At 44.3% G+C, this 136,581-nt stretch overlaps 3 protein-coding genes and 1 non-coding gene across 6 annotated transcripts; 3 read left to right on the top strand and 1 right to left on the bottom strand.

Annotated features, from left to right (window-relative positions):
• The first annotated feature begins 10,242 nt into the window (after positions 1-10,242).
• On the top strand, positions 10,243-20,071 carry UTS2B (urotensin 2B). Its single transcript, XM_063338991.1, has 5 exons — positions 10,243-10,377; positions 12,667-12,768; positions 16,296-16,333; positions 17,649-17,742; positions 19,496-20,071. The coding sequence occupies exons 1-5, from the start codon at positions 10,254-10,256 to the stop codon at positions 19,519-19,521; spliced, it is 384 nt and encodes a 127-aa protein (XP_063195061.1). The 5' UTR covers positions 10,243-10,253; the 3' UTR covers positions 19,522-20,071.
• Positions 20,072-21,973: 1,902 nt separating this feature from the next.
• Positions 21,974-76,431, bottom strand: OSTN (osteocrin). 3 transcript variants are annotated; one of them, XM_063338683.1, is made up of 5 exons: positions 76,253-76,431; positions 31,577-31,675; positions 28,538-28,755; positions 24,809-24,888; positions 21,974-24,490 (listed from the first exon to the last, which is right to left on the bottom strand). In XM_063338683.1, exons 2-5 carry the CDS (start codon positions 31,673-31,675, stop codon positions 24,468-24,470), a joined length of 420 nt encoding a protein of 139 aa, XP_063194753.1. In that variant the 5' UTR covers positions 76,253-76,431; the 3' UTR covers positions 21,974-24,467. The 3 variants fall into 3 exon arrangements, with proteins under 3 accessions (XP_063194753.1, XP_063194754.1, XP_063194755.1); XM_063338684.1 differs by lacking the exon at positions 76,253-76,431 and adding an exon at positions 38,632-38,680; XM_063338685.1 differs by lacking the exon at positions 76,253-76,431 and adding an exon at positions 31,860-31,936.
• Positions 76,432-79,445: 3,014 nt separating this feature from the next.
• On the top strand, positions 79,446-79,518 carry TRNAV-AAC (transfer RNA valine (anticodon AAC)). The gene has a single exon. It is a non-coding gene; the product is annotated as a tRNA-Val (tRNA).
• Positions 79,519-130,887: 51,369 nt separating this feature from the next.
• On the top strand, positions 130,888-136,030 carry GMNC (geminin coiled-coil domain containing). Its single transcript, XM_063338537.1, has 5 exons — positions 130,888-130,965; positions 131,763-131,922; positions 132,043-132,128; positions 133,548-133,664; positions 135,198-136,030. The coding sequence occupies exons 1-5, from the start codon at positions 130,888-130,890 to the stop codon at positions 135,840-135,842; spliced, it is 1,086 nt and encodes a 361-aa protein (XP_063194607.1). The 3' UTR covers positions 135,843-136,030.
• Positions 136,031-136,581: the final 551 nt, after the last annotated feature.

Raw genomic sequence — 136,581 nt, 5'->3', positions numbered from 1 at the left:
TAAACCATTCTATGATCTGCTGAAGCTCAGTGATAGCAGTTGGATGGTGAGCTCTGCTAGGACCTGAGAAACTTCAGGCAGACAGCGCAAGTGACATCATTTTCTTGGTGCTGGAAATGAGGGGAACATCTCTAGCTGTCAGAGCATAGAAAGGCTGGAAGAGGTTCCTGGGAGGAGTAACACGAGCAAAAACAGTGACCAGCATTTGTCAACACTGTTCCCTAAGGCAAAGTCCTACACAACAAAGTGTTTTCTTTGGATTCTTGATACTGGACTTCCCCCTCATCTTAGCTTGATTTTGAGAGATGTATTCAGATGAAATCTCTGAAATTGGAAGATGGCATTGAAGATTATAGGTTTCAAAGGCAACTAAAAAAAAACACAAAAGAGACCACAGGGGGACAGAGGATGAGAGGGAAATAAACAGGATCCAGGGAACGAGTTACTGATGTAATGCTAGCACTGCAGCATCATCACATCTTATACTCCCAAAGGGATCCTCATTGTGGTGGATCTCAAGTCACCCTCCTGACTCTCACTTATGTCTAAAAGCCATGCCTTTTGCCTAGAAGCAGAATGTGTTTGTCTGTTCTGCTAGACCAACATCGGCTTTTCCTGTGAAAATTGTACAGGATCTAGCTTGACAAATGGTGTATGTTGCAGTGGGTAGGTGAATCCAAATAAAGCTGGGAATATTAACCACTTTCTTTCATTGAAGATAACGACACCGCAATCTTTTATAAAAGCAGGTACTTAATCTCACAGGAGCATCTTGTTGGAAGACAAGCCCATCTCATTTCTCTGGACAAAAGCAACTGGGAAGCTGATGCAGAATTTGAGCTGAAGTGCACAGCACGCACCTTTAACTCTTCTCTCACAGAGTAACTTCACTCAGGAGGGAATTTGCAGGGCTCTAGTCCAAGCCCGTGCTCAAATCAGGACCGGCTTCAAAAACTGATGAGGTTGCTCAGTGGCTTGCCCAGGTGAGTTTTGAAGATCTCCAAGGCTGGAGATCATACCATATCTGAGCTCCCGTTCCATTCTTGGCTCCTTGTGATTTCTCTCCTTCTATCCAGGTGGACTTGCTCTTGCTGCAAACTGTGTTGGCCCTTTGTCCTCTCACTGTGTGCCTTGTTTGGCTCTGTGCCACGGCAGACCACGGAGTACCAGGCACACCATGATCGGGGAGGAGCGTGCTCCAACAGACAGCTGTGGTCAAAGGCTCAGAAATGGGACTGTAGCTGGGACTGCGCCACCAGACAAGTCTTAAAGCTCATGGAGACCCAGGACCGGGCACTTTCCTTCCATCTAATCCTGCCCCAAGACATGTCACTCCTGGGGTATACCCAGTTTGTCACCCTGGTGCACCACACACCACTTTCCCACCGCTCACAGCACTGAAAACATTCCCGGGGGGATGTGCAAAGCAAAGGCTGGAACTGTTAAAAATAGATAAAAGCAATACAATCTGGACTGGCGCTCAAAAAAAAGCCACAGAGAGCTTTTAGGACAGGAGCTGCCAGGCAGAGCACTGGGACAGGAGCTAGGAGTGCCTTATGTTGCTAAACTCTTCCTGCAGACAGGGAGAGACAATTTTGTGCTTTCTTCTTAAATGAACTGGGCACTTCTCCAAGTGTCTTGCTGTCATTTTAGGTCAACAGGGTAACAACAACTGTGAAATAAATTAGGCCTCATCAAGATGTTCACTCTCAACAGTACAATCTTTGTTAAAGTTTCCTTAATGATGGCAAGGCTAACTTCCAACTGGTGAGGCTCCTGTGGGAATAGACACAGAGGATAACGGTCCTACAGGCAGGAATGTGCACATCGGTTAATGGTCAATGCAAAGGGACAGAAAAAGTGGTTCTAGGTGTCTCATGATATCAGGTGCTTCACAAACGCATGTCCAAAACCTGTGGGTCAGTGATGACTCATGGCAGGCACTGACCTTCCTTCTTACCTGAGATGGGGACACGCACGTGCTTTTGTTTTTCTCCTCTTTGACTCAGTTCAGTCATTCACCCCCCTGCATTTCTAAGCTAAGTTGCACTTTAAGAGAGGTTTGAAGTCCTGTGCCAAAAGGGGCCGATGAGAGGAAGCAAACATTACAGCATTGGCAAGGAGCACCAAGAAGCAGGTGTGCAATTTCCGTAGGTAGCTGAATGGTGCCTGTGGGAATTCAGGCTCCCTGAAGGAGAAGGAGAGCGGGAGCCTGCAAGGATTAAGGTATTTTAAAGCACACAGGAGTAATGAATGGGGTGATTGCAAAGAATGAACAAAGAGGAAACTAAACTTGTGCTTACATGTAACATAACGAGAGGCACTAGGAAAATCACGAGCTGTGCATTTACGGAACAAGGGCTTTTGTTGACTTTCAAGTTGGAGGAGGAACCCATGCAATTTGAAGTCAGGTATGATGCTGCTCGCAGCTCAGTTACATGCACAGAACAGATGTTTGTAAGGGCTACCCTGTAAACTGCAAGGTGCAAGTTAGCTCTGCATCTCTACCCCCAGTTTTACATACACATTTGCAAAGATTGTAGTTTTGGTGTTTTTTTTACCCCCAAGTGAAAGAGTGTTAAGTTTCACATCAGCAAAAGAGAGCAAAGGCCTTCCAAATATCTCCTTTACTACGAAAAGTGAGAAGTAATACTATAAATTTGCCACTTTCCTCTTCCCTCATCTGCTGTGCATCTCTCCTTTACTCTTACAGGTCAGAAGAACAGAAACCCCCAAAACAGATATTTGTTATTCACTTAGTGCTCCACAGGGCTGCCTGCAAGCCTGCGCAATGGAGGCATAAGAAGCCTAATAAAAGTGGCAGATAGTGGTGAATTGTCTTGGTTGGTTCTCAGCTATTCACAGTCGCTATTGCCTGGGTGAAATTTCAACATATTGATGTTGTTAGAGGCAGTTGGGTGGGGGCTGAAGTCAGTGCAATTCTCACCTAGCAGCGAGTTTGCCACATTCCACTCTGAAAAAATTACTCAATCTACCTAAACGCACATCTTTTGATTTCTACCTGCCCATCCTTTTCTGGTTAAAAAAAAATAAAATAAAAAAAATAATCCTGTGTTATCACTTCTGCCAGCCTTGTTTATCAAGCTTCAGGGTGGCAAGCAGACCAAAAGCTGAAGGATGGATATATCCTACAGTCTCCCATTGGATGCCTCATTTCTAGTCATGATTTTGTATATGCAAGTTTACATCCACAAAGCATCGGTGTTCACTCAACAAAACACTATTTTTCACAAGTATCAGAGTCTCAGCAGCCCTGGGTGCAAATGAAAAGCTAGGTAAGACAACAGGCTCTCCAGAAATGCAAGGATTATGCTCATCTGTGCAAGTTTCCTCAAAACAAAAGAGATCTGTGTACCCTCTAAGTCCTCTTTTGGGGGACCAGTAGTGAGAGTTTTCAGTAAAATTGATAACATTTTGCAGTAAACCCAGAGGCCAGATGATGAGAACTGAGAGGAGGAAGAAGGAAAAAGGGGAACAACAGGATGAAAGCAGGCAGGGTTGACCTACACAGCCTTAAAAGTGCCCCAACCAGCATTTTTAACAGGAAATCACCCAGCCCTGTCTATACAGCCACGTTACCAAAAGTAGTATGTGTACAAGCTACATTCTTACTGAGAGTGGCTAACTGAAGTAGAAGGTGTGCAAAATTCAGGGGAAACATTCAGAGACAGATGGGTGCTCAAACTCATTCCCATACAATGGCTGCTGACCATGCCAAAGGATCCTTGCAGAGGTCCTTGATGCAGATAGCATTGAGCATCTTCAGCCCAACACCTGCAACAAGAAAAATCAAGAGGCAGCTAATTCCTCTGTGGTCACACTGGGAGGGGCCAAGTCCACATCAGCCTGTACAGCACCCAGCAAATGGTGGCTGCAGCATGGCCTAGAGGACACAGTGCTTCACTGAGTGGCCTTGGAAGTGCTGAGGAACTCAGGCTTTCTGAAGACACAACTCCATGCAGGCAGGCAGTGCCCTGTGGAGATGTGCTAGTTCTACAGAAGCTACCGAGAACCAGCACAGCTACCTTGGCAATTTCACCCAGAAGCCAGGCTAATTAACCCATCCAAGTGCCACACTAACATGGTTTTTCGGTAGCCAAGCTTGGGTCTCCACCCTGCTGTGAAGATGCATCAGCTCACTGAGGACATGCTCAGGTAGCCTAGCACAGCCTGCTGCTACTCAGTAGAGATAACACATCTCATCCTTGGTTTTCCTCACCTTTTCTCTCCATCTAGATAGCCGCAAGCTCCACCAAAAGCCACATGCCAGACCACCACTTTGGGTCCTCCTGGCTTTGTGTGCTCACAGGATAAGTGTTGATGACCACTGATATCCACTCTCCAGAAAGAATGAGCTAAAATCTGAAACTATTGATGGGGTTATCGGCTTGTAACCACATTTAGGGAAGAGAAGTCCCAGCTCCAGAATTCACCTCTTGTTGGCCATGTACTGTTTTGTTACCTCAGTTACCATTTCCAGAAGCGGCTGTTCTCTAATGTCCTGTAAATGATGGAGAGGGCAAAGGACCTCCAGAAAACCAGACAGACTGCTGCTTCAAAGGACTCTCAGCTTTCATACTTTCACTGCCTTTACTGGGGGACTAGCTTCTGTATGAGTGACATTACTCTTGCAAAGACACCTCACAGCATCACTTACTCAGCACTCGGTGTCCCTGCCAAGTGCACAGGCTCAGGGCTTGCAGAAGGTGAGTCAGAACAGAGGGGGATCAAGCTCAGGGTGAATCCGATGGTATAAACAGGTCATTCCAGATCATGCCTCTTCAGGACACTGTCCTTGCACAGGGGTCAGATTAGTCCCTACACCAATGTTTACCATTCAGGAGCATCACTGGAAGTTACTTTGAGTCCAGCAGGTCACAGCATGTGTCAACGCAGAAAAGGTTTCTGTAGTGCCTTCATGTCCTCACCAGGAACCTCAGCCAAGTAACCCCAGTCAGCAGGAATGGGAGACCGAGTCCGGAGCAGGTGCTCCAGCTCAAGATTAAAAGGCAGAGGTGAGAATGGTACAATAATTGCCTCTGGTCCCTCCTTTCTCTCCATGGACTGCCTCCTCCCACATTGCATGGTTTCACATTCCTGAATTACTCTTTCAGCCCCTCACTCCAGGATACTTTGGAGCTGGCTTGTTCTCCAAGAAGTTGAGTGGTTTCCCGACAGCCGCCAGAGCAGATGTGAAAGCCAGGCAGGCAGCCCAGCTGCACCTCTTTCTTACCCTTCACTGCCTTAACCACGAGTAACTGCTTCTCTTTAGCACAATGCCCATCTGATGGGAACTGGTGATGCTTCTGTGGGCTCCCTTGATTGCTTGCAGTGAGGTGGCAACTTAAGCTGCTTTACACGCTTGGACTTTTCCCTTTTCTTTCACTAAGCAAGGATACAGTTAAACCATAGCATCCAATTTTATGGCAGTAACAGACCAAGCAACAGCTGAGTCCAAAAGACAAGCACGTAGAAGGGGGAACAAATTGCATGAGTCAGACTAAAAGCTTAATAAATATTGACTGGTTTTAACAGTCCCCTAAGGAACAGAGAATCTCATTTTATAACTACATCTCCCTCCGCATTATGCACTCCCTCCTTTCAGGGAGCTGTGAGGGGGGCTGCTCTCCTGGCTTATGTGCACATTATTTTAATTCCTTTCTGCAGCCAAGCTGCTCTGTCAGGGAGTTTGCACCACACATCAGAGTATCTGAGTGCCTTCCAGAGGTACTTTAAGTAACAGGACCAGTGGGTTTTGTTTTCAAGTTCACCCCAGGGTATGAGTGACACCAGCAGAGGAGAAATCAGATATTAAATGTGTAAGGGATGAAGGCTGAAGACAACAGGGTGGTTTTCAGTATCTGCTACTTTGATCACTAACAGAAAAGCACAGTTGGAGAGACAGAAGAGCAGATAGATGCAAAAGGAATGCAGACAGAAGAGACAAATGGCATCAGGTCTACAATGGTGATACAGACAAGAAAGACAAGTACTGTGGAAGAGAGAAGGGACTTGGCTGCCAAAGGGGGAAACAGTTTGTTGGACACATGATTGACAGAGGGGATAGAGACACATAGTGGGGTGGGGGAGTGCACTGCAAGTCACTGCCCAGGATGGGGGAGCAAGATAAGTGCCTTTCTGACACCATATATATCCCCTTTCTTGCATGCTAAAAGCTCAACAACTCCCCACTTTGTTAGGGCTATTAGGCCCCTACTCTGCCTTTCCTCCTTCTACAAAGCATGTCCCCTCCTCACTGCCAAATTTGTTATCATGTCCCATCCTTATCTTATTTGTACAAATACTCTAGGCAAGAAAACAGTGAGACGCAAGTCTCCCCCTATGTTCCACACAATATAAAATCCTGTATCTGCCCTCTTAGACTACCTGGTCACAGCCAAGTCCCATCCTTGGTGCAGAGGTTGCAGCTCAGTTCATGTGCCTCTTCTCCCACCCTTAAGCAAAGGCTCTCCCCTGACAGGTCCTCTCACAGCAGGTTGTTTGCTTTGGGACCAAGCAGCTCTGGTTAAATGGAGACCATAAGACCACAGCAAAGCCTGTGGATACTGTTGAGGCTCACCTGAAATACATGATGCATGTGATGTTTTCGTGTGTTCTCAGGAAGCTCTGGAAAAGAAAAAATATCCTCCCTCTCTCCAAACCCCAAATGTACAGCATACAAAGTGGTCTGGAAACCTGCCACTCCAAACTGGCTCTGGAAAGTAGCCCTTTCATGTTCTGCTTTCAGCAGCTTAGCACTGCCTCCTGCATCTTACAAGTCACTCAAAAGCCACACTGAATGCCCCTTGTCTGAGGCTTACTCTGAAACGGTAATGGTTACTGCTTTGGGCTTAAACTAAGGTTATGTTATTTGGGGACTACATCTCTTCTAGAGGCAGTCCTAGCTTCATTAGAGCTAACAACAAAGCCCAAAGTGACTTCAGAGAAATCAGGATTTTATATAACATACCCAAAAGCCTTTTCTGCTCCAAGAGTTAGTAGTCTGCTTGGCAGAGGGAGTCAACGCACAGAAAGCTGAATATTTTGAGGAAGATGATGTCCAAGAGCAGCAAGGGCCAGCAGCTCCCTAGGGAACAGGGAACCAAATGCAGTGATGCTGCCAGCAGGACAGGGACCCATCCCAAGAAGTGCAAGCAGGGCAGACCCAGAAACAGCAGCCAGGTTTAGTGTCCCAGTGTCCAAGAGTCCCAACGATTAAGGAAGCCCACGACGATGAAGTCGATCCAGGGTCAAGCTGGAAATCAATCCACTAGTCAGCATTAGGCCTGATGATAGCAACCAGGGTCAAACATAGTCCAGTGAACACCAGACAGGTCGACACTGATGGGACATGTCTGAGGTCAAGCCAGGAGGTCAACTTGTAGGTCTGGGTCCAGATCAGTGGGGGCCATGGCCAGGCAAAAACAGAGCTGAGCTGTACACCAGCATCCCTCCAACCTACCTCAGGCAGAAACAGAGGTGGCCCAGGGCTGAGCTTAAATGGGACTCCTTGGCCTATGGGCAGAGAGGGTGGGTGGAGGCCCCAGCTGAGGCTGCTCTGGACTGTTAACACCCTCAGGGGCCTCACGTGTAATGTCTCTCACACTCAGAGCTGGTGCAGCTGAGATTAGCGGCATGCCAGCTGCTTGGGTCAAGTCTTTTCCATTCCTGCCCTCTGGGCTGGTTGTCTTTTTCCACCCTTGTCAGATTTCCAGTTCGATTGTGTTTGATTATCTGAAGTCTGCATAGCTCTATGAAAAGAGAAACTTCTACATGAAGAGGCTTAGACAGACTAGGACCATGGGAGGTAGAAATGGAGCTCTATGTGAGATCTACACGTTCTCACTATCTTTGAGCTCTAGACACAAGTGCTCAGTGGGTGATGTAGAAGACATTATCACTGAGTGAAGTAATATGAAGAATATGGGGACTATGTTGTTTTTCTATGGAGAATAAAGTACATAAGAATGAGAAAATGTAATAGTATTTCCAGCACTTGGACAAATGGGCTAAAAGCAAAGGAATTTTCCAGGTCGGAGCCTCACAGAAGCCTGCTACTGCAAATCAACCATCTCATAACTGCAACAAATGCAAACAGTCCACTAGCGTCTGGCAGGAATCTATCCACCCACCCGCTGAGCGCATCCACCCTCTCACAGCATCCAGTAATCTCCCTTCTAGTATGTAAATGCAGAATGGCAGTCCCTCACCTTCACCTGGGCCCTCACTAGCACAGTCTACACGAGTTGCTTTGGGGCCTGAACAGTTGCAGTGACCCAAAACGAAAGTTTCTCTGCAGTGAAAGAGGAAATCTCAGGGAATAGCTCATCTTCCCGAAAGAGCCTGCTAATAGCCTATTATGCCTTATATGAAAGAGTAGGAAAAACCACTCAGAGATCTGTGGATTATGCATAAACTTAGAGGAGATGGGAAAACCCAGCTTCTATACCAACGCAAAGCCAATTTCACAACAGATCTCAAGACAAACTGGTAGGAACCTGGAAAGCCGTTTAATACCAAGTAAAAATGGACCTGACCTTCCCTTAAGAGTATGGTTTTGAGTCAGAGCTACTATTGTCCACCCTGGACTCGGTGCAAGGTGCTGCTCACCAAGTTATGGTCTCTGCTTCATGGGGGGTGCTCACTACCAACCAGTTTGAAACAGGCAGCTTAGGGAGACAGAGGCAGCTGGAAAAGTGTTCCCAGTAGGACTGTCCTGGTTTGAGGTAAAACAGAACAAGGACACAGGTGCCCTTCAGTCCAAACAGAACTTTGTGAAGAAGGAAAGGGGAGTACTTCAGATGGCTAATCACCGGTTCACAAGACTGAGAGAAAAGACAAGTTTGATTTAGTTTTACATATTATATCGGCAGGGAAAATTCTGGAATATTTCCTCAGTAGAGAAGTATTCCTTAATGGAAGAAACGCATTCATTTTCGTAGCCACTTCCTGAAAAAAATCCGAGCCTCCACCCCTCCATTTTTCAGTACAAAGTAAATATTAAAAGGGATATTAAAAGGCTAGTCATTCTTTAGCTATCCAAGGTGCACAGCAAGTTGTAGGGAGAGCTGGGGACTGGAAGCCAAAAGCCCAAACATGGAAATTATATCGTCTTTTAGTTAAGATGAAGTGCAGGTATCATCAGATTAAGCTATGTTGGGTAATCAGGCATGATGTGGTGTCAAAAAAGCACACGAAGTGAGTCACTAGCAGTGTATGTACAAGTCAGAGCTTGGCCAAAGTGTGGTACAGATGATTCAGTTCTGCAGAAGAAGCAGAAGTGAAGAACAAAGTTTAGCGCTGTTACTGTTACAACATTTTTCTTGGTAAGGTTGTAATAGAAAACTAGCAGCAGGTCCCTGATCAATAGTGATGGACAGACAACAAATAGAAGCCAAACCAAGAAGTGGTTGTGACCTGAGAAGGCATGGAATACATGCAGTGTGCCTCAATAATTTGCTCTAAACTAATAAAATATGTCTGTGCAGCCAGAGCCAGCATCTGACCTTCCACTTCTTTTTTTTCCCCCAGAAAAAATGAAGACTGTTGCCCATCCTTGATGTATTCCATATCTGCTGCCAAATGTTCACTCCCCCTCTCAGACACAATCCCAAAATAGGGTGTGATGCCTTTTCCGTTGACAAAGCCATAAGTCACGGTGAGCGAGACTCACTCAACATCCTCCAATCAGTTAAATGAAAAGAGCTCTCCCCCTCTGTTTCCCACCACTTCAGCACTCATTATGTCTCACATTAATTAATATAGGCACTAGGAAGTGAGATGATATATTACAAAAACCCATTAACCTGATTCTGTCCAAACTGGTGACATACAGCAACTGGTACGTTAGACAAATCTTCCTCGCTAATGTGGGAGTCCTCATGTCTGAACTCTGTTAAAGCAGTAGCCCCCAAAAAAATATTTTTAATGTATGTAGGTATGGAACGTATATCCGTGTGCATGGATTGTGCGTGCCTGTGGGAACATCAGAATTCATTAAATCAGTCTGATATGAGATATATTGAACAGGTTCCATCTGACGTCTGTTACTGGGTTGTTCTGTCCACTCCCAAAGGAGTGAATCATATTGACAGGTTGAATTATATCTCAAGAGATATTTTTCTCCCCTCCTCCAAAGGCCATTTGCAATCACGGCACATCCACTGCCTCTTAAAAGTGAGCTCATCTGGCACTGGGTTGCATTGAAGTCCTCCACTGTGCCTGAAGGAAGAATGCTTTTGGGTGGTGGGAACATGGAGAAGATGTGGTCTGTCCAGCTGTCCCTTGGAGTGCTAACCATCTTGACCATGACTGCGTATCTCCCATCTACACATGGGGAGCCTTTTTTACTACAAGGTAAGCTGGAATACAGACTAGATGACACAGGTAGGTGGTTATCTTTTTGCTTTGCTTTGCTGCTTGTCATGGCCGTGCAACACTTGCTTATCCATAAAAGAAAAGAAAATGAGCTATACTAAACAATCCATTAACTTGGGTACTACCCAGAGACTGGTTCATATTAGCATGAGCTAAAGCTGTCCTTCTGGTCTGCAGCTGGTCGTATGACACATTCTGCTAATCAGTAAAAATATCAGATCTGGTGAAATCTGGTAAGGGTAGCTCTTTCTTTCCCAAAAGAAAATTTCCAAGGAAAAACATTACAATATCAGAGAGTAGCAATTCCAGTATGCACCATATGAGATTTGACAGCTCATAAATGTCAGTAGTAGGGTGCTGCTGAACTTTTTTTATTCACAAAACTTCTTTTTATATGTTCTTCTCCCATAATTTAAATTAATCTTAGCTTGAACTTATTCTGCAGGGAAATGTCAATCATTAATCTTCTTTCTTAAAGAGACTTGGCAGTACAAAAAAAAAAAGGAGCAGCTAAATATAGGCTTGAAAATAACATTGCTTTTCAAATGATTTTTCCCGTTATATCACCTATTTATTTTCATAATGACAACCAAAACATTCCAGAGGCCACTCTATCTAAATACTGCTTCTGTTTAGTTTTTACTAGAGTGTTTATGGGGTGTTTTTTTTTTTCTGTAGCAAATCCCCCAAATGACTAAAAGTAGCTATTTTAAAATCATAACTGTCTTCCAGACTTAGGAATGAGGTTTACAGCACTCCACGCTAACTGCAAGTTTTACATAGTGTGTAGCTCTGCTAATTCCCTCAGGTTTATTTCCAGAGATCGCAATCAGGATCAGCGGCTTCAGCCGCAGCGTGAGGCAGGGTTGAGGCTGGGCAAATTCTTGGAGCATCACTTTGGCCAGAGCCCCTCCGCTTCTGCACATTTATGTGACTTCAGCTAACGGAGCTGATTATGTGACTTTAGCTAACGGAGCTGATTCCCGCATACTCTTGAGCATCCTTAAAACTCATCTGGTACAATGTTTTGTCTCAAGTGTACCAAAAATAATTGCATCCATCCCGTCACAGCTATGTAGGGCTGATGGCTATACGAGACCATTTTCTCCTTTTTCACCTCCTTGAAGGGAGTGAGAGGAAGCCCTAAAGATCCTGGAAGAAGACAAAATAAGCCTTTCTGCATAATTTCCTCGTTTTTTCCATGGATTCCGTTGGCATCTTCTAGGGCTTTGTAGCGTAGGAGTGTTCAGACCAAAGATTTTGGGGAATGGTCGTTCTCTCTGTAAAGTGTGGCTCCCATTCTGTCATTCTCAAAATTGAATGCAATACTCAAGTTTCAGATAATTCTGGAAATCTGTTCAGCAGAGCTGGGTGGGTCTCAGAGCCTTCGGAGCTCTGATTAGTCCCATCCCCTGTGTCCGTTGGTTTCTGCTGAACCCTTGACCTTCACAACCATTCATTTGAGGGCATAGCCACAACCACTAAAGCAAAACCACTGAGAAAGCTCCCTAAAGGGGCCTCATAGAGAGGTCCAAATTGCTTTAGGACAGCAGCTTGGGGAGGTTTTTCCTGGAAAACAGAAAAATTCTGCGTGGCCTACAGCTACTGTAAGAGGCTTCCTTGGGGATAAAGATGCTCGCTTTAAACTCCTCCACACTTTGGCTCTGTTCAGGAAGAATCCTTTAATACCACTGGCAATCAGATATAGCAGCCCCAAGGCTGAGTAAGTGCGAGAATAGACTGTGGGGCTGTAGGGCTTTTCAGCTGTGGTACCCACGCATCAGCCCTCATGAGGAGCGAGTTCCCACCTCTGTTGGCCCCGGGAAGGTGGATGGTCTGAGTCGGGGGAACATTTGCGGTTTTGAGAAGAGGATCTTGTGGGTCGCTGTCTGGCTTTGCAGAGGCATCAGCTACATCTGCCTTGCAGAAGAAGTCAGGACTCTCTAAATCAAGGTGATGTCTCCGTCTCTCTGCAGCCAGCCATGTTGATGAGGCTGCAGTGAGACTGGCCAGCAGCCCAGAGCTGGCAGGGATGGCTGCCCCATCCTGCAGCCTTTCACTGCGCAGCCCTCACTGCCTGGACATTTCATTCTGTTCTCACACATCTTCCTCTTCCCCCAGACTCCTTCCACCCTGACAAAGGGCTGACAGGAGACTTTTCCCTTCCACTTCTTCGCCTTCTTCATTATTGTTTTAATGCTGGGGGCTGGAGGGTGCACCCTTTTTTTTTCATTGGAGATTGAGAAAGGTGTGTTTTATGTGCTGCAGAGAACCGAGTGCTTCCGGAGAGAGAAGACACAAATCATGAGGACACACTGCTGACTCTGCTTCTTAATAAGAAACTCGCATGGCGGAGACCGGAAAATATTGGTAAGAGAAGGGGATGGGAGATTTCAGCTTCTTGAATCTGTGTTTGCATGAATGCAAGGAACCCGCTCCTCAGGTTCCTCAGAAATACCAGCTGCTCAGAAAGTGGAAGCATCCAGCATGGTGCCTACACATGATTAATGTCAGATGTTCTCCATCACGAGGATCCTGGACCTGCCGTTACAATGCCACGTAAAACTGCCCAAAACCATGTACCTTAGATCCTCAGACACTCAGCACTGAACTGGGAAGGGAACCGAGCTGGGAAGGGAGCATGTTTGTGCACAGAATAGCAAGAAGAGATGCTGCTGGGTCCCTGTGCCTCTGCTACCCCTGAGACGTTTTATGCTATGCCTGGGGCATGGGTCAGCCTTGGGAGTCACCTCTCCACCCACACCCGGTACAGCCCCACGCGCCTTTGAGACACAGCTCAGTGTCTTGCTGGTAAAACCAGCAGCATCTTGTGAGCACACAGGGCAGTGCGGCGGCATCAAGATTTTGCAGAGATCGTATGGCTGAGATCCCTTGGGGTCAGGTGTAAGTTGGGACAAGGGTGGTGGCAGCTCCTGTCTGAGCCAGAGCCTCCGCTACTGCTGGAAGAAGTTGAGACAACGGGCTTTTCCCACACAGCCAAGAGGAGGAGGCTTTTCCTGTCTGTGCTCTGTGAACAGACACCAAATTTAAAGCCACTCACACGTGGCTAAACTCAGACCCGCTGAAGAGAAATTTGGGCTTTCCATGACACTACGCACAGCCATCACAAGCACCATGTGGATTACAGGGGTCAGCTATTCCCACGGCCACCACAGCCTGGGGAGGGTTTGGACCATATGTGGTGGTCTCAGAGCGGGAAGCTGCTCTTTCCTGTGAAAACAGTCGAGAATAGGGCTCGGCAAAAATTTTATTATGAAAATCCATTCATCAAAATCACTCAGTGCTCTTCTCCAGCCCCTTGTTAATGCAGTGAGGCAGTGGTTAGACAATCCTGGGACAAATAAACAAACACAAATAAATCAAGTCCTTATACTAACAAAGGCATTCTTCTTGCAAAGAGGATGCATTCAAAAAATAACATTTTTATGATTGGTTTATGGATTATTGCACTTATTACTCCTAGAGGAAAGGCTGCATTTTATGCCAGACAATTGAATATAATGAATCTCTGAGCAGAGCACAGACAGAGGATTTACAGCAGGCAGTTTCTCAAGGCTTCATCCATAAATTAACTTCCTTCCCCCTGCCTGAGATAATCTGTTCCAAATTTTGACCGCTGATCATTTCCTATTCATAGCAGTCATTGGCCAAGCTTATGGTTTGTGGAAAGCTGAGCCAAAATCGGCACTTGAAACTCTGAAAGAGGTAAAAATGTGTAGAATAATAATAATAATAATAATAATAATAATAATAATAATAATAATAATAATAATAATAATAATAATAATCTCTTAAGCAGCACTTTTCACTTGCAGATACGCAGGCCTGGCTGCCTCTGTCTTACGGATATGTAAAGACATGCTTAAAAGGAATCTGCCTGAGGTCATTGCTGGCAGTGCCAGGAACAGAGCCCCCACCTCCTGACTCCCAGCCCATCCTCGTCCCCGTCCTGTCTCTCAAACCGAGCCCTGATGCAATAGATTTGTTTAGGAACTGCTACTTTTTCTTTTGGATTAATATCTGTCAGAAAATACTCAGGATTTTTCAACTGAGACAGAGGCAGCTCTTTCTTGGCACCCTCCTGCTCAGTTTCAAACATTAAAAAAAAAAAAAGCCCAAGTCTGGCAATGTGTCAGTGTGCTGCGGTCTTATCTGAAACCTATCTTACCTGAAATCTTATCTGAAATCAAGGGGAATTATATCCTAAATCCCCTCGGAGATGCAGACCAACGCCTGCTGCCACGTTAAGAGCAGACAAAGGAGGCAGCTCCAGGGCTGTTTTTTGGCTTTCTTGTGGGGCCCAGCAGAGACATTCTTTAGCTCTTTTCTGGCTCTTCTACTTATTTTAGTGCATTTTTTTCTCAAACTGGCACTTAAAGCCAGCTGATCACTTTGCGTTCCCCTCCCAGGAGAACTGCTGTAGTCCAGTCACTCAGTTTTGACTGAGCTCATTTTGCCACGGTGCTTTCCATTGTTTCATCTATCTTATTAAAAAAAATAATACCTGTTTTTGACATCAATTTGAATCTGGAATAAGGTCCCCCAGTCCTCAAGAGGAGTGAGACTGAAATCCCCCCATCCCTTCCTGCAGCCTTCCCTATTGCTAGTCCAATTCAGCCAGAGGTTTTAGATCCCATTCACAGGCACCTAACTCTCCCCTTGTCCTGGATGGGATATCTCAGGGCACTTTGTTCATCCATCTGCACAGTTTTTTGACAATCATCTAGTATAGTACTGCTCCACCTTGAGATCTCTAAGTCTGATCTATGAAGCTGGTCCCCAGGCCCCCGTGCTCCCCTAACATTTAGAAGTGTGGAGTCGGTGCACTCACTGCTATGTTACTTTTCCTGTTGTTCCACTCTGCCAACCCTGATGTTTGCTTACTTATAAAGCAATAAGTTATGCTAGGCTAAATCTGTGTCTTCTGACTTCTGACTGTGTGGGTGACGTGAGGATAAACAAGTCTTAAAGGAAGCAATGGGAGTTCATATAAATGGGAGTTCTGGGCTCCCCGGTTCAAGAGGGACAGGGAACTGCTGGAGAGGGTGCAGCAAAGGGCTACCAAGATGATTAGGGGACTGGAACACCTCTCTTATGAAGAAAGGCTGAGGGATTTGGGTCTCTTCAGTCTGGAAAAAAGATGACTGAGGAGGGATCTTATCAGCGCTTATAAATACTTAAAGGGTGGGTGTCAGGAGGATGGGGCCAGGCTCTTTTCGGTGGTGCCCAGCGACAGGACAAGAGGGAATGGGCACAAACTTGAGCATAGGAAGTTCCACCTAAACATGAGAAGGAACTTGTTTACTTTGAGGGTGGCAGAGCGCTGGAACAGGCTGCCCAGAGAGGTGCTGGAGTCTCCGTCTCTGGAGATGTTCCAAACCCGCCTGGACGCGTTCCTGTGTGACCTGCTCTGGGTGACCCTGCTCTGGCAGGGGGGTTGGAGCAGATGATCTCCAGAGGTCCCTTCCAACCCTGTGGTTCTATGTTTCTATGATATAAAAGGCCAGTGACAGAAAAGCCAGCATTAGGGATTTGCTGTTACCAAGATAAAAATCAAAAAGCAGCAGAGAGGTTCACCTGAGCTGGTATCACACAGTATATGACCTTGTTGGGCCAACTCCCCTAGAGCCTGGGGAATGATGAAGAAGCCTCCCTTGTAATGGAGAATTAGGATAAAGTCCCATAGAATTCAGTAGAAAAAGCACACTATTCTGCCACTGTTTCTGCTACCATAGATTTGGAGATCACCATCAGGAAATAAATGGTACCTAGGTCTTTTTTTGTCAACAACTGAAGAGCTTAAATGAAGAAACTGTTTTGGATTTGAACCTTGGGAAGCAATGCAGACGCTGATGTTACTCTCTCCCTTCTTGCAGACTGGGAGCTGGCAAAGAAGTTTGAAGAGCTTGAACAGGTGAGAGGAGCAAATGCAGAAACACATATACACATACTGTTGCATGAATAGCTAAACAACTGTGCATGTTGTCTTTATGCCCTATTCTTCTGTCTTTACATCCTGCTGCTCTTCACTCTGCAGCTATAATGTAAGCGTGTATCACACAAAGGGAAAAGCAGAACTTGGGCTAAATAGTTGTGCAAGCTGGAAAAGATAAGAAGCAAGTAAGGCTATAGACCAGTGCAATAAAGGCTGAGGCAGCTCTTGCCTCTGCCACCAGTGAAAGGCTAGCAAAGGCCAAGACAGGAAAAAAAGAGATGCCAAAGGAAATCTCCATGGAAGAAAAGAGAGGGAGAAGGGGAGGCCTTGCTGCCTTCCTAGGCGTTGCAGCAGCTGGATGCATCTGATAACGGGCTGAAGTTAGAGAGATAGCCACTGCACACTCCATCCAGACTGATTTTCATTTGGGCTCTTCACTAGTAAGGGAAGCGCTGCCCGGGGTCAGAGCCCTGCGGTGCTGTGTGGAGTGTGCACAGACACAGATAGCAAGAGGAAGCCCCATCCCACACCGTGTTCACAGGAACAGGGAAAGGTGCGCAGCAACCTTGATATGGGCCCCACCGTGCCCCAAACCCCGCAGGCAGTGGAAACCTTTTTTCCCCTTTGTCAAGCCAGGTCCAGCTGTTTGCGTGGATCCTGAAGGTCCTGCTGGGTTCCACTTGGCACTTTTCACTTCAAACTGAAAATCCACAATGCGGCATGCCAGACGGAAGGCTGCCAGCTCCTACCCTAGCCCCTTGCTCCAGTGCTGAGGCTGTGGCTTCCTGGCAGAAATGCTGCCAGAGCAGAAGTCTAGATGATGGCCACAGATGCTCCCAGTCTACTAGAAAAGAGTAGCTACAGATAGAGAAGAAATACTGTGGACTTTCCGCATTATAACCCAGGGAAGATAGCGAGGGCTGGGGGGAAGGAAGGGGAGGGACAACCCAGAGCAGTGGAGAAGCGATGCTGTCTGCTGCAGTGGGTGGATACCTGGAGACCTCCTGCCCCAGCACTGACTCGACTCTTACTAGTGCAATATCCTTCTACACAGCCTCTTCTCCACAGGGGTTTGCACCCTGGGGTGGAGGGGAAGAGGAATGGGTGCCTACACCCTGTGGTGCTGCCACAAAACAAGTGGCTCAGTGAAGGAGCATGTGCTCCACGGCAGATCCTCCTGGAATGATCCTGCTCCACGGAAAATCCTGTCCCTTGTGGTGCTGCTGGCAGCCAGGCTGCCTGTACCTCCTGCATGATGGGGCATTTGTTTACTGCTGTGTTTGTTTTTAAACAGCTGGAGAAATTGAAGGATCAGCTCTCAAATGAGGAAGGGTCAGAGGTGGCCTACGCCTTGGAAAGTCTCTCCGCATCCCAGCCCAAAAAACGCGGTACGTTTTGGGTTAGAGCCCTGCAGCCACCCTGTCCAGCTCTCATCTCCAGGGCTTCCTTTGTGCAACAAAGACAGGGACAGTAAACATGCCCCAGATATGCTGAAAAAACAGGTTGGCAGCTTTTCTAGCAGTCCTGACCCTCTCTTATTAATGGCTGGCTGGTTTAGCAGCTGGTGAGGAGGACTGTGTACCCAGCCCTGCCCGCTGTCAGGGCAGATCCACCGGGTCTGCTCACCAAGGACCCCACTGGAGGCAGTCAGCGTTGCATCCCCCCGTTCACAGCGGAACATGGGGCTATATGGGCAACTAGTGCCTGTCCTGGAGGAGGTGAGTTCTGTAGGAACACGTCCCCGCAGTGGAATCCTCACTTCGCTCTGGGCACAAAGCTAGTCCTGCAGGCATAATGAGGCATGTGGAGTGCATGCATTCCCCGCTGCCAAGGTCACTGCCTTCCTACAGACTGAAAAGGAGAGCTTGTTTGTGCTGCTGAAAAGCAGCTAAAAAGGATGTGGAAATCAACCAAGAATGCAGGGAGCTAAGATCTGCTAGGTCCCCCAGTTGGTCTCCAAGCTTTGTCCAGCCTGTATCCAGCAACTCAGGGGCATATTGCACCAGTGCTCCTGCAAGGCTGCTCCTGACAAGCGCATGGACAACGCCATTCACGCTGGCTATCAGTGGATTCCTCCACAAAGCACTGGCAGCTGTAAACCAGAAGTCACTGATGACGGATCTCGCCTAAAAACAAAAGAGCTCGTTCTGCCCTTACCCCACACGCTCTGTGCATGTGCAGGCTGACAACCTGCCAGACAGCCAAGAGAAAATCCCTTTGTGCGAGGCTTGCTTAAGTGCTGAGGTGATCCTTAGGCAATCTGCAATTTATAAGCAAGCCTGGAGGCTGTCATTAATTTGGCTAATCTAATTCATGCCCCCACCAGTCTGAAAGGTTCAAACATAGATAAAACAACTTCCCTCTGCCAGGTTTAAATCATCCTGCCAGAAATTAAAGCAGAGAACCTTCGCCTTTATCTAAAGTCCTTCCAGTCTGGCAGGAGCTCGTGTCTCAGCATGAGCACTGCTGATTCAGTAGAAGCTTCCTCCCAAGATCCCGCTTTCAAAAATCGGGCAGAAATCTCTTCTCATACTCGACAACAGGAGACCCACACAGGATTCAAAGAACAGGGAATGCTGCTGGTACAGCTGTTTTTTCCAGCACCAAAATGTGTATCCTTCCCCTACCTGTTCTTCTTAGAAGATCCCACAGAGATGAGTGTTGTTTGGGTGACAGTTAGCGGCAGAACGATAGAGTGACTGGGTTTTTAAAAAAAAAAATTGTAAGGACCAGATCCTGTCTCTCCAAGTCAGTATCCTGCTCTTCCAGTCAGCCACAGGTGAAAAACCCTGCACGCATCTCTGAGGCAGCAACGCTGCTGGCCAGTAGACAGGAAAGGAAAAGCTGATTCCTGATATTGCTGAAGTAAAGCAAAAAGAGGAGCAAATCCTTGTAAATCAAGCAACACGGAAACAACTTTTAGACCCCTTCTTTACACTTTAAGCAGCTAAAAGAAACACCCTCTAAAAGTGTTATATGAAGTCAAAGCTGGTGATTGAGATGTGCCCAGAAGCCACAATGCTGGCTTCACACCCCAGCTCTCTCAAGACACGGGGCTTTTGAAACCCACTGCAGGGCTAGAGCGGGAAGCTGGAAAAAGTCCCTTGGATGCTAACATCCTTCTCTTGTATCCTTTCCCAGCCTGCTTTTGGAAATACTGCATATGAAGGCTTGCCAGGACCAGAGGATGAAGATGAGCCCTTCCCCAAACTGTCTTGCTGTGTTAAGAGTTTGTTCTGTTCTCTCATTGTGCTGCTAACTCAGATGCCATCCTCCACCATCACACCACAGCCAAATATTACAAGGATGGTGGCAGGTAGCCCGCTACCACTCTCCAGCTTTCCTCCCTTCCAGGTTTAACCTGCCATGATCTTCTACTTGGAAGATGCTTCCCAACTTTCCTTGCTGTCCTGCGTGTGCCATTCAGTCTGCTGCCACTGTACATTCTTCCCCTTCTCACCAGGTGCCCACAGGCACCAAACACTCAGTTCCCTGGAGCTTGGGCCTCTGCCCACATCTGCAGACGTTGCTCATGGTGGTGTCTGGGCTTCCCGTCGCCTCCTACGAGCAGGTCTGTGATGACCTAAGGCCCGCTGTTGGGACAGGAAGACAGACTGGGTGTAATGGGAAGGGCAAAGGGCTGCCTGCCTCGGCTTGCTGAGCCACAGCTGTTCCCCGTTGTGTCCTGTCAGCATATACAGTAGGTTTTGTGGGAAGACAGGCACGGAAGTCTGGATCCTTTGGATATCTTTCCAATAAAGATTTTCTGTTGCACAGAAGCATGTGCTGTTTTCTTTCTCACCTCTTGCAGAGGCCCAAGGGGCAGCCGCGTTTCCCTTGATGTAGGGTCTTGTTACCCAATGGTTCATGAGAAGTTTACAATGGAAAAAAGGCTCCCATTAAACACCTAGCTATAACAACACAGGCCTGTTTTAACGTGCCTGAGGAAAAGGCACTTCCTTCTGACCAGAACTAGGAATGAGAGTTTGGTCTTCCCCATGGATATGTGTGGGCTGCTGTCCTCGTAGGACTGGGGCAGACCCACTGATTTCTACCTACCCACCCAAAGAGATGCTTTGAGAAGAGTTTTTTGGCTCGCCTGGCTGCTCAGAGCAGATGCTAGCTGGCTTTTTCTACTGCAGAATTACGTCTGCACCGGTCCAAAAGGGAGATTACAATCCATTAGTGGTTCCTACGTATGCTCATCTTAAGTCACGTTGCCTACATTTATTTGCAAAAATAACAAACCATGTTCCCAAAGGTGTAAATTCAGAATAAATCTAAAGGCCACTGATGGTAACTTTGGGGTTTCCAGCGGTGTAAATGAGAGCAGAATCCGGTAGCCACTGTGAATGTGTGGGCTGATTTTGACTGGATTTGAACTGTCTCTCCAGCCCTGTTGAGCTATTTAACTGTAGCCTGCATACTACATATTCTTCAAAACTTTACCTCTCCCAAAGGTGTAATTACCATGTTACATTAATTGCCTTGGGCTCCGGCAAGATGTGCATACACCACAGCAGTACCTTGTATGTACTTCATTAACAGGAGATCTGTTCATCCTATTACAGGCCAAAGCTGGCATCTATGGAGTAAAACCAGCTTGATTATATCAGTGAGGTCTCATGACATGCAAAATACAGTTTGCTGTTAACATTAATTCTTTGCTATTTCCAAAACACATTTCCCATTTTCTGTTGCTTTTGTGGAAGTGAAAAGGTATGCGGGAGCATAATTTCACATATCCTCTCAACAGCACCAAATTCAGGGAAAATTATAGCCTATTGCCAAGAGAAGGGTCTCTCTTTCTTTAAGATTTCGGTGCTGCAGCCGAAAGGGAGGTGTGTTACAAAAGCTGTGTTGAGTGCCCCAAGCTGGTGTTCAGCTCAGATTCTTTCGGCTTGCAGGAAATCCCAGCGCAATGAAAGGCTGGAGCAGCAGGCTCCATCTGTCACCTGCTAGCTGTAGCCATGCCTTCCTGACCTGGTGTGACAACTCATCAGTGAGTCAGGAAAAGGAATATGGGGACTGTGGCTATATAACAGCTTGCTCTGATCCTGAACACAGGAATTCCCTGGAGTGATATGCACCATGCTGCTTAGCAGTGATTTTTATCTCACATGGTGTGCTATGTCCTATCAGCAGTTATTTAAGAGCTTATGGTACCCAGACTACCTGGCTATTTCCTCACAGTCACTATATGCTGCTGTGTTAGCTGCTTCTGCTGGAGTGATGAATGGGTGTTGAATGCAATTCATTTATTAATTCGGAGCAAAGGCAGGGATGCGCTCTCTAGTCTCACTCTCAGCATGTCACTGGAGGGGTCCTGTCCTTTCTCCTAAACACGCAGAACAGAAACTCTTCCTCAGGTGCCACCTCCACATCATGGCTGCTCACACCTCACCCATGCTTGGGCAGTCACTCTTGCTAAAGTTAATGACCCACAGGCAATAATTAAAGGGATTTCCCTTAGACATTCTAGTAGACCATGTTGATTTATCAGCATAAAATCCTCACAGGCATCTGAATGGATTTGCAAACAGCCAGCACAGGGCAAATCTAGCGTGCAACGGATGCTGGAGTATATCCTCATTTCACATTTGTTGACTTTCATGCTATGCATGCTGACTGAAGCTATCATCTATGAAAACAAATTGTGGGTTTCAGCCTTTCAGACACCATCATATTTTAAAGAGCATCTGCCACTTTATGGATTTTAAAGAGCGCTTTTTGAGCCACAGGAGGTCTCAGTGTGCTCTGCGGCAGATGGAGCAGAGGAACAGAAAGGCTGCTGCTTTCTCCCAAGTAATCCATGCCGTGAGGTGGGAGCCAAGAGCAGGACTGACGCTTCCATCTCCCAGTCCCAAGCGAAACCATCACAGACACCTCTGTCCTGCTTTGCTTTCACATCACCCTTCAGATGGAGGGCATTTCTGCACGCAACTACAGGCTTTAAAACCCAACTTTATTTGGAAGCCCAGGCTAACACCTGCCAACTGTTACAATACTTTTATGATCCAGCAATGCCTTTGCAAAGCTGCTGTGTCAGCATTGGATTCCTCTGATCTGAGTCTCCCCAAATATGTCAGGCAATGAATCTGTCCGTGCTGCTTTTGACAGACAGCTGTATAAATGGCCAGGTCTACAACACTTCCGTAATCTGCCCTTGCCCCATACATATGGCTGCTTTACAAGCAGATTATTTTCAGACTAGCTGGATGAGCTCAGTGCAATGAGATAACTGTTTACTAAACCGCAGGGCGGGCTCGGCATAGGTGGTGGCAGTGCACTGCAGAGGACAGGGTCTGGGCTTGTCTGCATTTGCCAATTTGCTTCTAGCATGGACAGAAAATCTTGTCTCTCATCAGCCAGTCTACACGCACCCACTCAATCCAGCTCTCAGAGCCTTCACCTGCAAGCTTAAAGGCAGAAAACGAGCAGTGGGACCAGCGGAAAAGCAGGGAGCAAAACCTCAAGATGACCATGGACTTACAGCTCTTCTTTCTTTCTAAGGCGTTGAAGATCTTGGTCTAGAAAGCATCTGCAGTGCTTCCCCTCACGGCAAGCATGACAATTCACCTAACTCAGCTAGAGAGTGCTCTGTTTGATGGGATTCACTGGTTTGTGAAGCTGCTGTCAGCAGCATTAGCCTATATCGGAGATGTCAAGAAAAGCAAAGTTTTTTGCAAAGTTTCTCTGGCTGGGCCAGTCCTGGTCTCAGGGCAGGGCTCTAAGCCATGTATTGGATGCTACCTGCCCTTCTGAGAGGGATCCTCACCTCCCACCATGGCCTGAACAGGAGCAATTGCTCCAAAATCCTACTCCTCAGAGCAACTTTAACTTCAAAGACTCATTGAATTCCCAACTCCTTTTCTGTAGCTGACTGAGAAGCTGACTGTATTTTTCACCCATTTTGCTAGCCAACAGCCAGGTGCTTTGTGCTTCACAGAAGATCAGGAAATTAACACTTACGTCCTATCTTCAGCCTTACTGGCTGCCTAACTCAGGGTGCTTGGCAAGAATCTTTTTTTTTTTTCTTAGTGCCGCATAATCCCTTTCTCAATGGATCTTCTTTGGTAATTCTAAGGTTGATTTATACCTAAGAATAGCAATCCAAGGAATTTAGCTGACATCGATCAAAGCCCAAGAAGAAGCATGTGAGGTTTAGAAAATGTCAGCTAGGAATCTGAGCATTGAGATGTCAGCAAACAGCTCTTTTCAGCTATATTTTATAATCTGGAAAGAAGTGAAAAGCATGAAACAGGATTTAAGATAACCTGTTTTACTCTGAAGTGGAGAGGACATGTTTACATTTTACCAGAGTGAGAAATTCTTGAACTTTAAGAGTTGGACGTCTGATTGTGCCCCATGCGCTCATCAAGAGGCTAAAATAAGGCATATGATGCAGATGGCTTAGGAAGTAGATGACTTCATATTTGGATGCTATCCTGTGTTATGCCTAGGGAGGAGTGAAACGTATTCGTCAGCTTAGAGGAGGAAACTAGAAGTCTCACCACATTTCAGGATCTGCCATACGATGAAAACATGTCTAAATATGGCGCAGAGATAAGGGAAAGACTACTAAATCACGAGGACAAATACTAAGGTATTGTCATAGTTCTTATTCAAACTCCTAGTGAAGTCAGTAGACATCTTCTCCCAAACAGCAGTTCAAATAATTCTAGGTTTGTCCCATAACTGTTAAATCCTCCCTTCATCTACCACACAAACACTTTCTTGAAAGAAACGTGCAAAGCAAACTGTCTGCTTTTCATGGACTGCTGTTGGCATCTCCGGAAGTTTTATTTTCAATCCAAAAAATCTAACAGTCCTTGCTAGGATAATGAACTTCTGCTAGTTTAAGAAATAAATGCCATGCAACTAAACTATATACATATTTTCTGTTCCCTCCTATCAGTGGCACAGTGCACAACTGTCAGAGCATTCTGACCTGATGAACTGAATTTGTTATTATTTGTAAATGCAACATTTGTAAAATGCAACGTGAAACAGATTTTGCAGGACGTCAGTTCCTTGCGTGTTGAATCTTTAGCCAATGACAAGACATGCTGTGATGCATCTTCTGTATTCCTGAAATGTTTCCAATACAGCATCAATCATTCCGAGCAGAAGTACCTGTAGGCAGAAAAGCAGTAAACATTACATTTTCCCATACCAGAAATGCAAGGCTTGGATAAAACACACTGTAAGGTGATCTACGGGAGATGGAAAATGTTAGAAATACTTGTTTTCTTGCAGGGGGTTTCTAATTTAGGGCATTCAAACTAAATTGACGGTCACAATCCACATTGTAAGAAGACGTCATTCCCCAAACCATCTTTTCCAAGACCTACTGGCATGACTTGAGTACCTCCACATAACTGAGAAGGGGGGGAGGTTCTCTGAGCCTGCCCACACCGGGAGTACTTTGGCTTACTTGCAGGAACTGCTAACCCTTGGTGTTGCCGAGACGGCTCACTCCGATTCGGTCGAGAGGAACTCCAAACCGTCTCTTAGGCAGCTCCACCGCTTTCCTGCATGGGTTAAAAAAGGAAAGAAGGAGGGAAAGAATGGGGGAAAGACATCATAGGAATAATCAAAATGTTACTACATCTGTGATTCCTCCATTCACCCCACTAAAAACTTTTTTGTTGAGGCAGAACAGCTGTGTAGGAGCAGCCAGAGATGCGAGTGTTTAAAAATAAGATGCTTCACATGTCTTACAAAAGAGTAGGCAAGATTGCACCCATTTTACAGACTGGCTGACATTGATCCACTATCCCTGTTTTTATTTGGCAGCAAACGATTCTCAGGTTAACTGCTGTTCATAAAAGAAAGGAGATACACCACATGTATAAAGAGGAATTGTTTTGTGCGTAGCATCATATAGTTCAAGTGACCCATTAGCGTGGGTCTTCGAAATCTCCAGGGCCAACTGAGGCCAAGGTAAGCAGGGAGGTAGAAAGTGTCGCACAGTAACCGAGGGGACACGTCGGAGGAGCCCTAGCAGGATTTTCCTATGGGGTCTCCTGAAATGCACTGTTCTCAAAATTGTATAGTAGCAACCCTTCGATGAGATAGAAAATGGGAGGGTTTGTTTTGGTTTTTTTTTCCTCCATATGGTACACTTCCTGATGATTTGATGAATGAGGGCATGAGGAAAGTGTGAAAGAAGTTCTCTGCAGGAATATTTTGTTATGATTTCTTTTTAATACAAAAAAGAAGTTTTCCCATCTTAATTCAGGATTTTTGAGCATTTTTTCCACCAGCAGAAGTTTTATTTTAATTAATTGTGAAAACGGTGAGATTTTCTGCAGCTGAGAATAACCTCAACTTTTGCCCTTGGAAATACTTGCCAGAAAAAATGCAGGTCCAAGAGAAACCCTGGAAAACGAACTCTGTTCTCTATCAGCCCTTGTCAAGGAAAATAAATAAGAAATTTTGTTCTTTAAGTTTGCAAACACAAAGTAACTACCAGGAGAGCGTGCTATGGTGCACTTGAGTCCAACTTTAACTGCTAGCACTCCCGTGCTCACTCAGCCTGTGGCTTTGGAGGCTCTGCACACCCTTCACAGGACTATCCGTCTAGTCCATGGTCTCCTCCAAGCAGTCTCCTTCCCTCACACCTCTTGGGCATGGGCCCAGAAGCATCGTTCCAGCATCAGCAGCCCATTTCACGCTGCCCCTTTTCTAGCTACTTTCAGATGAGGTGAAGAAACAGGAACTGACAGTGTAGCACGTACGCAGGGAGCACCACAGGGGTCATGGTGGAGCAGCTGCAGAACATCGCAGATGAAGGGGAGACATTTCTGTAGCGTTCACTCTCCCTTCCTCAAACACCTATGTATCATCCAGCACTGTTGCGCTAAGCAAAGGGCAAACAAAGGGCAAGAAAGCAACAGGCTGATCCCTGATCCTCAGTCTGTTCCCTCCAGGCCAGCGCTCTTACTCCCCACCCAGGTGTAGGCACAAGCTGGTGGGGGGCAGGTGGGGACAGGCTGCTGGACTCATACTGAGCCTGACTTGATATACAGGGGAATTAATTTCCCAGATTGGATCAGGGGTGGGTTCCGCATCATTAGTTGTAGCATCGCCGTGCTCTGTAGTTAAACAGAGACAGAAATTGTAACCCCGTGCCAAGGGGAAAGGCTGAGCAGGCAGGTTGTGCAGCGGAGCTTCCCCTCTTGCGGCCATCCCGAGCCACGACAGGACAGTCACCGCTCCCTCCCATCTTCCAAACCAGACTGTGCCTATTTCAGCACTTACTGGCGACAGAGTGATGTTTTCTATTTAAAACATCCTTTTCTAAGATTCCCAGAATCTCTTCCTTTCCGTCTGTCTATGGATCTTTCTACATCTTCTGAAGACTTGTGTGTTCTTGCATGCTTTTCCCATGCTTTCAAAGCTTTATAAATCAACGTTGATGAGCAAGATTAGGATCTGGACCCTCCTGTAACTGCTGGGTACCACAACGATGTGTTAAGTGAACTTATATTTCAACTGTACTTTTCCAAAAGTTTCTGCTGTGTTGCCAGGCACCACACACGCTGTATTAATCCAGGGGGCTGAATCTATTTAACAGCTTTCACACTTCAAAAGTCATTTTCTGGTCTCTAAAGGTAACCCTCTCAGCTGGTACAGGAACGGGCTGTTATATACTGTGTGCACGACAGTGACGGGGTGCTCAATGCTCTGCTTTCCTCCCCTAAGGGCAGCAGCCTCTGCCTGTTTCCACCAAAAGGCAGAGCCTTTCCACTGCTTCGCAGCGCTCATCTGATCTGCGGCCCGTGCTGATGGTAGTGTCTGACTACCAGTGCGGTGATCAAGGCAGCTCAGGTGGTTCTAACAGATGAGTCAACCCCAAACTCCAAAGCTAATCAGCTCCCCCAAAGTGACAATCTCAACTGTGCTGATGAAGCTGTGAAAGGAGGAATTTTGTGCAGTGTGTCGCTCATTTGCATGAGGCTCATTGTTCAGAGAGAAGCTGTTAGAAAACTTAGACAATTTTCACCACAATTTCCCTTTTCCGTGTTTTTTTTTTTCTTGTACTGCACGTAGAATCAAACAAGATTTCCACCCAAAAAGCGTGACACAAAGGGGGAATACCACGTACTTTTGCAAAAAAGGCACTGCAGCTTCAAAAATGACCTTGTATTTCTTCCCCTGAAAAGGGAAAACATGCTAAAAAGCAAACAGAGAATGAGCTGATCCTGATCTCTTGAAGACATATACAGAACAGAATAGTTCTACCCAAGGTTTTAAGAATTTCGTGTTTTATCACTTTTTGGCTGCAGTCAAAAAGTCCTAGTAGCAGACCGGGTGGATAAATGGAAAAACAACAAGAAAATATTGCAAAACTCTGCCTGAAAAAAAATACTTGTAACGTTGACTGGCTCTTGTGAATACTTTCCACTTCCAGATTAAGCTTTAAGCATGTTATTAAATACTTTGCGGCATTGGGGATTCCATCCAAAAGAAGACAGTTACCAGAAGAAGGGAACAAGACAGTTAAGCTCTTTCAGATATAGCAAATGGCCCCTTGAGCTTTACCCCAAGCTCACTGGTTCTCCCCAGCCATATCAAGTGTCATTGCTCAGCCCTGTTATAAACATGCTTATTTTCAAACCTGTACTCTGACGGTATTGCTGTACTGCTGTATTGATCAAACCCTGGCTTATCATAAATTGACCAAGGTCTTGAAGCCCACTGTATTAACCGTCTGCCCATTTTCACAGTGTGTTCTTCATCTTGCTATTCAAGATGTGCACACCGTACCTGTTCTTCACCCCAGCCTCAGGAACACCTAGCCCTGCCCCTCTGCTTTTGAACCTCAGGCATATTTTTGCTTGAAATAATCTCATGATCAAAAAGGCCGTTTTGAACTGAATGTTAGCTCACATCAGTGGAAAGAAATGCACTAAAAATGCCTATGCTTGAATGTCCTTTGTTAGCTGTATGGCACTGTAGGGATAAATGAACAAGTGCATGTATTATTCATCACAGCTGAAGGATTACACACCACGCAACCAGAATGGCTTCTGTAGAGAATCTGGTACGCTGATAAGAGGCACCTCACAACAACAGTAAATGTGCTGGTGGCTAAAGCTAACCCATATGTCTCCAGGACACCTACCAATGGCCTTCTGCCAACTTTATCACTGGTAGGAGCACCTAAGAATTTACCTCTGTTTGCCTTTAGCATCCACAGAGGTTGAAGAAATCCTGTCAATCGGGGAGCCAAATCCTGGGAAACTTCTTTTCTTCTTGGTCTCGGTCACCTCATTCTCCAGAGACACCAGCTCATCAAGAAGGAATAGTTTGGCTGCCAGGTTGGTGGCTGACTTCTCTTCGCTGGCAGTGGGATGTGCTCCCATGCCTGGAGCAGCAGAAGGTTCCAAAGGCTGCAAAAGAAAGGGGAGGTGTTTGCTTGTTGCCCAAGTTCCAGAAAAACCATTTGAACCAGTGTCACAGCAGCAGTCCTATAAATACAGAATCACTAGGATACTAAACCTGGGCCAATGCTTTCAAACAAAGTTCCTTCTGTGAAACGTGGCCATTTTCCACTCACAGGAGTTTGCCATAAAAGGTTGTGATATTTTTTTGATAGAATTACACTCATCTTCATTATTATTACAAGAATTATCAAAATGTATTGCTTCACAAAGCCTGTTTTTGTAGACCAGCCCACTATCCCTCTCTCAGCAGTGTGATGAGTATCAGTTATAGCATGAACTGAGTAATTTAATCCTTTTTAAAAATGCACTCACCATTACCAGACTCCAATATCCGTCCTGATATTTTTCAGAAAACTGATTTTCACTTTTTAATGCTAATAAATAGTAATGAAAACTTACACAGAACTTTCCATACAAAGCTGACAAATTAATGAATTGTTATGCAAAAAATATCCCAAGATAAACTTACTCAGCACTGACATTTAAAGAATTTATGCAGTAACACTATGGGGGGAGGAGGAAAGGAAAAAACAGTATGTTGGTTTAACACAGAATTTTGAACCTTGGTTATGACATTAGGCTTAACACCTTTTCAAAACCAAACTAGATTTCGCTATCCAGAATAGCTGAGAATATTGGAGTCTATCAAGAGAGAAATGGAACAAGTCAAAGTGAAATATTTGCTTTGCAAATGACAGAAAAATATAGGGCAGCAGCTAGTCTATGAAAGCAGGCGTCAAGCTCAAATCATTCTCTCTTCAGACGAAATGTTTGCTGTCTTGCTCCACTTCATCTTCATGGAAATAGAGAAAAATTTCTAATCAAAACTTTTATTGTATGCCTTGAAGCAGGTTTTCCTCTATCTTTAGAAGCACACCACTAACTTTCTTATTCATACACAGTGAGTTCAGTACAAATGTAAAGCAAGCCATTGCACGGGTGATGTAATATGCCTGTATCTACTGGGTCCATACCATAGTTGTGGTGACGACATTTCCCACTACTGATGGGTGGCATAACTGGTGGTGGAGTGTATAAAACTGTGATCTTTACGTAAGGAAGAGCATATGCCCACGATGATCATACAAATGATGTCGCACTGTTAGTTCTTTTGTACAGAATCTCATATTGTCATCTGACTTTACTTTTTACGAGCCTCAAGTGCACTGAACAATCCTTTCTGTTCCCTTTCAGGGTTATAAAACTTTCATAGAGGTTTGCAACAAAATTATGCCTTTAAAAAAGGCTGAACTCTCCCCTCTGGTTAGTGGGGATAAATATCTACAATAACACTTGAAACTATAAGGTAAAAAATAGCCTCTGCTCTTGAGTACTTTGTGCAGTCCCGCTTACTTTGTCTTAAAAAGGATATAAGAGAATTACAAAGATACAGTTAAAATGACAATCAGAAGTAGACAACAGTTTTCCCATGGTGAACCACTGAAGAAAGCACGACTTCACAGATAAGCAGAGAGATGAGTGTGGGGCGCAGGGGATAAAGTGGAGGGTTTGTAAACTTACAAACAACAGAGGTGAATAAAGACTAGTAATTTTTTCCTGAAGAAAAAGAGCTCCCCAGTCCACCCAGTGAAGTCACCAGATGGTGGATTTAAAATAAATATAAGGAGCTACATTTAAACACAGCACATGGTGTTTGCCAAAGGACGTCATGGATACCGAGATTTTTAACTGTTTCAAAGACAAATTCAGGCCCATCAGCAGCTAAAACATGCCCTGGTCCAGTGCATGTCTCTGGATCAGGAAGTTTCTGAAGATGTTCTTGTATTTTTTTCACAAAAATCTGTCACTGATAGAGACAGGATACCAGACCCCTGTGGCACCGGAACCGCAGCCGCTGCAGCACTGCTGCGGGGAGTGGTTCCCCCAAGCCTTATTTTCTATAACAAGTATTATTTTGTACAATTAGGGCACGCTCACTTGAAGACAGAGAGCAAGGCAGAAGGATCCATCAGTATTCTTCAGTATGCATTTAACTTTAAGCTGATATTAAAAACCTATGTAAAGACCCTTCAGCCAAACAGTCCTACTTTGGTAAAACTTTTAAATTCCTGATATTTTTATGGCATGAAACCGTTACATAAATACCTTTCCTGTCAGACCTGCTTTATGTCAAGATGACATGAAAAAAGAAAATGCATTAGAAGCCTTTTCAGGTGCAACATCTGCATATCATACTGGATGAAACGTGAGACAGTTCTTCCATTTCATCTGCCGCTTTCCTTCAAAGTTTAGGCAAGTTATTTTGCACCTTCCCTTTCCTGGTCTATTCTGTCTCCTTTAATTTGTAACTTTAGTGCAGGTGGTCTTCTCTCAGGGATCTCCTCATGGCTTCTGAAAGCTGCAGACTTCTCCTGCTATTATTTATCTTTAAGAAAAATGAAACCTTCCTTTCAGTGTTAGAAGAGTTTGCTTCCCCCCTCCATCACCTCCTTCCCCTCTTTGGGAAGTTTTCTATCCAAAGTCACTGGACAATGTTTTAACACACAGAAAATCCCACGGTGCTTCACGAGAGGTTGAGTGAATGTGAGTGAGACTTCCTTCTGTCTGTCCTCCCAGAGACATTGCAATTTGCATCATTCTTTTCACTGGGGAAGTTGTCCTGCTCCTGCTTTGCCCTCACAGAGTCAATACTGACCATTCACCTTGCGGCACAGTTTGGAGACCATGGTGTCTTCCACACTCTGTGGCCAAGAATAACCAGTGGAAGAGCAGCCTTATGTGACAACGACCAGAAACATTCACCTACCTCTGGCGCTGCCTCCGTGAGGAGCACTGAGCTAGAGTGCCACTGCAGCAGGGTAATCACAAGGGCCAAATGCACCACGACAAGCTGGAACTGCAGCATCTGCAAAAGAGAACAATCTATTAATGGTTTCACAGATGCATTCCCAACTTCCCGGAGAAACCTTCTTCCAAAGGTCTTCAAGAAGTGCAAGCAAAGGGACATTCTGTTCCCATGGCTGTTAATATGCTTTATTTTACAGAGCCACTCCGTAAATCCCAGATAGTGCCAGTTGAGAGCCCTTCACCTCTGGGTGCAGAATCAGCTCCCTCCTCTTTGCTCTTTTACAGCCCTGTGGATCTTTTCATTCCTTTTCTGCACAACGGCCCAGTCCTTGCAGTGGTAAGAGTGATGAATGCAAACTTGCGTTAAAAGCAGATGAACCAGACACTCACTTGTAAGCAGGGGACTTTGGCTTGTAGCCACCCGGGTTGACCCTGACCTCCTCGCGTGCTCGACAGGTGCCTGAAGCTGTTACAGAAATCACGCACCTCCCCAGCAACATTTTGAAAGCAAGGCTACATTTCACCAGTTCTCAACGTGAGTTAATGGTATCCACAACTTCCAGGATTTTCTTGGGATCCTGGGGTAAAGTGATTCAGCTCCCACACCTGGGAAAAACTGACACAGGAATCCATTGCTCGGACTGGTGGTGTTCTGACCACCTCCCACAGCTGTAGAACTGATGTCAGTGAGAACTGGGCTGGGACCCCTAGTGCCAAAGGCATCTGCTAATTTGCTGATTACTCTTTCTCCAGGTCCTGCCCCAGATTACAATTCAAGCCTGATCATGCTGACTCTCTGCTTGGCAAAAGCAGAGATAGAGAGAGTGTATAAATACATTTCTGTGACGTATGATAGTTGTTTTACCCTCTGCATAGAAAATTTCCCATTCGATCAGGCAGAAAACACATGGTAAAAAACATTTGGCTTTGTACTTTTTCCCCACACTGCAAAGGAGAAAAGCCACAAAAGTGTTTGGAGTCCAGTTTTAAAAAGTGAAGATATGACATTTGTAGTGTTGTTTCTTGAAACTCCGTTTCTTGCTTGGCTTTTAAAATACATTTTACATGTGTTTCTGTTATTTGGTTACCCCGTTATAGATTTTTTTTTTCCTTTTTTTTTTTTTCCCCTCAATATTGTCCATGAGGGATCAGCAGCGAGGAAGAAAGCTGCTGGTTATTCTGTAGGGGCGAAGCAGACACAGTTCACTGGAATCAAAGGACAAAGACAAAGCAGTAAGCCAGGTGGTACCGCTGTCTCTCAGTCCGATGGCAACAGCCATTAACATCAGACAAGGGTCTGTGTGGATGTTTTTAAAGCTGAAACCCTCTACAATGTATATTTTTGTATGTGGGTGTGCATTGAAATTTGAAGTAGTCGTCTACTACCTTCACAGGTAACCACATCCTGATTATCTGGATACAGAGACATAAAAATAAATGGCAAGGTTAAAAACACATGTTTCTTATGATTTAAGGTCTATGCTGGTATTCATTCAACCCGAAGACCAAAGAGATAAAAATAGCAACTGGTACACTAATCAAAATAAACATTAAGGCACCTGCAACACAAAAGACATTTGATTAACTGGTCAGAACTTGATGCCAGCGAAATTAGAAGCAGAGGAAATTGCAAGGACTTGAAGCTTGGCTCTAGTTCCCATGGAAATAAGTAGCTAAGAAGCAATGTCACTGGTTTAAAAGGGAGCAAAACTTAAGTCCAGCAAGAACCTGTTGTGCTGATTTTCACATGGTACTGTGACCAAGGTGGGAGAAAGAAGCAGGTTTGGTCTAGTGCAGCAGTTTAGCTCTAGAAAAGCATTTGCAAAACTAAGAGTGCAATGAGGACTATGTAAACACACGTCTTCTGCCAGTCTGGCACTTTGCTTTCCACCTTCAGCCATGTCATAGGCTCTTTGTTGTTCCAACCAGTCGTTGCTTTTTCTCCTTGAGCTCATTTGTTGCAATTGGGTAAGCAGAGCCCTCCTGCCAAGAGGGGCCTTCCCAGCCATGCCCTGGTTATTGCTTCACCCCATCCACGTTTTACCTTGCCCCATTCCAAGAGAGACCTACAGCAAAGCTTGGCAGTATTTGTTACTGAAGGAGAACAACCAAAGCTCTGACAGCCACCTTCTTTCTTGAGAAACCTTGAATTTCCAGCTTTCTTCTGAAAAACTCTTCATCACAAATTTCACAGAGCTAGGTCAAGGGATGGGGGTATAATTCCATGTCTTTCATATCTCAGGGTCTGTTGTTATCTGACATAAAATATGGTTCACCCTTCACTAAATGCAACTGCAAGTCTGAGATTCAGACATATTTATGTGGTTTAGTGATATTTGAGCTTGAAATGTGTCAAAACTAAAATTCCTCATATAATTAGGTATCTTTGTTGCAAGTCCAATTAAAATAAAATTAAAGATAAAAGAGAGAACATTATTCTACCTTATCAAAGCAGGATAAACATTCAAAACTTTTTCTTAGGAATCTATGCAGAGCCATTTTCCAAGAAAAGATCACAAGAAAGCAAAATTCTTTACCAAACAGAAACTGTTAAGTGTCCGACATCAAACCAAAGGACTTAAAAGATGTTTTTCTTTAAAAGAAAAAAAAAACCAACAACAAAACCCAAAATGACATCCTGAAGATAAGTGGGCTGAACAAACCCCAGACAGCGTGCAATTCATCACCAAGCTCCAAACCCATTGCCTGTCAAAAATGGTAACAGCTGTCATTGTTCTTACCCATTTGAACTATCATATTTCACATTACTGTGGAGATTACTCCGCAAGTATAAATCACAAGAGCTTTATTTTTCTTGCTGGCCTGTTAGCAAGAGAGCCGAGGCAAGACATCATGCCTTGCACTGTAATCTTTCACTTCAGCTGCCGCTCTGTATTGATGACTCTGCTCGGCTTGTTGCAACACCAGCAGGGGACATGCCGGAGCTCACCTGCAAATGAGGACCTTGTTCTTGCAATAAGCACGTTGTGGCTGAGCCTAGAAACCCTTGGGTTTTTGTGCTGCGTGCTCTGATACTGACCCGATGCAGAGCCAAGGCATGACTGTCCCATAGGCACTGGGAAGCTCCTGGCAGCACTCATTAGGACTCCAGTCCTTCTGCTATATGAGCACTGGGATGGTACTGGTGAGCCTCCATCACCTGGTAGCCATGAGGGTTTCTCACACCACACAGATTCCAACCAGCTGGGGGAAATCACGGCTGTGTCTGCGAGCCCATTTCTGAGATATTCTGTTGCTGCTTCAAAGCCACAAAATAGAATATTAACTGCTGCTACCTACCTTAATCAAAGGCACCACTGAGTCATAACTGGCCTCACCAGGCTTGGATTGGACACCTGATGGGACTCTACTTTAGGGCCAATAAAATTATGATGGATGAGTATCTTACCAAAAGAATAATTTATAAATAGCTTGTACAAAGCTCTGAGAATAAGTCCGCTCTGGCTGAAACAATTTTTTTCCACTTTTAAGAGTTGTAGCATGGATACTCTGAGCGTATTCGTTACCACAAAGCTGAAAATATACGCATACCAGCAGTCTTGGTGATTTCAGAAGCTCTTAAGGGACCCTGTATATCTCAAGTATCTTTTTCTAGTCATGTAAATATCAAAGGGAGAAAAATCAAAACAAATCCCACCCTTAGAAATAAAAAAGCAGAGTCCAAAAATAGGTTAGAGTGGTGTTTTTGCTCTCATCCCACAGACGAGATATGTAACGCTTTTTACATAGTGCTTTCTAAAAAGATACTGAAGCAAGACATTGAAGCATGGGACTTAGTGACAAAATGAAATGTAAGCAGTGTCACACACTCTGTGTTATTAATAATGTGTTTTCTGGAGTAGGTGTAGATTTTTAAACAATGCCATATATTTTATTAGATGTATGGTACCAAGTATTTTATGAGATATATGGTACTGACACTGTCAACTTCTACAATATAAACTTCCCTCTATTTTCATTTTCCTGACTATGTAGATAAATAGATGCAGGTAGGTTTCATCTGATGTAAACAGAGGGAACTTAGAATTCATGAAGTTATGCAAGAGGCATAAGACTAGTGATTTTGAGAAAATGTCTAGGTATTTCTGTGTCCCACATTAAACATTTTGTCTGAGAGTATTTCAAGGCCAAGGATGTTCCACTTTCTGAAATGAAGCTCCCATAAGATTTCTCAGGAAGGCACTTCAGATTAGTCATTGCTTTTCAAAGCTTTCATTTCAATAACTGTGTTCACTGTAACGATATAATTTCCAGTGTTTGGTGATATGAAAACATGTTAGGACCACGACAGTCATCTTTGCCCGTATTTTACTGAAGTATCTATTGTAAATGCTGACTCAGCTGTTGATAGCTGCACCTTTTGTAGACGCAAATGCGGTCAGAGGATGCTCAAGTATACAACTGTTCCTACCATCTGTGCTCAGATAAAACAGATTCAACGATGGCTTAGTCCCTGCAGGGCTCGACTAGAGTCAAGACCCTGCCCATGGAAGGAGCAAAGGTTGCGGGAGCAGCACACAGATCGCACGGCTTGTACGAAGAAATGCTGAAAGCGTGGCACTCGAGTTCCCATGCAGAGTACAGAAACTGTACAAAGGAACACAGACCTACTGGGACGCATTCTTTTAACAGACACAAGCATGAATCAAGAAACAATTAACTGTCACACGTGCACCAACACTTGTGGAAGACTAGTCAGTCACTGTCCTCATCTCATTTGAATAAAGAGCATGAAACCAAATGGCCATGCAGAACAAATAAGGAAGCTTCTCTTTAGAATGGGCAGGAAGGAGACAAGTTGGACACCTTGCAAAACCGACTACACTGTCTAATAAAACCATTTTTAGTTACAGATTTTAGAAATTTAAAACCCCAAACTCACTTCAATGCCATAAAAGTAGGAAACCATGAAGCAGGAGACACAAACAGAAGTGGTAAAACCCATCTAGAAGCCTAGGAACTATTGAATTAGGACACGATAAAGTGTATGGAAAACAAAACATTATTAGACTATTTTTCATTGCCAACAGACTCTCAACCCTATACTATTTATGTATATACACTGACTGAACATGACAACTTTTCTTAACATTTCTAACAACTTTACATTTAGCTTCCTTCCTTCATCTTTAGCATGAGAACTAAAAACTATTCATTGTTAGAGTGCCATCTTCAGCATTTAAAGTAAAAATAAGAAACCTTTCTTTCAATAAAAATCAAGAAATATATTGTGTTTTTCTATATTAGAAAAATCATCTCCTTTCCCAACAGCATTGGAGTGATACGTGGAAGTTCTTCATACCTGGTATGAAGAGTGTATTATCAGAATATGTTATCTATATAAATACATAGCCCATTTAAAGGCCAGTTAAAATAGCCTTCAAGATATGCCTTCAAGATAAGCTCTTAGGAGACAAGAATGGCATTGGAATTTCTTAACAAGAGAATCAAACACCGATGCGGATTTACTGGATAAACACTTAAATGTTCTGATCAAGGATATCAGCTGAAGAAGCAAAGTCAATTGCTTGGTGAAGATGCATTGCAAATGGAAATTAGGGAGTAATCTGTTTCTCTGGGCTGACTAAGATGAAAAGGAAAGCTGCAATCACTTGCAATCTTTGGCAGGGTCAATCAAGACACCTCTTACAACTGTTGTATGGTTCAAATTTTTAAATTTGCTGTTTAAGAAGCCCAGGGAAGTATACTTGTCATTCACTCAAAGAGTGAAAATGCAGCCCTAATCTGCTGAAGTCAGCGCAGCAGGTATTTGTAAATAATGAAGAACACCTGGTCCAGCCAGATATATTTTGCTGCTTTCCCATCATTAACACCATAGATTTGCGTGGTTGTTTGGGTTTTTTCTCCCTGATATTCAAAGTATTTTACAAGGAAAGTAAGTTGAGCTGCATTTTGAATACAGGTGGGCAGAGACAGATAAATGTAATAATTTGCTCCAGGCTTCCTGGGTGAATCAGTTGGTAGGGGCACAAAATGTCCCTGCGGTTCCTCTGCTTCCAGCTCTGCACTCCCCAGGAGAGGACAGCCATTCCGAATTGAAAAGCCACGTAAGGAAAGCTAAAGGCACTGTGAGCTTGTACTTCAAAAATTAGTGGATTCTGAACTTTATTGTAGCCTCTGGACATCTAAACCAAAGGTTATTCACATGTATTTACTTGTACAACTCCAGTCTGGGAGGCAAAAAATCCCCACTGAAATAGTTTTGAACTCCAAATGGAGAAATTACAATGATTATCACTGAATCAGAATCTGCCTTCATCTACAGTGGTACAAAGCTGAAGTAGTCAGATCACTGGATAATGATAATTACTCTGTTAGTGTAGGAATGTTTTTGCAGGGTTATTCTATTATTGTAGGAACGTGGCAGAATCTGGATCTACACTTATCTAATAAAACCCTTTTGCAGAACCATAAATTATTTTCCTAAATGGTTTATCTTGTGCTTTAAAATATATTATATGCAGCCAACTTGTCTACCACATATGGTATTTAGTAATGCAAAGGAACTACTCTGTCATAGTTCTTCAACTTATTTTAAGAAGTAATATGCATTTGACAATAACATATACAGAGGAAAATCCATAACAATATATACAGACAGCAGTTTACTACAAAGCACTGCAAAAGCATGAAACTAACTAGTCACCGTGGTAAAAAGCACTGACACATCTTGTTCAAATATTGGCTGATTAACTGAAGGAAATAAGTTTCCACTGAATATTATTAGTTCAGTTTTAGTAGCAAAAATACTAGGTGATAGGCATCTTATTATCTTAATCTCAAACTGGAAAAAGAAGCTGTGCTTTTCCCGTCAGACATGGGCATGTGTATACCTTGTGCATGCCTGTTAATGCAAAAAAACTTGAAAAAAAAAAAATAAAAGGAAGAAAGCACAGAAGGGAAGAAAGCTTCTGTAAACAGAGCAGAAGACACAAAACATCCCCAACCCATCTCTGTCCTCACTCCTCTTACCTTGCATTGGATACAAGCAATTCCAACCTTAATAGTCCTGCTATGTTCTTCCCCCTAACTTATCCCTAATGTTCAGCTTGCTTTCAGAGTTTTTATAGTCTCTGCTGTAGGCTACAAACTCCAATCCCTGCCTTTGCTTTCTCTTACATCATTTCTAAAGATTTTCCACTGATCCTTGCCCTAAACCTTTCTCTGTCCTGCACTCTCACACACATACTTGCCTCACATTTGTTATATTTATTGCTCTGATCAAGATGATTAGGTTAAAATTAAAGGTCTAGGGTTTTGTGTTGGTTTTTGTTTTTTTTTTTTTTTTCTTTTTTCTTTCAAGATTCAGACAGTCATGGGAGTAGAAAGATTTTCAGCAGCATCACCATTCCTCTAACCTCTCACTTTTGCAAACTGTAATACAGAAACTTGATGTCCTGATTTATTATTTTTTTGAGCTTTATTTCTTTGGGACAACAGGAATAACTTCAGAAGGACGGCATTAACATCAGGAAGAAATTAATTAGTGCATTTTTACTAGACCAACACTATTGTGAGATAAGCATTAGAAAAGGAGTGTGTTTTGTAAAGCAAGCCACAAGAACTTAAGTCTTTCAGACACTTCATTTCAGTTACTGAAATGATTGTAAAGTGAGCTATGAAGCTGCCTATCTTCTCTTCCCTGGCGGTACCAGAAGACCTATTTCTTCCCCTGTTAGCCTCACTAGGATATGTCTATCTTCTCTCTTGCCTTCTTTTTTTTTTAATCTCAGTTTTTAATTGATTCACACAGCAATTGTAGATCCATTTGGGGGTCTAAAATTCCGACCTGTGCAGGCTCCTTAACAGTTAATTCATAGTGACTTTATTCTCTCAACAGATAGGCACAGTACTGTCAAAATAGTTTTCACTCCAACTTGCCAAAAGCTCTTCCTACAAGCAACTGACAGTAAAAGCAAATTTCAAATGCAGCTTTGCAATAAGTGGGAAAAATTTGCCAGCCAAGGAGCAAATGCTTTGATTTCAACATCTGTCTTGATCAGAGTGATTAGAGAAAGACAAGAGTTTAATCATATTATCACACCGCTCATTTCCCAGATGAAGATGGCCACAGAATTTTGCAGAGCTGACTTAAAGTGCCAAATCAGGAAAGTTCATTGCAAAGCATGTTTTTGCCGCACTCCCTGACTGAGGTATCAGAGATGGCGGGGGCGGGGAAAGTCAACGGAGAATGAGAGCCTGGTTTTGATCATGAGCACAACACAGATGTACAGCCCCAGAGAACAAGGAGAGGCAAAGCAAGTAATTCTACAGCATCTCTCGGTGCAGGCAGGTGTAGGACTATGGCCTAGCGTAGCGCTGCAGAAATACGCATCAGCCACGTGCGCACCCACCTCAGGCTGGAGCAGGCAGGATGGGACTGTTGTCCACTGCAGGGCAAAACAGGACAGGGACGGCAGCTGTAGAGGTCCAAATGGGCTCTGTGGACACTACAGCCGCAGCAGAACCAAAAGAGCAGAGCTAAACAATGCCAGACGGCTGAAACACAGCTAAAAACTCTACCACTGGAGGAGAACTGGACTATGCTCCATTTTACAGTGCTGCCTCTGTTTAAACGGAGGCTTCTTGCTAGAAGTCCAAGGACACAGCAGTACTTGCCTGATCTGTATAAAACATGTGAGCAGGATCTCAGGAAAAAAGAGAACTATGATCTAACTACAAGATATTATTAGATTTATGGGGTACTTCTGCCACATACGACCAGGAGGTGTTGCTGACCAGCCACTGCAGTTCTGCGTGCTCAGTTTCTTTTTTTTTTTTTTTTTTTGTGTTGGAAAGACACAAGGCAGAACTCGCAGGCATCTACTCCTGTTGGGAGGTTTTTCCAAGTCCTACCTCAAGCTCTTTAGAGCAGGACCTCTGTAAGGCTCCATTCTGCCACCACATTTAGCGTTGATGAAGCTGGTAGGAGGCATGGCCTGTGCCACAGTGAGTAAGCTGATGACAGACAACCGAATGCTGGTAAAGTAGGCATTTCAGTATTTCACAACGCAGGGTGAAGCCTGGAGGATGGCCAAGACTCAGCCAACTGAAGCTTAGCACCTCACAAGAGTGAGTGTGGTGGTGGGCTGCAGAAAAAGCAGGAAGAGAAATGCAGCCATATTGTCATCTCCTTTGACTCAAAGAGGATGTCTAAGACCTGGTGCTAAAATTCGCTTTTAGGCCCTCCAACGACTGGTGATCCTATAACAAAGCTCCAGCCACTTTTGTACCACCTGGACCTACTGTGAGGTTGTAGTTTTTCCTGTTAGGTAAGTAATACACACTTTTTCTATTTCCAAATGAATTTATCACCGTTCTCTTCCTACAAAATCATACAATCTAAAGGATTTCAGAAGTGGATACTGATAGACACAACTATCATCATCTCTGACTAGGTGTGAAAGACTCGTATCTGAATAATAAGCCATCTTCATGGACTGCTACTTGACCTTAGAATAGAACATATGTTACCAGCACACTGTTTTTTTATGAAAAAAAGAAAAAAAAAAAAATAGAGTGTTAGTGTTAACATTTAATTTCTTGCTCTGCATTGACTTAGATTTAGCAAGAACTTATAGATACCTTTTGGACAACTTCTAGAGAAGGCTGATAAGGAAGCTTCCCAGATAATGAAAAAAGTATATGGTGGTTACTTAGCTGGCAGAGTGCACAAGGAACAGACATCCTCAACGCGACTGTGGTTTAATTATACTTACAATATAACTAAATTAGGGCAACCAAGAGTTTGGAAGGAATCTTTATTGTCTCAACCATAAATGAATAAACAAACATAATGTGATTTTCTCAACTATGAAGACAAAACCAAAGAAAGCAGAGGAGGTAAGGATACAAGCCATGATGCTCTTTTTGTTACCATCCAAGAGAAAGACAAGCTTGCCTCCCTGCCGCCCTCATGCTCTTGCAATTATTTTCTGAAATTCTTTCAATATTTTTGCAAATCAATTGAGTTAGCTCAATGTTTTCCTTAATTCCTTTCATAGACAAGTTCTTATTCAGCGAGCAGGAGTTAGCAAGGGTTCACTTGTGTAAGTGTTGAGCAATCTTGCTCTTCGTCAGCCTTGCCTCTGGAAACTATATTTGGGTTTGTCACACCTCGTCTTTAAAACCTTAGGAATAACACAGGAATATGGTGACACATGAATATGGTGACACGCGCTTGCTAGTTTTGCTGCACCATACTTTTAATCTTTTTCTTCCACTAAAACATGTACCAGTACTGTTACGTCACTGTGGTCTCAGTCACAGAAGTCAACCCCTTCTGTCTCTAAGTTGTCCCAAGGCAACTCCACCTTCCAGCCTCTTCAAATTACATCACCCTTTCCACTGATCACTGATTGCTCACACAAGGTTGCATATTTGTCATTTATAAATCAACAAGAATAGTGCGGGGTCCAGAAAGCATCGTGGACAAAGTAGTAGACCTCTCATCATGAATTTTAAATTGAGCTGGCATGGAGTAAAGGCGTGTGACTTGATACGTTCTGATTGTTACGATTATTCAGAGTTTCAGTGCATCATTAGAAATAGTTTAGTACTGGGTTTAGCATGGGAAATAAAGCCAACATTGCAGCTAGAAAAAGTGGATTTTTTGTTTAAGTTTTGAAAGTTTTGCCCCCAAATTCCAAGAAATAATCCAAGAAGTGTTTTCTTTTCAAATGAAAACCCTAATTTATTTTTATTTTTTTATAAAGAGCTGATCTCCACAAGTCAGGTGCTCAGCTGATACTGATTCATGTGGCTCTGAGATAAACAACTGACATATTTCAAATTATGATGCCTTCAATCTATTTTTATTTCTTGAGACAATAAACTCTCCTGATAAAATTGGCCCAATTCTAACACCAGTCTGAAAGTGGATTACTGTTCCACCAGCCTAACCAATACCCAGCATTTTATAGCTCCGTCACTGGTTCAGGGAGAACGTCCAACATCACTTTTGTGCACATATGCTCATATCTTGTCTAAAGAAGGGGAAACATTTTAAAATAACCACCACAAATTTTTAGTCAATATATAAGAGGGAATTTCAGAAACCAAGCTGATTCCCACCTATTTTCATATAGATATAGAGAGCCAGAGAGCAGATGACTCACTGTAAGACAGAACTACGGAAAAGAGACCCTGCATTAACAATGTGCACACAGGTTTTCCAATTAAAGGTACGTTCTACCTTGGAAGGAAAAACTATGTTAAGACAGTTATTTTAAAATCTGCAAGCTATCAAAGTAGCTTTTGCTGTGTCACTTCCATTTAAGATGACTCCTTGCAGCTACATAGATTTTGAGACGCAAAACCCACTAAGTGAAGGTAGCATATAAAACTGAAGACAGTAACATTCTTCAGGAATGTTAGGCTTCCTACTAGCAGTTTCTATATATGTACTTTTAAAAAGTCCTTTGTGCTAGAATTAAGTGCTTGTGATAGGAGCTCGGTCATGACATCTAAGAATCCATAAAAAGCACTCGCAAAACAAAGCAAAAATCCCAAACAAGGACGGTTTATTGAAATGCAAGCTTTTTTTTTGTAACAGTCACGCTATGATGCAGAAGGATGTGTTTGGAAATGAAAAGGACAGTTTATCTTTTGTGCCATGCCATTGGCTCCCAGCCCAAGATGGCTGTGAGGAGTGAAGATGGCCAAGAAGAGTGACAGGGCCTTTTGTGCTATGGATACAGCGGTCCACAGGCTAACGGACGAGAGGCAATGAAACCATACAAAGGGGTCTCAAAGTACTAAGCAAATAGTAATAATTCTGGGCCAATATGAGCCTGATCCTAATTCAGACTGGCAACACATCAATTAAAATCAGTGGATTGTGTTTCCATCCCCTCTAGCTACGCTACTTGGAGTCAATGCTAAATATAAAGATAACAAACTGAGAACCAGCCCCATCTTTCTGTGCCAAGAGGGAAGCGAGGGAGAGGTGCTGGTGTTTTCACACTGCCTCCCTTGTCAAAGACACATATCCTGATGTCGCCTGTCACTGAAATAAACTCTTTTTGACCCATGAACCCTTGCAGCATGGCACATAAAGCACAGAGCAGCAAAGTGTGCATCTTGGCTGCGGAGCACATATTTCAGCTCCAGAGCTCATTACCAATGTGGTAACGTAGCACAGCACTGAATGCACAGCAGCAACTTAAATTCAAAGACATGCTCACAAGAAGAAAAAATGTGTCTGTCCTGAAACTCTGTCCTGACTTCACACTTTTTTTTCACGCAACCGATCACCGTTTTCTGTGCGGAGCTGAGAAGTAAATGGGAGTCTGGTTCATTGGCAGCAGGGGAAAGGCTATGGAAGAATTAAAGAAAGCAGCTAGGCAGCAAAATGATGACAATGGTCTGGGGGAAAAGGAGAAGGTGAGTGACATTCTTCAGACAGAAACCAGTGGTGTGGGAGCTGGGCAGGGCCACGCATGGACCGCTCACAACTTCAGAGGGTGCTGCAGGAAATGTTGCCGCTGGTTTCTTACCTGAGATGCAGGTAGAGGACGATGAAGTCATGTGAAAGGTGAGGCTGGGCAGCTGTTTCTCCCTGGAAGCAATTCCTGCACTAAATTATGTTAATAAGAAAGGTACCATCCCCCCATTCCTGGCAAGCCCATCTCTGGGATGGGACCGTTCTGTGCTGGAAGCCAACCAGAGCAAGCTGCTAGTGTAAACCTGGGAGGTTAGAGCAATTGATGCTGACTGACTTGATTTCCTTAATATGTACTTAATGTACTTAAATGTACTTATGGATTGGTTCCTGCAAGGAACAGCCCAAACAACTGCTGTTCTAGAAACGATCTCTGGTATTTCTAAGAATTAAAGATCTCATGACAGTTTGTAAATTCATTCTAATGCTTGGGCCATTATTTGCTACATTACTTGGCCACTTTTCCTCTATCACTTCAACTGGACGGAAGTCTTTCCTTGGTAGACTCTGCACCTTTCTGCAACAAAGCTGTAGTTTGCTAAAAAGCTGCAGCATCGCAACTGGATTAATCCAGGATAAACCAGTAATCATCTTCAATTACAGCACAAGCATTAATCAGTCAATCACCGCCCTCTAGAGGTGGCCACATTGCGGGTAGAGCTGCTTTGGGTTTGCTGCAAATGAATCATCTGACAGACCGAGCACTTCTGTATGCGGCAGGAGGAAGGTATTTGCTGATTAGGGTCGATCCGCGTACCGTTACAGGAACAAATTACTGAGCGCTGATCGTCAGATGCTCGATTATTCCTTCCCTCTCTTCCCTGGGAGGTCACCCAACTTGCAGCATTTTGCATTCGTGTATTTTGCAGTCATGGTACTGCAGAGAGGAGTGAAACAGACAGATAGCTAGCTAGCTATATGACATAGCTGTAATAGAAAAGCAGTAAAAATAACCCCCAGGCTAACTTCTCTTTTCTTACAGCTTATTTTTCTCAAGCAATGTGCATAAACTAAACCAGTGGCACAATTGCATGAATTAATTGTGTCCACACAAGCTGGATGTGTTGGTGTGACAAAAGCAGCAAGCCTTTATGTATAAACGCAACTACGCATTCTCATTTCTTTCCCTTGACTGGAATAGCCAAGAAGTTTTAAAGGGAAGATTATAAAGAGTGATGAATAGCAAGTAATGCACTATATAATCAAGTGATTAATATACCATTTTTGGTGTGCAAAGACCTCGTTTGAATAGGTGAGTATTTATTTTAGGAGAAACTTTACAGTACAGGGACTTAGCACAAGATCCTGGAGGCAGGAATAGCTTATGGCCAGGTTTCCCCAGACACGTCCTCTTTTCCAACTGGAAATTCTGTCTAGGTGGAATTCAGCAATTTTTCACATTTTCTTCTGGCAGGCTGTCCAGATGCGCTGGCTTGCCTGCATATGGAGGGATTCTCCAGGTATCCACACACACGCACAGACCATCTGCGCGTGTGTAGCCCAATACCTGAACATATATTTCCATTGGCAACATCTAATCAAAATAGAGCAGATGTCCAGGATCCCAGTCACCGTTTTATTGCAAACATTACCCTGGGATTCAGGAGAGCTGTGTTCTGTTACAGAATTGCAGCACAGGGGAGGCTGGAAGGGACCACTGGAGATTGCCTAGTCCAACACCCCTGCTCAAAGCAGGGTCAACTACAGCAGCTTGGTCAGGGCTTTCCCCGCTCAAGTTTTGAATACCTCCAAGGATGGAGACCCCACAACCTCTCTAGGCAGCCTGTTCATTGTTCAGCCACTGCCACAGTCAAAAAAAAAAAAAAAAAAAAAAATTCTGATGTTTAAATGGAATTTCTTGCATTCAGTGCTCATTGCCTCTCGTACTTTTACTGGGCACTACTGAAAAGAGTCTGGCTCCATCTTCTTTACTCACCTATTAGGTATTTATACGCATTGATAAGATCACCCCTGCTATGCAATCCCAGCTCTCTTACCCTCTGCTCATATACCAGATGCTCCAAGATGTGGCCCTTCCAGTAGGTCCACACCTCTCTTTTTCTGGGGAGCTCAACACTCCAGGTGCATGCACACATTAGCAGCCTGGGATGCTGTTTGTTGCAAGAGCACTACTGGCTCATGGACAACTCGTCCACCAGGATCTTCAGATCTCTTCTAAAAGCTGCTTTCCTATGTAGGTGCATGGTGTTAGTCTCAGCTTCGCTTCTGCCTTGACTAGATGACCTTAGATTCAGTTCTCTGGACCCTACTGTCCACAGTGCTGATGTAGCATTGTGGCCTCCTTTGTAAAGAGATTTCAAACTTTGGTTATCTGAGGTGTTACTTTCATTTGTCCTTCATAAGTAACTATCTTAACCTCTGGCAGCACATGGTCACTCATATTGACAATGTTCACTTCCATGTGGGTTCACTTCCACTTACAGAAATCACTGTCCTGCTGCCCAGGTGCCTCATATTTTATTTAATTTACTTTCTCTGCTGCAGTGTCCTTCCTTCAGGAGCTTACACACACATACACATTATTCTACTACACTACAGGTCTAGAAACGGAGACAGAACACTGAGCACTGTGTAGTATCCTATTGCCAGGGGCTATAAAGTCCTGTTCAGAACATTATGACATGGAAAATGCCCTTTCATCTTACCAGCTTTTTTCCTTCTGTGCCTGCTGTATCCTAGCCTAGCCAAGAAGCCAGGAGGAAAGCCTGATTTTGCTCCCATAGGGAGCGCAGGGCAGTGAACGTTATCCAGTCCCTTCTGCATGGAACTGAACAATTTGTGCTTGATTAAAACTGAGAGACTGCCAACTTCAGAAAGCTCAAGCTCCTAACATTGCCTGCTTATTCTTGCTGTATGTTTCCTTGTCCTTCTCTGCATCGTGCCAGCCACACGGCCAGATCCTTCCCCTCTGCAGGCCAAGGTTTGTCTTTGATGAGGATCTCTGCTCTGAGGCAAACTGGATTCCTGCATGTTTATTTTTCTATCCCATTTGAAGTTACAGTGTCCAAGCACTTTGGAAATAAACAATGATTCATATATTTTCACCACACTTTCAGGGGCAAAGAAGTACAACTATCCCCTGCCAAATTTCAAAGCCTAGCTCTAAAAGTGCAGGTTTGTCACAGCTTCGCAACATAACTCTTTCTCTAATCATACGCCGCAGAAAGCAGGCTTGTACCATGCACAGCTTTAAGTCACTTTAACTATAGGCATTGCTGCTGGCATACTAATGAAGCGGTATAAATCATTATTGATTCATGTGAGCAATGTAATCCTCTGGGCTTCAGTTACTCACACCAAGCTGGGCTATGTCCAAAACCCACGTGCTGCCCTCCCTGGGACGTGGCTGCTCTCCGGAGCCTGCTCAGCGCCTCTCCCTACCTGTCCCCTTGTCTTCACCTCCACAGAGGGCCTCCGCATCTTACACAACGAGCTTAGAAGAAGGGACAAAACCACCTTCCTTCCACTTGGGCGGCCCCAGGTGCGAACCGACTGGATGGCGTGTGGGAGGAGGTTGGCCCTCTACCTCCGTAAGGGCAGACATACTGGATTTGTGCTTACTTTACAATTAGACTTGGAACCCAGGAGCAAGAACGTAATATAGTTTCTTATGTAACCATATATTTATTTTGGTTACGCGCGGCTTCAAGACAAATCTAAAATGGTGCTGGACCGTGCTACTGCCCTCAAAAGAAGTTTGTCAGCAGAGTAACAATAATGTTCTGCTTCTGAAAATGATGTGCTGGGCTTTATGGTCAGCTTTTAGGTTTGAATGCTTTTTTTCCACTTTGATATTTGAGCCCTCCCCTCAAAGCAAATCCTTCGAGTGTGTACATGGCTCTCCAAGCAATGGTCATGGGAGGACATAGTCAAGCACAAAAAAAAGATGCTGACGGCATCTGAAAATGATTTGCAATCTCTCAGCCGCATGAGCTCAGCCGCATTAACATAGTGATTTAAATACCGTGGATGGCTTTTCTGATGTTCTTTTAGAAATTTCTTATTGGAATTATTAGGCATCCAAAATATATTTAAAACCAACCAACCAACCAACCAGTGGAATGAAACGGAGCAGATAATACTGACTAAGCACTCCAAGCCCCATCTTGCAGCCCCAAATCAAGCACGTTGCCACCAAGCACAAAACTCCAGTGACCAGACAGGAGAGGATCTGGATCTGGGCTACTGTCACAAAGATGGGACATTGCGTCACAATAGGATCCTTCATGGGTCTGAAGCATCTACGCTCCCCACAGCCTAGCCTCACCATAGCAAAGCCTAGTTGTCTTTGGGAAAAAAATGACATTGTGAGGTTTTCAGTGCCTTGCACATCAGATGTGCTCAAGGCAAACACAGAAGGAGTGGCTGACTTTTTTTGTAAATACTCTAATAAAATTACAAATAGTAACAATACATGATAAATAACGCAAGGAACGTTTTGAACACAAAAAAAGAAGTGGGTTGCTAAGGCTGCCGCTAAAAAGAGCCACAGACCCTGCACGCTGCCACGGATACCTTGGTTCTGCTCACCCAGTGGGGCAGAAAACCTGCCCTTGGTGGTGCCGTGCCATGGCTCCATAGGGCTGGGGCATGCCAGGCTGCTGAGCAGCACGGGACTGGTTGCACACAGACACTACTGGGCACGTAGCAATGCCACTGGTGTAAATCCCACAAAATGCTTGGAGACCTCCAATGCTGCCAGGAGCAGGGAGCGCCCGTTTCATTGAGAGATGAATTTGGTTCTCACTAGACCGAATAGAGATCCAACAATGGGAAAACATCCAGCTACCAGCCATTCCTGGTCTTCCCATCCCAGGTAGAGGACTGGCTTCTATTCAGCCAGGTTATAAGTGGAAAAACTGCTCTCAAGTCAGCAGCCCTGATAGCAGAGAGTGCTGTCATTGCACTGAAGTCAGTGGAGCTGTCTGTGATTTACAACAGCACAAAAGAAACCGAAGCCTGGCTGCACAGGCAGAACGGAGAGAAAAATCAGACCCTTCTTCTTCAAGGCATTTATCACAGGCAACCACGACCTGAAGCACCTCAATCCTGCCCTTCTTCCATCCCTTTTTTCCACCTGGTCCTGTAAGTTCCTCAGACCAAAGGCTTTCTTTTATTATTCAGTGATTTCCCCCCCCCCGCCCCGACTCCATCTCAAGCAAGTCCCTCGCTCTGCTGCCACTCGGACAACGCAATGTAAGCAGCTCCCCCTCGGGAGCAGCCAGGGTTAACGAACAGCACTTGACACTGAACTGCAAACATCTCCCTTCGCCTGTTGTCTGCACAGGCTCTCGAGGCTTCAGGCAGCTGGACACACCAACCAGAGACTCTCCCAGGTTGTTTTCTGGGGGCTCTGGGAAATTCCCGGTGTCAGAAAAAGGAGTTTAAGCTAAGCGTACAGCCACATGTTTAGAAAGCAGGGAAACCTCAGCCCGGAGCTGACAGTGACTGACGACTGTAGGTGCTGCGCGTATTCGCTGCTCCTCATGTTACCCAAATGTAAGGGTTTTAAAGTGATGTTATTAAAGCACCACAGGAGTGCAAAGATATGTGTAAACTGAGAGGATAATCACCATGCAAGCAGAGCATGAGCTGTTTGACTGTGTTGAAATTATGTTAGTTGGTATCCCTCTAATTTGTCACATGACTTGATACACTAAAAAAAAAAAAAAAAAATCATGTTTTTATGCTCTGGATCCATGACAATTGCTTTTCCTGCAGCAGACAATGATTTGTAAAGTGACTTTTCTTATTCCCAAACCACTCAAAATTTTGCAAATTGGTTTCCACGAACTAGAAGTGGTTTAGAAATAGCCTTGGCTTGAGGACTGGCTCTATTATGGGGCTGTTGCTGCCATGACAGCTAGCTGGAGGAAGATAGTTATTTCTAAATTACTCTATTTTTACATTAATATTTCTTTTAGAGCAAAACAGCAGTAGAAGCAGCATTATTTCCGCTGCTTGCTCTGAAACAGGACTGGTTCCCAGGAACCACAACTTTTCATCATCCGATCATAAGCATCCCTGGTCATTTCATATGGAAGTATTTCTACTGCCTCCCCAGTCCCAAGCCCTGGGCTCACTGGGGGGTGCAGGGAACAACCCCTTTTCTCCCCTGTGCTAGGAACTGGCAGCAGAAATATAACACATTTTACAACAGACAGCCTTGCATGGTCAAAACTCTACAGCCCGATATCATAGAATGGTTTGGGTTGGAAAGGACTCAACCCCCTAGTTCCAACCCCCTTGCCATAGGTAGATGAAAGGGGAGAACCCATCCTGGGCTGGGCTTAAATCAACAACCTTTTGGTTAACAGCCAAATGCGCTGACCAATTGCGCCACAGAGACTTCATAGTTATAATTATCTTTGTAACAAAAAATCATTTCCTTCTGAAAATAAAAGACCAGGGTGGCCTTTTTCACGACATTAGCAATGCTTCAAAAAGATCAGGCTAGGAGTTCTCATTTCCCAGCACCCATCAGCTGGCTATGAAATGGTGATCACTGGTGCTCGCCATAGCTTGGGGCTAGATTTGAATCCACAATGCAGAATTTCAAATTGCAATACTTGACTCGCATATCTAAGTCAGGAGCAGTGATACTCAAACCACAGGTGTCCAAGCTCAGAGGGGTTGAAGAACGTTTTTGTGTGAAGCTCTACAACACAGATTGATCCAGGCCTGTCCTGTCCCTCTCCAGTTCAGCCACATTCTGTTTTGAAGGGTACGGAAACCCTGAACAGAAACGCCTGAAGGAAGGTCCCCTTGGCCACTATCGTGGTCCCTTTGCTCCTCTTTTTCTCTTTTGACTGCCCGCTGCCTGCTACAGTCAGAGCTTGACTTTGCAGCACACTAGAGATGGCAGCAACAGGGAAAGCCAGGAGGTGCTGCCCATCCTATACCCATCCAGGGTGTGACACCCCACTGTGTGCTGAGCACTTCCCCACCTGCAAACAGACCAGTTTAGACTGACAGCTGTGACACCTCTGGATTAAGGATTAGATCTGACATTTTCAAGGCTCTTGTTGCAGTAGCAGGGACCCAAATTCAGTGTCTTCTGAGTGCTCTGAGGACGCAAGCACTAAAATGTCTTGGTCATTTCACTGGGATCGTCACACTTCAGGAGATGAAATGTGCAATTTTAAGGTTTTTAGAGAAATCGCAAAAGTGATTTAATAGCTCACTTATAAAATTTAAAATATTTGTCATGAAAAGAGAAATCCAACGGCTTACTGGGGGGGAAGCAGGAAGAGGGGAAGTGAAAAGGTAAATAAATCAGGAAAGGCACAAGACCAAACTGTATTCCAAGCACACACAGTGGAAAATGCAGGCCAGTGCCAGCAGCCTGATAATCCAAATTCTCTTTCTACACACCGACCCCTTTTGAGAAAAGGAAAGAATTTAAAGGAGCATAAATGATAACTGTACACATTCTGGAAGCAAACCTAAAAGCGCTGCCAGGAAAAATCACCCTTCTAGTTACAGAGCCATTAACACATTCCCTTCCCCTTCCGCCCGGGCAGCAGAGCTCACACCTACTGCGGGAGGGAGGGAACGCTCCTTGCCCTGCACTGCAGTCAGTCCTCAGCACAGCAGAAGGATGGACGCTAAATCTGAGGGGCAAACATGGATTACAGGACTGGCAGGATAGAGGTACAGGACTGGGAAAAGCCACTGTAACACACTGAAAGTCAGCAGCTTTCCGGAGAGCACGCCAACAGGGCGAGCATCTCAGCGCGGGAGTTCCCAGCAGACAAGGTGCAGGTCACTTGCTCCTTCCCCTCCCACAATGAACAACAAGCACTGCTTTAGAAACTGCCCTCCACAGAGCTAGGAACTAAGGAAATTCTCCTAAATGCTTTTTAAAAATCACAAGCTTCACCCCTTTTGCATGCTCCAGATGGCTGTGGTAGCAACAACAGATTCACCACAATACCGACAGCTAGATCCACAGATAACATAAATCTGCGCAGGATTTATTTTCCCTTGTTCTTCATACAGCTACATCCCCACACACGTACCCTGCATTACACTTCTCCTTTTATGCTGTTCAGTACCTCCCACTGGCACCAGCGAAATGAAAGTCATGTTTATTTTGCACACCCACGTGTTCAGACACTTTTTTTGGCCAGCTTACACACTGATTAGGTCTAATTTGCACACGTAAACAGGACTGCAAAATCTGTCCCCAAAATTTCCAATGGAGGATATTCGTGCCTCCCCCAACTTTGTATTTGGCCTATTTGCCGTAGTCCTTGCAGGGCTGAGGTAGTGTCAGCATCATGAGCAATGAACTAAAAGTTCTTCAGTGCTGATGAAAAGCCTGAGAAATTAACTAAAAAAAAAAAAAATCAATGGAGATATTCCAGATGAGGGAGGTGTATGGCTCAACAAAAATAATGGAACAAAAAACACCCACAGATGCAGGAGAAGATGTTGTCCAGATGGTTAAGCTAGCCTGGGGTCTGTCACGAACACATCCCTTAACACCCATGTGAAAACCTTTTGCACTGCGGCTTTAGCCCGTGACACTTATCTTCCCTGTCACTGGCCCAAAAGCGCTGACTTTGTTGGCTCATGCCAACTTTCACCGGGTGAAAGCTTAACCACTGGATTTTACCTAGAAAACGTGCTTGGGGGGATGTTCTGCACGGCTACCCTGAGTACCACTGCTAGCGAGCTCCAGAGCGAACCCCGCCGGCAGGGTCAGAGGGCTGACTACAGGGGGGAGGCTCGGGGCAGGAAAACTGGGGCTGATCCCGCTCCACGGGGACAGGGTGATGGACACACAAGCACAGGGTGAAGGATAAAGTCACAAAAACAAGTAAAAGGTTTCTTTTATCTCACAGGATTATTTTGGTGTTAATAGCTTCTCTGTCCTCAGTATCATTTACTTTGGTGTAACTGAAATGAAGATATGGTCCAGGAGAATTACAGGACTCTGAGAGCAGCCGAAATCAGAGGAAACACCACTTTACTCCACCAGCTTAAGCAAGTTTCCAGTGGGGGAAGTGAGCATGAATACCCCGAAAGTGGAAACAAATCACTGTACAGAGCTGCACAGATTTTCACAATGACTTTAAATCAACTAAACTTTCTAGCAGCTGAGAGTTTGGCCAATAACCTCAGCTGGAAGCCAAGCCAACCTATGTCAGCCTGGGATCCTGCCCTACAAGTTCTCTACAAGTCCTGCACAGAGCGCTAGACCCACCTGGGCCAAGTGTGACAGGTACGCTGCTGTCGGGATGGAGTCTATAGCCAAGCCAATAGCTCCGAAGAGAAAAGAGAGATTTGGCTGCAGCTGCAAAAGGAAGGATACACCAAGTTGGGCGTTTAACCATCAGCCTTCTTTGGACAAGTGCACCTGGACCGGAGAGGGTAGCTGGTGGGCTCTCCCATTTCCGCGGCGAGCAAACATCTGCATTTAATGAGCACACTTTGCTCAGATTTGTCTCTCAGAACATTAATCCAGCACAACAAACAAATGAAAAGCCCAAGTTACCAGCCGTGGGCCTGCTGAAACCAGGCCCTTTGGCTACTTCAGGGGGTTTACTAGGTGCGTATAAATAAACATGGAAGACTCCAATACTGCAGCAGTTTAACAAAGTGCTAGAATCCCTTCTGAAATGTTTATGAGGTGAAAATAAGTAAGCAACCTCTGCAAAACCAACTGACATTTTTCAATTTATGAGGCTTCCCATCTCGCAACGTCTATTATTTTACATGAGGATTTTAATTTAAAAGCTGCCTTTCTGAGCTATGCTGAGATGGGAAGGCTGCTGGGATTCTGGGCTGACGTCCCAGGAACCGCAGTAGATTGCCTGGTATTCACAGTCGAGTTTTCTAATAAGGCGGTGCACATTTCCAAAATGTCACTGCACAAGTGGCCATTGGTGGAGTTATTTTAAGGCAGTGGTTCAGGAAGGCGCTTAGACGACTTGTGCCTGTTCCTGAATCGACAGACACGCATTCCTTAAACTTTCTTCAGACCCTGCTGCGAAGAAAGACTTTAATGGCAAAGACAGCTCCACGATTGCTTACTGGAAGAGATTTTTATCACTTGATTTTCTCCCCTTTGTACTGGTGTCAATTAGAAAAAAAAAAAAATACTGAAATTCAAGGAGTTAGTCCTGGATGAAAGCAGACTGAAGCCTGAACTAAGCCATATAAAGCAGCTTCTGCCTTACAGCAGTGGCATTTTCCACTGATAATCCACACAAGAATAGAGGGAAACAACGAGGTGTACCACCTCTATCTGTGAAAGCTCCTTCATCTCCCTTTCAAACACCACACACTCAGGGACAGCTTTGAGATAGACCCATTACAAGCGCAGTCAGCCAGGCTGGTGGGTGCCATGAACAGTGTTTATACTGTCAGGCGCTGCTGAAAGGCGTTTCCAAAGAATCTCTCCTGCTCCTTGCTTTGAGGCTCTGAAAGGCACATACCTTCATTCCACCATCCCTCAGCTCCTCTCTGTGGGAATCGGACTTGTTTTTTGCCTTGATTTCTCTTCCCTGAGCGCTTTTAAAGTTAGATTTAATGCTTATGGAAGTTGCTACTGTAGGGGATTGATTTCCTTTTCACTACCAGAGCTGTGCAAGATCCTTCACACACTGCTGCTAAGTCTTTGACACAGATGCTCAAGAAGGTCAAAATGTTTATGTTCCCTATGTGTGAGGTCAGAAATCTGAGGAACCTCCATTTATTTCCACACCTCTGGCTAAATAGGTGGTCACACTGCTGCTGCCTGCACGGCTTTATGCCCAAAACAGATAGCAGGGCTGAGCAAGCCAGGGCAGAAATGAGAATGGTATGTCCTTGCTCACACATAGTTTTGTGATTCTGGGGGGCAGCTAAAGCCCCAATGAATGCATCACCCAGGTCCTGCAGTTTGCAGGCAGGAGTCGCAAGCACTGAGGCACGGAAGAAAGCAAAATACCCTAACGGCCGTAACCAAGGGATGATCGGAGCGTGCTGCAGTACAAAGGCAAAACCCAACCAAATAAAAATTGTTTCTGAAGGGAACGGGTCCACACCCTTCGCAGGCAGAAAGCTAATTGACTTCAGTTATGTGAGCATGCTCTGAACGAGGGCTGGTGGTGTTCCAAATGAGACACTGCCTCTCCTGAACCTCCAGCAAGTGTCAGCGGTGGCACCACAGCTCCTTCACACGGGGTGGCTGCACAAGGAACATGGATGGTGCCAGCATGGACCTGGCTGTCAGGAGCACTGTAGTCCCTGCGGAAGGGATTTCGTGGGTTCCAAAGGCCTCTACAAAGAAAGCCTAATCTTCTGAGACTCATGTTACTAAGTGACTTAAGAGAACAGAGCTTAGAACACACTGCCCAGCAGAGATCCTGTGCGTGCTGGTATATCATGAGACACTACCGACACAAGGCTGAGGAATTTCTTTTTTCTTACAACTAAATCTTCTCCAATTATTTCCACTGCCTACTGCCTATTTTTGCATTACTTTGGTACTTCAGAACCTTGTCCCTGAATTGAGACCCCATTGAGTTGGACCCCTCTGAAATTAGTCATAGTTTTCCCTAGCTGTGACTAACCCAAATAAAATAAAGTTAAATCTGCAAAACTCTGCAAGCTTCCTATTTGTCCAGTCTCACAAGAACTTAATATGTTAAATTTTAGTACTGAATCTTGAGGTATCCGTTGTCCCTGAAGACACATTGAAAATAATTTTATTTCTTTTTTTGTCCATTACCCAGTATTTTATCATTCCTTCCTGACTACTCAGCTTCAGTAAGAACATTTTGTGACTGACTTTGTCATAGGACTAAGGGTGCTGTAAACAAATCAGATCAGCTAGGCCTCTTTTAATTATTATTTTCCAACAAAGAAAAGGTAATTCATTGTCATTTATGGAAGAAAGTGCTTTACTATGTGCTCTGGTGCCTTTCTCATCTGTGTAAGGGTAAACCTTGTTGTCCTCTACTGAAGATGACAAAAAGTCAGAAACAGTGAAAGTGTAGCTTGTTACGTGTTCTTCATTCTCATGGAAATGACTACAAGAGATGCGTGCTTTGGAGATTGAAGACCCATGTCCCATCTGCACTCGAATTCTGCGTGTGCAGAGTCACAATCAGTATCGAAAGGACGCAGCAGCAGTAGAGGAGCAAAACCCCTTCAGGACTTCCCTCACACCCCCTGCCTGTGCCTTGCCACTCTACACATTTCTTCTCGGGTAATTTATATTCTGCTTCTTTTATCCCACGTAAAACAAGATTCCTGCCTCCCCTTATCCCTGTTTCTACTGAACTTCAGTGAAATTTGTCTCTCTTCTGTTCTCCCAAGAAATTTAACAGAAAGAGACTGATGAGTGGAGGGCAAAAATGACACACTGAAAGGCGAAACGATAGCTGCTGGGACTGTAAAAGGAGACCCTTCGGACTATTTTCATTCCTTTTCTAATAACTGGAATCTCCTACTTCTGTTATTATTGGTTTTTGTTTTAAGGTGGGGAAAAATTATCATCTGAAGGAACAATGCCTCCTGGCACACCTCAGAATTCCCTCTTACTGGCAGCCTAGGATTGAAGTGTCCCAGTGAAAGCTGCTGAGAGCTGACAGTTGCCTCTTCGGAACTTCTGAGAATCCCATCTCTAACAAAGATATCCACTACCTTTGCAGCTGGAAAGGTTAAACTGACTCAGCAAAGGAGCTATTATTCTGGAACAGATTTAACACAGGATCGGAGAAGAGGAGGCTCAGTTATCACCGCTAGGGCAGAAGGTGGTGGGTGTGCTGCCGTGCAGTCCCTCCTCCTTTATCCAGGTGTTGCTAATTCTGCCTGACAATCCTACGCAGGCAAGCCAAGTGCCACAGAAGCCACTGGGATCCTTTCATGTCGGACTATCTGGAACAAGGAATTTCTGATCTGTGAGAAATTCCAACATTTTGAAATTTGTTTTTCTTCCAAATATAAATGAGAAGCCAAAATTCCATGGGCTGTGTGGAACAGATCTCCTGGAGAGGAACAGGAGGAAGGAATGGAGAAGATTAAGAAACTTTATTTTGAAAGAAAAAAAAGAAAAAAGTTCCTGCTGATACTCTTTTTTGATGAACTTTGCCACTTATTAACTTCAGTGGGGAACAAACTGGAGCCCAGAGAAGACCCACAAAATTCTGCAGCTCACTGGGAATCTGGGAGAGATGTATGAAAAAGAAGCAAACAACTAACTATCAGTCAAGGTTGACAGCCAGAAGCACACTGATAAATAGGTTATTTTCAAATTGGTCATACATTTCAAACAATTCACGTATATTCAATATTTACAGACAGCTATATAACTTCTCAAGGGGTCCAGCAAAGCATGCAAGTACGGTTTTCAATTTCAGAATATGTATCCCCGCTGAAAATATTTACTCAAGCATGTACAGTTAGACATTCACTTAATTGCATTCCTGGACTAATTTCTATTCATTCTTAACCCAGGAACATCATTTTTACATCTGATACAACACCCTACTGATTTCTAAGCAAGTCTCACTCGCAGTTTCAGTCAGTGGTGGGTCTGCTCTTTAATTCTTCAGCCAAAATCTGCTGACCCTTGGTACCTAAAGTCAGCCCTTTAAATAAAGGAGAAACTTTAAAGGTGAAACTGAACGTCCCCAGTTTCCTTAATCGTTGTTGAGCATCTGCTACGTTCCCTTTTACACGGCCCATGAAATTTTGGGATGCTCATGGGCATAGCAATACACAATTTCCTGACAATCTTGACTCCCACTTCCTCTTTTTTATTATATGGAGTGGCTAGAGCTGCTCAAAGAAAACTGTTAAAATTGCTAACTGGAGAAAAATAAGCTTTATGCAATCATCTAGAAAAGAAAGACCATAGTGACAAAACAGTTTGCTACCAATAATCAGATATGCAAAGTATTAAGGAATGATTATGGAAAATTTCAGATGAAGGTGACAAGATGGAGTGTCTGGCCAGAAAAAGGGCAGATGACACTGACTGTCAATAAATGCAAAGTAATGCACATGGGAAGAAACAATCTTAAATACTTCTAATTTGCCTACATAGCAAGGGGCTCTGAGCTGACTGTTTGTATTCCAAAATGCGGACCAAGAGGGGTTTGGCAGAAGCTGGCCTTCAAAATGATTGCTTCCAATATAACAGCTTGGGATCTTCAATTGCAAAAGACAGGAAATAGGCTCAAAAACCAGAAAGGACCTCTTTTCAGCCAGTGTGTATTTAAACAGTGGAACTCCTCACCAAATTACATTCTAGATGCCAAAAGCTTACACAGATACAAAAACAAAGTCACCAAAGGAAAATCCCTTAAGGACTATTAGGTACAAAATATTGTGTCTGCTTCTAAAATCCCTCAGCCACAAATTGTTGGAGGCTAGGAGAATATTTGAAGGAAGTGTCAAATATGCTCGCAGTACTGGCCACTGTCAGAGCGAGTATCCTGAGCTAGACAGACGGCTGGTCTGACCTGGTATGACTGTTCTTGCACTTTTATATCACATTTTCCTTTCCTAAAAAAATTCGCTGAAATCATCATAACATTTACATACACATATCATATTGTGTCCAACAGACAGAGTTGGCACGGGCAAAAATTTATAAGCAACCAAAAATAGGTAAATGCTAAATGTTTACAACTTTAATAAGAGACGGAGCTACCATCTCTACCTTTAATTCAAAAAATATATTTGGAGTTCAAGTAGACCGTACATATCCGCAATTTAGGGTAATATACAATACAGCGATTATACAACTATCCCTGAAGTGAGCTTTTTATACTAAAGGGATTTAGAGCTCATCTTAAAGTCCAAAGAAACTCAAATATGCTGAGATACAAAAACACATACATATTATGCATCCAGACATAGTGTGGTAACATTCGCAATGTTTCCCACAGTCTAAAAGACTCTAGTGGTTTTAGAGATATTCTTTACAGTTAAAATACAGAATCCTAGTAAACCTGATAACATTCATCAGTTTAGTTGGAATTTCTCATGCACACACATACATGCAATATCTTTGTTTGAGAGGTCGGCATCAATTAAATTTAACTGCTTCCCCTGTGGACTTAAATCAAGGCTGGATACTAAATTAATATATTACTATATATAGTCTGTTTATAAGTCATTCTTGTTTAGCAGTTGCACCTTTTCCATGCAGTTTAGAATAGAAGCTGCCCTTGTTCTCTAGCACAACCTCTACCATGAAAGCATCAGAAGAAAGTAATTACATTTAACAGGCACCACCCTTGTTTAATGGTGTATAAATATCCCGGTGCCAGTCCTGTGCTTGGCATACAAGGAAAGGTTAAATACATTAAACATCTGCAGCTCAACTAAACACCAGTGAAATGCTGGAGGGGACAGGATAACCATAGACAAGTACAGAAGAAATGGAAGCCCTAATGATGGGAGAGCATTGTTCAGGATAATATCTAGTCACAGAATGATGCTTTAAAAATAAGCACAGGGAAAATGATATTGGAAACATTTCCAAACGGGGAGACCTAATAGGCTGTAGAGTAATCACCCAAGGGAGACGGAGGAAGTCCTTTTGACTGAGTCATTTCTTTCTGGACTGGGCAAAGTGTTAAGCACACCGCAGGGAAAAAATGTGCTGGCGGATGGAAAGACTACCAGGTCTACTGCTCAGAAGCGTAAGACATTTCTGTTCTCAACAGTAGCAGTTTTGTTCAAAACAAACCCAAAGTAATCAAAAGCCTTTTTAATTGTGCGTGAAGAGATGGGCGACTTCTGTAGCCTCTTCCACGTCTTTCTCAAATTTAATACAGCTACGTGTATTTATGACTCCTCCTTAAATTACATTTCCAGAACAGAGTTTTCCCCTTGTGTGTTCCCAGATCTGCAGTCACGTATTGCCTTTGCCCATCTGATGCTGTGTGGCAAGAACGGATGCAGCTTTATCGGAAACTTGTCCTGAACAGGCTCTTGCCAAGCGTGACTAGTTTAATGTGACAGATTATAAAATGAAAGGAGAGTGAAAAGGGAGGAATAACAAGTGCCAGGGAAAGATTAGATCCTCCACACATTTCTGCATTTATTGACCTTTTCTTCTTCGATATACCATTAGTTACCCAGATTTACAGCTCGAGATGGCAGGCAAGCTGTCAGGTGCACTGTTTAGGTCATTGATGATGTTATGAACTCTACTGGAAACTGATTTAATTAAAAAAAAGTATGTGACTTGACGTTTGACATAGCAAATATCTAACTAACATTTTTAATTGGTCCTTGTACAATTCCTTTGCAACTATTGTGATCTTTTTAATAACTTCTTAGGGGCTTAAAAATTAAAATATGTCTGAGAAAATTGCATACGGGGTACCAACAGCCAGTATATAGCATCCACGCTGAAGAGTCATTATATGCAAGTGCAGTTTGGCATCAGTGTACATAAATCTATAGATCAATCTGCACAGAAGCAATGTTTCATCCTGAAGTTTCTTGAAGACTCAACCTGGATGGTTTTCTTTCAGCAAGCTCTACATCAAATTTTTAGTCATAAATTGGACTTAAGTTGCAATTTACTCATTAATAAAATACTACCTCTTGGACTTGATCCAGAGAATCTAATTACTGCTGGCCAGTAGTAGTAGCAGTACTGTAAAGAACCTAATTACTGCTGGCCAGCAGAAACACAGTTCAACACACAGGACGCTGGTCTGAGCAAAGTTCTGCTTTGGGTTCTGATTAGTTCATGAACAGTAAGAACTGCTGCAATTGTCTACAATAGCGCAAGCGAGATTTGATAACCTTCAGACCTACGTTTCTGAAGGCAAAAGGTATACTACACTTAAAATAATGGAGCAATGGAGGTCCATATCTTCATTCTAAGGTCTGAACTCAGGCTCTCACAGTGCATTCGCTTTAGTCATTACATTAGTTGAAGCAATGTAATCCCAAGGATACACAAGATCCCCACCACTGGAACTGGGGTAGGAGTTTGATCACAGTCCATAGCATGTTGGAGTTGTCAACACATTTGTCTTTTTAAAACATGGTCAGGCTACAGCAACTGTCTCCTAAGAAACTCCTCTTGCCACCTGGTAATGCTCTACAAACACAAGCACTTAGAGGAAAATAATTGTCATGCCTGTTCATGGCATAAATCCATCATGCAGTGTCGTGACCTCAGTGCAAACAGGGAATAACATCATGAGAATCAATCCAGCAACTTTGACTGAGGTAAAGCTGATCTGAATGAGATCAGGCTGCCCCGGTTTATCTCCCTTCTGTCAGCTAGACGCAAAGACTTTGATAGACATCAAATCCAGACTGGTCCCTCATTCCATAGGAACAGGGACTCATCCCAAGAGAAAGTGGGTTATGGAAGGCTGCCCCTTTTTGCACTGAGTTAGCAGCTCGGTGCAGCTACAGCTGTAGAGGAATCTTATCCATCGGGGCTGCAGAAGGGACCCTCTGCACCAGCCACCCCTGTCCCTGGAAGGGATGGCTTGTTGGTGCCTACCAGGCTCTAGCAAGAGGCGTGCAAATGTCGTTTACAATCTTCAAAGAGTTAAACACAATGATCAGCCACCAGCTCCGCACTCAAGTCTGTTCAACTTCAATCTCTGCGGCTGTGTAATGTGGCCTGTCATCTGTTTTAGCACAGCGAGAAGAGCTAAGCCTAAACTCTAGGACTGTTGTTGCTGATGACAGTTCCATGCAGCCCTTGTTTTCCTCACGCTTATAGACCTGGCGGGCTTTGGCACATCCTGCCTAACTGCTGCTGAGTGATGAGGAAATATTTGCCTTGAGCCGGAGCACTAAACACCTCCTCTGTGGTCAGGAGAGATGTAGCTTTCTCCATGGTGGGGTGGTGATTAGATTGAACCGTTACCTCCATTTTCCACCTTTGCCGCAGTAATTGCTTTCCCTTGTGCCCCTCACTGGACAAACGAGCTAAGGAAATATTCTGGGAACAGCAAGGAGTTTTGAACACCGTGTAATGTGAGCACACTGTCTTTTGGAAAAAGGGGTTGGCTCTGTGTATGTGTGAGTGCAGGAAGTCTGCTATTCCACCCTGAGGCAATAAATTAATTACTATGACTGTGCCCCCTCTTTGCCATGTATTCAGGTGGCAAGCCCTAGCCCATGACCACTGTGTGGGGTCGCCATCTGATTCTGGGCTTGTTTATGCCCTGTTCTTCACACTAGTGCTCCTGTACTCCAAAGGAATGTAACTTGCAGGGCAGAATAGGTTCCTCTGCCTCCACAAAAGAACACGGGCTTTAATGGGCAACATGGATGTAACTTCTCTGTGCAGAAAACTGAAGGTGACAAGCCAATCTTGCCTGCATGACAGATGCAGAAGAGCAAGGTGCTCATTAGAAGCTAAGCTCTGCTCCACCTCCATGGCAGGGGAATGAAGATGGTTTGTTGCACCTCTTTGTTGGTCTGTGTTTGTCCATGGCCATGTGCACCTTGGGAAAGCCTTAGCACCTGAAGTGATATACCAACAAGGTAGGAAACCCCGTGTAATCAGGCTTACAGGGACTCACGAAATCCAAGGAAGATGGACCATGAGGTATTTTATTATCCCTAGCTTCTGAGCTTCAGAGAAATACTGCACCTGAGCTGAGATGGGCTGCAGTTTTAAGCAAAACACAGGATTAGATTATCACTCACTGTGGTCCCACATACAGGTCACAAACCTGCCGTAACAGGAGCTGTATAAACAGAAGAGAAAGGCCCTCTCCTGTCCTTTGACAGCCTTACAGTCAAAGGATTTGGGTATAGTTAAGTTAACCCTACATTAAGCTGACTGTGGTATTTCTTGTTTGCGCACTCTTAGTTTACAACAGGGTGACCTGGTTCAGTTTAACCTTCCTCCATTGCAGACTAAGCTGAGCTGGGCTGCCTCCCTGCAGCCCCGGGCTTGGAGTGCACTGGGCAGACAGCATGTGGGAACGTGTTGAATTCTGGAAGGCAGACGCACGTCTGGGTACCTACACGTACAGACAGACAATAATACACACAGGATGTGAATGTTACAGGAGAGACATCGCCCATGTGGCAGAAAGCAAACAGAAAGCCAGGGAAGTGTCTGAAGCTGGCACACTGGCTGCCACCCCGTTCAGGAGCAATAAAGGCATGACTTATGCTTCCTGGTTTACCAGAGCTTGAGCCTCACCAGTTCCAGGACTGGTTCCCAGTTCCAGGACGAAAAGCTGATGTGGTGATTTGCCTTTTGTACTTGGCAAAGGGACAGTCTTTCCTCGCTGCTGCTGATGGAGACAAGGCTTCTGAAGAAAGGAAGGAAACATTACATTCCCTCTCTATAGGGACAGAAGCATCCAGTCTGCATGACTCCTCTGGATCCAGAAGACAACATGGCATTTGAGTTAGGAGTTCTGCTAACTACAGCACCCACAAGACCGAGGAACTGAGGCTGCACTTATCTTTTTACGACACCGCATGTGCCTTCCAATGGATAACCCTCTTGCCATACCCACACGTTACAGATGGAAAAGACCTCTGATTTAAGATTCCTGCTCCAACTCGGAATGCCGCACGACTTTGAATTTGCTCAGATCTTCAGCCAGTGTGAATCAGCATAGGTCTACTGAAGCCTGACTCATCAACACTCTGTCTGTTACCTTCACAGAAGAAAGCTGATACATAGGCCACAATGATGCCAGCAGCAGAAAAAGACATACATTTTACATTTTGAACAAAGTTAAATAAATTATTTCAGAGGGAGTTACTGCATATCTTAGTTGGCACAAATCCTTCACGTGCGGCACTCCCTCAGTGATACACTCCAAAGTGTTTAACTGGAGTTATACAAAGAAATGCTGCAATCTCAGGATAAACTGGGGTTGATATAAAAGTAAAGACTGAGAGAATGAGTCCAAGGAATGCTTAAAGCAACTGAAGGGAAAAGTAAATTGGAAGTTAAAGTTGTAATCTGCTGTGGCAGGCAAATAGCCCTATCATTGAAAAGGCTCACAGGATTTTTAGTAGCCTAATAATTTTGATAACTTCCTCAAATTGCGATTATTTTTAATGGAAAAGAAATGCAAGTTCCAAATTTTGGAAATAATGCAAAGTTTTCTGCAATGATTTAAAATACACTTTCCCTTCCTCTGTGGAAACAAACTTACTTATTTTCATCTGAAAAATTTAACCCAGCTCTTACTGTATTTAATTTTCATATACCACACAAAGAAAGAACTAAACTAAACCCAACAAGTTATGTCTACGGAAACCTCACAACGTTTGCTTGGATGTCAACAGGAAAATGCCTGTACATTACTGAAGGTGGAGAGAAACTTCTGAAGAATTAAGAGACTCCTAGAGCATCAGACCACCAGATCGCAAGCTGATCTCCACAGGTAATGTTTACATTTTGCTAGGTCAGCATCCATTAACTTGTGCTAGGCTAAAGCAGAAGCATCCATTTTGAACGCATAAAGAGAAAGAATCCAGCACTTCCCTTGACAGGAAACCAAGGAAATTATAAGAAACCTACTTTGTGCAGCTGCAATATCAGTCTCATGTAAGAGTCGATTATTAATGTGATTTACATGACTTGCACATTTGCCTTTTTATAATCAGATAGTAATTCCAGCAACCTGCAGGGGAAGACAGGAACTTCAGTTTCTGGTTTTCAATGTTCCTTCCTTCTCTGTGAGGACTCTGACCTAAAGACCTAACCAAGAGAGGATTTATACTGGATTCTTAGTGACTTCGAATGGCCCATGGATGGAAAAACCTTTATCCCAACGTTCTAGGTTCTGAGGGCAGCTCACTCAAGGCATATCACTGATGAAGAGCAATGTTTTCAGGGGAAGAGGGAGAGGGCAGGAATGGGAGAGCGCCAGGCAACAAATCCATACTGTGGAAAATTCTCACCCTTTTTTTGAAGCAGATGGTGAAAAGAGAGCAGGACATTTACAGAGGGAATTAATATAAAGAGGGAGCATGAACTGCCCTAGGACTTAATCAACATCACCAGACAGCTGCCTGTTTATTTGGTGAAAGAATGCTACTGCCAGCTGAGAGGGAAGAAGGTGTAGATGGCAGAAAATGTAGAGATATTAGGAAGCAGAAAGAGAGAGGACTTTTGAATCTCAAGGCTGGGCAGAGGTAGTGGTTAACAGCTGTGGTACCACGCTCCATAATTTTGTTAGCTTCTCTCATATCGCCACATTCAGTGTCTCTTTCCCAGGCTAAAGCGTCCCAGTCTGTCCCATCAGCCCTCATAAAGGAGCCACTCTGTTCATCTGGTCATCTTCAGTACTCTTCTCTAAGCTTACGGTGGTTGTGAGGAGCACCCACACACCTTGGAGTAACAGGGTGCCTGCAGACAGCTGTTCTACTGTTTTAGTATTGCTGTCAGGTACGTGCGGAGGGTCTGAGGGAGAGGTGGTATCCACAAGTATGCACTATGAATGCACTGGAGGCACCATTAAGACTTCCAGCGTGGAGACAGATGGAGTGCACTACCCCACATGGTAGCTGAGGTACACGTACAAGTGCCTTGGTTGCCTGTGGAACTATCTCCTTACTAAAGTGGCCATAGCATGCTTCCTGAATGGGGATGGAAGAGAGGAAGGTAACACCTCTCGCCACACACACACGTAAGAAAAACCCTTCAATCGAAGCATTCTGTTAGAGGGAGGAAACTCCAAATATAGGTAACATCAGGATTCCTTTCTAGGCAGAGTTCAGATTTGTTTAAGATTGGTTTTGCCTGGATATCACTGAACTTTCAAGAAACCTGCCAGAGCTGTAAAGGGAAAATATAGCTTACAGTACCAGAGGAGTATCATTCTCTGTGTTGTCTTCCAGAAGCTGAAGGGCTATGATTTTATTAGAACACTGCTGTTGCAAGACCACAGAGTAATATGCTGACATTTTGAGCTGCATTTAAACCCGATATGTATTTTTAAAACTACAGTTATATTCCATCATAAACTGACACTGGACAGAACAAGTCACTGCTGCCACTGTGACTGCACTTGAACTTCAAATGGAAAAGGCTCTGCTACGCGGAGCATTGCAAAAAGCCCTTTTTCTATGTCAGGGTCTACCTAGGGTTTTGCAACAGCGCCAGTCTCTCTAGTTTCAGACCACGTCCCTCTAAATTAGACTACAAAGCAAGCAGCCAGTAGAGCTTCCGGAAGCTTCAGCATCTTTCCTTTCTCCAGTTGTAGGGACTAGTGAATTCTCTAGTTACAGAGAGAGGACATGCAACATTAGGGACTGCAGTGCAAGGAGAAACCCAGCCCTTATTCAGATGCCTTGTCAAAAAAGGAAGCTCCTGCTGCATTTCATAAGGGTGGTCAGATTCTCTATTGGCCTTGTATAGCAGTTCTCCATCCCCAGGAGTGCTTCAGTTACGTTCTCATCTGCCTTGTCTGTAGCTGCCAGGACAGTCTGGTGGTGTGGTACCCAATGGGAACTCACATGGTCAGAACAGGAAGAACAGAAAAAATGTTTGTTAGAAATGAGATTATGCAGAACTGAGAAGACTTTCTATTTCTGGTATCGAAAAGCCACAGAGACACACCTTTCTTCTTTGCTCCATATTTCAGCGTGCCCTCTATATGCTTCCTCACACATGGATTTCAAGGTGCATATTCTTAGCAATATTACTTATTCATCCTGCATTAAAAGCATGAGAACTAAGCCAGGAATCACGTTCAGTCTCCTAAGTTCTCTACAGATACATACCAAAAAATCGGTTGATGCCCAAAGCAGCCTGCACTGTTGCACATACTTACTTTGGGGAACTACACAGTCAGGCTGGTATGAGTCCTCCCTCCCTTTGTGTAGAGTCAAGCAGGTACATGATCTCTTGGATCAGACACTGTCTTCTGGTTGTGCAACTAAACAATGAGATCTCAACGGACAAGGAGGGTGCTGGGACAATACAGCAATTTAAGTACATCAATAACTACAAACTAGATGCCCAAGACAACGTAACGATTGTGTATACAATTAAAAAAGAAGACCTAACATCTTGTTAAACTTCCTATGCCTTCTTGCTGAAGCGTTCATCCTGAAGTGATAAAGTATACGTTCCTAATTGAGACAGAAAATACATAATAAAATACAATATCATGGCCACTTTCATCATATGCAGAAAGGAACAACACAAACTTAGAAGAGGGCTGAAAATCAGATCAAAGTACTATTTCTAAAGAAATTGGAAGTGTTCTCAGGATTGCCGTCTTTCCTATTAACATTTTCTGACATTCATATTTCAGTCCTCCCAACAATTTCATCCAGGGAACAGGATTGCACTGAACAATGTGTACGCGCACCTATCAAAGTAAGATAGTCCCTGGACATCAACCTTATCCTCTTGACAAAGTATTTATTGCTGCTAATTGCTTCCTCCCTTTACCTGCCAAATAAGACAAATAATCACACTATCCACCACAAAGCCAAAAAGATGACAAGAAAAATGCTTTAAAAAAAATAAGTATCTTATAGCATAAACCTGGAAAAGGAAGAAACCTCACAAGGAGAAACGAACCATGCAGCAGATACATGACCTAACAGAAGAACAAATTTGTCACATGAATAAGTGTGGTGTGTTCCAAAAAAACCCCAATCAGAAAAGAGCAATATCCTCTTCATGGCTCACTGGTACTCCCTGAGGAATTTTGGAAAACATTCTAGTAAGACATGCTTTGGCTGATAGTATCATCGGGTTGCTGGGATTTGATTTGATGTTTTCATTCTTTTTTCTTTTTGGTTTCTTGTTGTTTTGATTTGTGAGAATGAACACTTGTCTCAAAAACAGGATCTTGGTTACTGAGGAATCTGTTTATTTCGGGCCCTTTTTCCTAACTTGGTATCAGTTGGAACCACTCACTGCTCTTGGTATTTTAGGGACCTAATTTTAGGCCCTGGTTTTTCAGATGTTGGCCAGAGGCCCCACTCAGTGCATCTATGTAGAAAAAGTATATTGAAAGATTTGCTTTTATCTCTTGTGAGGATCCAAAGCTTCTGAAGACATATGGATTTTTCCCCCATTGAGTTCAACACCTGTAGGTCTGGCCTTTCATTTGTGATGCCAGTTGGTTTGAACATCTGTGAAGGACATGAGATGGACATCTGACCTTGGATTTGATTCACTTTGCTTGGGGCACTTGCGAAGTGAAGAGCTGCCTCTGGTTAGCTGCAATAAATCTAGTGTCTGTGGCTGCATAAGCTGGGACAAGGCAATTCCACTGCCATCAGGACCCAACATCCCAGGACCCACACAACACAAAGAGCCAACACAACACAGAAAAGACAAGAGAGTGAACCTCCATCCTCTCCTGATAGACTTGGCATGAAGTCTGTGTGAGTTCTCTGCATGACAATTTAGCTCCATACCACCACTGGTAGCAAGAAACTTCGTAGGGATTAGCTTTGCATAAAAGGGTCTGCTTTCTGACAAGAACAACAAAACTTGCCCATAACAAGCAGACATCATCTTAGATATCAGTGGCAAGTCCTGCTTCCCAGGAAAAGACATCAGGACTGGCTTCTCATCTGAAAGCCAGATCTTTAAACAACCATATCTCCCCAAAGCACTGATATTCTGCTGGTACTTCTCTACTGTTTCATCCTCCACGCTGTCTCTCAAGCTACACAGCAGCACGGGTCAGCGCCCCCCGGGGCACGGCTATGCTTTCTCCTCTCACCAGAACATTTCACAAGGTGGAAGATCTCATGAGGCAAATTGTGAGTCTCTCAGGGCTTTCCCCATGCACTAGCAGCACTCGCTAGTGAGGGTTGGGCTTGGTTTGGGTTTGCCGCACAGAAGCTGAGGGCTGTTGACAAGCATAACCACCTGCTCAGGGGTGCTCACTGAGCAGCACACATATGCTAAAGATGGGATTACGCTAAGGCAGGAAGAAAAGACACATTTGGAATGCAACTGCGTTGTAACTAATTTACCTGCTGCTATTTTCCTTTGTAATTGCAACCATCACATCTCTGAGATATCGTCTGTCAGGTTACTCATATGCCATAACTACTTCCCCCCCCCCCGCCCCAAACAAGAGGCATATGGACCACTGATAACTAACAAGTGCTGAGAAGGAAAATACCAAAGGCCCCACTTATAACCAGAGGAGAAGGGGTGGTAGCGAGGATTATTTGCACAGAATTCAGCTTGGGTTTTCAAACCAGTATTTATAGGTTTGGAAAGAGCCAAGAACAAAAACTTTAAAATAGTTATTAGGGGTTTTATGGAAACTGGATGAATGGATGGTTTCAATGGGAAGCCAAAAAAATATAAAAAAGATAATTTAAGCCTGGCAGGAGACTTTAGGATCTTGAAATAATAAAGCTAAAAAAATAAGAAAATAAAGCTTTTGAAAAGTGACACAAAGCCTCTGGAGTCCAGAACAAACCCTTCTATCTTCACAGTAGAGACGCTGTGCCTGAATCAAGGGACAACAATTGTTACCATACCGGCCTCTTATTTATTATTATTAACACAAACGATGCTGTCCTATGCATTGCACTCTAACCATGGCAATACAGTCAGATAAACCATCCACTAAGCACAAAGATGGCATTTGAGAAAGAAGCTAGGATCATCCAAAAATAACACCAAGTTATATCCACCGAGTGGCTTCTCCCACTTTGCTTTATCTAGTAAGCCACGCGTATGCATTTAAGTCCTTAGATGGTCACAATGGTGCCTGTCCTAACCACAGTAAAATCCCTGCAGTGGTGACCCCGTCTTATTTGGAGCTGTGTCTGCAGCGCTTCTGTAGCTGGACACCTCTCAAAACCAACCTACAATCCATGGGGGAAATGAAAAGCTCCTTGCTTTCATCCCTTTTCTAGAAAAATCAAACATCGATTCAAAGCAGTCACTGTGGCTTCTTTGTACCTAGACGCCTACAGTTTAAATGATGCCACGGTCCCTTTATAAACACAACTGTTGGGAATGAGCAGAGAGACTCATAGACAGAGTTGATAATCCTTATGATACAAATAGGTTTTATGCCAGCAAAAGTGCACCTCTAGTGAAGTTTCAAAAGCCTCTTACAAAATCAGTAGTTGATGCAGGGTGAGTTTTATTACTTTAATTAACTTAATAATTAAGACATCCTCAGTCTATTATGCACTGATAAATAAGGGAAACTGAGGCAGAGAACAGTGAAGAAATTGTCCAAACAGTGGGAACAGCAGGAATCAACCCAGAACATTTGACTCATGTGCTTGTGCTCATTTGGCTAATGCTCCTTTCATGTAAGCCAAATCCTGGTTCTGGTCTCATTGAAGCCAACGGTAAAACTTCCATATATGTGAATGGAGCAAAGATTTGAGACTTCAGTCTGTCATCTGCACTTTATAGGTCTGTGCCTTTATAGATGGGGCAGATATTTCATTCTGCTCTGTGGTTCAGCCAGCTGGACAGTACTATGTATATTTAGGGCACAATGAGAAAAATAAATAGCAATTAAAAACAAAACAAAACAAAACCTCTTTCTTCCATATGGAAGATTTTAGTATTTTTAATAGCAAAATTACTCTTCTTCATTTATGGCACTTCCACAGAGAGATCAGTTGCTTGTAACCATTAGCAGCAACAAAGGCTGAACTCGTTCTCCTAGAGGTCTGCTACAGCACCCCAGCAGCTCCCCACGGCCTTGGGAGACAACTGTTTGTCCCCATCCGTACCACCCACAAGGGACTCCGCTGTGCTCAGTTATCTCTTCTGTCATCTTCCCATCTGACAGACGAGCTGACAGCATCCCGCAGCACACAGCAGCTAAGCAGGGATGAGGTCAGGAGGCAGGGCAAGGTTTCCAGCACTAAGACGGCACATTAAAGACCTGCTCACCTTGCTCTCACGTGATGCTGAAGTGAGCACCACGAGGGAAATACTCCCTTCCTGAGAGACACAAAACTAATCCTGACCATTTGGTAGGTAGCTGTCTGACTTACAGTCTGTACACCGGGGTTCCCAGTGCACATCTTTGCTGTCTGTTCCATGACCTGCTCCAAGGTCGACCCAGATGTGACGTGCCAGCACTATGTAACCTCTAGGGCAATGGTCTGGGAGCTATACCTCACTGGAGCAGAGAGCATGGCCCCTCTGCAGGAAGGGTTACAGCTACTCACTCTCCTCCCTGCCCTTTGATATCCGAGTACTGCTCATAAAGAATGAGACTGCAGCTTTGGCCATCTCCCCTTCAGGGAGCAGGGAAATGGGGAGCTCAGGCTGTAGCTGTATTCCCTAAGATCTAGCCTGGCTTGGGCTTTTGTCAGCCATTATGTGCTGTAAGGCTTTTCTAAACTACCAGCAGGTGACTACTATTACCATCGAAAAGAAAGAAGCAAGAAAGTTTTAAAGCTCATACAAGCAAGAGATGAAAGAATTGAAGATCTGGTCCCATCTATACATCACCTGCAATGAAGGAAAAAGGAACTGTGTATTTGATAGAACTTAGCTCTTCTCCAGTCCCTTCACTCCATCAGTGCAGAAACACTGATGGTTCAGTCAGGGGTTAGCTGCACAGTGCTCTACCTTCCCAAAGAATGCTCGACTATTTTATTCCAGCGTATACACCAGTCAGCACCACTACCACTTGGCCACGGAACACGGAGAATAAAGAGTTTATTGTGAGCAAACCCCGACAGACTGAAAACCAACGTCCATTGTAATAATCCTGCATTGTGATGATAGTTTCTGAAACTTTCCTTTTTAGGGTAGAAGTTTGCTGTACCTTGTCACTCCTCAGAGATGGTTTCTGTCTCCTTTCTTTTGAAAAGACTCCCTTGAAAATCCTTCCTTAGTCAGTTTTAGGAGGATGAGTAAGGCATGAGGCTTCATCCAGTGATAAGAAAGCAATTGTTAAACTGGGAGAAAACTATCATAAATAAGACAGTTCAGTTTTTTTTAAAGTGTATTAGCTGATACTTCTTAATTAGCTAGTTACAAACTGTCAGGTGCTGTCTGATGTAGATTCAGTGTATCTGCAACAGTTGAATTAATTCAAAAGAATCAGTACAGAAGAATTAGCTGTATCTGCTGTACTCTCAATACCTTTCCAAAGAAGCCGAAAAGATAACTGCTGAACTAGACATATTCTTCCTGAATAAGGTATGCAGAGGAGGGATGGCAGGCTGCTGCCAGGGAAGACCAGGTTTGGAATACTTTGTTTGAAATCAATGCTAGAGAAGTCTAAGGGGAATTCTCTCCTTAACATGGGAGGGAGAGGAAGTGATTTTGTCCCATATCATCATTTTAATTTCTGCATACTTAATTTGCCCCATCCTAAACTCTAATCAGCTAAGGTTATAATGGGCAGCCTTCAACTCAACCATTTTGGAGTGACCCTTCTTGAAACACAACAATCACAACAGCATCACATTCCACTGTGTTGGGAAGTCCTGGGCCTCCCAAAGAGAAGGGACACATCTGTTACTTGCTTGGACAGTCCGTTCTAGGCACCTTCTGGAAACCTAAAGGTGAGAGCAAACTCAGTGTAACTGCTTACCCTGTCCAGTGTGGAAAGGATGGGGAGGCAGGGCCAAGACTGCTTTGTGTATAATGGATGCAAATGGAACGGAGAAGGAACAGATCCTTACTGCAGATGAGACTCGATCACCAACAGATCACATCAACAGTCCTGTTGTGCGTGCTGTCTCCTATTTTCATAGGTGAGGCTCCGGTAAGAGTATTGCCCAGGTTTGGTCCAAAAATTAAGATACATACAGACACAGGTCTCCCCATTACTTCTCTGCTCCTAGATACAGAACATTTGAGGCAACCACAAGTAACTTCCCTCGGGTCAAACTATGTCATGATGTGAAGCTGAACATAATGCACATTTTATTCCCCCCTTCAGAGGAACCACCAGCTTTGTACCAGAACCCTGCAGGTCAGCAGGGGGGAGCTGGCACAAAGCAAGGGGGAGCTGGCTCAAAGCAAGGGGAGAGACTTGTCACCTGAGCTGTCCTCCCCCAGAAAGCACCATTTCATCCCACCAGTTCCCAGACCCTCAGAGTGAGGAGATGTAGGTGAGAGTACCCTTCCTCAGCCCCAGGGCAGATGGTTTCAGTAATTGAACAGTTCAGACTTCAACAAAACAGAGTGCGTATGTGCAAACGCACTCACACAACACTAACCTCCAAAGACTCCCAAACCCAAATGACATCAAGATTTTCTCTAATTATTGTATTTTTAAACCCTTGATTTTCTTGTGGTGGGGGCCTCAGAACCATTGGAGACCTTGGGGGGTGGAGGGGTGCCAAAGACAATTGTGGCCTGGGAATATTTGCCAGCTGGACTATGAGATTTATTTTTGGTTCTCAATTCTTTTTTTCTGTTCTCCTTGCAGATCCTGCTTTCTGGCTTGCTGGGATCTGCAAATGCCCAGGCCTTATGAACTGCAGACCTAGACTGCGCTGGGGTGTCCGTCCCCGAAACCGAGAGGGCTAACGCAACAGCGAGCAGCAGTTTGATATATCAGGAAGCCTGCGTTTTCACAAACTGCACTCACTAGCCACAATTCCTATTGAACTTTGAAGGACGAGTTTTGCTCCTGTTTACACCCATTCAGCTTTAACAGCTACTGCTGATTTACATGAGGAATTCGGTTTGGAATCTGGGATTCATTTCCTATTCTAAAGAAAGAAAAAAAAAAAAAAAAGAAAAACACACTTTGAATCCAGCTATCTTGCAGGCCGAAATTCTGCTCTGCATTTTTTCCTTTCAATGCCGCAGCCTCCTGTGCTCTTTCTGCCTACTTCCCATTTTCAGATGAACTGCTGAGATACTGAAATTCAAACTACGTGAATACACATCGTATAAAACAATCACAAAGACTGTGTTGTTCAGTATCTTTCTACCTATCCTTCAAAACAAAATCCTCTGATTGCCTGACACAGCGAAGAGTATCTTGCAAATACAACTGGAATTCTGCCCAGAAGTGGGTAAGCACTGCAGGAGCCTGAGACTGCTGCCTACCATGAAGATGTGCAAGACTGTCTTGAACTCAGTCCCCAGCTGAAATGCCAGCACAAAGCACCAAGAACCACCCTTTGAAAACAGCTGAGAATATGTTGTGTGATGTGAAAGGTGCCGATCTCCTCCACCTGGCAAAGGCAGCACTATCTACCAGCTGCATACAGAAAGGGGAACCAGGAGAATATTTCGGATCACACAGGCTCTCACCATGGAGAAGAGTAGAGAACACAACCCTTTTATGTAACAATCATGAGGCACCATCAGCAGCAGAGGTTTGAAAGGAATGGCTAAAGCAAAAGGAGGACATTATAGGTGCTAATAGGTAGTAATCACATAAAGGTTCAGGAGAAACCGAAGCTGAAGGAGATGAGTTCCTAAATGGAATGTCATTAACCTGAGCTACCTCACAAGGGACTGAAAAGAAACACACAGCCCTCATGTTCTCAGCGCAAGACATGAGATAGCATAGGAGGACTGTCTGAAAATTCCCATATCCTTGCAAAAGACTGTCTAAGTCCACTTTGTAATCAATCACCTGCCATGTCCTTTCTTAACTCTTCCATACTTTCCCCATGAGTTAGCTCCTGCAGTACCCAAAGCAAAACAGATCCACCATTCAGATAAGACAGATATTGCCCTATACACGGCTTTTATCTTTAGCAACCAGAGCTGGCCAGATAGCTAAAAACCAGATGGATTTTCACAGTCCCGTTAGAGAGCAGGAAGGTAACGACTTACTGAAAGACAAAGTCTAGATAAGTGTTGCATAGCACAGCATGTGCGTCTTTCCCCCACCCGCCGTTGTCCCCAGTGACTTTTCAGATCTTGATCTATTAACACGACACAGCAGGCAAAACGCTTGGAACCCGTGGTCTTCTTTGGAGACTTTGTCTTATTCTTCATCCAAATTAACATGTTCTTCTGTAAGTCTTACTGACAGTGCCCCAGTTTCACAACACATCAGTCACTTCTTCCAGAAAGAAGGAAAATACTCTATCATCTGGATATGCTACAAACATCAAACGAGGAACAGCTTGCACGAACAAAAGCAGAAGCATGCTACATATGTGCTTGTCTAAATTATTTGGCAAACAACAAGCATACTAGGAAAGAACAGATAGATGAGGAAAAATAGAGAAGTTATTTCCTCATGAACATTATTCTTAATAAATAACTGGACTCACTTTGCTAAGAATAATTTAACTGGAACATGATTCTATGGAACTTAAACTGTTTAAAACTTCTATTTTTTAATTGCTCTTCAAGCACAGTTTTTATCAGAAATTAATTTGTTTTACCAGATTAGGGAACCAGAATTATACTTTAGCATTGCACTAGCAAGCAGCAAACCTCCTCTTCGCTCACTGTTCATCTTGTGTGCCTCCTCTTTGTTTTAGATTTCTTCGCTGGTATGTAACGTATTTCTGTCCACGCTGAAATCCTAAACTGCAACCGTAGGATAAGATACAAAATGCCCTACGTGGATAACCAGGACATGAACAACCACAGCAGAAGTTGCTTGCTCGCCTCCTACCACTCAACATGAGAGGTGAGCTCAAAAAAAGGCATCCCCTCATTTTTCCTTTTCCTCCACTCTACACAGCGTCAGCGCACACAGTTTGATTTGCAGAAGTTTTTAGCTCATCCGTCTGGGTCACACATCTATGGATGATACCAGTAGAGGACTAAATACCCTAGCAAGAATCAGCGGGGGCGGGGGTTGCACTGCATGCCTCTTCAGAGCAAAGCACCTAATGGCAAGGCTAAGGCTTAAGCACACGAGCAGGATTTGGACATGCAGGCTCCATCAGCAGCCAGCACACCCTGTGTATAGCTGCTACTTAGAAAGCAGATTTCCCTACCATCTTCTGGGTCTTTTTCTCTTCATCCCCTGAGATCTGTTGTCAGAGGAAGGGAGTTCAGAGCTTCTTTCTCTCTAGCAGCAGGTCGGTTTCACTCTGTTACATTAATGGGAATTGCAGGTGGACTTCAGCCCAAATGTTAATTTCTTCAAATGGCAGAGAAAAGGCTACATGCACTTGGGGAGGAAGAACACACATCCGTTTGTGCAATCTTAGCTTTCAAGGGGAAATGTGCAGTGGAAAAAGAAGGAATGATAGAGGAAATTAAATTAAAATGCAGGAAAAAGAATATTAGTAACAGAAGGGAACTTTTACCTGTGGTTCTGGCCAAAATGCTTTCAAGATGCTCAGTGAGAATACACGGGTGTACAGGAAGCCCAGCAGACTATCTAAATATGATGCTGGGTTGCAGGGTTCTGGGGAAATTGTCCTGTTTCTACAGTCTAAGAGAACGTCGCTGCTCAGCCCAGCTCTGACCGTGGTGGCTCTCTCATCCCTTGTTTCTCTGGGTTGGCAGGAGCTCATCACAGAGGCATTCCTGCAGTATCTCTCAGGTCTTCTGCCAAAAGGTCTGGGGCATGTTCAAAGGCACCACGAGTGAAGAGGGGAAGCAGAGCAGCACTCTGAACGACATGGCATGAGTGTGTTCTGGTAAGATTTTCTTAGATACTGTGTGACAAAGAACATGGGAGGTTGTTTCCACTTATAGTCCAAGCTGTTTGCTCAGACCTACAGAACTGACCTCCCCGAGCCCAAACAGACCTCTACTAGCCTCAGAGAGGACACTCACTCTGTACAGGCTGTCATCTCTAAAGCAGGCTGACTGAGAACTGCACACCTCCTATTTTTGTTCCCGTCTTCTTGGCCTATCCAAGGCTGACTTCCCACTTTGGTCAAGGGAATGATATTTATCATAGCGCCACAAAGAGAACACAGGATGGAGAAACCCAACCTGAAAAATGCCTTTTGACACTAAGAAAGTTATTAATCATTAATGATTTACACCACAGGGATCTCAAACATGCTTCCAACTCCTCCTGCCCCTGTAATGATGCTCTTCTATACCCTCTCAGAGTCTTACCTTTACCTGGGTTCTGGCCCAATCTCTGTTCCTCAAGCTCTTCACCACAGGGTCAGTCTTCTCATCCAGCCTACTCTGCCTAGTTGGTCGCTCAAGAAGATTGATCAGATCAAGTGGAGGAGCTGTTGTCCCGACTGGCCACTGTACCCGGCCAGCATCAGTTCTCAGTCTGCCCCAGGTTCCTCTTGAGATCTGTCTTCCTTCGTTATCCTTTCCTGTCCCAGTAATTCCCCATCCCAAACACTGCCAGCCTGCACTCAAATAACTTCCAGAGCCTTTCTGCTGTGCACTGCAGCCCCATTTCCAGATATCGCTTACTACCAGTACCTTGTACAGCAGCATTAAAACATCCCTATGTTTTAGGTCAGGTCACCCACCTAATACACCTGGGCTGTATTTGCATTGCCAGAGTACAGCTATCCTATAATCACCAATGTTTGAACATCCAAGGCTGCACTGTTGATATTTCAGTTCATTTAAAAAAAAAAAGAGAATTAGCTAAAAACCCAGCCACACATAAATGACTGCATAAAAATTCTTTTCCCCCCTCCTTTTTCATTACTTCCCATAAGTGCATTAGGGTGGCAAGGTTTCTGATAGGAACACCAACCCTTTGAATAAAACTTGGCAGGTTTCACACCACTCATTTCTCTCGGGCCAGCACAGGGCTGCATGACATTAACAGCTTCCAGCCAGACCACTGACAGGAGGAAAATAATTCCTTCTGTTAGCAATGACCTTCCAAACTAGTGTGCTTGTAAAGCATACTAAGCACTAGCAGCTTTTCTTTACTTCATTGGTTTTCCCAAATCTTTGTTAGAATTTCAGTAATAGGTTCACTAGTCTTACAACAAAGAGATGATGAACGTTATCCACCAAGAAGAAAACGTGAGGAATGGCAAAGAACTCAAAGAACACAGGAGCGGTGTGATATAAATGATAGATCAGCTTGGGGCACAGCGGTGCTGCACAGCGTTGCTCTCCCCTCTGTGCTGTTATAAACTGGGATGCAATCAGGCTCACTCTGATCTGACCTACGGACACTGCCCATCTTGGGGCTCTGCACACAGGATCTCTTCTTGAAGATCCCAGAGTTTTATCACTTGGCTCTGCATAATTCATCTCATCACAAGCTGCTTGCTTCTACCCAATCAAGCACTATTACTTTTATTCTCCACACTCATCTCTACTGATCAGCACCGTCTTTAGCACCACTCATTCACATCAGAGAGAAAAATGCTCTGGCATACTGAGGGCACACCCATGCGGGGCTACACAGTCCCACAGTGGATGCCCCTGAATCTGGAATAACACATCAGTGCTCTATTCCGCTTGGGCGTTATCTGAAGTCACTGTTTTAACATTTTTATCAACTCCATGCCATTCACCCCCATCCCTAAGTGGCTATACTATCAGAAAATAAATGCCTCTTGATCAATATAGTTGCTTATCATACAAAACAGTAAAAGCACACGTTCATAGAAATTATGTCTTACATTCTCAAGTAAAGAGAGGAAACTTTGACTACAGTTTACTGCCAACAAAAACTGGTACAAATAGTACTATAACAACAATTGCTCACATCACTGTATTGTAGCCTCTTTAAGACCTAGATTGTTTAATACGTGGAATTTGTATGGCACCAACCACATTAGCCATGCTTCATTTCTTGCAGATTTCGTGTTTCATTCTCCCATTCCCCTTTTCATTCTCCCTTCATTTTCCCTACTGGAAAGTTTCAAAAGTATTATTTATCCATTTCTCTTATGTGATAGTAGCAAACGCAAATCACAACAAACTCTGCTGTTTATCTCAAAATCCAGAAGAGACAGGAGTATGTCCAGAGTAAGAGGCCCCAAGCCCAGGGGATTCAGCAGTAGCTAGGACCATCTGTGCTACTCTCTTCTCATGGTCATGTTTAATGCTTTTCTGAAACTACACCTGCATGCCAAACTGGACAGATTCACATCCTCATGACCGGAGAGAAGCACAGGTTTAACACTCTCGTGCAATCTTCTCTGGCTTGCTTTTGCTATTTGTAGTATCACTAAGGAAACCAAATGGGAGACTGGTGATCTTTATTCAACACGTGCATTTCCCAGACGTGATCTCAGCTAACTTATGTATCATTTAGCTCCATCCCATTCTTTCCTATGCAAACACCCATGAAATACATTGAAATGGAAGATAAGCAATGATAGTTGTGATTCTGAGTAGCTTTTTATGTGCAGTACACGAAGAGCTACAGTGACCTCTAATGGCAGCCTGCCAAGCCTTTGGAATCACAGTACCTGTGATGCTAAGCAACGTGTGCTGTATATTTGTTATAAAGATAATGAATCACACCTAACACTCACAGTCTCACAGCGCTTTACAGCAGTGGCATGTAATTACCCACGGGACACAGAAGCAGAGCAGCGCCAGGGCGTTTCCGTAGTGTAGTGGTTATCACGTTCGCCTAACACGCGAAAGGTCCCCGGTTCGAAACCGGGCGGAAACAGCACCTGTGAGGTTGGCGTTTTTTTGAGGGAGCTGGACGTATTTAGCTTGGAGAAGAGGAGGCTGAGGGGAGACCTCATTGCCCTCTACAACTACCTGAAAGGAGGCTGGAGAGAGGTGGGTGTTGGCCTCTTCTCCCAGGTGAATAATGACAGGACCAGAGGAAATGGTCTGAAGTTGCGGCAGGGGAGGTTTACATTAGACATTAGGAAGAATTACTTTGCTGAAAGAGCGGTCAGGCACTGGAACAGCCTGCCCAGGGAGGGGGTTGAGTCACCATCCCTAGAGGTGTTTAAGAAACGTCTAGATGCGGCACTTCAGGGCATCCTCTAGTGGCAGAGATTGTAGGTTGTTTGTTGGTGGGTTTTTTTGGTGGTTTTTTTTGGTGTGTATATGGTTGGACTCAATGATCTCAAAGGTCCTTTCCAACCATGAAGATTCTATGATTCTATTCTATGATTCTATGTGACTCACCTAAGATCAGGTACCTGGTCTGGAACAGACAATAAATGTGTCATGGTTTGGGCCAGGTTGGCCAATGACAAGACAACAGATGCTCTCCTCCACCTCTCGCTCCAAGGAGGAAGAAGAGAAATAGAGTTACGAGTTTAGAAAAAACTAGACTACTTTAATGAATTATTAATAATAATTAAAAAAAAAGGAAATAATGCAATAGATACAATACATACAAATATACACAAAGCCATATCAAGCTCCCAGGGAGATGCCACCGGCAGGCACTGGGGAAGTTCCACACTGGACTCAGTGACAAAAGGGAACTGGAACACATTGACCGGGATCAAAAGGCAGATGAGCTGACGGGGTCCTCCTCAAATGTCAGTCACTGAAGAAAGAGAGCCACTGAACCAGCAGCCCATTGAAGAAGAGCCACTGGAGAAGAGCCCACCTTTTGGTCCCTCAGCTTTTATACTGAGCATGGCGGATGGGATGGAGCACCCCATTGGTCAGTTTGGGTCACCTGACCTGTCCCCGCCTCCCAACCAGGTCAGCTGACCCTGGTTGCCACAGCGACGAGTGTGGGCCAGGGCCTCCCACTGAGCAGAGTTGGCTCTGCCTCCCCCCAAACCAGGGCGTTCCGCCCCTTATTCCATACCATTTGCATCATGCTCAGGTCACTAATACTTCTTATCTGTCAAATATATACAAATACATGTACAGATACATACACAGATCAGTTATTTATGATTTATCTTTATATGCAAAAGTTCATTAAGTCCATTTAGTTTGTAATTACAGAATTTCATCTATTATAGCAGATTCAGGATTGAGCATTCTCACCAAGGGTTAAATTTCCTTGAGGTAGACATTGAATTTCTTTATTCTGCAGCATCGCCCACCAAGTACATCCAGGTCCTTGAGCAAAAACAGTCCCACGAATGAGTTTGCCTTTGCCTGAGTCAGGAAAAACCCTAACAGTTTTCCCTAGCGTAGGCCTTTCAGGCACCACAGGGACTTTATCCCCTCTACAGTATGTAAAAGGTCTGACTGAGCAGGACCAGCTCGACTGATGGATCCCCTGGTGTTAATGAAGCAGTTCAGGGCTTTTGTGTCCCAATCCAATGCTTTCTCCAAGTGAACATGACAATAAAACACACTGGACTAGATACAAACACAGCCAATTCTGTCTTAAATCCAGGTTCTGCTCTTCCCTTCCATGGCAGCTGGTGCTCTCTTTTCAAAGCATTCACCTTCATTTCTGAATAAAATGATCTCTGTGTGCCAATGCTTGGTGCTGGTTAGTGGCTGTGGAAAGTCAGAGTTTTAGTGTGGAAAATCAGAGGAAAAAACCAAAACTCTCTACTTTTGATCCAAACTTCTCCAGGAGTGACTCCTGCCTGCTCTTTAGCCTATAAGCTAACGTGGGCATGGCATGAATTTTTCATGGCAATACCAACAGAGTACTTTTAGCAGTTCTCTGATCTTGACGTTTTATGCACTTATCCTCACAATTCAGCTGTTTGCTGGGGATATGTGACCTTCCCCAAGTTAGAGGTGGAAAACCAAAGAAAGGATTCACACTCAAGGCCAAGCTGCGATCAGCCACACAGCTACAACTCACGCTCTGGATGCAGCTTGAAGTTCAACTGATTCACATGGACAGAGAAACACAAGGCACACAGGGCACAACCTTGCCTTATATTCAGGCTGGCGCTCCACTGCATCTGGCTCCAGCCACATGGCATAGCAAACGTGAACTCATGCTCAAAATACATTTCACACAGAGAGACCAGAGGCACCAGTAAGCTACCATGCAGCACCCGGTTTGGGTGAGCCACCTCTATGAAAGCTCTCGCCTCTCAGCCAATTCAAAGTAGTAATATTTAGCTTAGCACGCAATAAAGGAAGCTTCACTAAGGCAGCATGGCCTTACATAAAGAGAGCGCTGAGCACCTGCATCGAGACAACGACCACGACTCAGATGACACGCAGTAATTTCTTGAGCCACAGCAATGCGAGCATTTATCCAAATCCAAGCAATTTTCCCATAACCACAAAAGAACCCCAAAGCACAAGAGAGTGCAGAATTTAACTTTTTCCCAGAACCTCAAATACTAAGCCCACATTCCCCTTTCTCATTTGATAATGAAAAATAACATTCAGGTGTATCCTTTTATCAGAAAACTATTTCTCTAATTGTTCCAACATGAGATTTTTTTTAGGTATCCTTCATTTAAACATCTCCTGAAAGCATTGAATCTGTTCTAATGAAGATTAATAGAAGATTTGCATTAACAAACCTTGGAAAGGATACTTTTTGGAAATTAACATCATAACACAAATAAGTTTTCAGCTGTGTATAGCTAATTCCATGGTTGTTCACTACAGGGTTTCTTGGACTTCAAAGATAAACATATTGCAGGCCATGGACTAGACAGGACTAGATGGGACCTCAATCTGACAGTTCCTCTGCAAGACAAAACTTCTGTCGTTGGATTTTCCATTATATCAAAGTACTTGTGCAATACCTTGAAAGGGAAATATAGGAGAGCTTCACATAACTGAGAATCATTATTCCACCTTGCACTATAAAGCTCCTCTGCACAGGTAAGTCATCAATGGGAAGAAAGCAAGCCTGAGATTTCTGGTGAGATTTGGGTTCATAATGCTCATTCTGTAGCATATGCACATCTAAGCGGAGCTCAGACTTACAATCTCCTATATCAAGCACTAAGAGAACTGTGATTTATATCAGCCAGAAGTCAGATGCTTTTATCACAACACAAAGTTATGTGAGGCCATGAATTGTCTGGTGCTGTGAATTGTCTGGTGCCAGTATTTAGAGCATATTCTAAATGGTATGTGACACCTCATTATTTACGTATATTCCTTAATGTTTGCAGGAACTTAGCACCTGAGAGCTCCCTGTGAAATCCAGCCCTACTATACAGAGTGTGCCTGCCCCTCCTATGAGTCAATGGCCTGCTCAAAGGTGCATTTTAGACAATGTTTTCTCAATCAAAATACAGCCATCGCTTTTGAATCTCCAAAAATTTGAACTTGGAAGTTTCAACAGATCTTGCAGAAAGTAAAAAGTGATGGTAGCACTCCTAGAAGTTGCTAGTTCCAGCATGAATCCATACTGCACTCTCTCCAGTTTACTCTAGCCCAGCAAATGGGCGTACAGTGCAGTCTGGTTTGAGCCAGTTCTCAGCCTCTGTTAGGAAGGGGCAGCAACACTAACAAAATAACATTCTTCAGGCAACATCAGAACACTCTTCAGTTGCAGGTTCAGTCTTACTTTGACTGTATGCAAAGATGGTGGGTCTTGTAGCAAACTGTTACCCTGAAGAGCAGGCAGTGAGTGGCTGGCAGGACACAGAGGAATCAGTGTAAATTTCTAGAGAATATGACTCTCTGTAGTTTTCTGTGCACCTAGGTATGGCATAATTTAATCCCCAGGAAGCTCTGCCACACAACTTCAGGTAGTGAACCCTACATCACTGAGAAGGGACCCGTGACAGCAACACAAGGGAATGGGGCAACTCGAACAAGTGCCTATTCCACTGTGCACTGCACGCCCTGAGCAGCTACTGCATGTATGAGTCCATGATCATGTGGCCACATAGTGAAAGATGACAACACTCAGAGAAGCCTACCTCTGTGTTTCAAATCTGCTCTAACTGCAGAGATCCTACACAAAGCAACACCTGCCCAGTTGACATTTACCCTTTCCGGTATTCTGCCCAAGAAATATAGGTACAAATTATGGGATATGGCCTGGAAAAACAAAATACCTCTAGATAGTAAGGTAGAAGCTGATTTCCCTCTGTTTCTCTTGTTACAGAGGACAACTCCACCTGATTTCTCCCACATCTTGTTCAGCGGGTCTGGCTGACACTTGCATCACTCGGCAGGTACCTGCAGCCAAAGAAGCGCATCAGATTTGTATTCTTCCATGGAAGATACCCATGGAAGCCATAGGCATATAACTATTTTCACAACAGTGAGGTTGACTAAATGACCTTGCTAACTTTTGATTTACATGTGAGTTGATGGAACTCTGACACTTTCAGGCGATATTAAATACCTCATAGAATTGGGCCAATAGCCAGGTCACAGATCTGGCACATGGAAAATAATAAGCAGAATATGTCCTTGTTACCACAGCAACTTGAAAAACACAGTGAAAACAGCGCATATCCCTGAAGAATTACTGAGGATGAACAGACACGCACTTTTGAAATACTGAAACAAATATTATAGCGATGCTCCTGAATTGCAGAATAAATCCTACTTCATGCAGACGTGAATGTCAGAAAGCCAGATGTTGTCTATCGATACTGAAACTTCCTATAATCCCCTAAAATCTGTTGGATAACATACAAGGAACTGATTGTACCAAAGCTTAAAGGAACAAGAACAGCCCTGACAGTTACACAACTAAACATGGAGAAATACCGATTGTATTTCGCAACTTATTCTTCAATCAAGCTTTTGTTAATTTTTTTTAATAGGCATATTTATTTACTTCTGTGGATTGTGTGGCAGACACCTCATCTTGCCATCTTGGTGGGCTTGATTCAAAGATTGTTAAGCCAAGTGAAAGAACTCCATTAACCTTGCTGAACTCTGGCTCAAGGCTTCAGACAGGACCGTGGTTGAGCCAAGGGAGTCAATGAATCCCTTCTAGCTGAAGTTAAAAGAGGATCAAAGACAGTAGTTTGATAATCTCTTCAAATGCATGATTCAGACTGACAGGACACTACCCCTGGTGGAAGACCAGGGTCTTCAGCTTCTACGGTCATATGAGATATTACACAAACTCCTGTAGGATCTAGTGGGTTTTCTAGTGTTGATATCCATTTTCTCTCTTATTATAAGATATTATAGAAGTAATTTGTTTATAGATAAAACTACTTTTCCTTCAAATAAAAATTCTTTTTATGCTTTATGATAAAACAAACATTCTGGGCTAGTATTGTAGATCTCCCCCTGATGCCTACCATGGGAAACCAAGGATTCAGATTCTTAGTTAAGAATGCTTTTTATTTTTCCCTTTCATCTTGCAGTACCAGCCCCAGTCCCTGGAATTTAGCAATAATCAGAAAAGGCTATTTAACAAGGCATCACATTCCTCAGTTTAAAAATAAAAAAATGATAATTACTTATAGAGAAAACTTCTTAAAACTAGAGATGCATTTTATTAATATTGACACAGTATCATAGTAGATTTTCCTGCATTACAGAGGTACAAGAAAATATTTGAAGATTATAAACAAGAACAGGCTAAGTTTATACAACTCCATATTATTATTTAAGGAACAAAAAGCTCCTAATTTCTTGGTGTGAAGATGTTATTATCCACTCTCCAAACATGTTATCCCCCCCCTTATTCACATTACTAGAGTTTCCACCAAGATAGATATAGCTTTGTAATATAATGCCAAGACAGAAAGGTAGTTGAGTGTCTTTGAGACAGCAGCTCTGATGCAGAAAATCTGAAATCAATATGGACTTCAGCAAGTTCATCACAATGACTACAAAGCAGAAACTATAAACTAACTCTTGGAGATAAAAAAAAAAAAAAACATAATCATAGTAAAAAATAAAATAAGAACAAGAGTGTGTGTGGTCAGAACCAAAGTGACAATGGATAGTGCAAGACCCTCTTGGGTCTTGCTGATTTACAGCCTTTTGTGTTGTCTCTACCCAATCATGAGGCCAACTTTAATTATTTTCCGAATCAATCAGATACTACAGCAATAATGAATTTATTCTACCAAAAATTACCCACTGAGACTGTCTGATTTTTACATCACAATCAGGGTGGGAGCGCATTCAGTTAGAAAGAAGACAGAGCCGAATCATTATCCAAAACTTGAACCAAAGCTTTGGGAGTTCGTGGACTGTTCATTAATATTTTCTTCCCCAATGGCTGAAATCACTGTTTGCATTTCACTGCCTTCACGTATTGTTGTTCTTAAAGGTAGATATTACCCCAAATCCAGGATATGAATAATATCAAGCTGTGAAGAAGTTTGTGGCAGTACAGAGTTCTTAAATCTGTGGCTATCCCCAGTGACTGAAAGGAAGAGTTTCAAATAAGCATAAAAAATTAATGATAGTAAATAACCTGTGACAAGTTCAGTTTCCAAGAAGAAAGCCCAGTATGTCAAGGCAATCCATTTATGAACTGCTTCATGGTAACGGTAAGAGAACCCGGGGGCATGGCATCATTATGCTCATCACTATTACTCTTGGTTTCGCAGAATCCAAGATTAAACAAGCACCAGGAGGAATCCCAGGAGGTCAATCCCATCCAAACACATGCACTGCTGCAGATACCAGACCTTTCTTTGTTAACCCATACCTGGTCTTTGCTGCCTTTCTGTAAGAAATCTTTGCTGGGAATTGCAGTTAGACACAAGACAGCTATTTGCACATACTCTTTGCTGTTTCACACTGGTGAATCCACTCCAGCCTCCCCAGATCCTCCACAGAAGCTAACAAAACAGTACGGAGATCCCTGCTTTATGGGAAGAGGACCACTAAGAGATCAAGTGAGGTGCCCAAAAGCAAACACACAGTCTGCAGCAGAGCCAGAGAGAGTCATTGAAACCAAGTGTTGTCAGGTGTATATTGAGAAACTGCAGTTGTGTTTCCCACTGGAGAGCTTCTGATCATAAACCAGTGATCTAAGAGGAACATAAATGCCACAAGCTGTTAACAAGGTCTGTTCCCATCATAAACACACATTTATCTAATCACCCTCACTCTCAGACCTGGATTTTTTCACTACAAGTCACTAACATGTCACAACAATTACCTGAATTGATGCCAAAGAAAGTGTTGCTTGTGATTGCTTTGAATAGCTCAAAGCTCTGCCTTGCTTTTTTTTTTTTTTTTTTTTAAAATAAATATCCTTTGCCAGGTAGCTTTTGCCTTCGACTTAGCGGTTCAGTAAGAAAATACACTCAAAAGAGGGGGGGTGGGGGGGACGGGATGGAACAACACAAAATGAATAAGACAGCCCCCCACAACAGCTCATTTACTTTCTAGATAAAATGATACTATGAACCCAGCAATGACTACCCAGTAATTTAGAATAAACTACATTAGAGAGACCTAGTAATGGTCACCTAACCAGGTGGTAAAACAACAGAAAAAGAGCGTTGTAGTGAGTCAGCTGAAAAAAATTCCTAACGCGTGGAAAGCTGAAACTGTGCAGTTAGGGGAAAAATGCCTCCAAACGTACCTCTGGTCCCACATTAGATTACATGGCAACAGAATTGTCATTTTTCCTTTTATTGATGCTGTCATTGAAAAGGCTTGTGGATCGAGGGAGAACTGACTAGTCAAATTTTGGAAACAAAATTGGGTTGAGGCAAATAGACCACAGAGATGGCAAAGAGTCAGTGAGGCTTAAAGAAAAAAAGCAAAAGGAGTTAATTTTAGTAATACACATTAGGAATGTTAATATAGATATATATCTCCAAACTAATATATATAATGATTTTTCATGTTGACAGCATCTGTTTAAAGATGACTTCATGGCTGCTAGCCAAAGGTTTGAAGAAGTGTTATTTGGCCCTGTAAGTCACTATTACGGAAACAAACCACGCTCTCTTGGGTTATTTGGTGTACATGACAGCACAGATACGATTTTTGCAAGGCTGGCTCTGTCTTTCTAATTAACTCCACTCCAATGCAAAGTCGATATCTACCAGTGCTCCTTTATTTTGGTCAAATCCCTCTCAGAGTTGATGTTGGCAAGCAGCAAATTCTCATCTTGCTGCTCCCCCCATAAAGCATTTCTTTCCTCTGTTTTTCACCTATGAGCAAAGGGGGAAACCTGAACCTTTCATCTGCCTTAATCTTCCCGATCTGGTGAAGCGCTCCATCACTCCCAAGCACTAGCGGATCTAATAAGCTAAGCAATGCCAGCCCTCTGGTGTGATAGTAACCCTTCCCACATAAACATTTTCCAACACTGATTTTTCCATTAGGTTCTTGATCCCTTTGTCATGAATTGTTCTGACTTACATAAAATGAAACGCGAAGCACACCACCTCTTAACGGAAGATTTTGCGTGTGCAAAACAAAGCATTATTGTTGCAAAGGGATGGTGTTGGTATATGCATGTATCCATACGCGCATATGTGCACCATCTCCTTCTGCCAGATGGCAGCAGGAACATCCAGCAAGGAGCCATATGTCAGAGATCCCAATGTAGCAAAGAAAAACATCCAAGCTATCTAGGCACTTTCTGCACCTGAAGAACCTGTATTTCACTCTTGGTCTCCACTTTGAAAGTTTTAGGTGTTATACCTGCATGCCCAGACGTGCAGAAGTAAAGGTAGCTCTTTGAGCCGCAGTAGCAGCTTTGGGAAGATGACCATGAAGGACTGTCCCAGATTTCTGTAGGGTGGGACATGGTGGTCATCTGGGAACTCTCAAGTGCATTCCCGCTGTCTGGATATGGTGAGGACGGGGTTGCAAGCAGGAAGAGAGAGAGGTAAAGAGAGCAGGAATTGACAGATCTGATCAGTTCAAGGCTAATTTCAACCACGACCAGCAAGCTGGGTCGGGGCCTCCATTGTAGACAGCAAATCACTAACCAGCCTAGAGCTATTTCTTCCCATTAGTTAAAGGAAAGCCTGAAGAACAAGAGTTTATTCCCCTTCTGTTTTTCATTTTCTCTTTGTGGTTAGCCTTGAAAAAACTAATAAACATTTAGCATGTCTACCACATAATTCTATGTTTGCCTGCATGTATTTTAACAGTAGGGAGCAAACACTATCACTCCCAACAACAGACCTTAAATCAAATAGACAGTTCTCTGTCTGCGCTAAAGAAATCACTTTTTCCTTTGGTGCCAACAGAACAGAAGAGTATATGTCTGCTTATATACGCAGATTCAATACAGGGTGAAAATCTTTCCACAAGTAAGTCATTACAGATGTTTTTCAGTTTTTAAGAATATCCTGCATCCTCTCCTCCTGCAGCAAGTCCAGCCATGCAGCAGAAGGCTCCTGAAATTATACCAGCCTATTTCTGATCGCTTCACACATATTGATTCTGATACTCTCTTAAATTATTAAGATGCTCCTATTTTTAAGTAGCCTATAGGTCTAACGCCAGCCTAACAGCCTGCCATTCAAATGATCTATGCTTAAGCCCATTACCGGCCAAAAGCCCAGGACATGGTTTCCCTTGGCTTAATACCCTTTCTCATTTCCAGAACTTCTCTTCCTCCATCACTCATGAGCCTAAATAACATACGACAGTTCAGATTAAGCTGCCTTTGTGTGACAGTCCTGAGATGATTTGTCAAAGAGCTGCGACTCCCTTTGCGCAGCAGGTTCTTAATGAGCTTTAGGAAGGGCTTTATAACCGCTCAGAATCCATATGACCCCTTATAAACACTCCCCAGTGACCTGCTTTTCAAATAAATGCTTGTGCTTTTTTGGTTAGGAAGATACGGGTCTGTCTCGGTTATCTAAGCAGGTGTCGCAGAGAGGAGGGCATGTAAACACTGTCCCAGCCTGAGCTGGCAGCTGTGCTTCCCAAAAGGAACACCAGGCAAACCACGGAGCGTGGTACAGAGGGCTCCGTAGGATACGGAAGCCTGAAGGACAGGCCCAGTGCAAAGGGATGTCACTCAGCCAAGATGTTGCCGTTATCTCCAGTTTCTAGGAAAGATATGCTGCGTACACATGGGTTGCAGAATATCCTGAGGTTCTGCCATGTGCTGCGCAGGAAGAGGGGCTGGCGCAGGAGGTGAGTAATGGGATACAGAACAATTAGTTCTAGAGTCCTGGTTTGTGTCCATCGCATCTCGTTAGGGACCTTCGGTGAAATTACTGCCTTGCTGACGTCAATGGCAGAACTCCCGCTATTGTTAGCCCAGGCCAGGAATCCCCCACAAGTGTTTCTGGCGCCTGAGAAAGACTTAATAAACACACAGGTGGGTCTCCCCTCTGACTTGCGGCAGACAGTTCACTGTCATACCCAGTGTGACATAACCCATTGCTAACTGCTGTACGTGCGAGAGGGGGAGGTGTGTGGCTAAAAGACATGATAGTGTATCAGAAGGGACAGACCCTGGTTAAGTACATATGCACAAAAAAATTGTGCTGTTGCTGAAATTGGGGGGATGGGCTCTAGAGCTGGTTAGGGCAGAAAGCTGAACAAATCCCAGTGCCAGCTCAAAGAAGAGTCACACCAAAAGCAGCTTGTTTGAATAAATATTAAAAGAGCATCAGAGTTTCACTAAGCATGTGCAAAAGATTGTTTTAAAAACAAAACCAAACCCAGTCAGTATTCTCTGTGTTTCCTGCACTCGGAAGAACCAGCATCCAAACAATTCCCCAGTAAATGTGCTGCCCCCCTCTGCTGAGCAATGCTGACCCTCTAAAGCCCTTAAGCATGTACATGCCTTTGTCTGGCTTTGCGCACGCCTGCAAACATCAAGGACAGATGCCAAAGTAACAAACCTGCATGGTCCTACACTGTGCAGTGCTGCGCTGCTGGTTTTCTTTGCTCTCGTGGAAGGGAGAGGTGCCCAGTGGAAAACTGGCTGGTTCCTGGCCAGATAAAGAAGTAGTGAACCTAAATACCCATGCTTTAAGATCTTAGGTCTTGGCTTACTTAAAGAGCACTACCAGAAAAAACAAACAAACAAACACACACACACACACACACAACCAAACCCAAACTATGAGACCAAGTTTCTCTTCCTTCTGTAGTGAGCAGCACAGGGATGCTGCATGCAAACTGGGGCATGTAACTGGTGGCCGAGCTAAGAGAGTTTCTACCACCACCAGGAGCAACAGCAGAAGTGGGGCAGCAGAGACACACCAGGGTTTATGGTTTATTTGCCCGAGCACAGCACTGTGACAGTCTGGCCGTTCATCTTTCAGACTTCGGCTGTATCTCCGCACATCGCTGGTTTGGGTGGCTGAAGGCACTAATGTGGATGTTTCTGTTCCACGAGCCATGGTAGAGTGCAGACATCTTCCTTTTACAAGTGAGACCAACATCAAGCAATCTTGAAAACGAACCTGTGGTGCTTCAGTTTCCCCCACTGTAACATTAACAGCATTTGTCTGCTACTTTGTGTTTCAAAATCTAAGGTATCGATCAAAAATGCAACGTGACTGTTAACACCCATTTGCAATACTTGACCAGACTTACAGTAAGTCACTGTAACAACCTAAATATAATTACAGCGCTAGAAGACAGTGGTTGCAAATAGTGTTGGGCATTCATCAACTAAGTATGCAATAAAGCATCTGCACCCAGCCCCAGAGCTCATACCCCGTCATTCCCCAGAGCTGGATGGAGGCAAAGTCCTAATTACCGTGTTAGATTAGAAGGTCTGCCGGTGCCTAACTGGCCAAGAAAGCATTATGCTTTGTGTTACTGAAACTGATACAAGTGACACATGTTACAATAGACTATTGCCACACAGAGAAAAGGCCAATTAACTCACAGCTGTAACTACTATTCCATTCTGGAGTAGGCTGTCTAGCAAGGAAGCAGAAAAATAGGGCTGGATACTTAACCAGTCCCCAGTTGGACGTATCTACGAGGTAAAACATCCAAAATGTTGTTTGCAGGGTTAAAGCTGCAGTGTCCTTCCCATGGCTAATGCAGACCATTGCTCTGCCTTAGCACACAACAGACTTATGCCCCTGCCTCAGTATCCCTCATGCGAGAGGGCTAATAATAACTGAAGCTTGTTATTGACAAAATAACAGCACCTGTATTAAGCTACTCCCTGATTTTTGTGCAGGATTTAAACCTGACTGCGTGTAAAGGCTGCATCTGAAATCAGTCCCCAAAAACAAACCTGTGTGTTTATACTGCACGTGATTCCTCACTGCCTGGAATTTTGCTTTAGCAGTTATACGTATGCAAAATGAGCCCATAATTTGGGAAGTGCTGTTAAACTCTAATATAGTTTGATCTATATTTTAATATATGTTATTTTCGCAGCTATGTAAGTGTAAGGCAAAATGAATATGCTTTTCCTACAGAAGATACAGAACAGTGAATCAGGTTTGAGTACTGATCACTTTTTTCTTTTCTTTTTTTTTTTTTTTAAAAAAAACCACAATTTAAACCTATGTTTACCCTAGCCAGATCTCAGTGGACAGCTGAGCAGCGAAAGCCGCACAGGATTCTCTCCCCACCCCTTTCACACACACATATACTTTACCGTGGAACCGCCCAGCAGATTTCACCCCCTGGATTTCCACTTGCAGAGTTATAATCTGAGATCACGTTAGTAAAATATACAGAGGAGTTAAACTCTAGACTTAGTGGTCTGCGCCAGGAATATTTATTTCCTGACAGCTTCCTGCAAAGTAATTGAAAACCCAGGATAACTGTGTCTTGTATTGTCACGCTTGGATGTGCCAGATTTAAGTATTACTGCACATGGCCCCATCGCCGGGGGATGGCGGATCCTGGGGCACTGGGTTTGGATTCTGATGGTCAAGTACACCTGAACTCGTTTGCTTGTAGCAAAGTCTCTACAACCTCTTTGGGATTACGCAGCTCCTGCACTCCTGATTCCCAAATGACATCAATTGCCAATACGTGGAACTTGGTACTCTGCTGCCATCAGAAGGAACACAGCAAGGGCAATCATCAGGGGCTGGGCAGAGCAGGGGGGTCTTCCCCCTCCATCATTCTCCCACTAAACAGGTATCTTACTCCACTGCAGCTCCGCCACTCTGAAAGCCCTGGTGATGTGTTAAAAAGTAGTCAAAAGTAATTTAAAAGAACAGGCAAAAATGAATGCAATAAGCATGCTTGATAAATAGCACACTAAGGTGAGAACAGCAGGAAAAAGGGTCTACATCAATTAGACTTCCAGCTTCTAAAAACAGTTACTCTGCCCTACTAGATTAAACAATTACATTTTGTAGCACTCCAGGAAGAAGGCTTCAGTTTTCCAAAATTGTTACCATGTCCACTAACACTCACATGTGGTATTTCAGTCATTTCTGTTGATACTTAAGGATCCAGCATCACACAGACTGCTTCCAGGAAACATGTGTTTCTGTCTCCCTAACTGTCCACAAATTAAAATGGGGTCCCAGAATATAAGAAACCTGATCCGTGAGGAAATTCAGATCCGGATTTGGATTCAGGTCCAAACATCACATCTGGTCGAAAAAATAAAATAAAATAATTTTTTTAAAAAAATCACACACACATTACACACAGAGATCTGCACTCCCCTGGGGTTCTACACCACTGGCTAGAATGTATTTTACCTTTAGCTGATAGTCTTCCTGGATAATGTATTTTCTATTCCTTCCTTTCTTTCCTTGCAATCCTTTCAAAGAAAGTGGGATGTGTGTTACTGGGGGAACCAGGAAAAAGCCACGGGAGCATTTATACGCTATATTAAGGAGTTCCCCCCCCTCCACCATGTGCTGCTGCAGGGGTCCAAGCCTGTGCCTTCAGAGCCGTTGAAGGGGTTTCTCTCCCCAGGACTGCCAGGCTTGATCATTCTTCCTAAGGCCACAGAAGAGACAAAGATCGTCCTCTTGAAACCCACTCGCTCCTGGAAATGACCCGCGGGCGACTGTGGCTGGCGAGCTCCGCGCGGGGCGAGCTCAGGTCGTGCCGCAAGATGGGGCTGTCGGCGCACGGACTGGGAAGCCACAGGGACAGCAAGAAGCTTTCCCAAGGGACACACCGATGCCGGTGACGAGGCATAACAGCGCTGAGGGTCACGTCCCACCTACACAGGCAGACTGCCCTGAGGCACCTTCAAAACTGCCTGAGGAAGCAAAGAGAAGGCATTGCTCTGTGCATGCCAACTGCGTGGTCTCGCTGCCCGAGAAATAAGAATCCAGTTTTCCTGCGGAAGTTGTAACCGGGAAGGTAAGGTTCACCTAGGAGGAGAGGTAGATGGGAGCTGGCTGCTGATGCTGAGACCTTCCAGCTGAGTCCCTGGCAGGAGATGGGATGCTGAGCAGGCAGAGGTGTCCAAGGGGTGTGCCAAAGCATAAAGCCAAAGCATAAAGCTGAGGGTGAACCTTGCCTGGGTGTGTTTTGAAACAAAAAAAAGAGCATCTGTCTTTAGAAACAAACGAGCACATTCACCAGCAGAGAACCTTGCAGACAGAACCTCCGGCTGGGTCAGACACAGCAGAGAGACGTGGGGCTTGAGACCTCCAAGGGGAACCGTGGGCCTTGCCCAGCTGGAAAGCAGTCGGACCTAAAAGCTGCTTTTTGCATAAAGGAGGGAGCAGGATATGCGTAATGCTCTTTCCTATTTTAAAAGGTCTTGAAAGAGCTGGGAGGATACATAAAGAGGAAAAATAAAATGCTGCTAAACCCAGAAGGTTACAGATGCACTTTCTTTGGGTGTCCTTGGGGGCTTGTGTACAGGACAGTTGTCCTGTAGAAAAGAAATACGAGCAAAATGCACGGAAATAGCTCCAAGACCAGAGGAGGTGTCTCCTGGCTCTTAAACAGGCTCCTGTGGCAGAGGCAGGGCCACAAGCAGCCCCCTTGTAAAGCAGACACTTAAACTCCCTTCTGAAGTCTGCTGTGGATAGTGCCCTGCAACCTGCTTCCTCCTGGGTGCACCACTGGCTCTTCTCTTGATGACCGCTCACATTCCTGGCACCTGCACAGAAGGAAGAGCTGAGCCCAGATGATCTGCTACCGGACTGAGCCGTGGTGCACCCAGCCCAGCACGTGCTCCTGCCCCACTGGAGCAAGCATGGCTCTTCCAGGCAGCGCTCAGCCCGAGCATCTGCAGGCACACAACCCGGGCTTGTAGTTTACTGACCACGTAAACATCCAAACAGCCCAGACATCCAGGACTGCTCACAGAATGTGGAGTCCCACCTGGATTTGGATACTACACATTGGTGATTTCATGTGAGGGGTCTGGTCTACATAGAAGAGCTCCCCATTGACAGCAGTGCACAGGTGAGGCTTTAGAAGGCATCTACCTACACGCTGTGATTCTGCACTGCTAAGCAGACTGGAGAAGGCGTCCTTAGCAATCTCAGAGTTGCCTACAGATGTATGCATCCACCTTTGAGAGCCAGTGAGGGTGCGGTTGGAGTAAAACGGGACAGAGACCAAAGATCCCTGCGAGAAACAGGAGCACAAAAGAAGATTCAGCAGTGAGAGACAGTATTTCCTCTCAGACCAAGGTTGAGCCAGTAGGTGCCTCCTAAGGAGAGAGGGGAGGACCGGTCAGGGTGCTCCTTTCCCTTGGCAGCCAAGCAAGTGCATCTGCTGATGAATAGGACTCTTAGAAAAGGCAAGGAATTTTTTCCTCCCTACAGACATTCAGAGAGGCAGAGGGGTTTTTTGTTGTTTTTTCTTCTCCCCCCCCTTCAGGATTCTTTCATTTGTGATTTCTAATCATCATTCCACTCTTCTTTCCCTGCTTTTCTTCACTCCCCATTCGGTAGCCGCCCCCTGGGTTTGGCACCGCTCCAGACCCAATGAACTCCAGGAAGGTGTTTTTTTTTTTTTCCCCTCTCCTTTCCCCACCACCACCACCTTCTCCTCCCTTTTCAAACTGAACTTGTGGATAAAATAAACGCTGGCACTAGGTCATTATCCTTCCCCTCCCCATCAGAGGATTAAACTAATCTCATACATTGACTCACTCCCGGGTGCTGGCCTGGACTCCTGCCATGCAACGAGATGGCATAGAGGGCAACGTCTCGGCAACATGTTTCTGCAGTAACGTCCTATGCAAAGGCAGCGAAAGGACCCCATACAGGAGCGGGTGGTTCTATATTGTGCAATGTCAACACAGTCACCACATTTAACACATTGCCTTGATTTAAAAGGAAAAAAGAAAAAAAAAAAAAAAAAGAGCCTAGAAGCCTCAAGGGAATGGACAGTCAACCCAAGCCAATCATTTAAGTGCTTCTGGATTGGCTCATTTGTTAATTAATACTTAAGCAAAGAGTACCAGAAGTTGTGTTGTGATGAGAGGGTGGCTACCGGGAGTGAGACTGCCTGGGATTTCTTGGACTCTCCTCCCATCTCCAATACACACAGATGGTCAGTCCCGCAGCGACCTCCTGGGAGCCGACAGTGCCTGCCTGCAGAGAGCCCGGCATCAGCAGATTCCGAGGGCTTCGCAGAGGAAGACAACCATCACTACTGGCATTCAGCAGGTGGGGAAACTGAGGCACTGCAAGATACAGTGCCTCCCATGAGCCCTCACTACTAAACAAAAGGGTTACTTTGGTGCTTTAGTTGCTGAAAATACCAGCTCACTGCTGACACCTCCAAAGAGATACTGCTAAGGCTCATCTGCTTGGATAGCTCTAATGAAATAAAGCTGCTGAGCTGCACGTGCAGCTCCATCATCCTTCACTGCCTTGCACAAAGCTGCTCCTGGCCAAGGATGACGTTCAGTAGATATCAAGGCCCCAGCTCAGCAGAACACTGAAACATGTCTTTGAGTCCTACGAGACAACATGACTTGACTTTGATGCAGCAAATTTTTTAAGTGCCAGTGGTTTTTAACTGGTAAAATTAACCCAACCTCAAGACTTCCAGAGGTAGGTAAGAATTATAGACAGAAATGCACAGATGATTGAGGATCATAGTTTGCCGTCGATGGGGAGTATACGTAGTAACATATTTCTGGCATACAGTGACATTCATGCAAGGCTTGGAACACCAAGGTGCATGGATATACATGAGCTATCATCAAATAGCTACAGTGGATGCGGTAACAGCGTGCTCCATAGGGGCACAGACTGGGAGCAAGCCTGTGGAGCTGTGGCAGGTAGGCTGTGCTGCTGCAGAGCTAGTGTAAAGCTCATCTGCACCGTCAAGTCATCCTGGTGGCTCCAAGTCAGAAACTGTGGCTATTCCTTGATCTGTCACAGATTATCTGCATCCTTCAGCAAGACATTTAACCTCTCCATGCTACAGCTTCTCATTTCCAGGTGAAGCTAATATAGCCAAGTACATCTTCATATCCCGTTCACCACCACCCTTTACGAGCAAGCTGGCAGAAGGGGAAAGGTTGCTGGGAAGAAATAACTGGAGAAAAATGTAAGAGGCAAGACATGACCAGAGGGTAAACCCCTTCCTGACCCATCTCAGGCAGCAAGTGCTAAGGGAACAAATTCTCATTCCCACCTCAGACTCTCAGTTGACGACTGAACAGCTCTGAAACAATACACAGATAGCAAACAATTCCAGTCACAAACACCCAGGCACAAATGTCTAGGTAGTTTGTCAGTGAGCAATTAAATCCTTTGCTGAATAAAAATGTTAAAAATGCATCACATTGTGGCTTTAAATAGCCTCTTGTTGGAGAGATTGGTCTCACTGCCAACTCGCGCTTGGGTAAACTCTGTTTTTGCCACTGCTGGGATTCTCTGAATGTCCATCAGGCAGTTGCATCACACACTGAATAGTTTGGCATTACCTCATGCCTTAAGGGAAAGGCAGAAGAAAATGAACTAGCAGCCTGTTTTCTCTGTCTACTTATTTATTTACTTTGGTGAGGGGCTTTTTTATTTGCTTTTGTTTGTGAGGTATTTTTTTTTTTTGGTCCTTTTTGCTCCTGAGCTAAGGGTAACTTGAGTGCACGGTAATAAAAAAAGGTGGTGAGGAAAGTACTTTGGGAAGTGTAAGTGGGGATGTGGAAGGCAGGGGAGAGAAGGAAAAACGTGAGTCAAAGGATTAAATCCAAATTCCAGTCTGGGACTTTTTAACGAAGACGGAATACTGACTAGTTGAGCAAATTAAGCTTTTTCAAGGGGGTCTGGGGAAGCGATTGGTTTCTATCCAAGCAGAAAATGTCATTCTTCCCCATCGGTACCAGTGAAAATAAGAGAGACAAAACACCCCCAACCCCGCTCTGAGAAATCTGAAAGGATGGGAGAATAGACAAGGACAAACAAGCAATTAAAAAGAAATTGCTTCTCCCTCCCCCCCAACCTTTTCTTTCTTTCCAAATGAAAGTGGAAAAAATTGATTAGGGGGGTCAAAAAGAGGAAGGACCGAAGAACTGCATCATGTGCAGCGCCACGTGAAATGGCCACTCTGCTCCACCAGAGCACGGGCAAAAACATGCTGCAGCGATGGGGCTGAAGACCCACAGGAAAGGACAAAACTCATTTCTTGACCCATTTTGGTTGAACCTTCTTCTTACAGTTTCTCTGCCCAAATCAACCACATGAAGTCACTGAAAACTTAAAATATTTTCATGTATGTTGTTACTATCTCATCAAGCCACCAGGCAAGCATTTTATTCTTCCTTCTCTACCATCTTGCTCACTGTGGTTTCCCAGAGGGCAGCTGGTGTCCCGGCAGAGCTAGTACACACTGACCAGTAGCTACTCAGGTCTTCTGCTGGAAGACACTGCCTGCATAGCAGGTCAGCAAAGGGGAAACGCGCCCTCATCTCTGTCACTGCAATAGGTAGTCATGTATCCTACTCAAATCTGATTTAATCAATGGATTAACTAATATTAGGCTGGCAACGGGACTAAAAGAAATGCTCAACATTTGTTATTTGCTGCCCTTCTAGGGCACAGTAGCTTTGTTAACTGTTGCTGTAGGATTCACGCAGAGACTTACCTTGGAGCCCAAAGCATAGCAGCCACACAGGAGAGGTGGCATAATTCATGGGACACTAAGTATTTTTTTTTTTTTTGCACTAATAAGTACTTTTTGAGGAAGCAAAAACTTCCCATCAAATATAGATTCACTTGTATGTCCAATGGTCTGCAGCTTCAAAGGATTCATTCAGCTCTAGATGGAAATATTCCAAGCCATACCCAAATCATCTGAAAATTCAGTATTCACTATAACTAGACTATAAAGCTATGAGAAAAATAGGTTAATAGAAAGAAGTTTTATATAAAATCTATTAGTGTTTGTTGCATTGTATCAGAGTGAATACCTACCTAAGCAAGCAACCCAGCCTCACCAGTGACCACAACAGTTGCTAGACGGAGCACACATGTACGATACTTCTCCCTTAAATTCCTCCAGTCTCCAATTATTTTCATCCCAGGAACTTGCGGAGTCAGAGGGGCATTTTGTATGATTAGTAACCCTTGATATATTTGTCTTCCATTGAACACATGTAAAAGTTTAGCCTCTACAACATCTTTTGGCAAGGAGACCCTCAGTCTCTAATATGGAAGGTCCTTCAGGTGCTATTTATAATACCAGGTAGTGATGCACATAATCATTTGGCGGTTTGGACGGCCAACAGAATTCTCAGCTCATCTCTGCTGAATATAGTCCTTAACACTTCACATGTGGGGAAATGCAGGAGAGATGGTTCTGATATCCAAACTTTCTCATACCATGAACCGTGGCAACACGTATTAGGCAGCTCAGCTAAGCAAAACAGAACACCAGAGCTCACAGAGTGGATTTTGCTGGAGGAGACGGTAATCCTCTCCAGACATCCGCTAATTCCACTTTTCACTAAAATATATACCTAAGCAGAACCTGGATGATGATATCCATACAACCAAGACAACTGTGAAATTTTCATCAAAATACTAGGAGAAATCATATCAAACCCACCAGACTTCTTGAGAAGCTTGAAGTCAGCGAGTTTATAAGTGTTTGCTAGAGGTCAGCACTTTTCCAAGGAAACCTGGAAGTATCATTGATTTGAAATACAACCACTCAGAATTTTGATGAAAGTGAGAAATTTAAGACATTTTGTCGAGCTTCACTTCAATATTTCAAACTCATGTGTGAATCCAAAAACGAAGTGACAAATCCATTGTGAGAAACACACGGGTAACGCAGAGGGAAGAGCCAGATGAATTTTTACAAAGTGTGAAGGATGCGGATGTTTCCCAGCATGTCTCCTGTTTGACACGCATAACCAGAAAAGCTTTCTATAGTAAATTAAACTGAGCCAGAAGACCTACGGCCAGCAGCAGGGCCCCAATCCTCCTGACCCTCGTTTCACCACACACTCTCTACACGCTCTGGTGCTGGAAGATTTATCCTGGGAAATTCCTCAGACATAAGACATTACTGACACCAAATGTTTAGAGGAGTTCTTGCACACAGTAAAATGAGAATGTATTTTTATATTAGACAAAACAAACACTTAAAAAGGCCTAACTGCCTGCGTATGAGAGAACAGGCTGAGCTCTCATTACCTCCAACTGAAATTTCTCTTGAGGATGATTGAGACCATATTGGGGTTTTTTTGCATTCTTAATTGAAACATTTGTTATTGATCTTTGCTGGAGCTGACACTTTTATCTACCGGAGATATTTACCCTGTACATTTTTGATTTATAAAATTAAGTGATGTCATTATATACAAGTAGCTTCCTAATCCATTTATTTGCAACTGCCATGCAGACGTTCCCGCCAGGTTTGAGGAGAGGTAGGGCAGTCAGTCTGCACTTGGCTTTCGTTTTGCCCTGCGAGCCTTCCACTCAGACAGGCCAGTTTCAGTAACCCAGAGGTCCTGGGTAACCCAGAAAAATGATGCCTCACTCGTATGTCCCAGGCTTTGGCTGGTACTACGGCAACAGCTAAGCCTGGCTGGGACATTTTCATTATACTCTCAGTGCTTGAAAACAAACAAATTTGTGCAACGCACACAAACAGCCTTTTCTAATCTCTTTTAATGGCACTCTGAAGACCAGACCGTCAATTGTCCACTGTGTTCTCAACAATTTGCTAATGATAATTAAAGATGCCCAAAGTTTGCCAACTATTTCAGCACTCTATTTAACCAAGAAGATAAGAGTTCAGAAGGAAAGCAAACAAAATGAACTTGATCCAAGAAGGAGGTGTTACCTACGGAGGGCATAAAGGTAGCAAAGGCAGAGTAAAATGTTCTCTGAACTGCACAACAGATACAGAGAGATGATGCCAAAACCCTGGAACGAGATTACAAAAGCAGGAGAGTGAGTGGATTCTTTTTTCCTTTCTCTCTATAGGATTCCATCACAAAGAAGTTGCTTAGACAACGGCAACCCCCTACCATGCAATCTGTGTACGAGGAAAAACAAATCCGTGCTGTAGTAAAACAGGAAGATCAAAACCTGTTTTTTTTTCCCCACCAGCTGAGAGAAATGAAATACTCCTTGAGTGCGCATTTCTGCGGGAAAGGACCATATTTCCTCCATGGGCTGTGACATATTGAACATGCAACACCCAGGAAACAGAGAGGAAGAGAAAAGGAAGAGCAGGCAACAGTAACCGGAAGGACAACTTCTGCTATTCTGAAGTTCTGCTGAATTAAGAGTCCTGTATAAAGCCTCGATTCCAGAGAATCATGCAAGATCATTCAGTTGACCACTAAAGCTATGATTCTGCATAGTTATTTTTAATAAGTTCTACTGTGTCAATATAAAAAAGCTGATGGACACCAAATCTATGGTGCATTTTCCCTACGTAGCACATGTAGCAGGTAACCAAGTGCACGCCTATCCCTTTGCAAGACTGAACTCATTGTCTTATGGGAAACATATCTTTCCTTTCTGAAGGTCACCATCCCTTGCAGAAGTCCCTCTGCCATGATCCAGTGTGATCACATGCCTGCTCCCAAAACTTTCATGGAGTTTCATCAAATTCATACTTTCTGCAGGCTCCATACATGCAAAGTTGTAGCTGTGACCATTTGGTACCCTTCAGCATTAGCTTCTTGGTATTTCTATTTTCTTGTTGCATTATTTTTTCAAACCTGTTTACTATCTGAGTGCACCTGAGGTTCTTTAGAGCAGCATACCGATGTCCCTGAATAATATGGAGAACCACCTTGGAACCAAAGGTAAGCAAGTCTTTATCATGAAGAACAGTCTTGCCTCATGCTTTAAGGAGCTTCACCTGTCCATCCATTTTCTAAGCATATCACATTCAACTTCTGCTTATTTCAATAAGTTCCAATGACTTCAGCACCACCCACTTGGTATGTTTACAACGCCTTTCTGTGAGCAAAATAGTAATGGCTTTTTCAGTAGATTGCCCTCCATGTCATTCTCAATTAGAAACTCGGGGAAAACACCATGTTGATTCACTGCCATTTTTCACCCAGTGTGAATGGTCAACATCAGCCAAACAAACAGCTGCATCTGAAGTTTCCCAAGTCTATAACAGAATAACATGCAAGCAGAAAGGGCTTCTCCATACAGCAAGAACCAATAAAGCAATAAAAATTGTTCTCAGAAGTTACAAAGTTCCTCCTATATAAATAGGTGCATTTTTTGCTTATATTATGTTTCACTCATGCTCAGAATGAGCTGCTCGGCAGGGAAAGCGAAGGCCAAATAAACTCACATCTGAGTGTGCATCTATATGCGCTATCCAGTGACGCATTAGAAAACTGAAAAAACCCATGCTGGTCAGTTGTGATTCTGCACCTAAAAAAAAGGTAGGAAGGGAAAAAATGATCCTTGAGAAGGAAAACAAAACCAAACCAAACATACAAGGGAAAAAAAAACAAAAACAAAAACAACAACCCAACAACAAACCCAAACCCACAAAGCTCTCCTGGCTGTCAAACAGACGGGTGACTGTCTGCAGCTGGCTCTCTGGAGGACGTGCAAGAGGAAGGGGATGCCTACCCTCAGTCCTAGTCACTGGTAAAGTCAGATCCAAAGCCTATTTGAGTTAGTTGGTGTTTCCACCTCTTTGATTGGTATGGATGGAGCCATAGACCAATTTGCCACCCACAAGTCCCCAAATCCTTTTCTCACAGGCGGAAACACACATGGTTAGAGAAATACTACAAAGGTGTATTCCAGACTTAGAAGAGAGCAGCCACTAAGATCACATACTGACTGCATGTTTGTAACCCCAAGCTGCTAATGATATGTTTACCTAAATCACACTAATTTACAACTTAATTAATTCTTTACTCTAAAGGCTAGTAAATCCAGAATATTTACCAGTTTTCTTTAATGCTTCACTTCAGAGCCAATCAGATGTTAGTGCTTTGGGACTGAATTGTCTTTTTTTTTTCCTTGCTTTCTTTGATGCTGCCAAACTCATCCAAAGTAGGAGCCAAATCTCTACCAACACACCAAGCATTTCACATTCAGCTCATATTCTTTCTGATCAAGCGGAAGTGACTCCAGAAAGCAAGCGGAACTCAGTCCACAGCACTCCTTGCTCATAATGCATTTGACTTGAACCAAATATCAGGCTCGGCAGTGACAATTCAGGACATAAGGTGGCATTATTTCCCTTCCTTAACTGTCTGCAGGGCTGGAGTCCAGATCTGCAAGTCAATAGTTCTACAACTTTGCTACAAACAAGCTGTTTGGTATTCCAGAAACAAAACAAACAAACAAAAAAAACACTACCAAGAAGAAAATCAAGTCTGTACCAAGCTGCATTCAGAATACTGCACAAAGCCAAACCCCGACTCCTCCCCAACTTAAAATTTTCCCTGAATGCTGTGTGTGTAAAGTGGTCTGACTGAAAGCATCATTATTAGGCTTATAGTGCATTAACTGTAGAGTACTTCTAAAATAACATTTTGAAAATCTGGCTGTATCCTTGACTCAGTGTTCAGCTGCTACTACCCACAGCAGGAACTCCTATCAGGTTTAGAGAGATCCTTGGAAAAAGAAATGAGAAAACAGTTGCAAAGGATACAGAAACTTGGTTTGCATGTTCATTTACTTTCAGTTCACACAGAGGATTTGAACCTTTTTTTTTTTTTTTTTTAAAAAAAGAGAGCTTATAGCTGTACATTTCAGGTACAGGCTTGAAACTACAAAACAGGGAACCAGCTTTTCCTTCATCTTGCCCAACATTTCTTCACATTTCATCACATTCTGTGATTTGTAGTGTATTTGGATTGAGAATCATCTTTTTTTGTGTAATATCAGTCTTCTAGTACAACTTGACTAAGTTCAAACCTAGAAACCAGAGGAATAAGCCTAGAAGAGACATAAGAAGGCAAAAGGCAGTTCAAATGCTGAGCACTGGGTTTGCAAAGAACGCACCATCTCAAGATCTGGCAACGTGGACTGACTTACTTGAGAATATCCTAGCATCCTGCAGAGCTCAGTATTGGCCCAATGCATCTCAGCATTTTTATCAATAACCTGGTAATAAACATAAAGGCTCTGATACTGAAATGTTACAGATCTCTCCGAGTAACAAACATCAGAAAGTGGTCTAAACCCCTCTGGGAGCCAGGCCCGTTCAAACAGAATTCATCTTACTACCTGCGTAGGCAAAATTGAGGGAGAATACAATACTCTGGACAACAGTGGTCCTTAGATGGAATTGGAGAATACAGTAGGCAAGAAACTCAACATGAATTCCTCCTGCGCTCTTGGGACAAAAGGGAAAAAAGTTAACGTTAAAGATGTTTGCAGAGAAGGAGGGTGTTCTATGTAAAAACAGGGGGGCTGGGGTTCAGTCTACCAAAAAAGACGACTGGGATGAGACCAACAGCCATGTGTGAGCATGTTTCTGGTTCCAGGTACATACAACATTCATTCAACAGCTGGAAGCTACTGCTAACAATGGAAAGAAGGTGAAAACTTTAACTGCTGTTGTTATTTAAACACTGGGACTGTCTCTCACACAGCGACCCCCTCCCCTATTAACTCAAACCCAAGACGGTGCTTTTTGGGAGAGGCTGTTTTAATCGCATACAAAACCTCAGTGTAGAGAGAACAAAGAAGAAAACTGACAGAGCTACATGGTGTCCAAGGCAAGGTGGTCCCTTTTGGGTTTCAAGCTCTGTAAACATGATTCTACAAAGCACAAAATTCATTGCAATATCCCCAAGTATCCAGATGCATTCATTCATTTCTCCTGATAAAACACTCTCATGTTTAAGTTTTTTATCATGCATTTGGCATGAAACTCACAAATGTAAGGTCCATGTCTGTATGAATAGAGGCTTAAAGAGGAAGAGCTTAGCAGGTGTAATGCAAACAGCATTCTCATCTGCAAATCTTGTGCCACTTGAACACTGAGCCATGGGGTCCAGAAATAAGCAAAAGTGGGAAGCATCTAGTGAAAAACCATCAGAAATTCAAGACAGCTCTGCAAAGGGTTTGTTTGTGTTCGGTTACCGTGGAGGTGGCAGTTGGGGTAAGCTCTAATTGCATCTGACCCATTTCACCACTTTACTGAAAGGGGCTCATCACAGGCCAAGAGATGCCAAGCACAAAGGCAAATTTAAATAAACACCTATCTCTGGTTCCATTAATCATGAGCTCCTGACAACTTTTGGATCCTACTCTCCTCTTCCCTCATCTCGCTGCAACTCTGAAGGGCCTCTTTTATCAGGTCCATTCAGCCAGGACCACCATCTCCATGAAAGCACCCTGTGTGGCGCTGGCTCACTGTCAGACATGGCTCGATTTCATCTCATTCCATCACCAAGAGTCCCCTGACATGGTTATTAATCATGGCCTCACTGACAGGCCGCTGAACTGTCCGGAGATGAAACTTCACATTCCCATCCAGGGCTCCCCAGGTTGGACATGGAATTTGTTTCATCTCTGCATAATCAAGAAATGGAGCACATTAGGGGAGTGAATTAACCCCAACTTCAGGTTCATAAAGGTGTCCCTGCTCTGTTTAATTAAATCTGTCTTAAAACCTCCTAATCCCAAACTAAAGACTTAATAATGTTCAGGAACTTCTTTTTCCTTACACTATATTGCTATAAGCTCCTGACAGCTTAATACTGAAATAAACATGCTGCTCCTCTACCTGACCTGGCCAGTACAAAGACCAAAACCCACATGACTAAGACCAGCTTCTCCTAGAATGGCAAGCGCACAGTACACCAAGGATGCAATTAGTCTAAAAAGCTTTTAATTTAATGCCACAAAGTAAGTGTCAAAGACTGTACGCAACATAGAAAAGGAAGAGATTAAAAAAATAATTAAGCAAAAAAATCAGAAGTGGAAGTAAAACCAAGGTACGAACGTTTGATTCTTTCTCTGAAGATGCAGAGATCTGTCTTTTTAGATTGAAGATGGCAAACCCTTACCCCTGGGTTCTGTGTATCACACATTCCTTTGAAAGTCTTGAGGCACCGAATACCACCCCGGGACTGTGTTTCATGGTGGCCAGAGAGCAGCTCTGCTCAGGCTCTTCAAATTTGGTAGGAAATCAGGTTTTGTAACTCCTTCTTAAAAAAAGCGCAGAAGATTTGTTTCAGATTATCACCAGCAAAATTCAGACCTAGATCAGGGCATCCTTCTCTGCATTGAAACACAGGTGGCAGGATTCGGGATTTTGGTACCAGAACTGAAGTATCCTGGAATATCAATCTCAGCATCTGTTTAGTCCCAAGACGTACCAAACCATCAGCAGAGCTTTAGAAGACAGCTTGTAGAAAGCAGAGTGACTCTACATGAGATCTTTCAGGAGGCAGCCATATCAAGAGAAAAGCAGTGTGAATCAGCATTGGAGAAGAAAGAAAGAAGGAATAAAGCAGAGATGTAAGAACAGAGGCAGCAAGGCAGGCTGTTGGGACTGCCAGGCCATACTCAAAGTGATTCACAGGAGACAGACCAACTTCTATTACTCTCTTTCCCATATCCATGGTTACATCCAGGTCCAAATGAGGAAGGCTACAACTTTCAGTGCTTCTCCCTTCCTAAGATCTCCTGCCATGCCTCAGACAGAGAAGACAGGGAGAAACACAGAAGACTCGGACACAGCAAACGCTGCATCCAAAGAGAACATGCAGCAGATGGAAACGCTTTCTACTCTTTCTTTCCCTAAGAGGATTATTTCAGCAGGGCCTGGCTGGCGTCTGCACCAGAGCTAAGCGCCAGTGACCACGCCAGCCAGCCTTACCCTCCTGTCAAAGGGTTTCATTAAGACCTTGGTTCCCTGTTGCTCTCATGGCGGCTTGCACGTGCTCACTAAATATCCTGCATCCACTCCCAAGGTATTTGCTGATACAAAAAAATCTCTTCCATCCCCCTTGCCTGCCCCCCCCCACCCCCAAGGACCTGGGGCCACAGTCAAAGTCACCATCCTGCTGAGAAATTTTCATTACCCAAGGATGGGACAGAGGACTCAAGCTGAACGTGTATTATCAGAGAGGCAAGGACCTTACAACTGTACATCATGTCCCCTCCTCTGACCACGCCATCAGTCATCTAAGAGTGCATGTAAGCCAGGCAGAACACAGCAGAGAGCAACGTGCCCCTTCTCTTCACACACCGCTCTCACGCGGGGTAACCAGATGCACACCTGCTCCCACCAGCTCTGGGGGCTGCTGCACTGGCTGCAGAGCCACACCATGGGCTGGTACCCTGGGGCCACTGTCTGGGTTTCCCTCCTTGCTGAAGAGGTATTTCAAACCTTAGAACTAAATAAAAAAAATCCCATATCCCAAAGACTAAAGACAGACATTTCTATCCCCTCTTTCGCAACCTATCTTGCCCCCAGGTCCGCCTCTGCCCTTCTTCCTCAACCAGACAGAACAGCCGTGCAGACCCAAGGGGATGAGATACATTCGGCTCAAGACAGGGAAGTCAAAGGACAGCCCCACTCGTGTTAAATAACACCACAAATGTTTAATCTAGTTTTGAGATGAAAATGAGGGATTTACATCATTAAGATCAAAGGCAGAAAAGTCAGGATCCTTCTCTACAGTCACACGTGTAAGTCCATCCAGCTGCACAGAATGACATACTGGGGTGACAGAATCTGCAGGTGGGGAGGATGATGTCCCCAGATATTTAGTTCCCCAGCATCCCAGGAACGAGGGATAGCTCTACCCATCTCTATTCAGGCAAGACTCAGCATCAATACTTCCAGCAGAACCACTCAGTGATTCTACCTGGGAATGAGCTCATTCCTTTAATCTCATTTCTCTGTTAACAACTTGCACACAACCAGAAGACAGACTTGTCTCTGACTTCAAGGCACTTACATTACAAGATCTAGTCTATAAGAACGGATATACTCTTTCAGAACAATCATCACTTCTCAAAAATCACTTCTAAATCCCCTTGAATTAAAATTGAAGCCAGAATCCACATGTTTATGTTACTAGTTTCTGGAGAAACAACTACAACTCGGGCCAGGAACTGAAGCATCAGACAAGTTGAGTACGCCATCTGAGGTGAAATTCTCAACTTTTTTTTTTTTTTTCCTTTAGTATTTCTAACACATGATGCCTGCCTCTTTTCTGGATGTTCATTAACAGAGCTCAAAAAGTAATCACAAGTTGTGATATTTGGAAAGAGTTTTGTTTCTAAAAAGAAATACTAGAAGTCTTTTGATGAAAAACCCTCAATCATTTGGAAAATAAGAACTATCTATAATTTAGTCTCTGCGTTTTCTTTTATTCTACGCCAATTTGCATTCTCTCATTGGAGAAGCTATACTTTGATGCTCTTTATTTTGGGAACATTCTTTTTTTTTTTCCTGTTTTTCCACATCCCCAAAGACTGAAAAAATTCAGAGAACCCAAAAACGTTAGCAAAACTTAACTTTTCGAAGGGATGACAAAAAATGGTAGCCTGCAAAGGGCTGGATGAGGTCCAAAAGGAGAATTTGAATTTCTATAGTCCAATACACAAGACAAAGTCAAAGAGATTGTAAAATTATTTATATTCCCTATTCAGAGGTCAGAGAACATTGCAAAAACAAAAAAAACCCCACCTATTTCCATTTTAAACAGTTTAAATTGTATTTTTCACTTGATTCTTCCTACAGCTTTAAATTTCTTATTTGCCAAAAATATTCAAAGGACAAACCACTCCAGAAGTACTTAGGAAAATAAACACCCGTAAACCCAGCACTGCTGGAACTTGCACAGCAGTTACGCAAATTGTATCACTGCACATCAGCGCGCTAACTTAAGTCCTCCTCGTTTTCATAACCATTCAGTCCTTTAGCAAAGGAACATAAAGACTACGTAAGCTAACGCTTGCAAGCTAGGATGCATGGTAAATCTTAACTCTAGGGATAAATTAAGGACCCAACTTTTAGCAAAAACAAGTAGCCAAGCAATAGTAATAAATATGATAATCTGACACATCTATATGTATCAGATTACCTGTACACGAACACACATACTGTGAATAAACACATGCTACAAACTGGAGATATAATCTGTAATTCACAAGAGACCGGAGGTAGCGTGCCTGTAATCGAAGTCTTAAATACAAGAGTGCCTCAGTGACAGAAGGATATTTCATGAGTCGTGATTGCCTGAGGTGGCTTAAGGCATATTTCACCTGCATCTCAGACAGCACGCCGCATTTTTGAGAGCACAGACTAATGCTACCATCTCTTTTGGATGTCCACACCTGCCCCGGACGGCAAGAAGCCCAAGCAGAGTCAATCAGGACTCATCCCTGATGCGCGCTCAGCTTGGACAGGATCCATAACCACAAGAGGGGCAGAGCACATCACCGACACTTGCTGACGCTGGCCCTGAGCGCTTCTGAGACTCAGCCCAGTAATTCCTGAGCAGCCTGGCTCCCCATCTCTGAAACACAGACAGTAAATAATATTTAGAAAGGACACCCTGAAGTCAGCACTTGGCATTAGAGCTCAGGTTTCTGATAAAATCTTGAGAGGCAACACTAGTAATGTAATGCAGACCTCCTTCTAGCCCTCTCCTTCCTTACGTCACAGCATCTTAACCTCCTGAAAATCTCTGTTTTTATGGCCTCACAGACACCCTTCCCCAAACATGTATCTTGTAAACTCACCACGAAAATCACCTGGAAACATGGCCTGCCAGTCTAATAACACTTAAGGTGATGTAGCTTTCAAGGACCAGTGCCCAGGCCAGAGACGGCAGCAGAGAAAGCAACCAATGACAATACCAGAGTCACTACTGATTAAAGCCTTAGGGGATCTTTTTAAGAATTTAAGGTTGTACGTGGTTATGTGTGTGCAATATATGCATAATGCCTTTGTCTAATTCCATTGTGTTGTAAACAAGTACATATGCCATACGGGAAAGTCACCAATGCGAACCCGCCTCGCACACAGCACCATTTCTGCTTTATGTGCACAAATCCCAGAGCAAAGGCAGATGGAGGGGCCAGTTGTGTGAAGCCCAGGTGATTATGTCACCAGGTTTGGGGTTTTGTTTTACATTTTCTTTACCAGCAAACTGTCCATTAACTTTTCTGAGAGCAGAAAGCAAAAGGAGAGGAATTTGTGAAGTCGGTAGCCCATATGGCTGGTAGTGAGTTAATCTGCATCTAAGCAGCAGGTAGCACGAGCCAGGCTGTCTGTTGGGGTTGTTAGTAACCTAGGGGCAGATCATGGAACAGCAGGGAAGAGGATAAACTCAGCCTACAAATACAGTCAGGAATGCGGCAGGAAATTATTTTTGAAAACATACTCTGAAGCATAATGGCAACCACCAGACAGTCAGATTGTGTGTATGAAACCTATCTGGACTCAGGGCACACAACAGGAGTGCACACAAGTGTGTGATAAAACAGCACGGGTACATGCACGCGTGTGTCCATATATATATTTAAAACATAGACCGTTCAAATAAAAAGTACGTGCCCATCAGAGTATACGTAGACAAACATTGCTCTCCCCTACAATTCTAAGCAAAACAAGAATAATTTATTTGCTTATGCTTCATGCAAACCATCTGCCAAATTGCTTCATAAAATTATTAATTATGCCAACACCGAAGAACAGAAGGTAGAACAGCAGAAACTAAGAGGCTCAGGTAACGAAAGAATTTTTTTTCAAGGGAAAAAATAATGAGGAAACAAGCCCCAGGTGATAAGAACAGGACAGGAAAGAGCCTTTGGAGCCCCAGTAGACTGTGACACTGGGCAGGGAGTAACAAGTGACAGATAGCCAAGAACCAGGCGGCAGATAGGGACACAACCTAAGACACCCTGGAGCTGATTTGTAGGGTGGACCAAATCAAGAAGCAAGTCTAATTACATTTTCTAATTTTTTTAAATTAGATTTTGAAAATGTCACTCCATTAGAATTTTGATGTTTTATGTTTTTTCCCCATTCAAGATAACAATAAGACTGTGACCAATTGTCTAGGCCAGAACATTTTATTTTAGTCACCTTTCCTAACTCATCGCTGGGAAAACCCCAGATCACACCAACCCTCCAGCTACCACCACCTTTACGATGGGAAGTGTCAAACATTGGACAAATTAAGCAAGATGACACCACACAGCTGGATAATCTGTGCTTATTTTGAGGAGAAGGGGGTGAAAGTTAATCAATCTTTATGAATATGTAGATACAACAGCACCAATGGACCATTTAGCTCTAAAACCTGTCGTCTTCTGCAGCCGGTAGAGGATGCCCAGGAAAGAATGCAAGAGCAGGGCAATACTTCAGCCATATAATTTCCTAGCTGTGAGGAATTTGCAGCTCGGGAACTTCTAGAAGTGCTGCCTTTGTGTTTAGTACCAGCAATTAGTGCATTAGTAGGACTTCTATTTCAGCCTCAGCAAAGAACAGCCCTCTTTAGTGACCATAACAAATTGCAAGACAGTTCAACGCAGAGGGAGACACTCAAAACTTCCCATCGCAAGTGAGAGCTATTCTTCCCCGAACTTAAGCACCAGAACAAATCAAACATGACAGATGTCATTTGTATTACATATTAGCGCCCTACAGGAAAGCCAGAGCCGCTAGTAATGTGTGCTTTATAAAAACTTCCGGCACAGACTGCATAGTTAATAGGAAAGAAAGGAAGCAACAAGGAATTATTTTCATCCAGTGATTCTGATCTTGTGTGCAGCCACTTGGATATACAGAATTTTTCTGCAAGCAGGAAAATTTTGAAACCTGGGTGCAAAAGAAGGATGCTCTTTAAAATAGGAAACATAGCATCACCTTATCTAGGAGGTACCTGATGCCGAAAACAGATACTTCTGTCTCAGGTGAGCACAACGCTGTTCGGGTCCACACACAATGTCAGGCAGTGGGGAATTTTTGGCAGAGATAAGATTCACTGTGATTAATGCCTATCCCCAAAATTGCACAATGACAGCAAAAAGGGACAGAGAAGACCTTCCCTTGAGAATACATATGGGCTTTGGAGGGGCATTAGGCGTAAGCCAAATCTTAATGGAAAAAACTTATCAACCTAAGTGTGAAATAATCTCAAAAGAGTTTTTCCCGTGAGAGACCTGCAGATAGGAATTGACTGTATTTTACTTCCAGCAAATGGGAATAAAGAGTCAGTAGCTGGCCAGTACTACGTGCTACTCTCTGGATGATCTCTGTATCTGGCTACCAAGTTTCAGAAATGCTTGTCCTAGTACAGAAAGACCCTGTCAGGCATTTTACTGCATCTCAGCCATCTCTCCTTTCTTAAGAGGGGAAGTTCTGCTTCGTAGGAAAGAATCTTATCACAGGTATCCTAGTGAAATGCAAGAGGAGAAATCAGCCTTTAGTGGAGGAAGAGAGCAGACCTGAGGTCTGTATCCCTTAAACTCTGCCAACTACAGGGCACTGCCACGTCCTTGGCTGCCACAGGGCTGTGCGCGCTGCCAGCCCTGTCCCAAAGACTAGTGCCCAGCGGCACTAGTGATGCAAGTCTCACAAGTAGAGTATGGCAGTAGCTAATTAGCACTGCTACACAATGTCTGAACTGCAGGTGAACGCGAATCTTTTTCCCCATCATTAACCATCAGACTCCACCTTAGTCACATAGATAATTTGCCCTCAAAAGACCACGTGTTAAGTGTCATCTGAATTTTAAGCTGCATGTGGGACTCAAAGCAAATAAACTGCTCTTGAACATTCTTTGCCCCCAAAGGGCTTTCCATTAGTCCCCAAGTTCTACTTTTCTCCCCTTCTTCAGGTTCAGATGTCCTACATAGATCTGTGCCTTCACACAACCTCTGCAGTTTGTTACCTTTAATTTGTACAATCCTTCTCCAGCTCTGCCCTAGACCTGCAGAGCGATCTCGAAGATGCCAGCGCTCACAGATCACAAATACTGACGTATTGGTCTTCAGTTCAATGCACTATTTCTTATACTTTAGCTCACTTATGAGAAAAATTCCTTCCCTTCTGCTGCATTTGCTCCTCTCCTTTAACTCTCAGCTCCTGCAACAGGTCAAAACATTTCTCTGCACTGAGATCCACTTCTTTCAGGTGAGCAAGGAGGAGAAAAAGGAGGTGCAGCTTTTCAGAGGGCTGGTTGCAACTCTGTGTGCCAGTCCTGGTGTCACTCAGGCGTGCAGAGGCAGTGTGGGGGCAGAGTTTGACCTCGTAGGTAAATGGTTTTGTCAGGTATCTCAGCTGAGCACTGACACTGAGCTGGCACTGCCCAAGTTGCCCAAAGGGAGACAAGGTTAAGATCCCTGACACCTCCGTGCTGACTGCACAGCTCCCATCTCTGATGGGGAGAGTGCTTTGCACTGCTCAATTATTTAAAGAACAAATGGAAAACTGTCGAGTTAATGGGGAGGTTTTGTGCGTGCTAATTATAGCACACAAAACCCCATTGTCTGTGTCCAAGGCTGGGTCACACACTGTTGTTACAAAGCTTTTGTAACTCTACTAATGCCTTTAATATAAGCTCCTATTAATTGTATATTCAGCTTAATTCCTAAACTCAGTGCTACTGGATTGCACTATGCCAGACTGTAATTACAGTGTGCTTATAGTGTGCTTAACCCGCATTTATAAAGCATGTTAATTCTCATGATTCTGTTTTAATTTGGTGCAGGATTGACAGCCTTTCGATTTTGCTCCACGGATCAGATCTAACACGAGCAGCAGCCAGGTAAATACACTGCGCCATCCAGCTAACGTGACTCTCTCTTGCTCTGGAAGGAGGTGACACGGTGCTTCATCCTCCCTTGGGTAACTGGAACTGCACTATCCCTCCAGCTCTCTGCAAGCTGTCTTTTTTCTTGTACATACGCATTCATTAGAAAACTTTATCTCTAAAGCAGCCACCTTGCTAAAAGGCATAAACAGTAGTCCAGGGCAAACAGGAGCTCCAATGATTGGCACAGCCACCGAGTCACCTACAGCCTTCAAAACAGAGTTTCTCTACCCATGAAGTCCCGTAGTTCCAGGCCACTATGCAATACTTCAGCAATTCCAGAAACTAGACGAAGTATTTCCTCAACCGTTTCAGAACAGTCTTGGACCATATCTAGAGAGGACTGTAGATCAAGGGAAACGCCACTTTGCCTATTTGCTTTTTTGCCTATACTGAAAACCTCAGAGCAGCACTGATAAAATCCAGCACGTTGCATAAATCTGGAGAGAAGCCAACACCTCATTTACTCAGCTGGCTGTCAGCCCGTATGAATTGCCATTTTTGAATGACTTAAGAGCACTGAGGCATACAGGTCTTCCTGGTGCTACTGCCATGAGTTATAATAGGATCAGGGTGCACACTACTTATGGGCTACAGAGGACAAGACGAGGGTGGGCCACAGAGGACTGAAAGTGTTGAAGCTTTAAGGATGACAATTGCAGCTTGGCTGTATCCAGCACCATCTCCACTTCTCCGATGCTCCAACGAGCAGTAGCTCCTGCCTACAACATTCTCCTGGCTAACAAATTGTCTTTGAGCGGGTCTTGTTTTGCCTTCCCTGCTTTCTCCTGGTTGCTCAGGAAATAATAAATAGCAACTAGAGAAAGTTCTGTGGGGATATTCTAGAAAGACAAATGATTTAGATAGCATGAAAGAGAAGGAAAATAATTTGTTGTTTGCTCTGAAGAAAATTTAAGGAAGGTATCAACTATGGAAGAGGCTGATGAAAGGGAAAAGGGAATTAGTTTTGTGTCCAAGGAGTGCAGGACATGAAGCAATGGACATAAATTGCTACAAGCATGGCTTAAGTTAAACATCAAGAAAAATCTCCACAGTAAAAACAGTGGTTTACTGGAATTGATTGGGAAGGAATATTCTAATCTTCTCTTTTTTTAAGTGCTGGCAAACACCCACCAAGCACAGTTTAGGTAAAGAACAGATCATTTTAGAGCATGCAGATAGGCCTAATGATTTCCCAGGATTTCTTACTGCCATCTTTTGTATGATTCTTTTAACCTCTATATTACCTTTTTGTGTGCGTGTGTGGTGGACAATTTCTGTCTCATTACTCCTTCCTTTGGCAAAATGGTTTTAAATGGTAACATATGCTCTTATTATACAAGTTAATGCCAATATCCAGTCTTTCTCTCTCACTCATGTTTTCCCTCTTGAATAAGATGTAAATAAAAATCCCGCTATTTATTCATGTAACAACACTCATAAATATTGCCAATCATTATGTTATTTGAAATAAAATTGATTTATGCCAAATTAATTTACGCCAAATTAATTTACACCATATTAATTTACCAAAAAAAACGGTAACAAAAAACCGTATATTTTTTAAAAGGTTAGGTTTTCAATGAAAGACTCGTCATTTTAGAAGACAGTTTTCAGCAAAATGGACTTAATCTTTGACTCTTCACAAGACAAGAGTAACTTCCTAACTTGAAGTAATGATTGCAAAGTTCCTTTTATTGTTCCTTTTTGCCATTTATTGTATTAAACGCCCCATTAGCATATCATTTTGATTTCCTTACTTTTAAAGGATTATTATGTATTTTTCAGAAAACAAAGGCAACCAGAATATATGTTGTATACTAGACCATTGCCCAGGCATACGAGCACATGTTTAAGCACATGCGCCAGCAATAACATCTCAATTTTACAAATTCAGAACCTGCTTAATCTCTATTTAACGAAACCCAAACAGGGAAGCCCTCTGTCCCCAAATGCTGCTCTGCCTTTATCCCAACAGGCGGGCCCTGGGCTCCTCTGTAGATGTGATTATTGCTGTCCAATTCTTTGCCTTTCTCTCAGGGCCATTCCCTTTATGCAGGATGACTCATTAGCCTCCATCCCCAGCAGGGAGCTGACATCCAATTAACTAGCTGACAGTCCTCTAGTGGCTCCCACTACTCCTCTAAGGCTCTGTTTACAAACACAGGCTGTTGCGCCCATAAGGGAGGGGAAGTTGAAAGTCCCCCTGCCAGGCCAGTTTGTTCAAAATCTTCAGAGCCCTTTAAACAATACCTCTGTAGGGTAAAGATCGGACATATTGCTTGCAGCAGGATGCAAGTCACCCTAATGGCTATATTTGGCGGGAAAGGGAGCAGCAATCGGTATCGAAATAAGAGCGTTGTGACACGGATCTGGGTTTCAGCTGGGAAGCCAAAGGAAATTAGCAGATGGGGAAATACTGTTGAATTCTGAGTGGGAATGCACCTAAAGAGTTTGTCCACAGTGATGTAAAGCGCTCTCAAAGAAATAGGTCTTTGAGTGTAAAGTTACAGGTGTAGCAACGTTTGTGCAACATCTGCACCAGGAGACAAGTCATTTTATTCGCTCACATAGCAAAGAAGCTTCAAGGCCCCCACATGATCGAGCAGAAACACGGTGTTACTTGCAGAGAACACAGGTTTTCACTTTGAAGGGACTGACTACAGAGCATCTCTACCTTTGATATGTATGTGCTGGTCCCATTTGTTAGCACTAGGAGTTCTGCTTAGATTTTTTTTCCCCTTTTGACCAACGTCAGAGGAAATAAGGTGCCCAGAAAACTATGATCACTGCTACTCAATTTCCATTTGGCACCAGCTAAACCAAATCACTGTTCCCATTCAGATACAGGCCTGCCCTGGAGTAACAACTTCAAACGAAAGTCAGAAAAATCTCCTCCTAACTTGGCAGCTGGGACATCTCCCTGGCAGCAAGTCTGAAATCGGACTTCAAATTCGCATGTTCCTGACTATTTACAGGATTTTTGGGTTGTGATCTAAATCCTAATCTTCACCCTCAGAGCCCTTTCTGAGTTAGGTACAAAATCACTGACTGATCCAAACCTTTCAAACCTCAGCCCAATTCCTTTGGATTTTCATGAACATGGTCCCATCTTTTGAGATAACCTGCACTTGCTACAAACCAAAGCAGCGGCTGTTTTTTGCCGTGAGGAATGCTGACACTGCCTTGAGAAGGTTTCCACTGTTCTTTGCTGCTTTCCTGGGTAAAACACAGAGAGGGGACTGATCCTGAGAGAAACAGGGAAGCACCAAATCCCAGTTTTTATTGCCTCCAAAGCTGCTTTGCACCACGCAGACACGGCAATAATGTGTTATGCTGGGTTTAAGTGCTGCTTCCTTCAGACGATTAGAGTGATACAAGTGAGAATTTATTGAGAATTTAAGCCTGAACATTAAGTCTCGGTTCTTTGTCTAACATATATATCACAACAGAGATGCTGACATACATATCTCAATGAGAAATAAGCATTCCTATTTGGTTACAAAAGCAGGCAAAGCTTTCAGACAGAGAAGGCAAACACAAAGCAAGGCTTTGGTCAGAAATTCACTGTACAAGCAACTTCAATATCCTGAGAATTTATCCCTCCAGCTCCTCTAGATGACTGTTAACTATAGATTAACATGTCTATATCATGAACTGTAAGCACAGGTTACATGAGTGCTTCCAGCCTGCAGCAGTGCAGTCAGCCAGGTCAGCTCCAACCACCTTCAGCAGCGGCGTGAGATCTCACAGGGGCCTTTCACATTCTGGTCCCCAGCTCAGCTGCAGCATCCTCTCACAGGAGGTGATAAGAAACAGCAGAGGGACAGGTATTTACTTAGCCCCAAAAGTCGTTCCTGCTCTGACCAGCTAACCGCAGCTTAAAGCGCAGCCTCCGCTAAGAAAAGCTATTGCTTATATTTGAATTTTATTCCAAACTGTTGTGTACAGGTTTACTCTACCCACTAATCAACCGTTCTACCTCATTACTTTATAGGAATGACAATGATAATTGCTGTGTGCATCGTGGTACGACACCGGAGCAGAGAGCCAGCCAGCACAGCGGTGCATGACAGAACGTGAGCCACGTCACTCTGTCCCAGGCCCTGGGCTGTGCTCCAGCTGCAGCCTGGCCACAGAAAAACTAAGGGTCCTTTTCAAATTTAGATCATGCTGCCCAGGACCTGGCCCAGGCAAGTTATGAAAACCTCCAGGAAGGGCGATTCCACCCCCTCTCTAGCTTATCATGTTTGAGTTTTATTCTGTCCCTCATATCTAGTTGGAATATAACTCATCCCAGCTTTTGACTACTCTTTGTCCTTTCACTGTGCATGTCTGAAAAGAATTGGCCTCTGCCTTCTCTATACTCCCCCACAGCAGTGGAAAATTGCCACCAGACTCCCTTAGCCCTCTGCTCCAAGCTGAGCAAACCCAGCTCCCTCGCACCCATGTGCTCCAGCCTCCTGACCAGCTTAGTGGCCCTCTTGCTAGATTCTCCAGTTTGTCAACATCTTCCTTGCGCTGCGAAGACTAAAACTAGATGTAGTACTTCACCAGTGCCTAGTAGAGGTCACTAACCATCTCCCTCAAGCTGCTGACAGTGGCCCTACAATTGCATCCCAGTATACAAATAGCCTTCTCTGACCACTTTTGCTTTGTCTAGATAGTCATAAAATAACCTGTTTGTTGGCTGTGTCAAATCAGTCATCCTTGGAGTTCTTTCTGCTGCCTATTATTAAAATTGCCATCTTTCCATGCTCAGCATTTCCACTTAAGCAAACTGTAAGAACCCTAAAATTGTTTTAAAAGTTAGACAGCAATAAGCCACTCTTCCTGGAGATCATGTATGCCCATGAAAAAAAAAAAATAGCCTCTAACTACACTGTTTTGAATCCTGTGGCATAGCCCAATTCACTTATGAAAGACCAACAGATGGACAGAAAGAGACACCCTCCTCCCCCCTTTAGCTGGTATCAATTCCCATTAAATACTCTCCCGCGTCCAGACTATACATGCTGACCACTCAATGCAGACAGAATTGCAATCCACCTTGATGAACTTCCTAACAAGTTCTCTGTGTCTCTCTCCTTGTTCCTCTACCAGTCACACTCACTCTCTAAATTTTCCTCTAATTAATTCCATATTAAGCACTGAAAATCTGCAGGGTCCTCTCAGACATCCCTTGTCCCTTTCTGTAGGGACGTTCCGGATCCCCAGTGGTAAGCCCACTGGTGAAAAGCCGACATCTGTGCGGCAGCTCACAGGCTGCAATTTCAGGTATAGCATGTGTTGCACCTTGAACTACCGTCTCATTTCAGACCCCACCATTGAGACCAATTAAGTACAGAGCATGCAAGGAGCCAACCGAGTGTCGCGTGCTGGCTATAACCACAAGGACTTAGAGGCCACAAATCTGTTATTACCAAGCTGTTCCTGACAGCAGCATGCTGCCTCCTAACAAAAAGAATAGATTAGGATCAATCAAGTTCCCCTCTGGCTTGTCAGTGGGACTTTGGACCACACCTTCCACCCAAAACTTTCCTCTTCTCCTGCTTCTGAACACCTAGCCAGCTCCAGGCTAACAAGGTGGCTGCTGAGTCAAGCATGAGCTGAACCATATGTTCATAATTAGTTAACTTCTTGCTTTGTCGCTAGAGGCACTATCAATAAATCAGCGACAGCCCGTAGTGGCCTTAGGAGATGCAACGAGCCACCCCCAGCCAGCACAGAGCCCTCCCCTCCACACGGGCGACTGGCCGTATTTCATTCCAGCTGCCGCATTGTGCGGCGAATTAACTTTATCCTCAATTTAAAAAGCCAGCATGAAATCAAAAGAGACTCGGGAAAAAGAATAAAGAGAAAGAAAGAAAGAGAAGAGGAAAGGGTGGGAGGAGAGGGGAAAAAACCTAGCAGGTCAACTCAAAAAAAAAATGTCTGGTGAGTGACAGTCTACAGGGATGTCCCCGCTTAACCCTTTGCTGCAAGGCTGGTTGTTGGCAGCATGTTAACTTTCAAAGCCATTCTGGCTCTTATTCCCCAGCGCTGTGGTGGAAGGTTTCTTGTTACACGCTGAAGGGGGGACTGAGTGATATAATTGTTTTTAAACCAGTCAAACACATTGTTAAGTAACAGCCTGGTTAGTGGGTGAAGCGGAGCAAGAGCCAGCAGCGCCAGGGTGAGACAGGCTGGCTGGAAACACCCTCCCCAGGCGAGTGTGCTGCACATCGCACTGCGTTCAGCTGCCTACTTCAGCAAATACCGGCGCGACCGGGTACATCTTGCAAACAACTCAATCTCCAGCGGAGTACACGGTGGCCATCTCTGCTCCACTCTGAACCTCAGAAGACACAGTTATAAAAAAATACCCATTTGGGGTTTCTTTTGGGCTGCGGTTGTTTTGGTGGTTGTTTTTTTGTTTGGTTGGTTGTTTTGGGGTTTTTTTAATATACATGATTGAAGAGCGCAAGTTACAATAGATCCAGTGATGGTCCAGACCTGCCACACTAAAAAGACTCCTGTGTTTTCAGTTTGTTGATACCAGACTGAGATTAGATATTCCCCCTGATTTGGGAAAGCACATGGCAATAGTCACCCTGACTGGTATTAAGCCAGACTCCCTACAGGCAATGGAGAGTGCTGGAGACTTCTAGAAAAGCAATTCACAACAGCTGAATCCAGAGCCTGCCTATCCTAAGGTCCTCGCACCTCCATGGACTACGGTTACTCAGGCAACCTGAATATCACCCACAACTACATGCTGAAATGCCTGTAGTTAACTGCTAGCGCAATCACTCCACCTGCCTGGGGGCTTAACTGAAACAAATTCTGTTTGCAGTGCTCCGGTTGGCAACATTTCTTTGCTTACAGACACACTTGAAAAGGCTGTTGCCACAAGGTGGAGGAAGCGCTATTGTCCTCCCAGGGCTGATGGAGCCTGTGAAGATGCAGCTGTATAAGAATTCCTTTCCCTTGTTTTTTGCTCTTTCCACACCAGCCCCTCCTCTCTCCAGTACTGGCCCTCCAGGATTCTTCCCAGGCTGCTGTGCTTATCCCACCTGCTTTCTTGCTGCCTCCCATAACTGCTCCCTCCTCTGAGAAAACCTGCTGTTGCCCTGGCCCCTCTAGTCTGCTTTGCAGGAGAAAGTGGCTGCTCTTGCTCGCAGGCCTCTCTCTTCTCAGCCTACTCTCCATCACTGCAGAAGCATTTTGCCACCTCCTCCTCTGCAATGGAGTTGCTCGCATTTGCCTCTTCATTTCTCTACTGGGTATGTGCACACACAGATCCTAGGAAATCAAAACATCCCTGAGGGGCAACTGAGGCTCAAGGAAACCCCGGAGAAGCCTGGATAAAAGATGCAATGACAAGTCCAGCCTGTTCTTGTGAAAAGTCTCGGAAGCTACTGCCCAATCTCGGAAATGCTCAACTCCACAACCACCTTTTCAGGATTCGGGAGTGCTCCTAGCCACAGACATACCTCAAAATCTCTTGCAGATGATGTGGAGATGATTTGCTCCAGTGAGGGCAAATACAGAGATTTATGTCACTAGACAAAATTAAACAATTCTTTTAGATTTATAGAACGCTGGTGAAAGAATATAAGCAGTGGGGAGAAGAAAAAAAAAAAAAAGAAAAAACCGTACAGACCTGGACTTATTTAGGGAAATAATCTAGTGAATAACTGTGCTCAGTTAATAAGTGGAAGATAATTTCTTGCTGCCCCCAGGCTGTCTCAGAAACAAACCAGCCTTCCTCCCAGCTTTAGTATTTGGGAATATCAGAATTTTCTTAACACAGTGCCATCTGAGATGGAGGGTGAGCAGAGCCTTATGCCTCTATATCGCTCAGTTAGCCCCCTCAAAACTTAAATGCAATTATAAGAACCTGAATGAAGGCTCCCTGATTTACTCTGCTGAACAGCCGTCTTGATCTGCGCTGGTGGGACCAGACGGAGGGATGCTAGCAAGCCCTCTAGTGTCCACCTTTGCATGCTTCTACAAAACACACCAACATCCAGGAATACATGAAAACTAAAACGTTTTCAGCAATAAGCTATCCCTCCAAATTCATGGTACCAAACCACATCTTTGAAAGAATAAATTTTATAATCAGTGTTAGTCTTGAAAATAAAAAGGCCAGCAAGTACAGAGGGCTATTCCTCAGTAAGAACATCTAATGTAGTATCTTCCTCATCACATATTTGGGGTAAACAAAGAGATAAGAGCAAATTATTGGAGGAGACTTTGCAGGTCAGCAGCCAACCCAGAAACGAGCACTGTAGAGCCTTCCAGTTTCCCAGTGAAGTATTTCATTCCGCAGGGCCACAGCTCCTTTGTGCCTGTGGCACCAGGCGTGCTTGCCCAGAGTCTTCCTTGTAGATTTGTATCTCTTGGGCGCTGGAGATTACAGAGAGGTCTAAAGGCCTATCACCGAACACAAACTCCCTTGAAACGTGAGGCATCACAAAACAACATCCACCAGCTAACAGTAGCATCCCAGATTAAATTAATTCACTTCAGATGAACCTGCTGCTTTTCAAACAGTACACCTTTCCACCTCTAGGAGGGAAGTCAATGAATGCTGACCTGAGTCAGCAAGGGTCCCAACGTGCATATCAGGAGGCTGCTGAGCTTCAGTGCTAGCCATGGATGACAGAGCAGTCACTGGGAGTTCTGTGGATGGCAAATGGTCTCATTTCTGCCTTACTAGAGAGAAAAGGTGAAACAGAACCCAAGGGAGCTTCTGGGCAGCTCAACAGCTGCCATTTAAGTCTCTGTTCCAGTCACATTAGGAGACTAAGACACAAGAACCTTGAGCCAAGAGGAAAAAGTCTCTTCTCTGAAGCTCTGTTGCCCTGTACTGACTTCTTCCTTCTTCCCCTGTTGTACTGCTACAATTTGCAATGGAATTGTAAAATTACAGTAAGGCATCGATGAATCCTGCTCTCTCATCCAGAGGCAGTTAAAACCCACAGATTTCTCTTGTTTCTTATTCACTCTGAGGCCTTTTTACACTGCTTTGGCACAGCACGAGGCTGCCAAGTGGATGCAAACCTCCCCCCCCAGCCCCTTTCACCTCCAGGATAGCATAAAGTATAACTGGACCAAAAAAAATTCTGTTTGCAGTTATTCTCCACTGCACATCATTGCTGCAAGGGAACTTACACTGCCATTGAAGTGTGTAAACTTTTGCTTAAAATTAAATTTCAGCAAAAATTCAGGGGAGAAAACAGCTCTGATGTGTTTTGAATGGAATTCTTCTTTTTAAAAGGCTTTGGGATTTGGAAGACATTTACTCTTTTAATCCATTATATCAAAATCATTGACAAAATCACAATGAAACATTTTGTTCCTTCCTAAAAACAAAAACCAAAGAGGGAAAAAAAAATCTCTCACAGAGAATTAAAAAGCATTCAGGTTTCATTCCAACGAGCTGGGCGTCAGGACCTCAGCATTCTTTGAGAAAAGAGATTATTGTCTCCAGCCAGCTCTGGTGTAAGCCTGTAAAATCCTCTGCCAATCTTTTAGATGAATTACCAGCCAACTAATTCCTTTTCATCACCAGTTCATCGAACACTACCTGCATGGACTAGGAGCTGGAAATTTTATGTATACAGACAGAGCTGTGTTACTAGAATATCTCCCTAGTGACTTACTGTTTTAACTCAGCCTTTGAATAGCGTGCACAAAAAAACCTGACATCTTTCTCAGCTCATGACAACAACATCCTTCACCTTCTGACCCCCAACACATTTCCACACATCCTAGGATTCTTCTTTCATTATTGATTAGAGAAGGCAATGCCATACAGCTCTGCAAGGAAGAGATGCCCTCACATATATTTACTCAGATCAGAGATCTCTGCCAAACCTCCCAACTGCCAGCCAAGAATGGAAAGTGCCCAGCTCTACACCCAAGGAGAGATGGAGAGGAGCCAGACTGCCAACTCCTGAGCACCAGCCAAGAGGAAAAGCACTATTAAATAGGTGAAGCCCAGTACATAGGTATTGGCAGCACGGTCTGCACCGGAGGAGCTCACAGGCCAGGTTACGACGCAGGCAGATGCACACATCAGTGGCTGATTAGACATGGGGCTCTGCATCTGGTCCCATGAAAATTCATCTTAATTTGGATGAAATCCGTAAGCTAAACTTTTCTGGCAGGTCTCCCTGCAAAATAGTTTGACTTCAATAGAAAACACCATGGAGAAAAACATGTTTTTTCAGCACACCGGTCTTTCTCTCATAGACTCAGCAATTTCCCCCAAACCATGACAGTCAACACTCATAACATAGTCAAGAGAAACTGTTTCTATCATGTTATTTAACCATGGAACTACCTCAGACCATTTGTTTACGCTGCTGAATCACTCTTCTGGATGAAAATGTTACTTAGCTGCAGCATGACAGTGGTTACCTCTGGATGGAGGAACATCAACACAGAAGTAGCGAGCTGCTGATGCCAGACCAAGATTAGGCTTGGGCTGCAAAACTACATCAAGGTTTATGTTAAAACTCCCATCCAATTAGCCCCCACAACTCGGGGAAAAAAAGTTTTCTGTTCACAATTAATATTGGTCTTCTGGAGCCCAGTGGTCACAGCCAAGAACAAAGGGCCTCATTTGGCCAGGGGCTACATACGTACATTTCTGATTAGAGAATTGTAAAATCTAATCAGACACACCATTCCCCATCGACAGGAGAACTGAAACACAAAGATACAGAGACTGACTTGGGTCCATACAGTCAGCAGGTGATGTTCTGAGGTTTCAGACCTCACATTTAAGTGCTGTTATAAAACTGTGTAACATCAGACCCAGGAACGGAACATATTTCTCTTCCATACACCAATCAGATTGGCAACAGTAACAGATTCCCACCTGTAGTTTTCAGGAGAACCCATTAGCTTGTCAAAAGCCAGACCCAAGATCGGTATCTTTTTAGGACCTCATTTTTTATGATACAATTCCAGCCACTCAAAAGGAAAGGGCAAGACACAGGGAATACATAAGGACTGGGACACTTTCTGAGTTAACATGCCCATGGGACACCAAACCAAAGAAATAAGTGTCATCTTCAGACAGAAGATTAATAAACCCAGTAGAATTAATGAAAATATTCAAAAGAAGACTCCACAATGATAAAAGCATTGTCTGCGCTACAGAAAACCAGCACTTTTTCCATTTCAGGAAATGATTCCTCCATTCCTGTATCTGGGGGTGTAATGAACTGCAATCTAGAGCACCACAGGAAAAAAAAGTGTTCACCTGCACTGATGAAAGATGAAGTCTATCTACTAGAGGTGTGTTAAGGGCCTCACAGGTGGCCCAGAAAATAGGAAAAAGATTACACAAAACCAGCATAAATTGCTGTTTACAAGCACATCAAAATGGCAAGCACATGGGATGAAAAAGAAAAAGCTAAAGTTCCAAAATGGCACAAGAGCCACAAATCTCCATGAATAAATTTAGATCAGACATTAGAGTAATATTTTGAATAGTCGAGTAGTAAAAAGCAGTACCAGTGTCACAAGAGAATGCATTTGCAGGCTGGCACCGAAGCCTTATGAACCGACAGCCTAGGTAAAGCAGGAAAAGGGATAACACAACCCAGAAGTCTCTTCTAGTCCTAGACCTTCCTGGGTAGTTAGCTGTGCTTTACCTAATAGATCTCTCTTTGAAGCAGGGATCTTCCGTCCCTTGGGAAACAACGGTCACAGGAGAGAACCAAGATTAGCTGTTAACAGAACAGGGGTGATGACAGATGGGTGAGCACTTGTGCACACAACACGTGGTACACATACATGCCACACACATTATTCAAACATACTCCTTACATATTTCATCTGCAAGGATATTCTATACATAAAAGGGTCACGTATAAAAACTTTGACTTCTTCAGATAAATCTAAAGCACAGCCGCACGTCCATGGAATCCCATTTTTACGAGAAAATGTAATTGCAATATGATTTTCCAGTTCAAAATTAGTCATGTCCAATAAAGAATCAAAAAACTTAATGTCTGCATAGGGAGATAATGAGCTCCTTGCACAGTTACTACTCAGAGAATAAACGTGGAAGATGAACTGCAAATCTGAAGGATTATAAATTCTCAGCACCTTGAGCACCTTAAGACACTTTCTAAAAAGTCCACAAATAGTTTCAAAGCAATTCAATATTACCTGAATATGACAGATATTCATTTGGATTTTCATTATTTAATTTAAGCCTACATAGTACCACACACATACAAATCCACCAGATAATATCCATTACTCAAATTAAGTTTCTCGATCACTATAAAGCGTTATCCTTTCCCATACTGCTGCTGAAATGCAACTTGCTTCCTTGAAAAAAACAACCCTTTTCTGAACACAGACACGATTAGGCACTAGTAACACCAAATTCCATTTTAGGGATCCATCAGAGACAAGTATCACACAGTGCGTACCAGAAAACACAGAAACAAAATCATATATACCTAAATGCCCCGTGTACCTTCATTTCAAACCAGAAGACACGACTGAAGCCACCACAAGAATTGTGCCCAGGTGACAGAGCCTGTATGTATTGACTCACCACTCTCGTTGTGAGAAACCGCAGGTAAACCCAGAAAGGTCTATTACAGCTTCTCCATCTTGAAGTCATATCTTTAATTCGTTTGCTCCTAAATACTTTTGAAACTTCCCAGCACTACACAGTATCAGCACAGGAGAGCTGGAGCCCAACAGCACTAAAGACTCAGTTCAACTAACCACATTTTACTACAAGTGAAGTCCACAGGTGTATTTATTGCCAGCTGACAACTATTTCAAAACTAGGAACTGGTGTGAGAGAGTGATGGAAAAGGTACATATTACCATAAAATGCACCAGGAAGAGATAAAAGACATAAAAGCTTTGCCGATGCTTTTCTCTAAAACATTGGTGCGTTACACAGCAGACTGAGTAATTTTGGTCATCCATCTGAAAAACAGGTTAATGTCAGCTGGAATATTCTCTGAGATGGGTTCCCGCGGTGTTTATGTTAGGGGAAGATTGTAAAAGAACCTGCCTTATTTGTCCTAAAAAGCAAAGGAAAAGATAATACGTGACAACGCTTTGCAAAGACATCAAGGCTAAACCCTACAGAGGGAGAAGTGTCTAAACTAAACCAAGATGTTGGCACGAGGACAAAAGGGATTATACCTGCTATGAATACATTCCGACTGGAAGCTAGAAAGTGTCTAGCGCTCAGAGTATGGTGTAGCCTCACAGTGGGAATAACATAAGGAAAATAACCTAATTAGTTTTAAGAGGGAGATTGAAAAGTTTAAGAATGTCTCAACAGCAGGGGACTGGATTTGGGAAGTGCCTTTTAGTCCTGCGTTCAAGGAGGAAGACTGATCGGAGAACAACCAGAACCTGTATCTGCAGAAACTTCCAGTCAGAAGCAGTCTTGTAAATTAGTCTCATCAGGTTTAACTAATCACACCATTAGTTCACAAACATCATCAGAGATTCATGCAAGCACCGGATACCTGTGTGTGCCTGACTACAGGTTAGTATGTGGATTTATTAAGCGAGCCTCTATTTTGCCACTGATACAGTAACCATTCTTATGGGGGATAAGAAGCAGTGTAGCAGCAACGTGGCAGAATAAGCGAAGAGGATTTGGGGTGGGTCTGGACACCTGTGCAGGTGTTAGCATGAAAAGCAACACACACTGTAGTCAGTCCAGTAAAAAAGTTGAATTAAATTATTTGTAAACATTATTATTTTTCTTCTCTGTACCATGTCTTCTGAGAACCAGTTCACAATCGTACAAACACAACTTTAAGGTCATTTCTACACAAAAATGTAAAATCCAAGTTTGTCAATTTTGGGGTTTTGTTTTTGTTTTTAGTCTGAAGGATTAGCTTCATCACTGTCATTTAAACAAGAAAAATCATTGAAATTACAGAAGAAATTATAGGTTCAAAGAACAGATGGGAATTAACACACCACAGTACATCTGTGTTCTCAAAACTTTGGAAAAGAGACGCTGTAACACTTAAAGTGAAATCCAATCTCCACTGAAGCAATACTGTAGTCTTGATAAGCATTTCATCCCTGAACTTTATTTCCAGTTAAAGAAGTGCATCATTAACTACAAAAAGCAGTAAGAGCTCCAAGAGAGGCTGCCTCAGGCAAACAGGAAAAGAATCAGCAGATAACTGTTACTTGGTTTTGGTTTACACTATACATTAATGTGTAATTGCTACCACGACTTGATGCTCTTGAATCACTATGTGTGACATACATGGACAATTTTGCAAAACTAGTTATTTCTTTCTTATACGATTTTGTCTTTCCTTGACAGAAAGTCACCCAAAGTTATCTCCCCAAACCTACGAGGCTCTCTGATTTGGTGGTACCATCTTCCATTCCCCAGCACAGAAACCATGGTACTGTGAGTTGGTGTGAATTCTTTGAGCTTAGAATACAAAGCATTGTCAAAACCCAAATCGAAATGATACCAGCTGTGTGGAAGAAACAATGGAGTGACCATGGGGTTTCTCCATACCTGCTTTTCACTCCACGAATCTGCCCATACTCCTCCCACCACTTCTCTGAGACAAATAACGTGCCTGAGCATGCAGAGCTCTGCCAAGAGGAAGCAGAGAGCGAACCACCAGCATTGTGCCAGGTGAAGGACCCTGTCTAGGAGCAGCTGTGAGCCAGCAATGCTTCTCCCCACACCCCCATCCACACAAAGTGGGAAGGAAACTTTGCCCACTCATTGTCCCTCCCTAGTCATGCTTCTAGATGCTCAACTCCCCTCTCTCTATGGCTGCCCTCTGTCCCCTGAGAGCCGAGCTAGGAGGCGACCCAGGGGCAGCCTGGCAGCCCCTGCACAGGGCATCCCTTCCCTTCACCCACCAAGGCCTCCCCGCTGCAGCCTTCTCTGCACCTGCCTCCACCCTACCCAGGGACAGCCAGGCACCTCCCCAGCCTGCCTGGAGACGCCAAGAGAGGGGCCATGTGGACGGGGAGAAAGGTGCAGGGCAGCCCCGGCCCCCAGCAGGAAGGAGGCACGAAACTAACACCCCCCACCGCCATTTCCCCCCCACAGCGGGTACTGGCGCGGGGTGATGACGTCGCCGGGGCCGCTCGCCTCCCCCAATGGCCGGGCCCGGCGCTCCCGCGCCTCCGAGGCAGCCCCAAGATGGCCGCTGTCTCGGGCTGCCCTAGGCCGAGGCCGCGGCGTCCGGAGCGGCTTCCGGGGCTGGGCGAGCTCCTTGAGCCCTTCGCTCCTCGCAGGGGGTTGCTCCGGGGCCCGAGGGCTCCTCCAGCCTGTCCTGGCGTTGCCTGCCTCGCCACCCGGCCCTGCAGACGCCGTCCGGCCGCCTGCCCGGCCCTGAGCCTCTCCTGCCAGGTGCCAGCAGCCTCGGGGCTGCGGCCTGTCCCGCCTTTACCCGCCTCCACCGGCCTCTTCCACGGTGTGTTACCGGCCTGCTGGGCCCCAGGGTGGCAGTCCTGGCCTGGGGTGTGTGCCTGGGGTGAGGGAGCCACCGGTGCCACCACACCCTGGGAAGCACCTCGAGGCAACCCAGTAAAGGGCAAAGGGACTAAACCAAACCAAGGAGGGCTGCGCTGGGCCTTGGTGCTCCTTGGAAGTGTTTCATAGACCTTGTGTTTCGTGTTAGCCAAGAGATGTCACCCCCAGCTCCACGCAGGAGAGGGATTGGCACCTGGGGAGTGGGTTATCGCAGCCATGATCAAATGTACTGTGCAGAGCTGGGGTTTAGGAAAGCCAAAGGGTGACCCAAGGCTGGGTGTGGTGTGGATTTGAAGCATGAGCCCTTTTCAAAATATCTCTGTTGGAAAACACATAATGAAGGTGGGAGATGGCAGTGACATAATTTGGCATAGCTGCCAGTTCACCTTGGGCAGCAACCTAGGGAAATATGCCAGTAATAAAAGAATGGAAGGCAACTGGCCCTCTTGGTTTGTATTGTCCCTGAGCCTTGCTAATGGGGTAACGGCACTGAGCATCCTCCAGGGGAGAAATGAAAGACCATCCCATATGCCAGCCTGGCCTGCCTTCGGCCCAGCCTCACCCTCCGCTGGCTGCAGGTTGTGTCCGTGGGCAGGTCGGGTTACCTCCCTGAATAGCCCTCACCATGGCAGGAGGCAGGATACTGACTGAACAACTGCTCTGCTATTAGCTTTATTCCCACCATACCCTACACTATTCAAAGACAGACCCTCAGCAGAGTTGTTTGGTTTTTTTGTTTTTTTTTTTCTGGGAAAAACTCAAGCTTATCCATGGATTTTAATTGCTGTGGAAATCTAATGTGAATTAGAGGTGACTATATGCCAACAATCTCTGTGTTTCACACACCTGCACGTGGCTTTTGCAACATTTACCCTGCAAATCTTATACCACTGTCAACAGCATTTATATCCTGAGATCTCCTGGAAGCCTGGGGCTTGTCAGAAAACTAGTTCCCAATATAGTGAGACGTTTGCAGGAGCTTGTCATTGCAGACTGTATTGTTCTGAAATCTGCACTTTCTTCCTCAGAACTGTCCACAGAAGTGGACATATTTGCTCTACACACTTGTTCCTATTTGCTTCTACACACCCCTGGGAAGCTGCAGGAAACCCACTCCCTCAGCCAGGCATGTTGGACAAACTTGTTTCTTCCTGCTGGATTTTACAACTGCAAACAAAGCTTGAAAAGAAAACAAAATAAAACAGAAAAAAAACCCCTCACCAGCAACACCAGCAGCCCTGCTCTGAACATGTGGGATGCTTCCCTGGATCACTGCTCCTTTCCTGGAGTGAAACTCAGACACACCAGTTCGGTGCTGTCCTGAAGTGTGTGGAGGCTTTTTTTTCCCTCTCTCTCCTTCTTTTCTTTTCCCTCCTTCCTTGTGTTGATTTGTGGGGCCAGAATGACTTTGATTTCAGCAAGTTTGCTGTTTATTCACGTCACAAGTTTGACAGCTTTACACCAAATCAGATTGCTGGGTTTCAGGAGAGCTCTGAGGCGTCACTGGGAGCTCCTTTAGATTAAACTCGCCTCCCCGGTCTCCCCCCTCTCCCCCTCCTTCAGAGCCATTTAAACCTCGCTGGGGCTTTAACAGAAACGTGCTCCCAAGACCTGCATTTCATCCTGCCACTAACATGGTAAGTGCTCTATGCATTTCTCTCGACCTGGAGGCAGAAAAGGAGAAGCTGGTCTCTTTGCCTTGGGGGCTTGCAGTAGGTTTTGTATCCTCTTTAAGATGGGAAGGAAGAGGGCTCTCCTCTACCTGCAGAACAGTCTCTGCTCCTGTGCCTTCCCGTGGGCGAGCAGATTCCCTGCTTGAGGCTCCAAGCCCTGCAGAGATTCAGAGCTGCTGCAGATAGGGCTTATTTGGAGGAGGGAAAAGGGGTGAATCCAGAGACAACCCCAGGCTTTGCTGATGTGCAGTCTGGGACTCCTGCGGAACTGCAGGGGCAGAAGAGAGTGCGAGCAGCCTGGAGGTGACTCTGCTGGCTTTGTGCAGCTTTAAAGCTAAATCAAGCCCCCAAGGTGGGAGGAAGGGACTGGCCAAGGACAGCCTGGGTCCTCCCTTCACCTTAAACCCACTCAGGACCCTAGTATTTCCCAAGGGCTTGCAGGAAACTCAGCCGCCTTCCTGGCATACCTCTGCTCGGAGCCCCTCTGCTCCGGGGGGGCTGCGCTCCCCAGCAGAGGTAGCCGGGCGGTGCGGCGCCAGCGGGCGGGTTGAGGGGGGGAGCGGACCCCCGGATAAGGGCTGGGAACTCTCTCGGGGGCAGGCGGCGGGGCTGCGGGGCTCCCCTGCGACAGGTACCTGAGCACACCCCGGGCGGGACAGGGGCGGGAGGGGAGCGCTTCCCCGCGGAGCAGGGACCAGCCCGTAGCGCTGGGATGCGGCGGGGCCGGAGCAGAGCTGACATCGCAGCCCGGGGGCCGCGAGGGGAGGGAAGGAGTTGGCGGGGAGGGAAACACCATCCGCCGAGGGCCCCATCGCCACGGCCGCTTCCCTCCGCAGAGCACCGGCCGGCCGTGCCCGGAGCCGGACTTCGCCGGGGTCCCGGGCTGCGCCTGCCCCTGGTCCGCCCCCGCCGGGGTTTCCAAGGAGACTTGGGCTGCCGTCTGCGCCGCGGAGCCGCCGCTGCACGGCCAGGGCCGGCGGGAGCCTCGGCCTCCGGGTAAGTGCTCTCCCACCGCCGCCACCGACGGGGAACCGGGGACTACCCGGCCGCGGTCCCGCAGCCGGGCTGGGCGAGGAATCGGGAGCGGGCTAACCCCTGGGGTCTGCTCCCCCCCAGGCCAGTTCTGCAGCCCGCAGCTCGGTGGCCAGGACGCGGCGTGGCAGGGAGACCAGCTGTCCTCCCAGCTCTACAGAAACAAGCAGGTAAAGGCACAGCGCATCCCCCCAGCAACCTCAGTTTCTTCCCCCGAGGTTCCCGAACTTTGTATCACGTATCGCACCTTCTAGGTTGGTTGATGGCACGTCTCCCTCCCACTGGCTCAGATGTGGGAAATGGTGGCAAACCACTTTGTTTGGATGGTTTTTCTTCCTTGCTTGAGGTATTTGTCTCCCCTGTGTTGTCCCATGAAGCTGGAACAACTGTTGTGGGGTTCCCTATTCATCTCTCCCTCTTACCACATATTGCACCAGCTGCCTTGGTGCTGGAGAAGACCAGGGGCATGGCCAGGGAGTCCCTCAGGTTCTGAAGATGCAGAGCCCCAGGCTGTTGACTAAAAATACATAGTGTGTGTCCTCCTGAGTCCTCCAGGATTAACTTCATGAGAAATGAGTCCACCAGAATTATCTACTTACATGGAGAATTAACCATTTTGACCAACAAGCATTTCCTTGTTACTTTATTTTCTCTTTCCTTTTTTATAAATCCCATAAAGGGGCAGGAGAAACTCTGAAGAGTCCTAGATGAAGGAACTCCAGAGAGATCACTCTGATAAAATCCTTGGAGTGTTATTTTGACGCAATGAAGTCAAGGGAAACATTTACTAACTTTAAGGTCCCTGGAATCAAACCCTAGTTCCAGACATCAGTGTACCTCTTTGTTTGGCTCTACCTCACTCATTTAAACCAGTGGTTTTCAGCCTGTGGTCACTGGATGCCACAGGTCCTCAGCAGAAGACCCTTTGTCCTCCCCCTAAGGGAGTTTCCAGAGCTATGATCAAGAGGCAAACGTCTCTGCAAATACCCATGCTTCCCATGGAAAAGTATTAGATGTCTGCAAATCAAACATACCTGTTCAGCTCTTGGGATAAGGACTTAGCTCTGTATATGCACTGGGACTGGCACAGTAGGGTTCAGGATTGGGCGTCACTGAGTACTACTCTACCATAAAGAACAGCAGCTGCGTCTTCCTTTTGCACTCTACCCCCATAAATTGTTAGTCTGCAGCTCCTCCTCCTTTTCCCCACCAGCCAACTGTAAATGAGAATGAGATGGGTGCAAAAGGATACTTACTGCCACTCAGGAGGAGATCTGGCAGCTGCTGTCATGCCCATGACGGTTTCTGGCTGTTCAAAGGGTTACCTGTATTTCTTTTCTGTTATTATGCCATGCTTAAAGATTTTTTTCAGACTAATCTTCTCAAACACTTGCTAAAGAACAAAGGAAGTCAAAAGTGAAAACTAAACAGTCATGCAACTTAGATTTACAGAGACAAGAGGCTGGAGAGGGTGGGTTGAGTTCACAAAGCAAACACACAGATCATCAAATCCAAGCAGCGTGTACCATAGGGTGATTGCTATTAAGTTACAGAGTCAACATCTATTCATCAATATCTCTATTCCACAGCTTCAAGATACTTTGCTTCAGAAGGAAGAGGAACTTGCTAGGTTACACGAAGAAAATAATAACCTCCGACAATACCTGAATTCTGCCCTGATTAAATGTTTAGAAGAAAAAGCCAAGGTATTGTGTTCAAACCTGTTGTATAGACGTGTGCAGAAAAAATGGATTAAATAGGTACACGCCATTAAAATATGTGTAATGTCTAAAAAGGCAGACAGTCTTCAGTGTGAGATCTATTTAACTTCACGGAGCTGCCAAATTGCTGGTCATGGGTCTAAGGTGACAGTTTCCCCCAGGAATGACATCCTATCACGTTCTGACTGTGGAGACAGGGTAGCCTATGGCATAATTAAGTTTAGTTTATATGTAAGTTAAGTTTATAAGCAAGGTAAAATTATTCCAGCTAAAGCTTTTTTCAGTGAAAAGCTCAAATTTGAACATACACATCTTCAATGTGCCTGTTTTGCCAATTATACCTTTTGATAAGGATTAAATTTTCCTTTTTTATGTTTTGAGTGCTTTCTGGTTTATGTTTTGTCATCTTCCAATGGTATGTTTTATTCGTTTACACTAGAATACTGATCTTCTAATTTTTTTTCAAATTTATTCATTAAAAATTTGTGTGCTATTTTTAAAGGTGAAATATAAATTAAAGAGTTCAAGTTTGATGAAACATGCTGTTAAACTAAATGTGAAGGGGATTTTTTAAATTAAATTTTTTGATTCCCTGTTTCTATTCCAAAAGAAAGTAAAGATACTTGTTTCTTGTCAACTTAAAGATACTTTTTACTATTCTGGACTTGCCCATGAAATGAAACTATTAATTATTTGCTCAGCTCTGTGGGTTGGGCATGAGGTAAAAAGGCCTGTAAAAAATAGCAGACTTGCCACACCATCAACTCGGAATAGGATGTGAAAAGCATGTCCCCCCTCCCATGCCAAGACCTGGCTCCTTACAGTAGAAGATCTCCTTCACTGGGCACAGCAGGGAGACATGGCCACCCATCTGTGTCACATGGAGGAGAGTCCGGTGTGAAACTGCCATGGGAGGTGGGCTGAGCAGTGAATTCATGACATGCTAGGGAGCTTCCTTGTTATTCCCGCCTTTCTTTGAGCATCCCTGGATGCCTGAAGGGCCCTTGTCCTGGGATAATGGCAACTGAGGTGGATTAACGAGCTCAAAGCCGCCCAGTCTGCTGCTCTGAGGACCCCCTGGCCAGGATCTCACCTGCCCCAGGATGACTTACCTGCACATCCTCCTGCTTTGTCAGGCTGCCACATTTCCCCCCATATCCCGCTCACCTGCCAAATGATGCTGGCAGCCACAGCACAGAGGAGCGCCGTACAGACAGGAGGGAGCTCTCATTTCACACTGTGCTGCGTGAGAATGTGGTCAAAGCACAGGCCTTATTGACATGGTCAAATTCTTCTCTTTCAGGGACTGGGTTGTTGTGGAGATTGTAAAGGCACAAAATAGTCACATCCATATGTTTAAGCACAAGGTGGAAGATAAAGTATCTTTTATAAGGACAGTAGTAACCATCTTGACCACCTACGATTTGAGATCAGAAACGTGTTCTTTCCAGGTAACTAGAAATTCAGATTTTAATCTTGTCTCTCCACCTCTTTCTTTTTCCTTTTTTTTTTTAATAGAAACTGCTATCCTGCCATGGCCAAAAAACCTGTGCTATTCTTAAAAGCACCAAGAGGAGATTAAAAGAGGACCACTGCTTTGTTCCTCAAGAAACTCCACACGCTTCCAAAGGTAGAAGGAACCTCTTTAATGAATTCACTGCCTGTGAAGAACAAACCAGCCCTGGTGTGGACAGCTGGGTCTTGAAGACTTTGGGATTAAAAGATGTCAACACCATTGATGAAACTTCAGCTAACTACAGTGCCCTGTCCTCAGACCTTGGAAAAAACACGTACTGCCTGAGCCCTGGTGAAGTAATAGACTACGACCAGTGTGATGGAGCAGCAGCAGTGTATAGCTGCAGCTACATGCCTCCAACTAAGAGCAGTACCCATCCATGCAGCGAGGACTCTTCCTTCCTTCCTCAGATTTCTTCAGCACCATGTGTCTCCTCATCAATGCCAAGCGTTTCCTCCCTCCCAGCCTATGGTTTGCCCTATTTGACTGGCAATTTGTCACCCAACAAAACAGAAGTGGCCTTCACAACATCCCTAAGTCCTCACCGCAACGTGAGAACGCACACCTTTCACCAAGGACAAGCCTTCGTGCGCAGGGATGATGATGGAGGATGGAGATTCACCTGGGTGCCCAAGCAGGCTGAATAACGCACCTACATCAAGGGTTAGCCATAGGGGATGTAGGAGACAGACATCTCATCTTGTGCTTGAGACTGGTTCAGGCATCAAAAATGAGCCCTTCTGGGCTCTGTGAAATGCTACTCTGTCACTTACCCACTCCTCATTCTCTCCCAGGTTTTCAAAGATGTGGCTCCAGATTGCACGTGGACCATTATCTGCCCCGGGCCAAATGTACACATTGGATCCACTTCTCTTGTGCCTTTGTCGAGATACCTTCTTTCACTTTCTTCATAGTTTTTCGATCATCAGCTATTCCTTGTTAACTAGTAGTTTCCAGGCTGGAGTGCTTTCAGCTTTGATGATCACTCCCCCATGTACCAAGCTGGAAAGCATTTTGGAAATACAGTTTGCAAATATCACCTCTCTCACAGATATCCACAAATGACAAAAGAGGCATAGGTTGAAGGCGGAGAATCAGCAGTGTCCAAGTGATTTGTGTCTCTCTGCTACACATATTGCCTTGGATTAAGGCAACCATGGGTATTTGTTAGTGTGCTACACTAGGCTGACCTACCTGCAATCACATGGTGCTGTCATATTCTGCCTCAAAATAAACAGGATTTGCTTAAGTAGCCTGGAGGCTACTTAGTTACAAGTGATTCAGCAAGTTCAGGGGATTTTGTTCTGCTGTGATTAAGAGACTAATGTGTTTACTACATTGTGTTTTAAAGGTATTTTATCTGACAGATAAAATGAATTTGAAAAG

Source organism: Chroicocephalus ridibundus, chromosome 6, assembly GCF_963924245.1.
Source record: "Chroicocephalus ridibundus chromosome 6, bChrRid1.1, whole genome shotgun sequence".
NCBI classification, from domain to species: domain Eukaryota; kingdom Metazoa; phylum Chordata; class Aves; order Charadriiformes; family Laridae; genus Chroicocephalus; species Chroicocephalus ridibundus.
Note: the sequence above shows the minus strand (reverse complement) of the source record. Positions and strands in the feature narration are given on the sequence as shown.

Excerpts from the sequence above, each read along its gene's own strand:
- UTS2B (XM_063338991.1), top strand. The coding sequence starts at position 10,254 with ATGCTTTTGGGTGGTGGGAACATGGAGAAGATGTGGTCTGTCCAGCTG. Across the intron at positions 12,769-16,295 it reads GCGGAGACCGGAAAATATTG|ACTGGGAGCTGGCAAAGAAG; the intron begins GTAAGAGAAGGG and ends CCCTTCTTGCAG. Across the intron at positions 16,334-17,648 it reads AGTTTGAAGAGCTTGAACAG|CTGGAGAAATTGAAGGATCA; the intron begins GTGAGAGGAGCA and ends GTTTTTAAACAG.
- OSTN (XM_063338683.1), bottom strand. The coding sequence starts at position 31,675 with ATGCTGCAGTTCCAGCTTGTCGTGGTGCATTTGGCCCTTGTGATTACC. Across the intron at positions 24,889-28,537 it reads GATGCTAAAGGCAAACAGAG|GAAAGCGGTGGAGCTGCCTA; the intron begins GTAAATTCTTAG and ends TAACCCATGCAG. Across the intron at positions 24,491-24,808 it reads CCGTCTCGGCAACACCAAGG|GTACTTCTGCTCGGAATGAT; the intron begins GTTAGCAGTTCC and ends TTCTGCCTACAG.
- GMNC (XM_063338537.1), top strand. The coding sequence starts at position 130,888 with ATGGTAAGTGCTCTATGCATTTCTCTCGACCTGGAGGCAGAAAAGGAG. Across the intron at positions 132,129-133,547 it reads AGCTCTACAGAAACAAGCAG|CTTCAAGATACTTTGCTTCA; the intron begins GTAAAGGCACAG and ends TCTATTCCACAG. Across the intron at positions 133,665-135,197 it reads GTTTAGAAGAAAAAGCCAAG|AAACTGCTATCCTGCCATGG; the intron begins GTATTGTGTTCA and ends TTTTTTTAATAG.